At 47.3% G+C, this 123972-nt stretch overlaps 1 protein-coding gene across 3 annotated transcripts; it reads right to left on the reverse strand.

Moving 5' to 3' along the window:
* Positions 1 to 9584: 9584 nt before the first annotated feature.
* NOTCH1 (notch receptor 1) lies at positions 9585 to 107827 on the reverse strand. 3 transcript variants are annotated; one of them, XR_014543824.1, is made up of 35 exons: positions 107306 to 107827; positions 97632 to 97713; positions 69718 to 69980; positions 69259 to 69597; positions 65329 to 65451; positions 64218 to 64451; positions 63895 to 64050; positions 62571 to 62756; positions 61098 to 61211; positions 56819 to 56932; positions 52961 to 53194; positions 51744 to 51854; positions 51352 to 51544; positions 49165 to 49310; positions 47190 to 47303; positions 44788 to 44907; positions 39174 to 39326; positions 37956 to 38184; positions 33572 to 33773; positions 32652 to 32805; positions 31764 to 31948; positions 30494 to 30626; positions 25479 to 25736; positions 24079 to 24191; positions 21949 to 22517; positions 20802 to 21227; positions 20356 to 20504; positions 18060 to 18276; positions 16989 to 17079; positions 16254 to 16419; positions 15391 to 15686; positions 14872 to 15019; positions 14691 to 14788; positions 11301 to 13954; positions 9585 to 11269 (listed from the first exon to the last, which is right to left on the reverse strand). XR_014543824.1 is itself a non-coding variant. In XM_083596209.1 (34 exons), the coding sequence occupies exons 1-34, from the start codon at positions 107382 to 107384 to the stop codon at positions 12554 to 12556; spliced, it is 7596 nt and encodes a 2531-aa protein (XP_083452335.1). In that variant the 5' UTR covers positions 107385 to 107827; the 3' UTR covers positions 9585 to 12553. The 3 variants fall into 3 exon arrangements, 2 of the variants coding, with proteins under 2 accessions (XP_083452335.1, XP_083452336.1); XM_083596209.1 differs by having other exon boundaries at positions 9585 to 13954; XM_083596210.1 differs by lacking the exons at positions 97632 to 97713; positions 107306 to 107827 and adding an exon at positions 91867 to 91970 and having other exon boundaries at positions 9585 to 13954.
* Between the last annotated feature and the right edge of the window lie 16145 nt (positions 107828 to 123972).

The raw sequence follows: 123972 nt of genomic DNA on the forward strand, positions 1-123972 counted from the left end.
AATAATAATAATAATAATAATAATAATTTATTATTTGTACCCCGCCCATCTGACTGCGTTGCCCCAGCCACTCTGAGCGGTTTCCAGCAAATATAAAAGCATAACAAAACATTAAATATGAAAAGCTTCCCTATACAAGGCTGCCTTCAGATATCTTCTAAAAGTTGTATAGTTCTTGATGGAAAAAGGTAAAAGGTGGATCTAGACGGATCCTCATGAATTCATATGATTTTTTCATTCAAATTAAATAAAATCACCATGATACTGTAGACCATGTCTTACTATGTAGACAGCATCAAAAAAATCACACATCCACTGTTTCGCAGGGGCGCAAAAACATGGTTAAAAAACACGGATCCTCATGATTTTTGCACTAGATCAGGCCAAAGTCACCATCAGATCAAACATCATGGCCATGGGCACAGCATCCACCACAAAAATCACGCATCCACGGGTTCCTGGCCATGTTGTTGTTGTTGTTTAGTCGTTTAGTCGTGTCCGACTCTTCGTGACCGCATGGAGCAGAGCACACCAGGCACTCCTGTCTTCCACTGCCTCCCACAGTTTGGTCAGACTCATGTTTGTAGCTTCGAGAACACTGTCCAACCATCTCGTCCTCTGTCGTCCCTTTCTCCTTGTGCCCTCAATCTTTCCCAACATCAGGGACTTTTCCAGGGAGTCTTCTCTTCTCATGAGGTGGCCAAAGTATTGGAGCCTCAGCTTCACGATCTGTCCTTCCAGTGAGCACTCAGGGCTGATTTCCTTAAGAATGGATACGTTTTATCTTCTTGCAGTCCATGGGACTCTCAAGAGTCTCCTCCAGCACCATAATTCAAAAGCATCAATTCTTCAGCGATCAGCCTTCTTTATGGTCCAGCTTTCACTTCCATACATCACTACTGGGAAAACCATGGCTTTAACTATACGAACCTTTGTTGGCAAGGTGATGTCTCTGCTTTTTAAGATGCTGTCTAGGTTTGCCATCGCCTTTCTCCCAAGGAGCAGGCGTCTTTTAACTTTGTTACTGCTGTCACCATCTGCAGTGATCATGGAGCCCAAGAAAGTAAAATCTCTCACTGCCTCCATTTCTTCCCCTTCTATTTGCCAGGAGGTGATGGGACCAGTGGCCATGATCTTCGTTTTTTTGATGTTGAGCTTCAGACCATATATTGCGCTCTCCTCTTTCACCCTCACTAAAAGGTTCTTTAATTCCTCATCACTTTCTGCCATCAAGGTTGTGTCATCTGCATATCTGAGGTTGTTGATATTTCTTCTGGCGATCTTAATTCTGGCTAGGGATTCATCCAGCCCAGCCTTTCACATGATGAATTCTGCATATAAGTTAAATAAGCAGGGAGACAATATGCAGCCTTGCCGTACTCCTTTCCCAATTTTGAACCAATCAGTTGTTCCATATCCAGTTCTAACTGTAGCTTCTTGTCCCACATAGAGATTTCTCAGGAGACAGATGAGGTGATCAGGCACTCCCATTTCTTTAAGAACTTGCCATAGTTTGCTGTGGTCGACACAGTCAAAGGCTTTTGCATAGTCAATGAAGCAGAAGTAGATGTCTTTCTGGAACTCTTATCTTTCTCCATAATCCATCGCATGTTTGCAATTTGGTCTCTGGTTCCTCTGCCCCTTCGAAATCCAGCTTGCACTTCTGGGAGTTCTCGGTCTACATACTGCTTAAGCCTGCCTTGTAGAATTTTAAGCATAACCTTGCTAGAGTGTGAAATGAGTGCAATTGTGCGGTAGTTGGAGCATTCTTTGGCACTTCCCTTCTTTGGGATTGGGATGTAGACTGATCTTCTCCAATCCTCTGGCCACTGCTGAGTTTTCCAAATTTGCTGGCATATTGAGTGTAGCATCTTAACAGCATCATCTTTTAAAATTTTAAATAGTTCAGCTGGAATATCATCACTTCCACTAGCCTTGTTATTAGCAGTGCTTTCTAAGGCCCATTTGACTTCACTCTCCAGGATGTCTGGCTCAAGGTCAGCAACCACACTACCTGGGGTATACGAGACATCCATTTCTTTCTGGTATAGTTCCTCTGTGTATTCTTGCCACCTCTTCTTGATGTCTTCTGCTTCTGTTAGGTCCTTTCCACTTTTGTCTTTTATTATGGAAATCTTTGTACAAAATGTTCCTTTCATATCTCCAATTTTCTTGAACAGATCTCTGGTTTTTCCCATTCTATTGTTTTCCTCTATTTCTTTGCATTGCTCGTTTAAGAAGGCCTTCTTGTCTCTCCTTGCTATTTTTTTGGAAATCTGCATTCAATTTCCTGTATCTTTCACTATCTCCCTCGCATTTTGCTTGCCTTCTCTCCCCGGTTATTTGTAAGGCCTCATTGGACAGCCACTTTGCTTTCTTGCCTTTCCTTTTCATTGGGATTGTTTTAGTTGCTGCCTCTTGTATAATGTTACGAGCCTCCATCCATAGTTCTTCAGGCATTCTGTCCACCAAATCTAAATCCTTAAACCTGTTCCTCACTTCCACTGTGCATTCATAAGGGATTTTACTTAGATTGTATCTTACCGGCCCAGTGGTTTTTCCTACTTTCTTCAGTTTAAGCTTGAATTTTGCTATAAGAAGCTGATGATCTGAGCCACAGTCAGCTCCAGGTCTTGTTTTTGCTGACTGTATAGAGCTTCTCCATCTTTGGCTGCAGAGAATATAATCAATCTGATTTTGATGTGCCCATCTGGTGATGTCCATGTGTAGAGTCGTCTCTTGGGTTGTTGGAAAAGAGTGTTTGTGATGACCAGCTTGTTCTTTTGGCAGAACTCTATTAGCCTTTGCCCTGCTTCGTTTTGAACTCCAAGGCCAAACTTGCCAGTTGTTCCTTTTATCTCTTGACTCCCTACTTTAGCATTCCAATCCCCTATAATGAGAAGAACATCCTTCTTTGGTGTCATTTCTATAAGGTGTTGTAAGTCTTCATAGAATTGGTCAATTTCAGTTTCTTCAGCACCAGTGGTTGGTGCATAAACTTGGATTACTGTGATGTTAAAAGGTCTGCCTTGGATTCGTATTGAGATCATTCTATCATTTTTGAGATTGCATCCCAGTACAGCTTTTGCCACTCTTTTGTTGACTATGAGGGCCACTCCATTTCTTTTACGGGATTCTTGCCCACAGTAGTAGATGTGATGGTCATCCGAACTGAATTCACCCATTCCCGTCCATTTTAGTTCACTGATGCCCTGGATGTCAATATTTATTCTTGCCATCTCATTTCTGACCACATCCAACTTACCAAGATTCATGGTTCTTACATTCCAGGTTCCTATGCAATATTTTTCTTTACAGCATTGGACTTTTCTTTCGTTTCCAGGCATATCCGCAACTGAGCGTCCTTTCGGCTTTGGCCCAGCCGCTTCATCAGCTCTGAATCTACTTGTACTTGTCCTCCGCTCTTCCTCAGTAGCATGTTGGACGCCTTCCGACCTGAGGGGCTCATCTTCCAGCGTCATAACTTTTATATGCCTGTTGTCTTTGTCCATGGAGTTTTATTGGCAGGGATACTGGAGTGGCTAGCCGGTTCCTGCTCTAGGTGGATCACGTTTGGTCAAAACTCTCCACTATGACCTGTCCATCTTGGGTTCCCTGCACAGCATAGCTCATAGCTTCTCTGAGTTATTTAAGCCCCTTCGCCACGGCAAGGCAGTGATCCATGAAGGGGCCTGGCCATACCGTGGCCCAAAAACGTGGTTTTGAAGCACGGATCCTCATAGATCCTCACGGTTTTTGCATTGGGCCACCCCAAACTCGCCGTCAAATCACACATCATGTCCAGAGGCACAGCCTGCACCACAGAAAACTCGGATCCATGGTTATCTGGCAATGCCATGGACCAAAAACGTGGTATTGAAGCACGGATCCTAATGGATCCTCATGCTTTTTGCATTGGACCACCCCAAACTCACCGTCAAATCACACATCATGCCCAGGGGCACAGCCTGCACCACAGAAAACTCAGATCCACGGCTTCCTGGTCATACTGTGGTCCAAAAACGTGGTTTGTTTTTTTTTTTTTTAAATATTTATTGAAATTTTACAGACAAAAGAGAATTACAGAATAAGAAAAGAAAAAGAAAAAGAAAAAGAAAAAGAAAAAGAAAAAGAAAAAAGATACAAAAATGCAAAGAAAAATACAAAATACATGAGGAAATAAAAAACAATTAAAAAACAAATCAATCTTTTCGTATCTGGACATGATGTGTGATTTGATGGTGAGTTTGGGTTGGCCCAATGCAAAAAGCATGAGGATCCATGACGACCCATGCTTCAAAACCACGTTTTTGGGCCATGGAGTGGTCACGAAGCTGTGGATCCGAGTTTTGTGTGGTGCAGGCTGTTCTCCTGGACATGATGTGTGATTTGACAGTGAGTTTGGGTGGCCCAATGCAAAAAGTGTGACGATCCTTGAGGATCTGTGCTTCAAAACCACGTTTTTGGGCCATGGAGTTGCCAGGAAGCCATGGATTTTAGGGGTTTTTTGGTGCAGGCTCTGTCCCTGGACATGATGTGTGATTACATCTCGAGGCCCCAGACCCACCCCCAAAATAAATACACATGGACACTTATATTAGTTTAAGTTTTGGGGCAAATTTTGGCCACAACTTTATTGAAATACAATCACGTGAGTGGTATTGACTTAGGCATTGACTCCCCACTATAACTGACTCCACCTCTCAGGGTGATCGTCCAATGGGGTAAACCAAACGAGGGAGCAAGGTTGATGAGGACCAACCTAAGCTCACCCCGGGGTTCCTGTGGTCCTGGCCCCTCAAGCGGACTTCGGACGAGATCCAGGACCCCCAAATTCCTTTAACGGAATACCCAGTTCCTGGAGGTATTCCCCACAATCCAATGGATCCAATGCCTAACTGCCACCTTACAAGTTGTGATGACTTGCTAAGAGGTAGGCGAAAACAAAATGGCTAAAGCCAAATGGAAAAAATTCCCACCCAGCCCCTGTTCCAAAACAGGCGACCCAAACCAAAGCAAGGCCAAGCAACTTTACCTAAACTAGGGAGGGTGGGCAGGTGTTCAGCCGTGCAAATACAAGTGCCCCACTTGCATCACACTGCTGTTTTTAAAGCCCCTGGGATCACGCCACCTACTGGCTATTGGCTAAAACTTCATGGCATGATCCCAGGGGAATGGCCAGGACTTCCTCTCCCCCCCCCCCATTTTAACCCTGTCAGGTGAGCTCTTGGTCCCGAGCGCAACCAGGACCCTCTGTTATGAGGATCCCATTTGACAGTGAGTTTGGGTTGGCCCAATGCAAAAAGCGTGAGGATCCATGAGGTACCGTGCTTCAGAACCACGTTTTTGGGCCATGGTATGGCCAGGAAGCCGTGGATCCGTGATTTTTGTGGTGCAGGCTGTGCCCATGGCGATGATGTTTGATCTGATGGTGACTTTGGGCTGATCTAGTGCAAAAATCATGAGGATCCACAAGGATCCATGTTTTTTAACCAAGTTTTTGCGCCACTGCAGCCCCACGAAACAGTGGGTGCATGATTTTTTTGATGCTGCCTACAGAGTAAGAGGGACGCGGGTGGCACTGTGGGTTAAACCACAGAGCCTAGGACTTGTCGATCAGAAGGTCGGCGGTTCGAATCCCCACGACGGGGTGAGCTCCCATTGCTCGGTCCCTGCTCCTGCCAACCTAGCAGTTCGAAAGCACATCAAAGTGCAAGTAGATAAATAGGTACCGCTCCGGCAGGAAGGGAAACGGTGTTTCTGTGCGCTGCTCTGGTTCGCCAGGAGCGGCTTAGTCATGCTGGCCACATGACCCAGAAGCTGTACACCGGCTCCCTTGGCCAATAAAGCAAGATGAGCGCCGCAACCACAGAGTGGGTCATGACTAATGCTCAGGGGTCCCTTTACCTTTTTTATAGAATAAGACATGGTCTACAGTATCATTTTGGTTTTATTTAATTTGAATGAAAAAATCATATGAATTTATGAGAATCTGTTTAAAATCAGCTGGATCCGCCTTTTACCCCTTTCCTTTCCTGGGCATAGGCGGTATTCAGCCCCCTTAAGCAGTGTCTGGGTGGAAATTGCTGAAATGTCATGGCAGCATAGATTTTGGTGATTTTCAGTTAAAACAGCTCAAAAACTCATTGTCTTTTGTTAAGATTTCTTTAAAAAAAATGCTCAAGAACTTTTATCTCATTGAAATATGGCAACCCTACTTTTGTGGCACCTGTCTGTCCACTGTGAGGACAGGATGCAGGACTGGATGTATCCCCATCAGTAGTGCCCTGTGAAATGCTAAATAAACATGGTGCCCTTGCCACCTCTCGCACTCTGTTCTGCAGCATTGTTGTGGCATCCCCTGCAGCACTGCAGCTACACTGATCGCACTAACCTAAAATTGCCTGTGACCACATTATTCCTGACCCAGCAGCCAGGTTCTCATTATCAATGACCATAGCTAAACTATGGAACTTGCTCCCACAGAAGGCACCAATAGCCACCAACTTGGATGGCTTTAAAGGAGGATTGGACAAATCCACAGCAGAAGAAGAGACTACTGCTGGCTAATAGGCATGATGGCTGTTTACTGCCTCCAATATCAGAGGTGGATCGAATAGTTTGCAAAGGTGAGGGGAGTGCTGTTGTGTTTTCAGGATCCCCTTTGGTTGGTTGCTTTGAGACAGGAGGTTGGACTAGATAGGCCCCTGTGTTGAACTGAAGGTGAACTGTTCTGGAATATTTGCTAATGCCATCTTGGTAGTCAAGATAAGCCCACAATTAATTGGTAGCTGTTGCAGCAATGAGCTCATATATCACTTGCTTTGATATAAGCTAATTGTCTTGCTTTGATGTTACCCTTATCTGTGGGGTTTGGGGTGCTGGGCTCTGAGCCCAGAAAGGGAAGCCATCTGTAAGACTTGAGTTTTTGCCACCTATGCCCTCATCTGGTTAGGTGAAGTGATGGGCAGTCTGGTGATGTATGCTGCTTTGTGGATAAAGAAAGTATGGACATTTGCTTGGGTGTAGACAAGCCATCTCCTTGCTGCAGTGTCCGTCCCACATCTGCAAAGGCTAGGAGAACTGGCAGGCTGCTTTGCTGTAAGTCTACACCTTCTCTAGAACTGGCCATTCTGATGTTTTTGACATCCTTCTTTGGTATTCCTGCACCCAACCACTCCCATGACCTATAAAGACGTAAAAGGCTCAGGACCTCTCCCCATATGAACAACTGCAATCACCATCTGAGGCCCTCCATGAGAGGTCAAGAGGGTGACAACAGGAGTGCAAGCCAGCTCTGTGGTGGCTCTCCGTTTGTGGGATGCTCTCCTGGAAGGCTTCTCTGATGCCTTCATTACATATCTTTAGGCACCAGGCATAAACATTCCTCTTCTCCCAGGAGTCCACCACCTTCTGAGAAAGTCTGTTTCACTATGAAACAGCTCTTACAATCATAAAGTTTTTCTTAATGTTTAGCTGGAATCTCCTTTTATGTCATTTGCTTACACAACAGGACTTCCAGAGGGTGTGGGGACTCTCCAGAACAGATTTTGGGGGAACACTTCGGGTGGAGGGCTATAGGAATGAGGAGAGAAAGGTGAAGTCCTTTTATGCAAGAAGTCCACTTCCGTGGTGTTGGATTCTACCCCATGATTTGTTGAGCCAGATGGTGAGAAACTAGTCGCAAACAGCTTTTACCATCAGAAAGTTCTTCCTGATGTTAAGTCAGAATCTCCTTTCTTGTAACTTGAAGCCATTGGTTTGGGTTCTACCCTCCAGAACAGGAGAAAACAAGCTTACTCCATCTTTCATGTGACAGCCTTTTAGACATTGAAGATGCTATCATATCTCCTCTCAGTGTCCTATTTTCTGGACTAAACATACCCATCTCCCTCAACCATTTCTCGTGAGGCTTGGTTTCCAGACACTTGATCATCTTGGTTGCCCTCCTATGCACATGTTCCAGGTTGGCAATATTCATCTTAGATTGTGGTGCCCAGAACTGGATACAGTACTCCAGTTGTAGTCTGATCAAGACAAAATAGAGAAGGACTGTAACTTTCCTTGATTGGGCCACTATATTTCTCTTGATGCAGCCTAGAACTGCATTAGCCTTTTTTGCCACTGCATCACACAGCTGACTCATGTTGAGCTTGAGGTCTACTAAGACCCCTAGATCCTTTTCCCATATACTACTGACAAGCTAGGGATCTTATATTTTCTGCCTGCTTATTATTGTATAAACCTATCCAGCTTAATTTCAATGCACCCACCAACTTACTTGGATACACCCTTAAGTAACTTTAAACCTTACCAGACAAAAAGTGTTTTGCTGCTTGAGGCAATGTACAGTGGCGCCTCGGAAGTTGAACGGAATCCATTCCAGAAGTCCGTTTGCCTTCCAAAATGTTTGGAAACCAAGGTGCAGCCAATCGGAAGCTGGGGAAGCCCTGCCGGACGTCCAGGTTCCAAAGAACGTTTGCAAACCAGAACATTCACTTCCAGGTTTGTGGTGTTTGGTCAGAGAAACAGTTCCTTTTGTAGCGATTTGCTGTCCCCCCCCCCCCCGTGGGGATCTGCTGCTGCCTCTCCTTTATTTATAGTGGAAAAGGTCAATAGCAGAGATCTCAGAGTGGCTGAAACATGCAGGCCCCACCTGACAAGGTGGATTTAGCGGCCAGTGTTAAATTTGCAACCTGGCTTCTGTTTTGCAGCAAGGAGGGCTCACCTTTCAGGGTCAGTGCTTAAAAGGGTATTCCTCAAAGGACTCTCATTAAATTGTGGGCGGGGGGGGGAGGAGTTTCCATGGCAAATGCTCTGCATTTTTTTTTACATCCTGATAAATGAATATACCTGTAATATCTAGGCAGGATTTTGCTGAATCAGCAAGATGCAAGACTACTCAAAATTGTTGGCTGCTGGAAGTTAATTTTTACAATGTTTTTTTTAAAAAAGGGATCATATCCAATGTTGATCCTACTCAGAGTAGACCTAGTGAAATGAATACCTATCCATCTTAATTTCAATGCATCCGCCAACTTACTTGGATATACCCTTAAGTAACTTTAAGCCTTTCCAGACAAAAAGTGTTTTGCTGCTTGAAGCAATGTACAGTGGCACCCTGGAAGTTGAACGGAATCAGTTCCAGAAGTCCGTTTCACTTCCAAAATGTTTGGAAACCAAGGTGCGGCTTCCGATTGGCTCCTGCAGCGAATCGGAAGCCGCGGAAGCCCCATCGGACGTCCAGGTTCCAAAGAACGTTTGCAAACCAGAACATTCAATTCCGGGTTTGCGGTGTTCGGGAGCCAAAACGTTTTGAGTCGCAAGGTGTTTGTCAACCAAGGTACGACTGTATTTTCTTATGAAGCTCCATTAAAAATAAAAAACTGTTATAAGAATGTTAAAGAGTATGAGAGTTGGGTCACCTTGTTTAGCACCTTTATCTTCAACAGTGGCCAACCAGATGCCCCAATGAGAAGCCAACAACCAAAACCTGAGCACAACAGCAGCAATTCCCCCCACCTGTGATTCCCAGCAACAGACGCAGGATTAAGAAGGGGGGGGAAAAAAAACCACATTTCAACTTTTATAGAATTTCTAGATGCCCCGGGGGCATACTTTATTGCAAATCAGTTAACAAAACAAAAACAAAAAACAAAAAAATACATCCTTTTGCAAACTACACATTTTGCTTGAACATTTTTATTATGGAAGGTTGCTTTTTTACCACCCACATCCATCCCATCCCACCCACCCCCACACTTAAGAAACTACACTCTAGTTTATAAAACATAAAACAATGAACACCAGAGGGTGTTTAAAAATCACTTTGCTTTAGGGATGTCCCAATATCAGCACTTCGCCATGCTTCGTAAGAGGTGGGTATTCAAGAGGCTTCCCCCACAAGCAGGGTGTGCATGCGCGATGCTTGAGTGTGTCAAGGTGAGGTCCAGCTGGACAGAGGACCACCGTAGCACAATAAACGTGCAGAATATTGGAATGCCCCCACCCCAACAAAGCCGGCAACTTGGATATGTTAGTACAGTGGTACCTCAGGTTACAGATGCTTTGAGTTACAAACTCCACTAACCAGGAAGTGGTTGCTCCAGGTTAAGGACCTCTGGAACGAATTAAGTTCTTAACCCGAGGTACCACTGCATAAGGGAAGTATTTCTGAATAAGGAAGCCCCTGCAAAGTCAATGGCATGAGCGCCAAATGAAATGTGTGTCAGATTGAAGTCTTCAAGGGTGGCTCACTTGGCAAATCCTGCCACTGAAACTAACTCGTTCTCAAAAGAGCGCTGTGGTCACACAAAGGCCTTGTTCAGTTCAATGACTCTCTCTCTCAGTGAACTTTTTGGTGGATTGGGCTCCTTCTCTTGAGCAATATTTCACCACCTCTAAACCACTTTCACTTTCAACTTAAAACCGTTTTAGATTTTTTAAACAAAATCCACCCTTTATCTCTCTTTTCTTTAAGTAGAAACAAAACAAAACAAAAAACTTATTTACAGAACATTAGCTTTGCCATAGGCTTATACTATATATTTATATATATAATAATTTTTTATTTTTTTTTACAAAGTCGACCCCCTTCCCCATTCTCCTTATTGCCATAAGAGCAAACATCCAACGTGCCATTCCGGAAGACTTTGCAATCTCTCTCTCTCTCTCTCCCCCTGTCTTAAAAACAATGAATTCAGCCCCTTTTCGCTTTCTGGGGGTGTCCTGTGATAACAAGAGTCCAACCCAAGTCGGGCTGTAAAACTCATTTCAAAGTCAGGAACACCTAAGTGGGGCCTGGCCAGTTTGGCACTGGCATCTCCCAAAGGGCCATCCAAGGCAAATGTTTTGCCAGCCCATCAAGGTCTAGGTATCCCCACCCCCCATGCCCCCGTCACTGCCCTCCTGCATATGGGGCCGGCAGAAAGATTGGAGGGGGGGGGGTTTGGAACTGCTGCCTTAGATTCTGGCAAGCAGGGTTTAATTTCCACCCAGAGTTCCACTCTCCAGCTCCCAATATTCAAGTGGGACAGGAACACAGTGAATTCCACAGAGGACTCTACAGATGAAAGGTGAGAGCCACTCACGAGATGAGGGGGTGGGATTTGCAGTTGCTGCATTGGGCTACACTGGAAGCAACAGGGGCAGGAAGAAGGTTGAAGCGGCACCCTCTCCAAGACATGTCCCTGAGTGCAGCACCTTTTCACTCTCTTCCATAGAAGTGAATGGGTTGCTAGGATCAACCCCTTCTGGGAAAATTACAGCGCTGTGATATTTATAGGTGAGCCTATTGCCACGTGACTAATGGCCTGGGGCTCATACCCTGAGGTTTCTCTACACTGCACAGACACACCAACCCTCCCTCTGGGTAACCCTAACCTATACAGCTTATGTTTTCACACAGACACATACATCTCCTGCCTGTCATAATCCACAGCATTTTGTTAAGTCTTCTCATAGTAAGAAATGTGGTTCTTAAAATGGCAACACCCCCCAAGGTGATGGGTGCTTTAAAAATAGCACGATTGGGACAATTTAGAGAAAAACCACAAAGCTATCCTGGAGTCTAAGTAAAGTTTCTTCCTCTGCACCAAAAGCCTTTTTGAGCACAAGACTTTTTTGGAGAAGGGAAGTTGGAGGGTGAGCCCCAAAGGAAGCATTGGGATTTCATTTATAGCTTAGAACCCGTGATCCTGATTTTTGATCATAGGCAGTATTTCAAATAAATAAAAAAGAAGTAAAGCTTGCTATCATGCAAAAAAGGACAAGCGAGATAAACTATATAATACTGAAACTTTAAAACAGAAATTCATGGCTGCTGTCTCATAATATTCCCCGACTCTATCCACCCTCATACAAGGGAATATTTTAAAGCACTTAACAAAACAAAACAAAAAAACAAAACAAAAAAAACCCAACAAAAACCATCAACAACCACCCTCCCCCCGCAAAAAACCATCAACTTATGTTTAAATTAAAATTTCTCTTCAAATAGGTAAACTTTTGTTGAAAAAATGTGCCCATCCTCCCTATTTTTCCAGAATTAAAAACAAAAACAGGAAAAGAAATACCTTGTTCAATAAATAAATGTCACTATATAATCATGGGTCTTTGCTTACAGCTTTACAAAAGAAAACCTCTCCGCACAAGAACATCCTTGTGGTATAAAAGTTTTTGTTTTTGTTTAAAGAGGATGTCCTAAAAAAAAAAAAAGTAGTAAGCAAGAGAGAGCAAAGCAGGCAATCAAACCCCATTAATAAGATTTTAAAATTTGGACCACAGCAAATGCATCCCACTGAGCTCTCAACAAAACTTATAAATAAAAAAGGCAGTGTTTTCATGTAGTACATAAATAAATACTAACGAAGGAAGAAAAACGTTGAAATTTCCCTCTTACATTGTATGTAAAAATACTTTTTCTTTTTATATATATATATATATATAAAAACACAGAAACTCAAACCAAAGGTTACTCTCGTTCAACCAAAGAAGCGTCTCCCTCCGAAGGAAACTCTCTGGGGTCGCCTGCCCAAGTGGTTCCCCTCTTGCTCTACTTGAACGCCTCTGGGATGTGCCCCATCTGCGACTGCATGCTGGTGGGCGGGCTTGAGATGCCCTCGGACCAATCTGACAGGTTGGAGTGTGGAGATGAGCTCGACCATTGGTCCGGCGACTCCGGGGAAGGTGTCAAGAACGGGTGGTCTGGCACCTGGAGCTGGTGGCTGGGGGTGTTGTCCAAGGGGGAGGAGTAGCTGTGCTGGGAGGGTGGAGTCAGGAACTGGGTGGTGGTCATGGGCTGAGTGAGGGCAGAGGGCAGGGAGGTGGCCAGGACCTGGGTGTCCTGGGGCAGGATGGTGTGGACTGCCAGAGCCCCGCCATTCACTTGCTGCTGCAAGTCAGGCTGGCCCAGCTCATTCCCCAGGAAGTTTGCACTCCCGGCATTTGGGGCAGTGCTGTGGGTCTGCTGCTGCTGCTGCATGCTTTGCTGCTGGATCTGCTGCAGCTGCTGTGCCTGCAGGAGATGGGGCTGGGCATTGGCTGGCAGGCGGCCGTTGGGCATGGCCTGGTAGTTCATAATCTGGGACAAGGTGGTGGTGGGCAGCCCGTTGTGGAGGGAGGTCAGAAGACCGTGCTGGAGGGCCTGGCCCTGCGGGAGTGCCCCCTGCTGCAGGCCATTCCGCATAGGGTTGTATTGGCCCTGCACCTGAATGCCGCTCTGCATCTGACTCAGCCAGCTGCATTGCCCGCTCAGGCCAGGCGCTCCGCTCACGGTGAAATTCATGACAGTGGCGTTGGAGGTGGGCAGGTGGGAGAGCCGCGGGGGCACTGAGTCGAAGGGCTGTTGCATCCGACTGGCACCCAGGCCCAGGTCTTGCTTGCCCACCAGATTGAGGTGGTTCATGCTCAGGTGGGCATCGGGCATTCCTGGCAGGTGGTTGAGGGGCATGGAGGGCGACAGTTGGAAGGGGGAGGTCATCAAGGGAGGAGATGCCACATCAGACAAGTACCCACGGGGGGACTCTAGGGAGTCGACTGGGGAGAGGACACTGGAGCTGTCCAGCAGGCAGCCTTTGCCCTCCTGCGACTTCTTCCGGCGGGCCTTGAGGTCCTTGGAGGACTCCTTCCCATTGCAGATCAGTCCCTTGGCGCTGGGCTTCCGCGCCTTTTTGCCCTGCATAGCTGGCTTCAGGCTGCCGATGTAACTGCTAGGCGAGCAGAGGGGCGGGGAGAGGGTAGGTGCCCCCAGGGGCCCGCTGTGCAAAGGGGGGCTGCGCACCAGGTTGTACTCGTCCAGGAGGCGGACGATATCATGGTGCATGCGCTCCTGGGCGATGTCCCGTGGCAGGCGGTCCATGTGGTCTGTGATGTCCCGGTTGGCGAAGTTGTCTAGGAGGACCTTGGCCGTCTCGTAGCTCCCTTCTCTGGCCGCCAGGAACAGAGGGGTCTCCTCCTAAAGGCATGGAAGGAAAGGGAAGAAGAAAGCAGACTTATTAGAGGCTCTTCTCCAAAATGAACAGGGTTATGCAGCTGAAGTATTATTAGGCACTCCTTACATTTATCAATTTGCTTTACACAATGAAAGGTCTAGCTGCAGATTAAGAACATAAGAAGAGCTCTGCAGCTGGATCAGGCCAATGGCCTACTTGGTCCAGCATCCTGTCCTCACAATGGCCACGCCCCAACTGGAAGCAAAAGAGCCCTCTCCCCTTTTGCAATTTCGAGCAACTTGTATTCAGAAGTGTTGCAGAGGATAGCCATCATGGCCAGTGGTCACTGATAATCTTCTCTTCCATGAACTTAGTCTTGTCCTCTTCTAAAGTCATCTAGGTTGGTGGCCATCCCTGCCTCTTGTGGGAGGGAGTTTTATAGTTTAACTATATGCTGCATGAAGGACTTTCTTTTGCCTATCCTGCATCGTCAAACGGATGCAATTCAAGTTCACTTAAAAGCTAACTCCCTGTTTCCCATCCTAAATTGCAGATAAACGATAAACTTCTCCTTCTGCGCAGGGAAGCCCACAAGATGCCTGGGCACCTCTCTCTTATTTCGCAGCTTATTCCAGCAAAGCTTCTGACCCTGTCATTGAAGATCCTGGGCTTGCTGGTCCTGTCCTTGGCTGGATGGCCAGTGGCTCTGCCTCGCACTGGCCCAGCCCTGCTCCAGGAAGAAGCCCCCTCCCTTCTCACCTTGTTATTCTGCATGTCTTTATTTGCCCCGTTCTTCAACAGCACAACAGCGGCATCAATATTATTCACGGCAGCAGCCCAGTGCAGCGCTGATTTCCCTATAGACACAAAGGCACAAATGTTAAGGCCATGACCATGAGCCCCTCACCCTTCCCCAGAATCCTTTGGGAATGCCAGGTACCTAGGTCATCAACCGCATTGACATCTGCGTGGCAGCTGATGAGGTCTTCCAGCATGCCCTCCACAGCCAAACGGGCAGCCAGGATGAGAGGGGTGGTCCCATCGTGCATGCGGGCATCCAGGTCGGTGGCCCTGTTCCTGATCAGAATCTGTCCCAGGAAAGAGAGACATCTTGGTTATTTGACATCCTGGCAGGGCAAGAGAGTGAATGTCCGTTCTACAGCCACCCAGCTGAAAGCCACATGAAGCTAACTAGAAACTCAAAAGTCCCTGCTTTGCATTGCAGGGGGGTTGGATGAAAAAAGAAAAACCTCACTGGGAAGGCAGAATGATTGCCCAGCAATGAGCACAGCAATCTCTGGGGGCTTTTGCACTAGAGTCCCAGAATGATAGGAATCATAGAATTTTAGGGTGGAAAGGGACCTCAAGGCTCATCAAGTTCAACCCTCTCCAACAGGGAGGGAGCTACTCAGCCCTCCTGCACTGCTCCCAAGCTCTGGAAGCACTGGACTCGCCTTACCTGGAAGACCCCCTGAGCGTCGGCCGAGACAGCAGCGTGGAGTGGCGTCTTTCCCATGTGGTCTTGGATGTTGGCATCGGCACTGGCTTCCAGCAGTCTCTTGGCTGCGTCTGAGCGTGAGTAGCGGGCAGCCAGGTGGAGGGCTGTCTCCCCAGTGCGATCTGTTTGGTTGTGCAAGCTGGCCCCCTGGTAGATGAAGTCTGAAATCACGGCTGGGGCGTCCTCCTCCTCTTCACTGTTGCCCATCTCCAGCCCACCTCCGCTGCAGGAGGCGATCATCAGTGGCGTGAATCCATCTGCCAAGGCACAAGTGGAGGGAAATCTGTCAGAAGCGCAATGACAGTGCCTGGATGCACTCCCATGATATCAAAGCACCAGGGCCTGAACTAAGCCTGAAGATTGGTGATTGGGATCTAAGAACAAGTGTCTTGTTTCTGGACCAGACCAAAGAGGGCCATTCAGTCCAGCATCCTGTCCTTACAATGACGAACTACATGCCTCTTCTGGGAAACCTGAAAGCAGAACGTGAACCACAAGAGCAACTCTCTCCTCCTGCCATTTCCAGCTACTGATATTTGGAATCATTACTGCTTCCAACCATGGAAACAAGAGTATAGCTATCATAGCTAGTAGCTGTCAATGGAGAAAGAGAAGGCTATCAAATTTGTCTGATCCTCTTTTAAAGAGCTGGGCTACTCCAAAGTCCTGTTCCCCTCCCAAAATCCCACCTGGCCTGTATGCTGTTTGGTTCTTCCCCTGGGCCAGCTCTAATGCCCTCCCTCCTGGCATTGTCCTCCTTTCCCCTGAAAAAATCACGGCAAGGGAGGAAGAGAGAGGCTTTGACACCCACACACCCTCCTTACCAGGTCCTCGCACGTTGACATCCATACAGTCAGCATCAATTTCCCCTTGGGGTGGGGTGGGTGCCATGGAGGAGATGCGCAGGTCGGCTGCATCCAGGTGCTGCTGTGTCCACTGCCTGTGGTCAGCCTGGTCATTCATGTCCGGCAACATGGCCTGTTCTTCCACCTGGGAAGAGAGGTGGCTGAGGTTTTAAAGGATCCTTTCGGACATAAAACTGTACTCTTTCTCGCACACTGTGCTGCTGGGTTGAAAACAAGAGTTATCCCCTCTGCCCCCAACTTCAACAAATATAAAATGACCCCTGCCACTACACAATATGGAAAGCTAAATTCTATTATCAGAATGAGAGTTGTTTAATTTTGCATAAGCGGGTTTTCCAGTATTTCCTGAAACTGGAGAGGCAAAGGGGGAGAAGGCAAGGAAGGAAGGAGCAATGTGCTGATCTTCTGCTGAGGACAAGAAACTTGCTTTTTTAAGACAGGACCAAAGATAGGGGCTTCTTAGTGAAATCAGGCAGGGAGATCTACAGATGCCCATAGGGGCCTTGGCTGTTGTGGGATGGCAAGGTAAGCCTGGGGGGGACCTGGGGGGTGTCAAAAAGTTCCATTGGGCCAGGGATGAGGGAAGGACTTGCAGTGCATACCAAATGCATCCAAACAGGATGGAAGAGACCTATGAATTAGTGAGTGCCTTTAAGGCTGAAATGGCATGGAAACAGCAGCTTGCTGGCTTACCCTGAACTTCTTGGTGTCTAGTGTCTCCTCATCACCCCACTCATTCTGGTTGTCGTCCATCAGGGTCCCATTGGAAGCATTTTTCAAGGGTCTTCATGGAGAAAAAAATAGGAAATTAGATCCACCTCTAGAAAAACCAAACTCTGCATTTTTTCACCAAGGGCTAAATGGAGTAATTAAGGATGATGATGATTTAAAAAGTTTCCCCTGCCATACTTAGACTTGTCCAAGCTGTGCCACACCCTAGGTGACATTTCAGACATCATTTATCAGAGCTGGGCACTGTACATGGGAACTTGCTTAGAAGCGGGAAGAGAAGTGAAATTAAGGATCAAGCCTCTCCAAAGTCCTGCCACCAGCCTCAGTGTGCTATTTCTGCCTTGTGTGGATGATGCACCAATCTGCTTTTTATATATGCTGTAAAACCTTGGTGCTACACTTGGAGAAAGAAGACAAAAGCAATGGGCAGGTTGTGCCCAAACCCAAAAGGATCCTTCTTTCCTCCAAGCCAAAGGAGGACTACAGTAATGGATCTAAGTTAGCCAAGCTCATTAATTTCAGTGGGTCTACTCAGTGAAGGGCTAAGCCCCTTGCTCTGAACTGTCCGGCCTTCTGGCTTCCACCACCCTTCCCTGGACACTCCACATGTTCATTTCAATGGCCTGGAAAAACGACCCTTAAATTGGGCTCAGAATATCCCTCCCAAAAATGTTTTGACACCAGATTTCCCTTCCTCTCCAGCTTGTCATCCAGAGAGCTGTGGCACAGTAAAAATTTAAACCAACTTTTTTTTAATGCGCAGAGTGAAAAGCTAACATCAAGCCTTTGGCAAAACTTTGTGCCCTCTGGATTTTTGCACTACAACTTCCATCAGACCATTGTGGCTGGGACTGATGGGGGTTGTAGTCCGAAACATCTGGAAGGTACCAGGTTGGTGAATAAAAAGAACTATGGCCCCCAACAACAGCAACAACCCAGGAAGGAGGCAGGAACGGGCCTTTCCCTCCCTCCCCACCCAACCAAATGGCAACAAAGGAGACCCGGGAAGAGGTGAAGAGGGGGATTACTCACTTCAGCCCCACAGAATCCTCCCCCAGGGGCTCTCTGCGCTTCTTCTTGCTGGACTCGGTCACTTTGAAGCCCTCGGGGAACCAGAGCTGCCCATGTTCCCTCCGCCGCTTGCGCGATGCCAGAACCCCGAAACCAATGAAGAGGAGGAGGAAGACACCAGGCACCACCATGTACATAGGGTACCACTGGGTGCTCTTTTCGGGGTCAGTACTTTCACCTAGGAGAGAATGGGAGGCAGAGTGTGACGAGAGGACCTCGAGTTAAGACGCATCTCTGAATGGAGGCAGAAGGCAAAATGCAGTGAAATTAAGTTAATAAGCTGCCAGCCTGGCTGTGTCTTGATTCTTCCGCCTGCAACCGAACCCCCACCCCTCCCCACTCACTGCCCCCAAACTCCTCCAAAGCCCCCTGGAAAAAAGAAGGTCATTTTTCTACGCTGTTCATCAGAATTGCAAACTGTTTCTGTATCTGCAGCGCTGGAGGGGGAGAGGGTTCCCCCCCCTTCCTCCTTTCACGGATAAAGGATTAAGCAAACTTCAAATCATTGCATTCACATTGAGCTGTTAAGTCAAAAGGATTGAAGGGGGATTTGGAAGATGCAAACTTCAACACTCTGCGTGTCACTGATCGATTACAAGGTTTGGGTTGTGGGGTTAACTTTGCGCTCTCTCTCTCTCTCTCTCTCTCTCTCTCTCTCTCTCTCTCTCTCTCTCCGCCCCCCCCCCAACTCCTTCATCCTCCCCCAGCAGTAATGATTTTGGAATCAGCTATGGATAAGAGAGGGGCGGAACCATCAAGACAGAACTTGAAATAAGAACTAAAAAATAGTTAAAGAGATGCCACTTCCTTATTAAAGAGGAATCAAGTTCTTTTTACGATATTGTTTAAGACAAACATCATATACTGTAACTCTTTTGAATTTATTCCATAAAAATTATATACCATTTGATTGTTGAGGGGGAAAACACCCAACCCCCCAAAACAACGAAATTACCAGCAAAAAACCCACCATTTAAATCATTCCAAAAATAACTGAAACCAGCAATAGGCTAAAAAGCATATTCTTTTTGGCTCCCACTTAAAATATGTTTGTTGAGGAAAGTCCATCCAGACATATTGAATGATGACAAGTGTTTTAATCTGGTTTTTAGCCTACTGTTGATTTTAATAATTTTTATATGCCTTTAAATATGTGCTTTAAACTGTCATTTATCTGTATTTCTTAGTCCTTTAATGTTGTCAGGCTTTTATCTTTTTGAAAAATGCTTAGAGCAATGGCTCCAAAATTCTCCCCACACCCAAAAACAGACCACCTGAAAATTGCTGAGGGTCTCAGTGGACCACTGAATTATTTCTCAGCTTGTTGTAGAAACGGAAATGCACCATGCTAGATGCTGTGTGGTTTTTAGCTGCATTCTTAAATTCCTGCCTGCCAGGCAGAAGGCCTTCTTGGTAGTGGCACCCACCCTGTGGAACGCCCTCCCGTCAGCTGTTAAAGAGATGAGCAATTATATAACACTTAGGAAACATCTGAAGGCAGTTCTGTATAGGGAAGCTTTTTAAGGTGTAATGTTTTACTATGTTTTTATATAAGCTGGAAGCCACCCAACGTGGCTGGGGCAACCCAGTCAGATGGGTGAGGTACAAATAATTTATTATTATTATTTTACTGCCTCCATGGAATTCTAATTGCAATGCAATAAAATACAACAGAATAAATAAAAGGGAGTGATAAAAACACTCCCTTGGCTCTGCTGTGACAGACCAGCCCCATCAGGCCCCTCCTGCCCCTGGATTGTGCAAGCTGGTTGTTAGAGGACCAACTGTTTAGAAACTGGTGTCTGTGTTTTGGTTTTCCTCTTCCCTCCTTGTGCCTTTTCCTTTGTGTATCATGCCTTTTTAAATTTTTATTTTAAGCCTGTAGGTAGGGACTGCCTTGTTTTGACTTGTTTGAAAGCTGCTCTGGGAGCCTTTTTGACTGAAGAGCTTGGTACAAATGCTCCAAATAAATAAACGAATAAGAAAGACACAATTAAAAACATTTAATGCAAAGAGTGTGCCATCTCCCATCTCCAACCTCAGATCCACAGGCATCCATGGGTGGACCACCTGATTGAAGATCATCCGTGAACCACACTCTGGGCAGCCCCGGCTCAAAGCTTTCATTACAATCAAGTGGTATGTAGCTTTTGTAAAAGAAAGTGAAAAACTGCTAGGGGCAAAAGCTGACTGGGGCAGACGCCAGCAGGGCTGCTAACGCATCAGCAGGTGTTTCCTGCACATGTGGCAGACTTACTTTTAACAGCTTCGATTTTGTATGGGAAGTCCAGGCTGCCCCGCGAGGCCAAAGCACCAAGGAAGGCTGCCACATCTGTGGTACTTTGGAAGCACTGAGAGGAGGACTGGACACACTGGCGATTGTCAATCTCCAGGTGAACGATTGATCTGCAGGTATTGGAAGAAGAAAAGAAAGTGGGAGTAAGAAGCAATAATCTTGGATGGACAGCTTCCTAGGTTCCTATAAAATTCAGTCCCTTTTTTCAGGACCAGAATCTTTGTTTTTAGGGGAAGAGCCATGGCTCAGCTACAGAGCACCTGCTTTGTATGCAGAAGGCCCCAATGGTATGTCCAAGTTGGGCCAGGAGAGACTCCATGCCAGAAATTCTGGAGAGTCACTGCCAGTCATTGCAGGCAACAACCTCCTTCTCCCTGCTCCCAGAGAGCCCCAGCTGAGCCACTCACCCGCAGATGTCCACATGGTCCATCTCCCTCCTGTGTCTGTCAATGATGGTCTTATACAGCTTAGATCTTATCTTGAAGACAGCATCACTCACATCTGGCCAGCTCGCCAACGACCGCTTGATGTGGTGCTTTTTGAGCTCCTCTGGCTTGCCATAGTAGGGGAATATCATGTACTCGCCCTGCTCATCCTTCTTGAAGACCACATTGGTGTGAAGAATGCGGCTGAGCTCCCGCAGGAAGTTCAAGGAGTTGTTCTTTAGGTTCTCTGGAGAGGTCAGCACCACCACCACCAAAGTGCCGTCCGCCAGCTTTTCGGGAACGTTGTTGGCACAGTCGAGACCGTCCCACTCACACTCCGCGTTGTTGCAGCCCTGGTCGCAGTGTCCATCAGAGAAGTGGTCCTTGCAGTACTGGTCGTACAGAGGGCTGCACAGGCAATGGGGAGAGGAGGAGAAGGAGTTGAAAACAAAACTGCCCGGTATCTATAATGCCATTATACAAGTCTATGGTGTGGCCACATTTGGGATACTGTGCACAATTCTGGTTGCTTCAGCCCCATAGTCACTCAGAGCAGGGCCTTTAGTGTGGCTGCCTGTCCTTTGGAGCAGCATCCCTGATGAGATACGATAAGCTCCACAATCTGTGCTTTTTGGAAACAGTTGAAGGGCCATTTTGTCCCCAAAAGGCTTTCTCCGCTGTATAAATGAGTATTTGACATGAGTGCCCACTGGTTTGGGTTTCACTTGTGTTTTTACATATATTTATTGTCATTGTCTTTTGAACTGTTTAAATTATATGTAAATTGCCCTGAGATGATGGTTTAGAAGGTGAATAGTAGCTCAAAAATAAAAATGAGAAGAAGAGGAGGAAGAAGGAGAAGGAGGGGTAGAAGAAAGAAGAAACAACCTTTTGCTTCTGGGCCCTCCCTGCTCTTTCCACATACTCTCATCATAAAAGAGCAAACAGGCACATCCTTTAGCCCCAGAAGCAAATCGTTACTGTTATTATTACTACTACTACTACTACAATTTTATTATCTGCCCTTCCACCTAAAGTCCCAGGGTGGGGACTTACAACAATTAAAACATAACTTTGATATCAAAGTGCATCGTGACCCAATGTTAAAAACAGTTTAAACTCCACTCACTTGCACTGCCCCTCCATCTTCTGGCAGTCGAAACCGTCGTACAGGCAGCCGGTGTTGTTGCACTGGGTGTCACAGCGCCCGTTGTTGAAGTAGTCCCAGCACTGGAGGGACTGGGAGCAGTTCTTCCAGGGGTCGTTGAAATTCAGGGAGCAGTCGCCGCCGTCCCAGCCGCAAGCGTGGTTATTGCACTGGGCGTCACAGATCTTGTTGCCGGCGTGGCTGGCGCACACAGGGATCTCACACTTCTCCTCCAAGGGAGGTGGAGTGATGTTCTGGCCAAGGCCACCTGTGAAGTCGTAGTCCAAGATGTGGCAGTTCAGACCGTTGAACCGGGCTGGGCAGTTGCAGCGGTAGTGGGGTGGCTCCTTGGCAGGCTGGCAGGTGCCCCCGTTGTAGCAGGGGCTGGAGTGGCAGGGGCTGCCAGAGGAGAACTGGCAGGCAGCTCCGCTAAAGCCTAGTGGGCAGAGGCACCTGGAGCTCTTCTGGGTGGAGATGCAGGTGCCACCGTTCAGGCACCGCAACGGTCCGCAGCCGCGGGCGTCGTTCTCACACGTGGCACCGTCCCAGTCCTGCAGAGGGCAAAGAGTGGAACGACTGAGACTACTCCAAAGGCAGTAATCAAATCACAGAAAAGTAAAGTGGGAAGGCCTCCAAGGGGTCATTATTATTATTTTTATTATTATTATCATCTGTTAAACTTATTTGTTGCTTGTTACTTGAAGGTCTCCAATTGACTTACAGTAATACACGCACACACACAAATATTCTCCTCCCAAAAGGGAGGAGAAAAGGGGGGGGGGGAATCAATATGTTGTCTAACACAGAGCTTTCCCAACTTTTCATGTTTGTGATACACTTTTTAGGCATGCATCACTTTGCGACACCATAATTCACTTTTCCTAGCAAACCAGAGGTTAAACTAACCCCTTTTCAGCCCCAGGAGGAGCACAGGGAGTATTCACGTGAGACTCCTACACACCGCAGCCAACACACTAATGTGTCACGATACAGTTTGGAAAGCTCTGGTCTAACACAATACTTATGAAAAGAAAAAAGAAAAAACACACCTGCTATATAAATAACAAACAACATTAACTATTATCGTCAAATAATAAACCAAGAATACACTCACCCACTAATGAGCAGATTTCCTACCCACTAATGAGCAGATTTCACCAACTATTTCTCCAACTTTTAGCTTCACCAACCTGCCCCAAACTCTGTTCTCAGGCCAACTGTTTTATATCAGCAGTGGGTTGGTCAGTATCCTCCTCCAGGAACTATCCATTATCTCCCTTCAGAGGGGAGCAGCTGCATGGCAAAGCAGGAACGTGGTGGCAAAAGTTTTATCTGCTTTGCCGTTGGTCTGGCTACTGCTTTTGTCCTGCTGCTGGTGGTGGGGGGGGTGCATCTAGCTCAACCCCCTGAATGCTAGAATCCCAGCTAAAGAATGGGCATTACTAACTTAAGTCTGCACATGTTGGTGGGTCCACTCTGAGCAGGACTAGCATTGGTTGCAACCCTAAATTTGCAGTTTATGCTGAAGTCAGTAGAGGTCAGCATACTCTTTACTGATAGCTGCTAGTCTCCTAGTGTTCAGATGAGCAGAATCAGTGCCTTTTTTTTCAGAGATCATGTGCTCCCCTGTCCACACTTGCCTGGCAGGGTTGCATATATATACATGGGAACTTCCGCATGTGGAGCAGATGCACTACCTGCTGAACTATGGCCCTTCTCCTAAGAACAAAGCAAGGTTCTAGTCCTCAAAGTTATGAATAAGGGGATGAAATAAACAGAAACATGGGAAGCCGTGTTCTTCCAAGTCAGTGCAATTGATCCATCTAGCTCAGTATTCTCTACACTAACTTGCAGGGGCTCTCCAAGGTTTTAGACTCACTGGATGTGCCCAGCTCTTCCTGGGATTGAACCTAGGGATTGAACCTAGGATTTTCTGCATGCAACACAGCTGATTTACCACCAAACTACGGCCTTTCCTCATCCAGCAACTTCTAAGAATCCAAAACAGATGCTGGCTAGGAAGGGGCGCAAATAATCCCACCCAGCCCAAGAGGCTGCTTCCGTCTCTCAACCCCACAGCTCGTCCCCTAAAACCAAAAGCTGACTACACACCGGAGGGCACCTGCAGATGTAGCCGTGCTGTGTGTTGCTGGCCACTGCACAGGTCCCACCGTTCTTGCAGGGCTGGTTCCGGCAGCCGTCTACCACCGTCTCACAGTGGCGCCCTGGAAAGGGGATGGAGAAAGCCTCGTCAGGTTGCCCCGCCGTCACCCCCAACATTTCCCCCTGGACCTCAGCAGTAAAACAGCTGCATCTTTCCACCGCCAAAATCCCACGTGCACACTCTTTTACTAGTTAAGGGGGGGGGCCTGATGGATACCTATTGGCTGAAAAGAAGAGGTCTATGCCATCAGGGCAGCCCACTCCACCCCATGTATCTTCTCTAGAAAGGGAAAAGTTGAAGATATTAAGAAGCTAAGAAGAGCCTGCTGGTTCTGGCCAAAGGCACCCCATCTCATGCAGCATTCTGTTCTCACAGTGGCCAACCAGATACCTTTGGGGGACCTGGGCACAAGGGAACTCTTCCCTCCTTGCGATTTCAAGCAACTGGTATTCAAAAGCATTGCTGTGGAGGCAAGAGCATTGCCATCTTGATTAGCAGCAATCTCTAGCTCTCTGTCTAATCTTCTTTTAAAAAAGGCTAGGCTTGTGGCCATCACTGCCTCCTGTGGGGGGGGGGAGTTTAACTATCATCATCATTTTATTTGTATACTGCCTTTGCACAGTTAAAACTATGTAATTACACAATTACAAAAATGGCCACGAACAATAAATAAAACACAGCCTGCAAAAAATTAATACCAGGAACAGCAACAACCTCCACTAAGCAATACCCCAGCACAAGAGTCTGTTCAACAGCCTCATCTTTTGTAGCTGGCAGTCCTCAGGCAGGGCCCTGGGCCTCCCCCACAGGCCAGGTGGGAAAAGGCAGGGAGTAGGACTCCCAGCTAAGATAGTCTATGCACTTGGGAGAATTCAGGGCAAACAAAAACAAAGTACTTTTTTACACAGTGCATAGATAAACTCTAAAGGGGGGGGGGGGCGGCAAAGACATGGAGCAGGATAAGGCTATTAGTGCCTATGTTCTCCCTCCATTGTCAGAGCAGAATGCCCCTGAATACAAGCTGCTGGAAACCACAGGAGAAAGTGCTGTTGTATTTGGATATTGCTTGTGGACTTCCCACTGCGGCACCAGGTTTGGTTAATGTGGGAAAAGGATGCTGGGTTACCCTGATCCAGCTGAAGATCTCTTCTTATATTCTTACTAGATACAGTCCATGGCTTTTAATATTTGGGTATATGAACCACCTATATTAAACTGCATGTTTGCATTAGGACTGGAGAATACCTTTACTGTCAACATCAGCCAGTAATTCTTGGAGAAAAAGCAAGAGGGAGGAAAACACCAAAGACCACGTGTTGTTGTTTTTTTGGAGCCTTGTGGTGCTCACCAGAATACCCCAGACGACACTCGCACACGTAGTCGTTGATGCGCTGCACACAGTTCTGTGTTCCTAGCGGGTCACAAGGGTTGGACAGACACTCGTTGACGTCACCCTCACAGCGCTCCCCAACGAAGCCCAGCAGGCAGATGCAGCTGTAGCCCCCTACGCGGTCCACACACCGCCCGTTGTTGAAGCACTTGGGGGCGAAGGTGTTGGGGTCAAAGGGTGGGCTGCAGTCGTCTATGTTGATCTCACAGTGAACTCCTGTGGTGGGGAGAGTGATGGGGAGCAGAAGAAGGTGAGAGCTGGATCCCAAGAGGCCTGCTTACAACTTGGCCTAGCATTGATCCATTTTCTTTACATTTCCTGGAGGCACCCCCCAAAACAAATAAATTGAAAACCTGTATTCCTGTACATGCACCAAAACTTTTAACAGTATGCATCTGTAAAACACATTTTAATTAAGTGATCCACAAGTACTGTGTCCAGTTCTGGGCACCACAGTTTAAGAAGTTTATTGATAAGCTGGAATGTGTGCAGAGAAGGGAGACCAGGATGATGAAGGGTTTGGAAAAGCCTTATGAGGGAGTTGGGCATGTTTAGCCTGGAGAAGAGACAATTGAGAGGAGATACAATAGTCATCCTCAAATATGGAAGATGAAGCAAGCTTGTTTTCTCCTGCTCTGGAGGGTAGGAAGCGAACCAAGGGCTTCAAGTTACAGGAAAGGAGATTCCAACTAAACATCAGGAAGAACTTCCTGATGGTAGAATTGGAGAGCTGAAAGGGATCCCAACAGCCATATACTCTGCAATGCAGGAATATCAACTAAAGCATCCATGATAGATGGCCACTTAACCTCTGCTTAAAACTTCCAATGAAAGAGAGTCCCCCACCTTCCAAGGGAGTCCATTTCACTGTCAATCAGCTCTTAACATCAGAAAATAAGAGCTGTTCCAACTAAAGACAACCAACCAAACCCTGCCCCACCAATTTCCCTCACTACCAAGGAAATACAGAAAGTGAATACAGTGGTACCTCTGAATACGAACGGGATCTGTTCCGGATACCCGTTCGCATCCTGAAGCGAACGCAACCCGCGTCTGCGCATGCGGCGAAACCCGGAAGTAACGCATTCTGTTACTTCCGGGTCACCGCAGAACGCAACCCAAAAGCGCTCAACCTGAAGCATATTTAAAATGAGGTATGACTGCAGAAAGAGAACCTACTCAGGTGTCACTGCCACAAAAAGCAAATACACTAAGCATACACTAAGCAAAAGAAAGTAAGTTTTACCACCCCACCCCCTCTCTTCCCCATACTGTATACAACACACTAATGCAGCAGTTCTCAACCTGTGGGTCGCCAGATGTTATTGGACTACAACTCTCATCATCCCTGAGCTCTGGCCTTGCTAGCTAGGAATGATGGGAGTTGTAGTTCAACAACATCTGGGGCCCACAGGTTGAGAAATGCAGCAAAGCCCGGAAGTAACACGTTCCATTACTTCCAGGTCATCGCGGAACGCAACCCAAAAGCGCTCAACCTGAAGCATATTTAACCCGAGGTATGACTGTAGAAAGAGAAACTACTCAGGTGGCACTGCCACAAAAAGCAAATACACTAAGCAAAAGAAAGTAACTTTTACCATCCCATCCCCCTCTCCCCACCTTCTCTTCCCCAGCCTTATACTGTATACAACACACTAATGCAGTGGTTCTCAACCTGTGGGTCCCCAGATGTTGGACTACAACTCCCATCATCCCTGAGCTCTGGCCTTGCTAGCTAGGGGTGATGGGAGTTGTAGTTCAACAACATCTGGGACCCACAGGTTGAGAAATGTGGCGAAACCCCGAAGTAACGCATTCCGTTACTTCCGGGTTGCGCTCAACCTGAAGCATATTTAACCCGAGGTATGACTGTAGAAAGAGAACCTACTCAGGTGGCACTGCCACAAAAAGCAAATACACTAAGCATACACTAAGCAAAAGAAAGTAAGTTTTACCACCCCATCCCCCTCTCCCCCGCTTTTCTTCCCCATCCTTATACAGTGGTACCTCGGGTTACATATGCTTCAGGTTACATACGCTTCAGGTTACAGATTCCGCTAACCCAGAAATATTACCTCGGGTTAAGAACTTTGCTTCAGCATGAGAACAGAAATTGTGCTCCTACGGCACAGCGGCAGCAGGAGGCCCCATTAGCTAAAGTGGTGCTTCAGGTTAAGAACAGTTTCAGGTTAAGAATGGGCCTCCTAAACGAATTAAGTACTTAACCCGAGGTACCACTGTACTATATACAACACACTAATGCAGCAGTTCTCAACCTGAGGGTTCTCAAATGTTGTTGGACTACAACTCCCATCCTCCCTGAGCTCTGGCCTTGCTAGCTAAGGGTGATGGGAGTTGTAGTTCAACAACATCTGGGACCCACAGTTTGAGAAATGGGGCGAAACCCGGAAGTAACGCGTTCCGTTACTTCTGGGTCACTGCGGAGCGCAACCCAAAAGCGCTCAACCTGAAGCATATTTAACCCAAGGTATGACTGTAGAAAGAGAACCTACTCAGGTGGCACTGCCACAAAAAGCAAATACACTAAGCATACACTAAGCAAAAGAAAGTAAGTTTTACCACCCCACCCCCTCTCTTCCCCAGCCTTATACTGTATACAACACACTAATGCAGCGGTTCTCAACCTGTGGGTCCCCAGATGTTGTTGGACTACAACTCCCATCATTCCTAAGCTCTGGCCTTGCTAGCTAGGAATGATGGGAGTTGTAGTTCAACAACATCTGGGACCCACAGGTTGAGAAATGCGGCGAAACCCGGAAGTAACGCGTTATTTTACTTCCGGGTCACCGCGAAGCGCAACCCAAAAGCACTCAACTTGAAGCATATTTAACCCAAGGTATGACTGTAGAAAGAGAACCTACTCAGGTGGCACTGCCACAAAAAGCAAATACACTAAGCATACACTAAGCAAAAGACAGTAAGTTTTCCCACCCCCCTCTCCCCCCCATCCTTATACTGTATACAACACACTAATGCAGCGGTTCTCAACCTGTGGGTCCCCAGATGTTGGACTACAAGTCCCATCATCCCTGAGCTCTGGCCTTGCTAGCTAGGGGTGATGGGAGTTGTAGGTCAACAACATCGGGTACCCACAGGTTGTCTCACAACAAATGTGATTGATCAGTAGAAAGTACAACCTGGAAAAAGAGACAATGCACGTACTTTTGTAAACCAAGAAAATCTTTAATAAAAATCATTTTTAAAAACGAAAGAAAGTAAAAGCCGGAAAAATGAAAAAATAGTGTGTAGGTTTATCACCCACCCTCTCCCCTCCCCTCTCTCCCCCTCCCTCTGGATATTGTCTTACACTGAACATAAACCAAAAGACTTTATAATCTGAACAACAGAAAAGAGACATTGCATGGTTTTTTGTAGTCAATGAAAAACTTTAATAAAAATTATTTTAAAAAGAAAGGAAGTAAGAGCTTTTCAACAGTGGAACTGACTCCAAAGGGTGGTAGATTCTCCTTCCTTGGGAGATTTTCAAGCAAAGTTTGGATGCTTTAGTTGACATTCCTGCATTGCAGGGGGTTGGTCTAGATGACCCTCAGGGTCCCTTCTAACTCTTCTATAATTCTAAGTTAGAATACACCTTTGGGACTAATCATTAGTTTTCTGTGGAATTAGTGAATGAAATGAAGCTCCACCGTTCTCCTGCAGAGGCATATCTATGCTTTGTTCCTCTTGCCAACCTTAATTTGTGAACCAATTTTTCTTTAAGGGCAATACACTCTTTCAGGTTTGCACATTTTAAGTCCTTCCAGACTGCAGCTATCACCCTGTGTGCAGCTACTAATAGAAATCCAATTAGTGGTTTATTCATCAAGTCCTGATACCCACTTAAACCCGTATTCAGTAACGCTGACAACACATCTGAGGGCACCTGCAGATGTAGCCGTGCCATGCTGATGAGTCATTTTACTTATCTCTAATTAAACACTTGTTCTCTAAAAATTTCCACCAGGTACATCCACCAAAAATGCCGACCAATACCCCTGCCTCCACACTCTTGGCAGGACATATGTGAAGCAGCTTTATAAAAACAATTTGTTCCTGCTTTCTCTCAAGACTCTCCCAAATTCATAGCAATGGGACCATCTTGGGTGGATTCAAAGGCATGGAAGTATTTGTCCAAATGTGCATCACGGGGTTGTTTTGTGAACTGAGGGGAGAGAACTACAAAGGTGGCACTGAGAGTCTTGGAGGAAAGGTGGAATGTTCAACATAGTCATAAATACACAAATAAGACAAACCAGCTGGCAACCCAGTCAGCTTCCTCGAAATAAGGTCCCATGAAAACAGCAAAGGAGAACACGAGTGGGGAGAAGCAATATATTTCACTTTCAATCAAGGCAAGACCCTTCCCCTGCAAAAAGTCTTGCTAGAACACTGTGCCCCTTCCCCTGGCAAGTTGCTGAATACCCCTCCCACACCTTCTGAGACAGACACACACACATACACATACACCACCCCTTTGCAAAAGTGTGTGTAAGGGGAAGCTATTCAGTCAGCTCTATATGCAAAGTCTCCCAACCGGCATTCAACCTGCACTTCATGCTCTACCATTTCACCAAAATCTCAATCCTCAGGGTTTTCAATAAATTTGGGGTTTAAATAGGAACATTAGCAAGCTGCCTTGTACTGAATCAGACCATTGGATCCATCTAGCTCAGTACTGTCAACACTGATCAGGAGTAACAAGCCAGGATTTCAACCAGAGAAGGATGGGTCTTTCTCCAGCCCTACCTGGAGATTCTGCTGAGCACTGAACCTGGGACCTTCTGCATTCAAAAGCAGACACCCACTGAACTGATGACTTTTAAGCCAATACAGAACAGACTGATAGAAATACTGGAGCCCTCCACCCCCCCCTCAATCAAGTGGGACACCCCTAAAGACTGGGTCTTTCCCTACCTGCCCATGCCCCTGCTTCCACCCAAACCCACATTTACCTTGAGTCCCTCGGGGACAAGAGCACTTGTAGGTGTTGATGAGGTCAATGCAGGTCCCTCCGTTCTGGCAGGGGTGGGAAAGGCACTCGTTGATCTCCTCTGAGCAGTTGATCCCGTGGTAGCCAGCAACACACTACAAGGAAAGGTAGTCCAATATTCCCGAGTTGAAATGAGTTCTAGAGGGGTAGGAGGATTTCCTCCTTCCCACCTTGGAAGGCAGCCCCTCAAAAGGGAGCCCACAATGGAAAATGCCAAAACCAACTTGTAGTATATTTTTAAAAATGCAACCAGATGAAAAATAGACAAACTGTACCGTCCTCAAATCACCCACCCCACCAAAAATGGCTAGTGCCTGAGCTGCTGTAATGTCACAGGAGCTGCAAGTGTACGAGCCGCTGGAGGGTCAGGTTCGCAAGGACTGGCCAAGACTGAACTGTGCAATCTTCCCGCGGGAAGTGGAGAAAAAAATTGGGGGCTGAGACTGGGGTGGGAACTTTGGGTGGGCATGGCATGGTGTGCTGGGAATATTTCTGAAGCTCATGGTCAAACAATTATCAAGGCTGCTTAGACATAATAAAAAATACTTGCATTACTTGGCCTTTCATTAAGAAAAGCGAAAGGATGTTTAGGTGCCCTCCACTCTACAGTATTCAGCTAGCTTTGAAGTCCGCAAGGGAAGCGCCCAAATGTTCTATCATGCAAGAGCTTATGAGGCTGCCTCTGTCCGTTGAAATGCATTACACTGACTGGGAAATGGAGGCTGGCACAAGCAGGGGCAAAGGTGCTGCCTTCTACCCAGCCAGACTGCCGAATCATAGGACTGTAGAGTTGGAAGGGGCCCCAAGAATCATCTAGTCCAACCCCATGCAGTGCAGGAATCCCAGCTAAAACATCCCTGACAGGTGGCCCTCCAACCTCTGCTTCTAAGCCTCCAATGAAGGACAGCCCTCCATCTTTTACCTAGCTTTTGCCAGACGTGCTGGCAGGGAGTGAACCTGGGATCTTTTGTTGGCATAGGAGATGCTCTGCTACCAAGTTACGATGTACCCCTTTCCCTGGAAACTGTGGCTTTTTTTCAGGGTGGCTGTAAACTACCCAGCAACCTGGAAATATCTATGATGGAGGCATGTCCTGTACTTCATTCTGATGTTCCACCACATCTCAGGACATGTACCCAGCTCCGCTGGCAATGCACAAACCCAGGTAAAGGAGGGTTCACCCTGTGTCCACTGCCCCCCCACGCCACCTCCCTTCTGAGCACCAACCGTACCTCACACGAGTAGCCCCCTAGGTAGTCTGTGCAGGTGGCCCCATTCTGGCACGGGTTGGGGGAGCACTCATCCACCTGCTCCTCACAGTAGCTGCCTGTGTAGCCGGCCTGGCACTGGCAAGAGTGGGTGTTGCCCCTGTCCACACAGAGCCCAGAGTTCCTGCATAGGTGCACCACCTCGACGCCTGCAAAGGTATAGGAGGGAGGTCAGGTACAAGTAACAGGTGTGGGCCTCCTCAGTGATGTCTACTCCCAGACCATGGAACAACCTCCCAAGAGAAGCCAGACCGGCTCCTTCCTTGTCACACTTCCACAGGTGAAGACTGTTTTTATTCCAGGAGGCTTTTAGGAAATAACTGTTTCTTTAAAGGAATGGGTGTTTCTATATGGTGTTCATCCTCATTATCATCATCTGTCATGTGCTTCTTATTGGGGGTCCCCCCCCCCCGGTTGGGAGTTTAATTTGCTTTTAAACAATTTTTAAAATATGTTTTTAGCTTTTTGTATTTTATCTGTGTTGTTTAAATTTGTGTAAGCTGGTCCCTAAGAGCCGGAAGAAATCTGTTTATGTATGCAACTACAGCAGCTCGGATTTTGTCTGTGTGTGTGTGTGTGTGTGTGTGTGTGTGTGTTTGTGTGTGTTTGTGTGTGTGTGTGTATGACATAGCTGTAATATATATAAAAAATATAAACCAATAAACACCTCACTGCAACAACTATCAAATACTGAACCACTTAAAAACGAAATGCCAAACACCAATCTATGCATCTGGCTGGGGTCAGCCACCCCTCACCGGGTCCTGCCCTGGCCAGAGTCTGCTCCCAGGACAGACCAAAGAGGGAATACAGAGGAGGGGGAACACAGCAAGCAGGATGGGGCCTTCTTACCTTGCTGCCGTGCAGCCACTTCACAAGAGACATTGGGGACATCGCAGTAGAGTCCAGTCCAGCCACTGGTGCACTCGCAGCGGTACAGGTTGTCTGTCTGCCAGCACTTTCCGCCGTTCTTGCAGGGCGAGGAGTCACACCAACGCACCAGGTTCTGGGGGCGAAGAATCAGAAGGTTTGTGGGTGCAACAGCACCAGGGCCAGGGTAGGGTGGTACAGAGAAGGGGCTTTGTGGGTTCAACCCTGCGCAGTTGGTTGAAGGACACAGCCCTGAAGATGCCAGGGTGGAGGGGAGTCAACAGCCCTTCCAAGTGCCATGTGATTCCAACTCCTGGCAGCCAGCATAGCCATGGATGTTGATGACAGGAGTTGTAGTGCAGCAACACGGTTTCCCATGCCTAAGCAATGTTTTGTTGTGTTAACCATGGTTTGGCTCAGCAAACCACAAATCATCTCACAGGCAAGCAAGGCCACAGTTTGTTTCACCATGCTTGGTTTCCCCAGCTGCTCTTGCAATGTGACTTTGGGGTTGTCAAAGAACCAGAGTTAAGCAAGGCTGATGGGGAATGCACAGAATGCTGAACTATCCTTAAGCCAGCAGTGTACCTTGGCTTCACATCATGGTTTGTTGCCAGGAGAAATGAACCACTGTTAAGTCTGCCAGGTGGGGTTCAGACAGTCAAACAAACCATAGGCAAACTAAACAAACCATGAGTTTGTGCTGGGTGCGAACCAGGGCTGCTGCCTCTCTGCTCTGACCTCAACACTTCAGCCATTTGCTCCTCACTCTGTGAGCCCACCCACCCCAAGCCCCCAGTGAAACAACAGAAGCAAATGAACAGGGAAAAGCAAGTCCCACTCAAGGTCAGGCTCTGCAGGCAGAACTGGTTCGGCATCCAGTGAGGTCTTGGCCCGCTTACCTGACAACTGAGGCCAGTGTAGCCCTGAGGACAAGTGCACTTGTAGGTCCCGTAGCTATCCTGGCAGGTGCCACCATTCAGGCAGGGTTTGGAGTCACACTCGTTGATGTCGTGCTCGCAGTAGATTCCCGTGAAGCCAGGTGGACAGACACAGGTGAAGGTGTTGATGCCGTCCACACATGTGCCCCCATTGAAGCAGGAGCTGAGGGGCAGAAGGAAACTGGCTGTGCCATCAAAGCTCTCCGTTGGAAGCTGCCTTATAGCAAAAGCCAGAATGCTGGGTCCGTCTAGTGCAGTACAGAGTACACTGACCACCACCAGCAATGGCTCTCCAGGGTTTCAAACAGGGAGTTTACCCAGCCTGACAGAGTTGCCATTGGGGATTGAACCCAAGACTCTTTCCACGCAGAGTGTGTGCTCTACCACTGAGGCTTTCTGTGGCCTTTCCCCAAAATGTAAAATAGTATTCTAGATCTCATGATTTTAAATGAAGGGCTGAATTACACAGGAAGCTGCTTATACCTAGTCAGACCATTGGGTTCACTTGGCTCAATAGTGCCTACACTGACTGGCAGCAGCAGTAGCTGTCCAGGGTTTCAGACATATTGAGTTTTTAGGGGAGGAGTGAAAAATGGCATTTTGGGTGCTTCTACCCTTAGTCGAGATTCCTGTATTGCAGGGGGTTGGACCAGATGACCCTCAGGGTGCCTTCAACTCTAGTTTTATGATTCTACAGCTGCAAAGTTAGTCCACAGCCAATGTCTGCTGAAATCTCAGAAGCCAGAGAGGGCATCAAAGCAAGATCCAGTATGGTGTAGTGCTTAGAGTGTTGGACTCAGACCTGGGAGACCAGGGTTCAAATACCCGCCCCACTTGGCCATGAAGCTCACTGGGTGATCTTTCTCTCAGCTCTAACCTATCTCACAAGGTTGTTGGGGAAGGTAAAATGGGCTGAAGGATTACCACGTACCCCAACTTTAGCTCCTTGGAGGAAAGGTGGGATATAAATGCAGCAAGATAAATGAAAGTAAATTAATGTTAAGGAAGACCCGTGCCATGTTTGTCTTCCTGCAGGAGAACTTGCAAAGCTACACTTGTAGCAAGTGCAAACTGGTTGGCTTGCTGGAAGAGAAGGTACAACAACCTGAGGTCCAAATAGTCAACACTTCGAGGTATAGGGCAAGATGCAGACTTTCGCGATAGAGCTGAGTGGACTGTGACAGAACAGCAACACAGGCGCCCCAAGGGAGGAGGAAGATTGCTCATGGCAAGAGACCAACCCCTGGAGGAACGTGACGCACACAAGTAGGACTGTCAGGAACCATGCTGTGTCATTAGAACTGCAAAATTGGTTCCATGCTCTCACCTAGGACACTGATTCTGGGGCAGAAGAGTTAGGACAGCAGTTACGGAACTTAGAATACACTAAGGTAGCTGTGAAAGGTACAGTGCACATAATGATTCCTGTCACCCCCAATAGGAGGAATAGACAGGAGGAGATGGACTTGGGAGGGGTTTTTTTTTCATTCTTGATCTAACACTTTCAGATCCCAAATGAGTATGCTGATAATCCACCTGCTACCTTCCAAGGAAATGATCTTGGGAGAAAAGGAATTGCAGTCTGGAGAAGGCAAGTTGAGAGGAGTAGTAGGAGGAAGTACTAGAACCATAAGGTTCCTGCCTTTGTAACCTATTCCAGTAATATCCAGATCAGCTCGAAGAGACGAGAGCGGAAGACTCAAGAACAGCAGCTGCAGACCTTAGAACACTCCAAGGCGATTTTGGAAAGCACAGTGTACAGAACAATTCCTGCCACTCCCCAGAGGAGGAAGAGACTGTTGGTGGTAGTAAGTGGCAAGAGGCAATAGTTTTCAGAGGAAACAGGATGTCCCAAGAGGTGTCTTCCAGGTGCAAAGATTTGCAATGTGACAGAGAACTTGCCAAGTCTTATAAAGCCCGCTGACCACAACTTCAACATATAGCAAGGGACTATGAGACTGGGCAGGAAGCTGAAGAGCCTTGGGGCACAGGTTGTCTTTTCATCACTTCTTCCTGTTGAAGATCATGGCCCAGGAAAAGAGGAAAATACTGGAAGTAAACCACTGACTATACAGGTGGTGTCATCAGGAAGGGTTTGGCTTCTTGGATCACCATCTCTGCTTCTTTGAGGAAGGAATTCTGGCTCGTACCTCACAGCGGCTGGCAAAAATGTGTTTGGTAAGAGTCTAGCGTACCTGATCAGGAGAGCTTTCAACTAGATTCTGAGCGGGAGGGCAGGCAGCATTACAGGTGGCAGAAGAACACCTGGTACTGGGGATAGTAGCTTGATTGGTGCACAAGAAATTGAGGTGGTGCTTGCCCTGCTAAAGGGCAAAGTACTAGAGGAAGGAAGCAACTGGAGGGAATGATTCATGGTTCCAGTTGTCTCTGCACAAATGCAGAGCATGAGAAACCAGCAAGACGAATTGGAGCTTTTAATGCAGGATGGCAAATATGACCTGGGAAGCATTACTGAAACCTGGTGGGATGAGACTCATGACTGAAATGCAGGAATTGAGGGGCATAAACTGTTCAAAAGGAATAGACCAAACAGGAAGGGAGGAGGAGTAGCATTATATGTAAAGGATGTCCAAAATTGTGAATAAATCAATAACCTGCAGCATGGAAAGCATATTGAGAGTATACGGGTAAAAACTGTAGGAGAGAGAAACAATACTGATCTTACTATGGTTGCTTTCTATAGACCACGAGGTCAGACTGAAGACTTAGATGGTGCCTTCCTACAGCAGATTACTAAACATTCAAAAAGGAGAGATAAAGTAGTAATTGGAGACTTCAAGTACCCCATATCTGTTGGAACTCAAACAATGCCAGGAATGTAAGGTCCAACAAATTCCGCCACTGCATTGCTGACAATTTCATTTCCAAGAAGGTGGCAGAAGTAAAAAGTGCATCATCTATCTTGGACCTGGTCCTCACCAACAGGGAGGAACTGATCAAAGAAGTGGAAGCATTTGGAAACTTGAGAGAAAGTTTCATGACACAGAGGCAAGGGAAAGCTGAGTATAGTGAGACATGCACTCTGGACTTTAAGAAGGCTGATTTCAAAAAGCTTAAGGAGCTACTGGGTGAGATCCCATGGTCAGAAATACTCAAAGAGAAGGGAGTCCAAGATGGGTGGGAGTTTATTAAATGAAATATTGAAGCTCCAAATTTCAGAAAATTCCAACAAGAAAGAAAAGTTGGAAGTATCTAAAGAAACACTGGTGTGGCTGCATAAGGAGCTTACAGATGAGCTGAGATTTAATAAGGGCATGTATAAGAAATGGAAGAAAGAGGAAATCACAAAGGAAGAATGTACACAAGTAGCCAACAGTTGCAGAATGAATGGCAGGTTCTGCACTTAGGCAGGAAGAACTAGCTGCACAAAGAGAAGATAGGGAACACCTGGCTTACTAGTAGTACATGTGAAATGGGTCTATGGGTCTTGGTGGACCACAAGCTTCACTTGAGCCAACACTGTGATGCAGCAGCAAAAAAAGCTAATGCTATTCTCGGCTGCATCAACAGAAGTATAGTCTCGAGATCAAGGGAAGTAACAGCCCCGGAAGCCAACCAGGCAGTCACAGAAAAATACATTGCCTTTTTTTATTCTGCCTTGATCAGACTACATCTGGAATATTGTGTCCAGTTTTGGGTGCCACAATTTAAGAAGAATGTTGACAAGTTGCAGCATGTGCAGAGGAGGGCAACCAAGATTATAAAGGCTCTGCAATCAAAGCCTTATGAGGAACAGTTGAAGTAGCTGGATATATTTAGCCTGGGAAAGAGGAGATTGAGAGGGGATATGATAGCTATTTTCAAATATATAAATGGCTGTCACATGGAAGATGCAGCAAGCTTGTTTTCTCCTGCTCTGGAGGGCAAGACTCGAACCAATGGCTTCAAGCTACAAGAAAGGAGATTAAGGAAGAACTTACAGTAAGAGCTGTTTGACATTGGAACGGACTCCCTTGGGAGGTTGTGGACTCTCTTTCATTAGAGGTTTTTAATCAGAGTGTGGGTTGCCATCTGTCATGGATGCTTTAGTTGAGATTCCTGCAAAGCAGGGGGGTGGACTAGATGACCCATGGGGTCCCTACTGACTTTATGATTCTAAGGCCATTTGATTAGGGTCCAGAGCCCTCTTGCCCATCATCAGAATAGACTGTGCAAAATAAAAATTTTGCAAGTGATGGGTGTGATTTATACCAACACTGCAGTGTGCAGAATGTTGGTTCTCTTGGGATGAACCATCCCACTCACACACAGGAGCATGACTATAGCCAAGCACATTGTTTTTTAAAAAATGACGTTCCAACGTTATTTCTGGCTCCTGAATTACCTTTCTGTGCAGTCGGGGGTGTTATGCTCGCAGTGGATCCCGCTAAAGCCAGAAGGGCAAGTACAGGTGTAGCTGTTGACACAGTCCGTGCAGTTGGCGCCATTCTTGCAAGGGTTGCTGGCACACTCGTCAATGTCCTCCTCACACTTGGGGCCCCGGAAGCCAGCGAGGCAGTCACAGAAAAAGGCATTGATGCCATCGGAGCAGGACCCGCCGTTGTGGCAAGGATCTAGAGGTAGTGGGGAAAGGGGCAGCGATGGACTCTCATTCCATGGGGCTGATGGTTTTTTAAATTATTTTTTTGAGGCTGCCTTGGCCTCTGCAAAACTTCCCACATTCTTTCCTAAACCTTCTGTGTGAACTGAACGCACAAATCGCCCCAGCCTTTGATAACTCAGTGCCCTGTTATTTGTTTATCTAGTTAATAATAAACAAAATAAATCAAAGATAAAGCTTACAGAAACACTGCTGCAGATGGCTGCAAACTGTACACAGCTGAACATTATCACTGAACAGTCTTCCAAAACATTACAAAAAATGCCCATTTTCCCATGAAACCTGTTTTCCTGGCTTTAGATGTAGCCTTTTGTAGTAAGTTAGCATATCATAGTTACTGCCGGAGCAAATGTTCTCAGTTCTTTCAGACATAGCAGGAGATAGGCTTCTCCAACCCCCAACCCGAATTTTGAGCTATTACAATCTTAGTTAAAAGTTAAAAAGTTAAACACTATTTCTTGATCATTTTCCAGAAGAACATATTTTACATTAACCAAGCAGAAATATTTTATGTTCAAAGGGTATATGATTTCCTCACATAGCAGAGATCTTATTAGCCTGAATGAGTTTCCAGAATATTTATATTTGAGAACAATTCCAATATGTCAATGAATTTTCACAAGACCTCCCTTTCCTCATGTTAAGAACACCAGAAGAGCATGCAGGATCAGGCCAAAAGGCCCATCAAGTCCAGCATCCTGTTCTTTTCTGTTCCAATCAATCCTTCTTCCCAGGGAGCTCTGGGAAATTGTAACTCTGGCAAGGAATAGAGGGGTCCTCTTAACAACTCTCGGCACTCCTTTATAAACTACAGCTCCCTGGATTCTTTGGGGGAAATCTTGACTGTTTAAAGTGATGTGCAGCAGTGCTTTCAATATATGGTGCAGATGGGGTCCAGGTCTCCTAGGGCAACCCACTCCCCAGCCTCCTTGAGGCTCTTACTAGGCTGGCAGTCATCGACGTCCGTCTCGCAGGTGTTGCCTGTGAACCCAGGTTTGCAGACACACCAGTAGCTACCGTTCGTATTCTGACATGCGGCACCATTCCGGCAAGGGCTCTTCACGCACTCATTGATGTCGATCTCACAGGTTTGCCCTGAGAAGGCAATTTGAATGGATATTTATTTTTTACATATTTCATAAAATTTACAGAGTTTGATTGCTAAAAAAAAAGAAAGAATCTCAAATGAGGCTTATGAAGATTAAAAATTGCCACTAAGAAAAGTAGCGATATTTTAAGACATACAAAAATTGAAAACAACAATAGATTAAAAACAGATAAAAACTTGTACCGACTTCCTAAACATCTGGACAGGATGGCCTAAACAAAATGGTTTTGGCAGGTAGTAAAGGAAGGAAAGTGCCTGCCTGACATCAATAGGCAAGGAGTTCCAAAGTGTAGGTGCTGCCATACTGAAAGATGGGAGGTCTTACAAATTTGGAAAGGGCAAACTGTAACAGTGCCAGTTCTGCTGACCGAAGCACCTTAAACTAAGAAAGAAATCTTTGTCACTCATCACAGTATAGGTGCCTTTCTGAGATACTGAAGGAAGCTTAAGATTAATAGAGTACAAATTTAATAAACAAAACGATCAAGGGGATGGAGCGACTCCTCTATTAAGAAAGCTTGCAGCATGTGGGGCTTTTTAGTTTGCAAAAAAAGGCAAGGAAGAGGTGACATGACAGAAGTTTATCAAATGAAGAAAGTGGGCAGATCTCCCTTTCTCAGGACACTAGAACTCATGGATATCCAATGAAGCTGAGTGTTTGAATATTCAGGATGGATAAAAGAAAGCCTTTCTTCACGCAGTGTATAGTTTAAACTGTGGCACTCAGGAAGCAATAATGGCCACCAACCTAAAATGGCTTTAAAAGAGGATTGAACAAATTCATTGAGAAGGCCATCAATGGCTGCTAGCCACAATGGCTGTGCTCTTCCTCCATAGATGGAGGCAGCAATGCTACTGAATATTAGTTGCTGGAAACTGCAAGTGGGGAGAGTTTGCACCAGGTGTCCTATTGGGAAGACCCAGTTCTCTGAGTGCATGTTCTGGAAGTTGGGCAACAGGGGCAGTACAGGATTCCTATTGGTGTACCGACCTCCCCGCTGCACCAAGGATTTCCTGCCCGAGCTGCTTCAGGTCGTGGCGGACATGCTCCTGGAGACACCTAGCTTGGTTGTCCTGGGGGATTTTAACATCCATGCCAACACGACCTTACAAGGGGCTGCTCGGGACTTCGTGGAAAGCATGGCCTCCATGGGGCTGTCCCTGAATAAGTCTGGCCCAACTCATAGCCGTGGACATGCCTTAGACTTGGTGTTCACCTCTACGGACGTTGGTGATCTAACACTAACTAAAAGTGAAACAAAAGAAGTGCCATGGTCAGATCACTTCCTGGTGCAACTGGACTTCTCCGCAGCCCTTCCCCTCTGCAGGGAGGTGGAACTGATTCGGATGGTCCACCCCCACCACTTAATGGATCCAATTGGCTTCCAGAGAGTGGTAGGGGATGTTTTATCCCAAGTTGATGGCCTTTCAGCTGATTCCCTGGTGGCCCGCTGGAATGCGGAGTTAACCAGGGCTATTGACTGGCTCCGAAGCGCCCTCTCCGATTGCATGGAGCCCGGACAGCCCCGTGGTTTTCCCCGGAGCTGAGGGCGATGAAACAATCATTGAGACGGCCAGAGCGCCGGTGGCAGAAAACTCATTCTGAATCAGACCGGACACGGGCTAGAGATCAACGTCGAGCCTACCAAGTGGCAATGGTGATGGCGAAGAGGGCCTTCTTCACCGCTTCTATTGCATCTGCAGAAAACAGCAGCTGGAGACTCTTTGAGGTGGTTCGCAATTTAGCGGAACCACCTGCTCCATCGGGGCCCAGTACGGGCCACATGATCTCCTGCAATGATTTTGCAAAGTTTTTTGCAGATAAAGTCGCTCAGATTTGGGAAGAGGTAGACTCCACCGTGGGAGCATGGCCGGGGCGGGAGAGTGCTAGAGCCCTGTCTAGTCAAGTTGAGTGGGATCAATTCCAATCTGTTACCTCTAAGGATGTAGACAGGCTGCTTGGACCAGTGAAACCAACCACCTGTCTCCTTCATCCTTGCCCATCCTGGTTTATAAAAGCTAGCCGGGAAGGGCTGGGCAATGGGCTTCGCGGGGTGGTGAATGCTTCTCTCTGTGAGGGAGCCTTCCCAGACCTGCTGAAAGAGGCGGTTATCAAACCGCTTCTTAAAAAACCATCTTTAGATGCTGCCAATATGGCCAACTATTGCCCATTCTCAAATCTTCCATTCTTGGGTAAGGTGATTGAGAGAGTGATTGCTGAACAACTCCAGGCACGCCTGGAAGAAGCGGACCATTTGGATCCCTTCCAGTCAGGATTCAGGCCTTATCATGGGACTGAAACTGCCTTGGTCACACAGGTCGATGATCTCTGGCAGGCTAGGGACAAAGGTAAGAGCTGTTTCTTAGTTCTGCTGGATCTCTCAGCGGCTTTTGGCACCAACAACCATAACATCCTTCTGAACCGTCTAGAGGGGCTGGGAGCTGGGGGCACTGTTATACAGTGGTTCTGCTCCTTCCTCCTGGGCCGTGTTCAGAAAGTGGTGCTGGGGAGTGTGTGTTCAGACCCATGGGCTCTCACTTGTGGGGTGCCTCAGGGTTCTGTCCTCACCCCCATGCTTTTCAACATCTACATGCAGCCGCTGGGAGGGATCATCAGGGGGCTGGGCTGGGTGTTCAACAGTATGCGGATGATACCCAGCTCTACCTCTCTTTCAAATCAGAACCAGTGAAGGCGGTGAAGGTTCTGTGTGAGCGTATGGAGGTGGTTGGAGGATGGATGGCGGCTAACAGATTGAGGTTGAATCCTGACAAGACAGAAGTACTGTTTTGAGGGGACAGGAGGCAGGTGGGTGTGGAGGACTCCCTGGTCCTGAATGGGGTAACTGTGCCCTTGAAGGACCAGGTGCGCAGCCTGGGAGTCATTCTGGACTCACAGCTGTCCATGGAGGCACAGGTCAATTCTGTGTTCAGGGCAGCTGTTTATCAGCTCCATCTGGTACGCAGGCTGAGACCCTACCTGCCCGCAGACTGTATCGCCAGAGTGGTGCATGCTCTAGTTATCTCTCGCTTGGACTACTGCAATACGCTCTATGTGGGGCTACCTTTGAAGGTGACCCGGAAACTACAACTAATCCAGAATGCGGCAGCTAGACAGGTGACTGGGAGTGGCCGCGAGACCATGTAACACCGGTTTGAAAGACCTACACTGGCTCCCAGTACGTTTCCGAGCACAATTCAAAGTGTTGGTGCTGACCTTTAAAGCCCTAAACGGCCTCGGTCCAGTATACCTGAAGGAGCGTCTCCACCCCATCGTTCTGCCCGGACACTGAGGTCCAGCACCGAGGGCCTTCTGGCAATTCCCTCACTGCGAGAAGCCAAGTTACAGGGAACCAGGCAGAGGGCCTTCTCGGTAGTGGCACGTGCCCTGTGGAACGCCCTCCCACCAGATGTCAAAGATAAAAACAACTACCAGACTTTTAGAAGACATCTGAAGGCAGCCCTGTTTAGGGAAGCTTTTAATGTTTAATAGGTTATTGTATTTTAATATTCTGTTGGAAGCCGCCCAGAGTGGCTGGAGAAACCTAGCCAGATGGGCGGGGTATAAATAATAAATTATTATTATTATTATTATTATTATTATTATTATTATTATTATTATTATTATTTCTGCTGTTGCACTCATGTCCTGCTTGTGGGCTTCCCATTTGACCATCAGGTTGGCCCCTGTGGCAACAGAAAGCTGGGCCAATGGCCTGACCAAACAGACTCTTCTTATGTTCTTAATATCTGCCTGCTGCAGACATAGCACAGGCTCCCCAATGCTAACCATGGTTTGTGGTGTAATGGTAAACCACGGTTGAAAAAAAATCATTAGAAGAAACAGGTGCTGGAAAGGGGAGAAAGGAAGTGTACCCCTTTAAGACAGACTTTCAGGCTGAGTTTCCTGCCTGTCCTGGGGCTGTCTAGGGATTCCAAATGAATGCCTGTCATTTTGGGATCAGCTCACTGACAACATGCAAAACAACTGAGGCTAGCGCCAAATACAACCATTGATGTCCTTGGAGAAGAGAAGAGAAGAGGAGTGGCTCTTTGTAAATGAGCCCAGAAAGGCACCAGCAACAAGAAAGCAGGAATAGAGAGCAAAGGGAGAAGATTAACAGCGAACCACAGAGCAAGGGGCTGCAGGAAGGCAGGTGCATCCTAGGCAAACCAAGACCTATATAGCGGTTGTCACTTCAGGCAATAAATCAAGTAACCTGCCACTAGAGAGAGAGAGAGAAAGAGTGAGGGAGGTGGGTTTTTTTTGGGGGGGGGAGCTATCTGGGGCCTGTTCAGGGTATCTTTATTATTTAGAGCCGAGATGCAATACTCTCTTTTTCTCAATCTCAGTGTTGAGGGAGTTGGGTGGGGGAGGAGAGGGAGATTAACAATATCTGAGACCTAAGAGACTCTCAAAAAGTTATTTTACCACCTGCACACAGCAGAACATAATTTGCATTGGTCCAAATTTAAAAAATAAAATAAAACCAACGATATATGGTTGCATTTAACAGTAGTCTTACTCAACAGTATATCCCCTAAAGTTAATGAGCACAGATGTTATTTTAATCTTATTTATTTATTACATATATATCCCACCTTTTCCTCCCAAGGAGCTCAAGGTGGTGTACATGGTTTTCCTCCTACCCCGTTTCATCCTCAGAACAGCCCTGTGAGGTAGGCTAGGCTAAAAGGCAGTGACAGGCCCCAGATCATGACTAACTTAGGTCTACTGATTTCAGCATGTCTACTCTGAGGACTTACTTGGATACAAGCAATAGTTTATAAGAAATAGAAGGCTCAGTCTATTAAGTCTGAATGTTCTGGCTGCTGCATCCTGCCAAAGTCCAGCCTCCTGTTCTCACAGTGGCCAACCAGATGTCAATCATGAAAAACCCACCAGCAGGATTCGAGCACAACAGCAACCCCCACTACCTCTGGTTTCCAGTTTCTCGTGTCCAGAATCATTGCTGCCTCCAACCACTGAGGCAGAGCACAGCCATTGCGGCTAGCGGCCTTAGACAGTCTTCTCCTCCACTGATTTGTTTAATCCACATTTAAAGCCATTCACAAGAGATCTGCCGGATTGGGCCAAAAGGGGCCTGTCTAGCTCAGCATCCTGTCCTCACAGCTGCTAACCAAATGCCCCAATGAGAAGCCCACAAACAGCGCCTGAGTGCCACAGCAGCAACACTCCCCACTTGTGATTCCCAGCAACTTCAGGGGCATTTACTTCCTCCAACAGTGGAGGCAGTTACATAGCCATTGTGACTGGCAGTCACTGGCATCCTGCTCCTCCTCCATGAATTCACTGAACCCCTTTCTAAAGTTGTCTGAACTGGAGGTCATCCCTGTATTCTGTTGCAGTGAATGAAGCAGGCACCACCACCACTACATATGTGCATGCGGGCACCTCTGGAGACCATGGAATGGGAACCAAACCCTTACCTTGCCACCCTGGAGGGCAGGCACAAGAGAAGCTCTCAAAATCTTCAGATTCTCTGCACTTGCCACCGTTCTTGCAGGGACCGTCTGCACATGGAGCCAGGACATCCCGACAGGTCGGCCCTGGAGTGTAAATACATCAAAGTTGAGGAGAGTCCACACATTTGGTCAGGGGAACAGCCATAGCAGCTCAACAGGCTTTGCATGCAGGAGGTCCCAGTTTCATTTCCTGCCAGCGTCGCCAGGTAGGCTGGGAATGTTCCCCACCTGAAACCCTATAGTATCACTGCTGCCAGTCAAGTAGACAATCCTGAGCTAGACAGACCAACGACTCAGCATAAGGCACCTTCCGATGTCACTACTTGTGCTGGGGCTGCTGCTGCCAGCCAGTGTAGAAAATCCTGAGCTAGACAGGCCAATTGTCTTTGCTCAGTAGAAGGAAGCTCCTTACATTTTCTTGGTCCAGTACTCGCCCTGAAAATCTCGTGGACATGCTATGTTTTTCTCATGCTGCCCAATAAGAGTTGGGCTGATCTGTGTGTGCATGGAGAAGCAACATGCTGTGCAAAATTTTCGTGTGTGTGAGAGAGACACAGATTAACACACATTCCTGGAAACTTTTCTGTGCCCTTTGGCCTGTGGGTCTTCAGGGTCTTGCTGGGAGCCTTGAGAGATTTTCCAAGAGATTCTCTTCTTGGGGAAGAAACATACAGTGGTACCTCGGGTTACAAACACTTCAGGTTACAGACTCCACTAACCCAGAAATAGTACCTTGGGTTAAGAACTTTGCTTCAGGATGAGAACAGAAATTGTGCCCGGCAGCGGGAGACCCCATTAGCTAAAGTGGTACCTCAGGTTAAGAACAGTTTCAGGTTAAGAATGGACCTCCTGAACGAATTAAGTTCTTAACCCGAGGTACCACTGTATTTCTTATCCCTTGTGAAGGGGTGTTTTGGAAAGGTACGTCCCCAAATTTCACATGCTTCTGTATGCTGTCAGGGCGACCCCAATAAGGGAACACTATTTGTGTGGGGTGTGCAAGTTCAACTTAACTCGTATTTTCTCTCCTCCACACCTCTGTCCCATTGTCTTCCTGTTTACGAAGCCAATATTCCCCACATTTTACGTTATCTCCCTTGTCAGGCCCTTACCATCCAAGGACCCTTTTGCTGTTTTCCAGAAGGGGGCCTCTGACTCCCCCATTTTTCTCTGGATTGTTTCCACAGCAACTGGCCAAGGCAGGAAAGGAGTCATGGCTTCCTCTAATTGTGTGCAGGATGCTGCTGTTTTGTGAAGCAGGAAACAGGGCAGAGGACGACTCAACTCAGCAGAAAATCCCTGCCCTTACAAAGCTGATGGACCTGCCTATGCAGGTGATGCGGGAGAGGCCTCCATCATTCCAAAAGGAAGCATCCAGGGGCATGAGCGAAAAGTCTTTTTGCAGTATTTTTTTTTTTAAGTGAAAAATGGACTCATTGAAGAAAAGCTGGTTCATATAAGAAGGCTTTCTCACAGAAAAAGGTGCTGCAAAATGTGAGTGTGGGAAAGGAGTCCCTCCTGTTCCAGCAAACCAAAAGATGACCTCCCCCCTCCCCACTCAGGAGCATGTGAAAATGATAAGCGGGAGGAAGCATCCTATGTTTAGAAAACTCTTCCAGCTGGTTTTGATTTCAGAGCAGAAAACAGGAGCAAGCAGCCCTTCAGACAACCTTGACGTAGGTGCTTCTGCTGGCCTGAATTCCGGATTTGCACAAAAGCTAAGATCACACCTGACCCCATGTTTAAAGCAGCACCATGCCACTTTAAACAGTTATGACACCCTCCCCCCCCCAAAAAAAAGCATTCTGGGAACTGTAGCTTGTTAAGGGTGTTGGGAACTGTAGCTTTGTGTGCAGTAAATTACAGGGTTCTTGGAGGGAAGACATACCTGGAAGATACATTTAAAGCAGTACCACACCACTTTTAACAGTCATGGCTTCCCACAAAGAATCCTGGAAACAGCAGTATGCTAAGGGGTCCGAGAGACCTCTATTTGCTCACACACACACACGCACCAGAGCTACAATTCCCAGAGCGGTTTAATAATCAATCCCTCTTCCCAGAAAACTATGGGAAACTTTCTATGCTTCTTATTAAAACAGCCCTTTATTCAGACCCATGAGAACTAGAACCTTATTTTATATTTAAGGGGGAAAGCAAGAGCTCAGCAGCATGCAATGGATGCTTTACATACAGAAGGCCCGAGGTTCACCATCTCCAGACAGGGCTGAGAAAGACTCTCTGCCTGAAGAGGTGCTGCTGCTGGTCAGTGTAGAGCAAGATGGACCAATGGGTCTGACTTAGCAGAAAGCAGCTTCCTGTGCTGCCACAGCTACAGGTTTTTGATCCAGGGTTTGGTCTCTTACCGGTGTAGGGTGGAAGACAGTTGCACTGGTAACGGGCCACGTCATCAATACAGGTCCCTTGGTTCAGGCATGGGTTGGAGGCGCATTCGTTGATGTTGGTCTGGCAGTTGGGACCTGTGAAGATCGAGAGACCCACATGCACGGTCAGCCTGCCAAAGCTTGCCTCCTCTCTCCATGACTCCTAGGCTGGGATCCTTCCCAAGCCAGCCTCCCTGAAGCCTTTAACTGGTTGCAAGTCCATTTCCAGGCCCAGTTCAAGGTGCTCACATTAGTATTTGGAACCCTAAACAACTTAAGTCCCAAATACCTGAGAGGCAGCCTCCTTCCCTTCAGACCCTCCTTGGGCGTTGTGGTCGGTAAAGGGGACCCTCTTGGTAGTTCCCACTTCCATAATGAGGGAGGTGTCTGGGAGGCAGTGGCGTAGCGTGGGGGGTGCAGGGGGGGCGGACCGCACCGGGCGCAACATCTGGGGTTAGGGCAAATCAACGGGTTTGGGGGCGCAAATCCATGGGTTAGGGGGCGCAAATCCACGGGTTAGGGGGCGTAAATTACTTGCCTTGCCCCGGGTGCTGACAACCCACGCTACGCCACTGCTGGGAGGGAGCCTTCTCTGTGGCAGCCCCTATGCTGTGAGACTTCCCCTCAACAGAGGTGTGCCTGGCACCTTCACAGTACAGCTTTTATTTATAAAAAACACTTTTTTATGCCGCTGTATCTATGATTACAGTGGTTTTAAACAGCATAAAAACATTAAACCAAATAATAAAATCATTAAAAGTTTGAAGCTAGTTAAAAATAAAAATAAATGAAATCAAACGTCCACAGGCCATTGTGGGGATGTACTCTTAATTGCCTGCATAGGTTTGGAGAAATAGAAAGGTTTTCAGCAGGCATGCTGATGACGTATCTTCCTCACTCTGGTCTCTGACACACCTGAGAGGCATATGTTTAGGATCCTCCCTATTCTTATGACCTGCAATTTTATTCATTCATTTATTTGATTGATTGATATACCGCCCTTCATCATAAGATCTGAGGGTAGTTCACTGAATAAAATGGAGGATAAAAACAAGTAAATAAGTAAAACAAAACAGCAAAACAATACCCCACCCACGTCCCACAGAAACATTTAAAAGGCTGTAGCATATTAATCAGCCAAAAGCCTGATTGAAGAATGGCATTTTCACCTGGCACCTAAAGATATATGATGATGGTGCCAGCAAAACCTCCTAGGGGTGAGGATTCCACAAATGGGGAGCCATGACGGAGAAGGCCCATTCTCGTGCTGCCACCCTCTGGGCCTCACATGGAGGCAGCACACGCCAAAGGGCCTTGGATGATGAACGCAGAGTCTGGGATGGATTATAAGGGGAGAAGCGGTCCTTGAGGTATTGCAGGGCCGAGCCATTTAAGGCAATTTGTTTAAACTGCTTTTAATGTTGTATTTTAAATTGTTGTGACCCACCTTGGGGTCTTAGGGGTGAAAGTCCTAGTCCTTCTCAGACCCACTGAAATTAATAACCATGACTAACTCAGGCTCATTCATCCCAGTGGGTTTACTCTAGAGCAGGACTAGCACTGGCTACAAAAACTTCGGAGCACCTGGAAGTGAGCAACCTGTGGCCCCCAGCCTCATTTTATACAGCCTCCGACACCCCCTGAAGAAACCCCATCCTTCCATTTAATCGAAGTTTCTTCCTTCTGGTTTGTTTTCTCCTGGCTTTTAATACAGTTCGATTGTTTCTCTCTCTCAAAAAAACCCCCAAGAACAGTGACCAGAAAGCTCCACCCAGCAATTGGACCAGGAAGCTATTGGACCAGGAAGCAATTGGACAAGAAATAACCAGGAAGTCTAGTGCCACCTATTGACTGGACTATAGAATGACACTACCTGTTACACCACAGGCCAGTCACAGGCCTTGGTGTGCTCAAGGCAGGGCAAGCATTCCCTGTCCACTCTCCCCAGACCTCTTACCGCTGAAGCCCTCCTGGCAGGTACAGATGTAGCCGCTGGTCATATCTTTACAGGTGCCACCATTCATACAAGGGTTGGATTCGCACTCGTTGTTGTTGATGTCGCAGTTTGTCCCGCTCCAGCCTGGGTCACAATCGCACTTGTAGCTGTTGTTAAGAAGCAGAACGCGCATGAGCCCCACCCTGAGCATGTGCATGTGTGAAGGCTTCCAGATGTTTTGGATGACACAACTCCTGCTCTTGACAGGTGAATTGTGGTCCAAAGAATCTGGCGGGTACCAAGTTGGCAACTGAAAGGGCTGGTGCAGACTGTGTGTCTACAGCAGCCACCCCCCCAACAGAGACCCATCTTGTAGTCCATCTTGTAATCTTTGGTTCCAAATGTCTGCTGCTCAAAGCAGCTGCCATCCTGCCACCCCTGGATGCCCTGTTCCTTTGAGACACTGTGCATGTATACAGTTCTAAGAACCTTAGAAGGGTCCCACAACAGCTGGATCAGGCCAAGGAGGCCCCATCTAGTCCAGCATCTTCTTCTCACAGAAGCCCACAAAAGGAGGACCTGAACGTATTAGCCACCTCCCTGCATGTGATTCTTAGCAACTGACATCAAACTGGCAAACAAAGACAGGAAGCTGCCAAACTCTTGGCCCATCTACCTTAGCATTCTCTACACTGGCTGGCAGTGGCTCCCCAGAGTTTCAGGCAGTGGACAGTCCCAGCCCTATTGGACTTTCTGCCTGGGAAACATCTGCTGTTCTACTAAGCTGGGACACTTCCCGAAACCTCTCTGGACTCTCTTTTCCTTGGTGTATGGCGGCTGTTATCGGAACATGAGAAGAGCCTATTTGGTCAGGCCAATGGCCCATCTACTCCAGCCATCTTGTTCCCACACTTGGCCAACCAGATGCCACTATTCGGTAACCCACAAGCAGGACTTGAGTGCAACAGCCCCACTTGTGATTCCTAGAAATTGGCGTTCAGGGGCAACTTGCCTCTAACCCCATAGATTCCATGCAGTCACAGGAAGACCACATCTCTTACAGATGCTTGGAGGATAATGCAAACCAAGAATGATTCAGAGCAGACTCAAAGAACATTAGAAGAGCCTGATGGATCAGGCCAGTGGACCATCTAGCCCAGCATCCTGTTCTCATGGTGGCCAACCAGATGCTTCAGTAGGACCTGAGCACAAGAACTCTCCAGTTGTTGTTCCCCGTCATCAGTTATTCAGAGGAAGACTGTCCCTAGACACAGAGCGGTGGTTCCCAAAATTTTGTTGGGCCACCGTGCCCTTGGCTCCATCAACTCATCCCCACAGCCCCCTAACCTATAAAAAGCATTATTCAGAAGAGTGGTTTTCACAACTCTCTAAGGAAGGTAACAGCAGAATAAAATTCAAAACAGTAACGATTAATTGCACATTTATTCAAAATCCAATTAAAACTATTGAGTTTAATTAATTCAACAAAATTGATGGAACTTGATGCAGGGATGCCAGCTTTTCAACATCTGATAGTCATTTAGCAAGAGTCATAGTAACTCCTTCACTGTGCAGCAAATTCTTAATGCGATGCCTGGGCTTCATGAAGTGATACCAGTTTCCCAATGTCTGGTTTCAAGTCACTTAGCAGGAGTATTAAATCACCACATTTAGGAATCTGATTTCTTTGCTTGGATGACCACACGAAAAGCATGTTCCACCAAATGTGATGTTGGAATTGCAACAAGGAACTTCTAAACCACTGTCTATCGTTATGTGCAGGGTAGCGATCAGAAATTTCCTTCTGTAGCCAAAATGCTTGGTACGATTTCTTAGACTGAGCCTTCTGCTCAGTGTCATTTTGTAGCTTCCACAATGTATTCCTTTGTATATTCCTTTATATTTTTGGTTTTTAATGTTGTACATACATTTCTCTTTCTCTTTTTAAAAATTGTCTTACTGTGTTATATAGAAACTGCTTAGATGGTTTTTCCCCCATATAAATCAATAGATAATTATTGATGATGATCCTGTTGTCATGGTGCCCAACCAAATGACTATGAGAACCTGAGAGATGCCTGTCTGGGAGGTGACCCCAGAACCTCTCACCTTGCTCTACTCTCAGCTTGGCAAGGACCATGTGAGACAGCAGAGGGAACTCCCCCATGCCAGGCAGAGAGCCCCAGAGCCGCCTCCCCAGAAGCTTACCCATTCAGGCCATCATTGCATTTCCCGTGAATGCAGGGGTTGCTGTTGCACTCATTGACTTCCGAGAGGCACATGGGATCATGGTAGCCCTCTGGGCAGACGCAAACGAAGCCGTTGATGCCGTCCCTGCAAGTGCCTCCATTGTGGCAAGGGTTACTGGCACATTCGTCAATGTTGATGTTACACATCCTCCCTGTGAAGTTTGGGTAAGAGAAAGAGGTCACAGGCTGGCCCAGTGTCACAACCCAGAACCAATCACCATAGCTGTAAAGAAAACCCAATACAGTACAAGAATGGCTTCCCTGCATTGCACTGCAACGCAACCATTGTTGGTTTAGGTCCCTTTCAACTCCACAATTCTATGGTTCTATGATCCCACCCCCCGTCCTCACCTGCATATCCAGGCTCACAGGTGCACTCGTAGCTATTGATTTTGTCAATGCACTTGCCATAGTCACACGGATTGCTGGCGCAGTCATCCAGGTTGACCTCGCAATTGGGCCCTTAAGAATAAGAATAAGAATTTATTTCTATGCCATCCATCTGACTGGGTTGACCTAGCTACTCTGGGTGGCTTCCAACAGATTAAAACATCAAACACAGTAAAACACCAAACATTAAAAACTTCCCTATACAGGGCTGCCTTCAGATGTCTTCTAAAAGTCAGGTATTTATCTCCTTGACATCTGCTGGGAGGGCATTCCATTGGGTGGCCATGGCTGCTGAGAAGGCCTTCTGCCTGATTCCCTTAACCTCACTTCTCACAATAAGATCCTTGGAGCTGGATCTCAGTGTCCGGGCTGAACGATGGGGGACCCAAGCTGGATACTACAGCAAGAAGGGGCTGATTGAGCCTCTCGCCTGAGGAAGGCTGCAGCATTTGAGACTTTTCAGTTTAAAGAAAAGGCAAGAGAGGGCATGGTAGAAATTTGCAAAATTACACATAGCATGGAGAAAGTGGATAGAGAAAAGCTTTTCTCCCTCTCTTGTAACGCTGGAACTCTGTGGGTATCCAGTGGAGCTGAATGATGGAAGATTTGATTTCTTCTGTCATCAGTGGAACTCGCTCCCAATGAAGGCAGTGATGCCCATCAACTTGCATAGCTTTAAAAGAGGATTAGTCAAATTCATGGAGGAGGAGAGGGCTATTGATGGCCACAAGCCATAAAGACTATGTTCTGCCTCCACAGTTGGGAGGCAGCAATGCTTCTGAATACCAGTTGCTGGAAACCACAGGAGGGGAAAGGGATCTTGTCCTCCATGCTAGCCACTTTAAGAACAGGACACTGGACTAGATGGGCATCCTTTGGCCTGATCCTGCAGGCTCTTCTTATGCTCTTATTTCCTGCTTGTGGGCTTCTCACTGGGACATCCCCGAGTGGGCATGAGGTGCTGCCATGCTGCTGGATCAATTCCTTGCAAGTACAGAATGGTGATGATGTGGCCCTTGTGAAAATGGGAGTGATTCCCATAGCTAATCTACGTGCTGAGTGCAGAAGTACTTTCCTTTGTCTGTCCTGAGCCTTCGCCTTACCTAAGCATCCCTTAGGATTTAATTTTATTTTTTTACAAAAAGACTGCTGCAGTGAACACCCCTGGGAGCTCTTACCTGTCGTCCCTTTGAGGCAGAGGCAGTTATAAGCATTGTTCCGATCCTGGCAGGTGCCCCCGTTCTTGCAAGGCTGGCTCTGGCACTCATTGATGTTCATGTCACAGAGACGCCCCGTGTAGCCTGGGTGGCAGAGGCAGGTGAAGGTGGCAATGCCATCTTGGCAGGTCCCATAGTGGCAAGGGTCTGGGTCACACTCGTTAATGTCAGTCTCACAATGGGGGCCAGAAAAGCCTGAGGAGGAGACAACACCAAGCAGGTCATGACAATCAGTCCATCAGTCAATCAATAAATTGGGAGTCAGCCACCCCAACACAGATCTCTGTTTTATACTGGGTTCCCCCCCCCCAAAAATATGTTATTGTTTTCACTTATTTATACAAGAAGCAACAATGAATATTAAACCATGTCACCCTCATCCTGCAGAAGCACCAAATGTCCATTTAATTACAATTAACTTCAAAGATTTAAACAAATGTACCATTCCACCAGTTGCCAGGTGTCCTCAGAGCCTATAACCATGTTCTATCGATGTTGCATATATATCGCAGAACTACACCAGTTTGATTGAACAGTAGTGGCTTGATTGTTAGTTTGACTCTCTTGGACGTGTTGTCCATGTGTGCATTAATATTAAACCCCAGAATTGTGAGGTCCAGATATAAACCACGTCTGCACTTAAGAGTCTACCATTCTGCTGGTGTTAATGTATGTGCTATTTCCTTATAAGCTGCTTTGAGTTATTTTTGTAAAAAAGCAACTTGTAAGCCTAATAAACAACAACGAAAACCAACACAGGGCAACCCATAGGCAACTTGCAATTAAGTTTAAAAACTTTTCAAAACTTTTCAAATTCCATCAACTGCTGAGTAGCCTGGGCAGGAGGCAAGGAGAGGAAAGTCTTAACGAGGCACTGAAAAGATGTCAATGTCTGCAGCAGGTGGGTTTCACTTGAGAAAGCATTCCAGAGGTTGGTGGGGCACAGCCAATAAGCCTCCTGTGGACACCTTCTGAGCCTCCTCTCTCTAAGGGAGAGCCTGATCACAGAACACCAGTATGACCAGTCCTTACAGGAATCATAGGTGGCTCTTCTCATTGCTGTGACCTTGAAGCTGGTTTGGAATCAGCGCCTGGTGTAGGAAGTGGAGGCCAGTGAAACTATGGAACTCACCCCTGCAGGAGGCAGTGACAGCCACCAACCTGGATGGCTTTAAAAGAGGATTGGACAGATTCATGGAGAAGGAAGAGGAAGAGGTTTATCAGCGGCTACTAGCCATGATAGCTGCACCCTGCCTCCACGGTCAGAGGCAGCAATGCTTCTGAATCCCATTTGCTTGAAACCACAGGAAGGGAGAGTTGCTCTTGTGCTCAGGTTCTGATTGTGGGCCACTGTGGTTGGCCACTCTGCAAACAGCATGCTAGATGGCCAGATCCAAGAGGCTCATTTGATGTTCCTATGTCATGGTCTGACTTAGCATGAGGCAGCTTCCTATACAGATGAGTTCCTGGGGAAGCCCCCACAGAGAGCCTGGGGCACAGAAGCTGAACCAAACACACACCAAGTGCCCTTGAGCCCAGCAGCTAACAACCCCTTTGCCAGCCAGCATGGCCAAGACATGGATAGGGGGGACCCTGGCTGCAAAGGGAAGACAGCGCGTGGCAAGAGGATTTGGAGGGGAGGTTCCCTAACGATCGGAGGAAGGAGAAGGAGCCGCACCCCCCTCCCTACTGCCTCCCAACTGAATGCAAAGAGAGCCTGGCTTTGTCCCCAGGAGCGCACAATGGCTCCCCTTGCACAGACTACCCCTTTCTTCCTGTCTTTCGCAGGAGCCCAGAGGCAGCCTCTTTCCCCACTTTGTCTGCATGCAGCTCAGAGAGGCTGGCCATGGAATCCAAAAGGGCAGGACCAGGACGGGAGGGGGAGGTGCGGGTTCGGTTGGGACAAACGGCTGCATGTACGGCTGCCTGTATGGAAGGATAATAGCAACTGAGAAGTGCCGGGAGACAGAGGAGGGAGGAGGACAAAAGCCGGGAGTGGGGGGAGGAAGAGGGGGGTTGGAAGGAAGACAAAGTCAGGCTTTGACTGTTCCCCCCCTCCCCACAGGCCTCCCCCATCAACGAAATCCTCATCTCAGCTTTTCATCGGCGAGACCAAGATGCTCATTAGAGACTGTTCAGCTGGAAGATTTTTAGCGGAGGACCCCCACAAAAGCACCTCTGTTCACTGCTGCCGGCTCATGGCGTCGGCTTTGTCCCCAAACCTACTTGAGTTTCACTCGTCGAGTGCGCACGGCCCCTGCTACCCCCCCCCCAAAAAACCCCGTGTGTATGTGTATGTGAGGGTTTGGAAATGGCCTGTTTTTTGTATTGCTCCGTCCCCGCTTTCTCCTTTGCGGGGAGGCGAGGGGCCCAAGAAGGAAGGAGGAGACCAGAGGCAAAGTCCCCAATGGCTGGCACACAACACCCCCTTCCCCAGCAATGTTTGGCTTTCAGCCAAGGTGAGGGGGGGCTGCCTCCATTGTGTCAGGTGCTGCACAGAGCAAAACTCATGAGGAGTGGGGGAGAGAGGGAGGAAATGGAAGCAGAGTCCAAATATTTTTTTTGGGGGGGGTGCCACCAGTTGTCGGTGCCAGGGACCCTGGCATTGCACCAGTCAAGAATCAGAGCTGCTGCTCCTCCCCTCCTGAAAGCATTTCTAGGTTGCAAGCCGAACTGAGACCCCTCTAGGCCTTTCAGAAACATCTGAGGAAGTGTCATGGCGGCATCTGCTTGGCATGCAAAAGGCCCCTGGGCTCAATCCCCACATATATCTCCAGGTATGACTGGAATCATCTCCTGCCTGAAAACTCTGGAGTGCCACTGCTGCCAGCCAGTGTAGATTGAGCTAGAGGGACCATGGCATCAGTAGAAGGCTGGTAAGCTGCTGCCTCTCAGGCTACTGTCAGAGGCACAGAAGGAGGACTTAGAGTTTTTTTAAACACACACATACAGAGAGAGAATAGGCAGTAGCCTGGCTTTACGAGCAAAGTGTGTGTTAGACTCATGTCTGATGAAATGCAGAAAAAGAAAAATTAGGCACTACTCAGTGCAAACAGTAATGAATTAGATGCAGTCTCAGTATATGGCACCCCCAACGTAACTATTTAACTATTTAACTCAGCCATTTCTTCAGAACTATGAGGACTAGAATCTTACTTTATTTTTAGGGGAATGGTCGGAGCTTTGTGGTATACAGCCCCCGGAATCTCCAGGTAGCCCTCCTCCAATAAAAGCCCTTATTGTCCTGGGGATATGGGCGATTTTAATGACACTGTTGTTAACAATGTTCAGTCCATGCTTTACGGTGTGTGGGTTTTGTTTTGCAATTCTTGTTCCAACATTGTGTAACATTCTCTACTACGTTATGCTATTTTGCATTACTTTGCAGTATACTTTGGAACTCCCTGCCTAGTGACAACAGGCAACCACCTTCACCGTACTCTTTCTGGCACCTGTTGAAAACATTTTTGTTTAGACAGGCCTAACCAGGTATTTAGAAAGTTGATGCAAGCTTTAGTTCATTGTGCTTTCAACCTTTAAAAAAGTTCTTAAATTATTGTTGTTTATTCTTCTTATTGATAATTTGTTTTAAGCATTTTTGTGCTGCACAGAAGGCTTTTGTTTTCAATCAAGGCATGTTATGAAATATATACTAAAGCATATTAGAGACTTTCTTTTAGCACCAAGTGATAGAAAAGTCTAATAAATCAAATCCCTTTGTGTGCAGTGAAATACATTATTTCCGCAGTGGGCTGCCCCGTCTCAGAATCCTTGCCCTCCAGAAGAGGTCAGAGATCCCACACCCCCAACCCTGCTTACCTTCAGTGCATTCACAGGTGTAGGCATTGGGGCCATCAACACACTTGGCACCATTCTTGCACGGGGTGCTGGCACACTCGTCAATGTCGTACTGGCACAGGTGGCCATTGAAACCTGCCGGGAAACAAAGAGGCTGAGCTTGGCCTGAACACCGACTTCAGGATGGTTGAGACCCCTGCAATGGTCACCCTCCTCCTCTCCCTTGCTGATAAGGAACAAATATGGCTCCCACCTCTTCCACAGGTGAGAAGCCTCTTCTTGCCCAGTCACCTGTGGCAAGTAAGGCATTCCTCTAGATGACCAGAAAGGGAAACTGTAGGGGCTTTAGGAGAAGGGCTGCGGCTTAGTGACAGAGTCACTGCTTTGCATGCAGAAGGTCCCAGGTTCAGTCCCCGGTTGCATCTCTAGGTGGGGCTGGGAACATGACTTGCATGAAACCACTGGAGAGTTGTGGCTGCCTGTCAGTGGGCACAATACTGAGCTAGATGCTGGAAACCATGGCATAGGGAGGGCTCTTGTGCTTAGATCCTGCTTGCAGGCTTCCCATACGGGCATCTGGTTGACCACAAGTGAGAACAGGATGCGGCCTGATCCAGCAGCCAGGCCCTTCTTAAGTTCAATTTTAGTTCTACTCAAGATAGACCTATTAGAAATTACGGGCATTCCTAACTTCAATGGTTCTACTCTTCAGTAGGGCTTAGCTGGCGATGATCCCTTTGTGCACATCTTTATCTGGTCAGGATGCAGTCCAGACACCCTGCTTGAATTTCCCAGTCACTTTTATTTTAAAAAAGGAGTACCCAAGGGACAGTCAGAGGAGTTGGGAATAAAAGCCAAAAAACCTTTTCTGTGAAATATCTTGATGAATAGGCTGTCATTATACACTTCACAGCTGCCTTCCCACAAACATCCTCAGCCCCAAAGTGGGGCGGGGGGACCCAGTTCGGGGCGGACAATTACGATAACTCTTGTGATTTCCCACAAACTGGAGGGTAAAGCTGTATCCCGGCCCCCGTCCTCAATCCCTTAAAAAATGTCCAGAAATGTGAAAATGCAAACTGACAGATGGGCACTGCTCCCCCTTCCAAGATCTTGTCCTGTCTCTGGAAATCTTCTCTAGAGAGCGTAAAAAGCATGTCATGGGGGCCTGGCTGCCCCCTTTTTTCGGTTGCCCCATTTGGCACAGTGCCCAGGTGCGAAAGCGACAGCCAACTCTCTCTGTCTCCAGCACCTTCTTAGTTACACATTTTGTTTCTGGGAAGTTTGCAGCACCGAAGCAGTAGAAATCTGCTCCACTTCGCTGCAGAAAGCCAATATGACTTCTCTCTCCCACCCCCGGCACCCTCTGGCCACCATACATTTTAAGTACTGTGATGCCACTTTAAAAAGCCACGGCTTTCCCCCAAGGAATCCTGGGAACTATAGTTTGTTCAGGGGACTGAGTTGTTAGGCAACCCCCCATATTCCCCTTACAGAGCTACAATTCCTAGAGCAGTTTAACCATCAATGCCTCTTCAAAGGGAACTCAGGGAACTGTAGCTTCATGAAGGGAATAGAGAGGTTTCCTAGGAACTTACAGCACCCTGAACAAACAGCAGCTCCCAGGTTTCTTTGGGGGGAAGCCATGACTCTTCAAAGTGGAATCATGGTGCTTTATGGTGTGAATGTGAAGCTCGCTCTCTCTCTCTCTCTCTCTCTCTCTCTCTCTCTCTCTCACACACACACACACACACACGCAAGGACCCCTAAACTATCCCTACAACCAGGATAAGAAAAAAGAGCTTGAAAATGTGGGTTTTTCACACACCCCTCCATACACACAGAAACTCTTCCAACTAGACGCTGAAGGGGAGGGGGACCTTCAAATCCTCTTCTTGCTAGTAAATTGTGGCTTGTTGTGGCAACTATTCCACATCAACACTTGGGGTGCCAGCCTTCTGTACCCTGGGGCTCTGCTTCCCCTCCATTCAGCCCCCAAATCAAGTTTTTCAGGGCCTTCGCTCTCCATCGCCATGGAGACGGCTGCCTGGGGTTCTGAATGGGCGCTGGACTGGCTCTCCCTGAGAACATCTTATTTACATCTACAGAGGAGGAGGAGGTGGAGGAGGAGGAGGAGGAAAGCCCGGCCTCTCGACTTCAAAAAGCCCCCAAAGCCCCATTTCATGGATTATCTGGCGCTCTCCCCCATTCTCTCGTCCTGTGGACTGCAACACCTCATTTAAATCCATCCAGCCTTCCTCTCATTCTGCCTCTCCCAGCTTCCCAGTGCTCCCCCTCACCAACTTATTCCCCAACTAGGGGGGTCTTTATAAGTGCAAATCTTGTTCCTGCCATTATTTAAATTGATCCTCGGTTTCTCACTCCCTCGCTTTCATTCTGTCTCCCAGATGAAGGAGGAAGTAGAGCTTGGCTTGAAGGCCTCTTTATGCTGAGAGGAGAGGTGTGTGCATTTGCTGTTCTGAGTTGCACAAAAAAGGGGGGGTGTCAGAATAGGGCAAAACAACCGCCAAAGTAGCAGCCCCTTCTAATCAACAGGGCAGAACCACTAACCCCCACCCTCAGCATCTTAACTCTGCAAAAGTGGCACAGAGGCTAGTTGTGCAGCTGGTGTGGCATAACTTCGGCTGCTTTTACATGACAGTCTATTCCACGGGTAGGCAAACTAAGGCCCAGGGGCCGGATCTGGCCCAATTGCCTTCTAAATGCGGCCTGCAGATGGTCCAGGAATCAGCGTGTTTTTACATGAGTAGAACGTGTGCTTTTATTTAAAATGCATCTCTGGGTTATTTGTGGGGCATAGGAATTCGTTCGTTTTTTTCCTTCAAAATATAGTCCAGCACCCCACAAGGTCTGAGGGACAGTGGACCGGCTCCCTGCTGAAAAAGTCTGCTGATGCCTGGTCTATTCCCTTTTCCTGACATTTCCCCAACTGCTAGTTTCCATGTTATATTTGAGCTTTCACACGATGTAAATCCACTTCCAGGAATATAGAGAAGGCTGCAATCCCAGGACAGTTTATCCCATTTTCCTGAAGTTTCCCTAACTGTTGATTCCTGCATTATATATGAGCTTTAACATGGCGAAGAAGCCACCTCTAAAAATCTAGTGGAATGTAGAGCAAGTTTTAACATGTATCTCTGTTACTTGCTTCCAGAAGAAACGTCTGTTTGCAAATAACACAGAAATGAGAGTGAAACCTCCGTTGCATGCTGCTATATCTCTGGTTTTCATCTCATGCAAAAGTTCAAATATAACACAGAGGAAACGTCATGAAGGCGAAATAAACTACCGAGTGAATGCAGCCTCTAAAAAGGTAACAGGAGCCACAGAGGTCATTGGTTTTTTCCTGTGGTCACAACTACTTACCCTAAATTATATTTGCTGTTAGGAATCTTGTAATGACAAAGCAATTTTACACACACACACACACACACACACACACACACACACACACACACACCCCAAATGATAAACTCAGTTTCTCCATAGGGCAGGCACTGAGCAGAGAACGGAACCAGTCCTGTCTGCCTGATGATGAGTGTGCCTGGGTGATTCCCAAGCTTCCCAGTGCACACTCCTCTCATCCACACATGACGTGCACACCAGGGCCCTGAGCACAATAGCACTTCCTTGCTAGCCACCCCCCAGCAACTGGCATTCAAAGACATAACACCTCTGATGCGGGGGCGGGGGGGTGTCTTTCTGTCCTGAACACAGTGCAAATTCTGTCTGTGCAAGGCAGATTTCTATTTAAACCTGCCCTTTATTTACAATCATGAGGACTAGTAACCTTACTTCCTTTTTTAGGGGAAAAAGCCACCAGTGGCATGGAGCCTTCTGCTTTGCATGCACAAGGTTCAAAACCCCAGGGTTCAGCTTCTGGTGGCTTCTTTAGGTAAGGCTAGGAGATACCCCCTGCCTGAAAGGTAAACTGGACCTCTGGACTCAGAGGTTTCCTTTACTTACCAGGGCTAACAGCAGTGGCAGGGCCCCCCCCCAACACTCCTTCAAAGACAGGGCAACCCACTTCTCAACACCACATTCCTCCACCTCAAATGCAGGCATGGAGCCCCTTGGAACTGCCAGAATTAAGAGACATCAGAGGAGAAGCATCCAATTTCCCCCGAGCTGCCCACTCTGAGCATATTTCAAACCTGCCGGCAAGGTTTGCCTCTGGGTGGTGGATTAACTGCAGCTCCGTTCTCACTACAAAGGCTTTGCACTGAAGGCGGAGAGATCGATGCCCCTCCACCCCCACCCTACCCCGCTCCAGTAGTACCTCTGGGGCACTCGCAGGCAAACTCATTGATCTTGTCCACACAGTTCCCGTTGTGCAGGCAGGGGCTGCTGGCGCACTCGTCCGTGTTGATCTCGCAGTAGATGCCCTCGTAGCCTGAAAGGAGTTTCCCGACAAGGAAAGAAAAGGTAAGCCTAAAGGAGCTCCCCTGATGCATGCTGAGAGGACAGCACACCTATAGCAGAAAAAGGTCCGTGCCTCAAAGAGCCAGCAGCAAATGGCTCAAGCTGGCAAGGCCAGCTCCTCCTTTGGCTTTATGGTGGAGGAGAGACTCCTGGCTCTGCTTAGCCACTTTCTCCTGCATTTCGGTGGCAGCAAAATGTTGCAGTGCATCAACACATATCAGGTCTGCTCTTGTTCAGGATGTGATGCATGTGTGTGTGTGTGTGTGTGTGTGTGTGTGTGCACGCCTAAGCAAGGCTCTCCCACCCCCTTCCTTGACCAGCTGCAACACAACAGCCCTGCAGTGTTGCCAATGGGTTTTACTCTATGGTAATTGCTGCCACCTTCCATCCTCCCACTTACTCCTGCAGCCCAGAAGGGAGGGGATCTGGGGTGCACCAAGGCAATTACTTTTAAAAGGGCTCTGAGCCTGTGCATCCAGGCTAGGGTCAAAGCAGCTTGCTTGTTTCCCTGGCAGACCCTCTTAAACTTCCTAAAACCCAGGCACTCCAAGACCAAAGCACCCTGTGTTTAAGGAGGCAGCTCTCTTACAAGTTACTCAAGAGTGTAAAGGCAGCCCACACAAACCAAGTCTCTCTCCCAGATCTCAGAAGAGCATGCTGATCTGTTTCATGGGGTTCCCACCTGCCCCTCTTCCTAAGATCAGAAGGAAATGTCCTTTCTCTATGGTCCCACTTGTTGCTTATGGCAACAAGAGACAGGGCCTTTTCAGTAGCTGCACCAACCCTATGGCTTTACTTCACTGGTAGGAGAAGTCCAGGTGTGGCAAACGTCGAAGCAGAATATGCCCAGATGCCACCTCTCTCCTAGGCATCAGGCTTCACACAGTGCAGGCACAAACTGACATACAAATAAATTGTAACAGAGGCTGTCAATGTGGTGACCTGCAGCTGCTGCTGGACCACCAGCTCCCAGCATCATTCACAAGCACTGGCTATGCTGAGAGTCAGGTTTGATGCAGTAGTTAAGAGTGTTGACTAGGACCTGGGAGAGATCAGGGTTAAAACACCCCACCCTCCAACTTGGCCACAAAGCTTTCCAGACAGGAACTTGGGAGCCAGTCACCGCCTCTTAGCTTAAGCCCATCCTCACAGGCTTGTGGAATTAAATGAGGAGCAGAGGAAGAACCATGCATGCCACCTTGAACTCCTTCGGGGTGTGTGTGAGAGAGAGAGAGTAAGTGAATAATGAAGGGAACTGGGAGTTCAACAACACCTAGAGGGCACACTACTGGGGATACCTCCTGGGTGGTACGTAGAACTGGGCACTCACCGGGCATACAAATGCAGTGAAAGACCCCAATCTGGTCCAGGCAGGTGGCATCGTTCTGGCAGGGGTTTGAGGAGCACTCATTCACATCAATCTCACAGCGGGGGCCAGAGTAGCCTTGCTGGCACTGGCATTCGAAGGAGCCCTCTGTGTTCAGGCACTTCCCCGCATGCTCACAGGGGTTGGCACCTGTTGGATTCAGAACCATTAAAAAGACATAATCAGCATTCTATATTAGCATTACTGGTCTTCCGAGTTTGTACTGAACTGTGTTAATTCTTTACTACTCCTGTGTTCGCCTTTGCTTTATCTATATGCTGTCGTGAGTTTTTCAATACAATAAATATTGTTTGCTCATTTGTAACACGGTTGTTGTTGTGAGATGCTCTGAGCTTGGCACTGCCGTTGTGCTTTTTTTTTCCCCTTCCAGAAAGCAGCAAACAAATATTAAATCAAATCCAAATTGAACACACACACAAAAACACAGTGAAGAGAAGCAGTAGCTCCCAAAGGAAGCAACAGAGCATGACTGGGGATGGTGGCCATGGATCGGGACCTCCCAGCCTGCACCTTTCTGGTTCCTGGCCTTGTCCTTCCCCAAACTCTCTGTTTGCATGTAGTCTCCTGAGCTGGGTTTCAGGATTCCACTGTACTCCTTGAGTATTTCTTATGACGACCTGCTCTAGCTAGTTCCCTATTTTGGGGGTCCAAATGTTGCTAAATAATGCAGAGTGTTAACTCTGGGCAGATTCAATGCCCTTCCATATCCCAAGTGCTGTGGGACAGCAGGTATGCTGGCTCCCCTCTTTCCTTCAAGGTATTATGCCCCTTTTAACTATCAGGAATCCACAAAACAATGTATATCTGTTCTGCAATTACTAAACTGGAGTTTGGCAGCAAAATAAATTTGGCCCCTTTGCTGACCAAGGTCAGTTCAACTTTATGTTAAAAATCTAATGGAAGATAAAAACATACACAGTGGCATCAATGGCAGCTAAATTTCTATCGGTGAGAAAAAACCAACACCTGAAACCAAGAGAGAGCATTTTCAGCCAGTAACTCTGTCAGCCGGGTTTCCAGCATTGCAGGGGGTTGGGCTAGATGACCCTGAGGGTCCCTTCAAACTCTACGATTCTAACTCGAGATTACAGTTGTTGTTGCTGTTATTTTGCATTTTGCTACTTTGTTCTGAAGTCCTTGTGTGAGGCATGCTTTTTTTATTTCCTGTATGCTGACTGTATTACATTGGGTTTCAGGCTAGAACAGACTACGCAGGTCCCTTTCCACTGGTTTTTCTCCCCGCCAAGTCCTCCCTGTGCCCACTTACCAAGCGAGCATTCATCCACGTCCTGGTTGCAGGCAGGCCCCATGTAGCCAGAGGGGCAGGTGCAGATGGCCTTGCCAGTGACTGGGTTGGTGTCGCAGTTGGACCCATCATTGCAGGGGTTGCTGATGCAAGCATCGTTGAGGTGGCAAAGCAGACCTGCAGGGAAACAGGCACAGGTGCTTAGAGAAGAATGCTTGCAGGGGGGCTCCGACCCTCCCTCTCTCAAAAGTGCCATGGCCACCCACCCCAAAGTGGCACCCCTGGTTTCGTGTACCAACAGAGGAGAGAGCTGGGACCTTGCATTCAGCTCCCTCGATCCGCACCTGTCCGTCCATGAGGGCACTCGCAGTAGAAAGAGGCCACACGATCATGGCAGGTGGCTCCCACGAAGCAGGCAGCGTTGGCGCAGTCGTCAATGTTCTCGCTGCAGTCCTCGCCTGTCCAGCCGTTGACACAGACGCAGTTGTAGCTGCCATGGGTGTTGTGGCACGTGCCCCCGTTCTGGCAAGCATTGGGGATCAGTTGGCACTCGTCCACGTCCTCTGCACAGTACTGGCCTGGAAGAGGTTCACAAAATCATAGAATTTGAAGAGTTGGAGGGGGCCCAAGAGGGGGTCATCTAGTCCAGCCACTGCAAGGCAGGAATCGCAGTGGGGCGGAGTAAAGAGATGAGTTGGACATCACCTTTGCCCTCATTGTCAAAAGACAGCAAACTTATTTAACTCATATAACGCAAGGTCCTCAGTAACAATCGTGATAATTGTAAGAGTGGGTTGTTTACAGCTAAGTCCTATGCAGAGCTGACCTACTAAAATTTGGGTGACCTGAGCGAGTCAAATTCACCCATTTCAATAGGCTTACTTTGAGGAGGTGTAATGTGGGATAAGCCCCAGCAACATTATTAATGGTAGCAAGAGCAACACCAATAATAGTTGTAGCTAAGGCTAATAAAATGGCAATAACAACACTAACACAGTGGTACCTCGGGATGCGAACGGGATCAGTTAGGAGCCCCGTTCGCATCCCGAACGGAACGTAAGACGCGTCTGCGGGTCACATTTTGCCGCTTCTGCACATGCGCGTGACGTCATTTTGAGCGTCTGCGCATGTGCGAACGGCGAAACCTGGAAGTAATGCGCTCCGTTACTTCCTGGTTGCCGTGGAACGCAACTCAAACGCGCTCAACCCGAAGCACATTCAACTTGAGGTACAACTGTACTGCGTATTTCATAATGCATAACTTTCAACATAAATCTGTAAAGGTCTGAAAGTGCATTTAAAATCTTGGCATCTTACGTGCTCCCTATGAACAGAGAATAGATTGGAAGGGTGCAGCTGAGCCAGTCTTCAAACCCTGACCATGACCCTCCCTGGAGCCAAACCCTCACCTGTCCCCTTGTCCCCCACCCAAGGATATTGGCCTTCATTCCCTACCTGTCCATTCAGGGGGGCACTGACAGTTGTAGGTGTTCACCCCGTCCACGCAGGTCCCTCCATTCTTGCAGTTGTTCCCTGGGCAGTCATTGAGATTTTCCTCACAGTTCTGACCAGCAAAACCTGCCAGGTGATTGAAGGTAGGGAAAGAAAAAGGGGAAAGGAAGAAAACGTGTGTCAGACCTGGTTTTTAGCCCCCTCTGACAATGGGGGAGAAACAGCAGGCTCTGTTACTTAATGGCAGAGGATGCAAAATTGCTCAGCTTGCTGGAAAACCTCAAGAGATGCTGTCAATCTGACTTGACGTGAAATGCCATCCAGTCTCAGAAAATATGGGTGCCCCATTAAAAAAAAAAATACTGGAAAATTATCTTATATATTGGATTTGGAGCCTCCATGCTTGCTTAAGAACTTAAGAAGAGCCTGCCGGATCAGGCCAAAGAGGGCTCAGCGTAGTATAGACAATCACCAGTCAGGTGCCTCTTTTGGGAAACCCTCAAGCAGAGCACAACAGCAACCCTGCCCTTCCGAACGTTCCAGCAACAGCTATTCAGAAGCATTTATTGCTTCCAAATATGGAGGCAGAGCATCGCCAGCATGCCTAGTAAACTCTCCTCTATGAGTTTGTCTAAACCTATTTTAAAGCCATCCTAGTTGGCCATCACTCCTCCTTGTGGGGGGTGAGTTCCACAGTCATAACTATGTGCTGTATGAAGAATTCCGTTCTAAAAGAACACAAGCTTGCTTGTTTCTTCTCTTGGGGGGCCGGGGGCTTGAACCTTGCTGGTTCAAATACAGCACACGGTGAACTGGGTGCCACACCTCGCTCTCCAGACATGTTGTGACCCTACTAATGGGACTCCCCCTTTTTCTCTCTCAGCAGGAGGTCTTGATCCCTACCGGAGGAAGGTAGCTGTGGATCAACAACAATCTGGAGGGTCAAAGGCTCAGCTCACATTTGTTCTTGGAGCATCACCATTTGTTTGGTTTTTTCCAGAAACTTAACTGCTGCACTCTGGAGGAACCAACATGCCTGAATTTGCATAAGACTATGTTTACATTCACTTTTATTGTGAAGCCAGTGTAGCGAGCCCCCGGGTACAAGACTTTGCAGAAAAGCTGTGTGAGTATCTGGCCACAGCAACCTGTTTCTACCTAAGCTCACAAGAGAGGAGCTGTATAATAATTGCAGGGAGAGAATGCAATATGAAGTGTGTGGGAGATTCCAGTGCTGGAGGCTCCATCGCCTGGTGTCCTTCCATTCAGCACAGCAGGAAAACAGGGCCCAGAAAGGAAGGAACTGCACTGCAATTGGGGGTGGGGGTAGAGAATGGGACTGGTGCCACACAGACTCCGCCAACCACAGGGTTTTATAGCGGAAGGGCCCTGCCCGCTTCACCTCCTTTTAGCTCCCTGTGCCGTCCATGATGTAACCTGCTTTTCTCTTCCTGCTCCTGCCGCTCTCTCTCTCTCCCCCCCCCCACCCCATGCGCAAGGAAGTCCTCCTAGCATCCTGACATTTGCAGCCCGAAACAAGGGGTCCATTTCTGCGACAGGAACCTAAGAAGAGCCCTGCTGTGGCTGGGTCTAGCCAATGGTGTACCTCGCCTATACTTCTGTTCTCCCCGTGGCCAACCAGACACCCCCAAAGGGAAGAACACAAGAAGGACTCAGGCACAAGAGCGGCAGCAGCGCTCTCCTCCACTTGTGATTTCCCAGCCGGCCAGCATTTGGATGCATACTCTGCCTCCTCCCAAGAAACCAGCTCCATCAAAGTCTGAAGGCACAGCAATGGACCCAGACACAGAAATGGACCCAGAGCCTTGCTTGTTTCCACACAGAAAGGATCTCCCACCCCCAAAAATAGAAGAGGAGGAGGAGGGAAAAGGCAGGATCTTGTTTGATCAAGGAACCCTCCTTCTCTGCTCTTCATCGACACAGATTTCTCCAGCTGCCACCCTGTGTCCTCAACTCAGGGTGAAAGCAATATACTTGAGAGTATACAGTGAAGGAGCTGGAGAAGCAGGTTCTGCAAAAAGACACACACACACACACACCCCTAGAAGTGAAGCAACAGCTGTTTTGACTGCGGGCTGCAAGTTTTTTTTAATAGCAAATTCCTACTTCCTATATGTACAATAGAAGCTGCCTTTTAATGAGTAACGACAAATGGCCCATTCCGTCCAGGACCTTCCTACACTGGATGATAGTGGCAGTCTAGGTTTTCACATGGGGAGTCTCCTAGAGGCGCTGTGGGGGTTGGATTTGGGGCCTTCTGCACAAAAAAGCAGCCCTCCCCCTAAAAATAAAGTTAAGATTCTGAATAAAACAGGAACAAGTCAGACCAACAAGCCATCTAGCTCCATACTGTCTACACAGATGGCAGTGGCACTCCAAAGCTTCAAGAGGAGTCTTTCCCCGCCCTTGCCTGGAGATGCCAATTGGGGATTGAACCTGGCACCTTCTGCATGCAAAGCAGGTATTCTACCACTGAGCTACAGCTCAGAGAAGTTATTATTGTCATGAAGATGCCGTGATTGGAGGAAAAATAATGTCCCCTGCCTGAAATCCTGGAGAGTTACTGCTGCTGCCAGTCAGTATGGGCAATATGGAGCTAGATGGACCAATGTCTGACTCGCCACAAAGCTGTTAAATTGCTGCCTCTCTGGCTGCTGCTAAGAGGCACAGAAAGAGGACTGGGTGTTAAAAAAAAAAAGAAATGCAAAGAATAGGCAGCAGGTCAGACAAAAAGGGAAAAAAAGAAAAATTAGTCATTTGTGAATGCTAAAAAAGTAGGTCAGCTAAGATAAGAGGAAGCCTGGTTCGTTCTTCTTTGTTACTTTTTGAACTTGTGCCTCTCCAAACTGATTAATCTTTCAAAGAAGCCCAATTGACCAATCTAAGGATCAGGCAGCAAAGACACTTCGCAACTCCTTTTGAGCCTGTCCCAAGCAATTAATCAGCTGGAGAGGCACCAATGCTTTCAAACTCAAAGCAGCACATTAACATCAGCAGCAGCAGCAACAGCAATAGGGGTCTTAGATAAAGTTAGCAGGCAGTTGGGATGGAAAAAACAACAACAGGGGAAGAGGGCTTTGTTTTTGAAGAGCCCGGCAGCAGCACACTCCTGTTGCGATAACTGACCCCTCTCTGCCCCTCCTGGGTACACGGAAGGATCTGATTGCTGCCTGGGAAACGGACTGCACTGATACTGAGCAGCACTTTGGGTGGGGAGGAAACCTATCTAAGGGACCTCTAGCTGCAGATGTCAAGCCTGGGTGCCACAGGACAGGACCACTAGTAGCCAGGTTGCTAGTGGGTAGCTTGCTGGAGGGAGCAAAGAAGCCCCTCTTTGCTCTGGGTCCAGGTGGTTTGCATAGGGCATAAAGAGCTGCTGTATAGCAGTTGGGTAACTGGAATATTCTAGCTTTATATCCTTCGCACTGAGTGGCAGCTCTCTAGGGTCCAAGGTAAGGAGATTGTACTGGGGGTTGAACCTGGGGCCTTCTGCATGCAGAGCACTGAGCTACAGCCCTCACCCCAAAATAAGAGAGGATTCTGGCCCTCATGGTTCTAAACAAAGGTCTGAATTAACCAGGTAGGGCAGGAATTGCTCCCTGCCTGAAACCCTGAAGAGCTGCTATTAGTGTAGACAATGCTGAGCTGGTTGGACCAATGTCTCAGCATTGGGCAGCTTCCTGTATTTCCATTTAATTCAGCGCTTTGGTTTAGAACTCTTGAGGACTAGAAACTCCTCTCCACAAACACCCTGGTGAAGGGCTGGAGCTCAGTGGGAGCCCCATTCTCTGGCTCAGCAGAAGGCAGCTTCCTACGTACCCACCCCCACCAAGGGCTCGCGGCCACTAGAAGCCAAGGAGGAAAGGCAGCTTCAAGCAGCCAGCAAGAACCGGGCAGTGCCCCCATCCATACCTGGCAGGCAGGTGCACTCATAGGTGGTGTCTCCGGTCTGCCGGCAGGTGCCTCCATTCTGGCAAGGCGAGGGGTTGCAGGGGACGTAAAGGTGCTCGCAGTTCTGTCCTGTGTAGGCCTGCCTGCAGTGGCACTGGTAGGAGCCCACCTCGTTGACGCAGGTGCCGCCGTTCTTGCAGATGGCGGGGGAGCGGCTGCACTCGTTGGTGTCCTCCTTGCACGTGGCCCCATGGAAGCCCGATGGGCACTTGCACACATAGGTCGATTCGAAGGGCACACACTGCCCACTGTTGGCACAAGGGTTGGAGGCGCAAGGGTCTGCCTGCTGGCACGTTTTGCCTAGGAATGGGGCAAAGACAGAACACAAGCTTCCTTTAGAGAAACATTCTGCAGCTCAACTGATTTGGGACTGATAATAACCTGGGATTGCTGGTGCTCAAAGACTTGCTGCCCGCTTACCTGACCATCCTGGAGGGCAGCGGCACTTGTATTCCGTCAGTGTGACAAGGTCACAGCTCCCTCCATTGTGGCAGGGGCTGCTGAGGCACGCGTTCTCCTCAGGAGTAAGGCACAGCTTGTCAGTGTAGCCTAGGTGGCAGGCACAGGTATACTCGGCCACGTTGCCACGGATGATGGGCTGGCAGGTGCCCGCATTCTTGCAGGGGTAGCTGAGACATGGGTTCTGCAGGTGGCACCGGCTGCCCACATGAGAGCTGGGGCACCTAGAGTGAGGAAGAAGGGGACACATCAGGACTAAGGAGGGTGGTGGCACGGCAGCATTTACCCAAAGCAGCAACCCTCGATGGATACATTGCACCTCCATTGCCTCTGAATGCCAACTACAGGAGAGGAGACTGCAGTTGCACTCAGAACACATCAGTGTTTAAAATTCCCAAGGTGCATTTTGCTACTGGCGCAGGTCCAATTGCAACTATGTGGAGATTTCTGGGCGCAAGGTTGGCAACCACAATTTAAAAACCTTTGCCTTAGGCCATAGTTAATACCATTTCCGCTGTGTTGTGTTTCTCCTTGTATACTGGGACAAATGAATTGTTGTAGAGCAAGCTATAGTCAAGCAATGTAGCTGAGATCATAGAATTGTAGAGTTGTAGTGTTGGAAGGGACCCCGAGGGACATCTAGTCCAACTCTCTGACAAGTAAGACACTCCACTGTAGTGACCACAAACTAGGTTTAAGGTGACCATTGGCGCCTACCTCATATATCTAACACTGCTTCCCATTGGGGCATCTGGTTAGCCAACGTGAAGGTCTACCATAAGAGGTCTACCATAAGAGCAGAACCTCCATCCCCAGGAGCAGTCTAGCTCTGAATACCAGTTGTTGAGAATCACAAGTGGGGAGAGTTGCTGTGTGCTCAGGTCTTGCCTGTGGGCTTCCCATAATAGGCATTTGGACACCCACTGTGAGCACAGGGTGCTGGGGGGGCCCTTTGGCCATATCCAGGATCTAGCAATGAATACTCAACTGGTAGTAGGAGGTCTTCCAGGAGACTTTTCCCAACATGTTTCAGGTACCTCAGCAATCCATACAATGCTCAGGGCAACTGGTTGGTGGGGCTGATTCAACCCCTCCCAGCATTCTGCATGAAGAGGAAGGGGTTGTGCCCCCAAACTATCACCTCCTGCAGCCCATGTCTGCAATTGACCCCTGCCACCTGAAAAAAATGCCCTCTCATTTCCAGGACAGGACAGGTAACCTGTATATTCCGCAGGGCCACAACAGGCTTTTTGTTACCTCTTGTCACACATTTGTGGGTTTCTCTTGGATTTATAGCCCATCCCATTCAAAAGGTTCTAGGTGGGAAGCAACACATTTAAAAACAGCTGAATAAACTGTTACTGGGGACACAAGAAGAAGAAAGAAGGAGGGCAGGGCCTCAAGGCTGTAAATTCTTAACAGCCCTGCCAGATTCCATTAAAAGCCCCCTGCTTCTCGTCTCCACAGTGGCTAGACAGATGCTTCTAGGGAGTCCTCAGACAGGGCAGAAACTCAACAGGCTTCTTTGCTTCCCACCGGCCCAGTAACTGATACTTGGAGGTAGACTGCCTTGGAATGTGGAGGTTCCACTGAGCTGTCATACCTCATAGCTGTGAATAAATGTGTCCCCCTCCTTGAATTTTGTCCAGCCCCCTTTTAACAACTACTGGCCCTTATGTCCTGCGGAAAGCAGCCATCTCACAATTTGCACTTGCCCCCAGACATGCTGCAAATCAATTTCACTGAATGACTCCTGGGTTCTGATGTTATGACAAGAGACAGGGGTCACTGCACAAGATAAAGGCAGGCTTCCCACAGAAGTGAAACTCAATCCCCTGGGTTTTTAAATCACAAACTACCCTCAGCTCCTGCAAAGACCTAAGCTGGAGAATCACAAGCAATCCATCAACTGTCCAAGCCTTCCACAGCCCATGGGAACCCTTTTTTCACATGCACCTTAGGGACCCCTTTCACACCCTGGCCACACACTCCCACCCCCCAATGCCCACGAACCACCTGCCCCAACTCCTCCCAGAGCCACGGAGGGAGCTATAAATCTCCCAGCCTTCAAAGAGGCAGCTCCAAAGATCAAAGAGAAATCACACCCTGAGAAATCACACCCTTTTTGCTGCTGGACTAGATGGGCCATTGTCCTGATCCAGCAGGCCGTTCTTACGTTCTTATGCAATGGAAGTCAAAGAGCGAGGGGCCCACTCTGCGCTTGTCAACAGGTGAAGCAGCACCCTTACTAATGCCCCCACCCCTATTGGGTGCACAACCCTCGAGACAACTGCTTCGCCGCTGCCTTCAACTATAAGCTCCCTTCCGAAAGTTGTTACCTACAGCTAAAAAGGCAGGAAACAAGGCTCTCCTCCTAAATGCAACATATGCCAGATTATCTCCGTGTGAAAGCGCTTCCATTTTTATTTTCTCTCTTTCTTTCAAAAAAATAGAGACATCCTAGCAGCAAACACACCCATCCATCAAATGGTCACTGGCAGAGCCATCTGTTACCAGAAGCCAAAAGGGCCAGCTCGTTAATAAAAGAGAGAGACCCTAAACAAAACAAGGCAGCATGTGACACAAACACATATGGGCCGGAGAAAGAGGCGGATTTGCAGATGTGAGTATTCCATGGAAATGATGTTCTGAGATTCCAGAAAGCTACAATCATTATTTTAAACCAGGAGAAAGTCTTTCAGCAGAAAAATCCTGTGCAGCTCGAATCTTTCTTGCGGTCCCAAGTTTCAGTGCTTTGGGGGAAAGGAAGGTATTTTAAGGATAGCCTAGCAAAAAGGTGGCAGTTTCTTTTCCTGCAGTGGTGATGTGGGCTGGAATTCTGGAGAATCGAGCACAGCCCTGCAATATAAACATTGCAGCATTATCCCTGGTTTGGGTGGGAGGATGGAGAAACACTCCAGAGCCCCCATCTCTATCGTGGGCATTACATCATGTGCAAAAAAAGGATTTATTTTAAGTTCCGAATGTTTTTTAAAAAGAGCACCCAGTCTGTGTGCAAGCACCTTCCCAAGTACCAACCACCTCAGACCCTGCGATTGTCTAGTGTTGGGAGCTGCTTAGTTGGTGCTGACCTGTGACTGGGCCTTTTCAGTGATGGTTCCACAGCTGCAGAATGCCCGCCCTAGTGGGGTACAGCTGTCTCCATCATTATAAGCTTTTCAGGAGGAAATTAAAAATATTCCTGCTTACCCCAGCCATTAGGAGGCGGAAGACTCCAGGAAGCCTCATACTAATAGGATGGAAGAATGTTTTTTAACCGAAGTTGTTTTTAGAATGCTTTTGCTTTGGTTTTAAATGGTTTATCTGTTTGCCACCCTGGGCTCGTTGGAGAGGAAGGACAGGGTATAAATTGAATTAAACAACCACCATCACCAGCAGTACAAGGCCTCTCCAAGCAATTCAAGTGATTGGTTTGGTCTGAATGGGGCAATTTAATATTCCTGCCTCTGGCCTGGAACACTTAAAAGTGGACTACACTGCTGGGCTGTTCTGAGCAACTCTCTTCGAAACACAGCATTCCTACCTGCAAAGCTGGCATAACAGAACTACACTACAAGGCTGTTATAGACGGCTCTCTTGCCCCAAGAGAGCAATGGACAACATGGCAGGAACAGTGTGGGCTCCTCTCTCAGCTTTAGCCTAACACCCCACAACTTAAGAAGATGGAGGGGAGGGTCAGGCCTCTCAGGCCTGTTGTGAGGATAAAATAGGGGGGAGGAGACCCAGCTTGAGCCCCTTGAAGGGAATAAGGTGGGATAAAAATGCAATAAAGAGATAATAAATAAATCCACCGGATTCAGGACATAGAAGCCAATTCTGGTTCAGAGGCTGAACTTGGCCCTTTCCAAGTGAAACTCTGCCTGTATAGTAGGGAGAAAACAGAGAAAAGGTGTCCTGTGTACCATAATTCCCCTCTTTCTTTTCCTTTTTTTCCGCAAGGCTGGTTACATGAACAACCCAAAGAGTTCAAAGGCGGCAAATGAAGGCCCATCCTGTGCCACAGATGCCCGAACAAAGGGCCAGGAGACAGGTGGGTTTGTGCTAGCCAGGTGTTGACAGGGGCTGTCTTGGGAATATCCCTTTGATTACAATGATGGCAATTATTATTAAGAAGCGCCCTGTGTCTGGATTCTGGAAAGCGAGAGGGAGGGAAAGTTCCCTCCTCTCTCTCTCTCTCTCTCTCTCCTTCTCCTCACCGTTCTCAACTCCCTGCACCCGCCATCTAACTTTGCCACGACTCTGCCATCCTGCACAAAGAAGACTGCAGCTGGCTTCAGCCCCAGCCTGCTCTTGCATTCATGGAGAATAAGCAGCACTTTACACAGGGGGATGGGATGTAGCAAAACTGCCACAACATGGAAGGGCAGCCTTTTGAGGCACAGCCCATTCTCCTAGGGCAGCTGCAGGGTGAGTGCCAAGAGCTTTCCCCGCTGCCACCCACAGATCACCGCGTGGGGTGCTGGAGGCATTTCAGGCAAAACTGGTACCCGCCAATTTAGCCCCACAGCCAGTGTGGTTTATGGCCAGGAGTGATGATTTGGAGCCATCGTCCTGCAACATCTGGCGGCAACAGATGTCCCATACCAGCTAAAATCTCCTCTACCCACCCAGAACCATGCTGGTCATTTGCAACTTAAGATTGCTCAAGGCTGCACAGGATCAACCCCTTGAAGCATCTCCAGGGAGGGCTGGGAAAGTCTCCCTGCCTGAAAAGACCCCTGAAAGATACTGCTGCCGGTCAGCGTTGGAAGGACTGAGCTGAAATAACGATGGTTTGACTTGACGCAAGCGCAGCTCCCTCTGTGTCCTTGCACTGCTGCTATTATGGGGCTTCAAAACTGCTCGGCTTTGGGTGGTCCACATTCAACACTTCGAAGACCTGGGAGGCCAAAATGTGTCCAGATGATATCAATAAAAAACCCCCCGGGGGGGGGCAGCAAAAACACCAAGTGGGAGACCAAGGCAGGAAGTAGGTCAGCAGAACCAGCTGATCCAGAGGGAGCAAGGAAACCAAACCCCCAAATGTCCTTCATGCAAATGGAGAGAGCAAAGGAAGGAGGCAGCCAGCAGCCACCCCTTCCTCCTCCAGCTCCACAAACTCCCAAGCTCCCATTGTTTGGGGTCCTTGTGTTTGTGAGAATCCGAGGACATTTCAAGTTAATGAGATGGCATGAGCCAGGCCCAGTGAAAAGTGGGCATAACAGAAAGAGAAGGAGGAGGGGAAGAAGGGGAGGGGGAAGGAAAAAAGGAAAGCAGGGCATCTGCTGGGCAGACAAAAGGGTGCCAGGAGCAGGTGCGCATGTTAATTAGAGGGTCAGAGCAGCTGCTCTCCCGCTCGCCAGCCAATGTGCTGTTCCAGAGGACCGAATGCTGCAGGGAAGGGGGAACTGCAGGGGGCTGGGCACACACACACACACACACACACTGCTCTGTTAGGGAATTCAGCTGCCTGCTTTGGCGCTGCTCAGGGGAAAGGCGCCAGCGAGATGGAGGCACAGGGCAGCAATGGAGGCATCCCGAGGATGGCGGCTGCAGGGCTGCTGCTGCATGTGTGGCTACCAGCGGCTGCACCCTCTGGCACTTCCTGCGCTGGCTCCCTCTCTTCCTTCTCATAAGCTCAGATTGGAGAAGCAAATCACCCCAAGTGCATGGCGCTGGCATTAAAGAGTGTGTGAAGTGGGAGAGGTTTGTGAGTTGTTTAAGGGAAGAAGGAAGTAGCAAACTTCCTTATTTCAGCAGCCCACTGCTGGCTATCTGTCTGCATTGGGACCAACCAAAAGAAGTCACATAAACAGCTGAAGGTCCCAAGTTCCCCACAACTCCTGCTTGAATAAGTTAATGCAGCACACAACTGAACTATGGAACTCCCGCCTGCAGGAGGCAGTGAAGGGCACCAGCTTGGGTGGATTTAAAGAGACTCATGGAAGAGAATAAGGCTAGCAACGACTACTAGCCATGGGGGCTGTACTGTGCTCCCATGGTCAGCGGCAACAATGATTTTGAATAGAAATTGCTGGAGACATGAGGGAGAGTGCTCTTGTGCTCAGGCCCTACTTGCACATTTCTCTGGCATCTGGTTGGCCACCACGAGAGGAGGACACTGGACGAGGTGGGCCATGGGCCTAAGCCAACAGGAACCCTCTTAGGTTTCTCCTACACTGTTGGAGGCAGTAGGCCTCTGAATACCACTTGCAGCAAACTGCAGGAGGAGAGAGAGTTGCTCTTGTTCTCAGGTCCTGCTTGTGGGCTTCCCATAATGGGCATCTGGTTGGATCCTGTGAGAACAGGATGCTGGACTACATGGGCTACTGGCCTGATCCAGCAGCCAGGCTCTTCTTTCTTATACAAATGCAGGCCACCTGCTGAAGAAGAGTTCTGGAAGTCTCAAAAGCTTGTCACATTTCTTGAACAACTTTTTGGCCGATACTATCTTACTGCGGACACTCTCCGGACCGACTCAGTTCCACAGATGTTGCCTGTGCAGCACCATGCCAGCCAGCAGGGCTTGCGAATCATGCTGTGCGCCACGTCTGGGAGTAATTTTGCTCTTCTACATTTCCCATGAACTTTACTAGTAAGGAAAATTGCCTCATATTTGTGAGCCACTTGCAGGAAATGCTCTCATGTCTTTACAAATAACAATGAAAAAACCATACTTTGCCTCAGTAATGGACTGGATGAGAGCCAACAGACTGAAACTCAATCCAGATAAGATTGAGGCACTGTTAGTGGGTGGTTCCCTAGACCAGATGGGTGGGAAATCGCCTGCTCTTGATGGGGTTACACTTCCCCTGGAGGAGCAGGTTCGTAGCTTGGGGGTACTCCTAGATCCTTTGCTGTTGCTCAAGGCTCAGGTGGCCTCAGCGGCCCAGAGTGCCTTCCATCAACTTAGGTTGGTGGCCCAGCTACACCCCTATCTGCACAGGGATAGTCTTACTGTTATGTATGCGCTGGTAACCTCAAGGTTAGATTACGCAATGTGTTATACGCAGGGTTACCTCTGAAGATGGTTCGGAAACTTCAGCTAGTGCAGAATTCACCAGCCAGGTTGCTCACCGGAGCAAGACGGTTTGAGCATATAATATTACATCAATCCCAGTCCGATAGCACTGGCTAACAATTTGTTTCTGGGCCCAATTCAAAGTGCTGGTTTTGACCTATAAAGCCTTAAACGGCTCAGAACCGCAATACCTCAAGGACGCCTCTTTCCATATGAGCTTACCTGGACCCTGAGATCATCTTCTGAGGCCCTTGTTTGTGTGCTTCCTCCCCGAGAGGTCTGGAGGGTGGCAACACGAGAACGGGACTTCTCTGCAGTGGCTCCCCATCTGTGGAAAGCTCCCCCAGGGAAGTTCACCTGGCGCCTTCATTATACACCTTTAGGTACCAGGCAAAAACGATCTTTTTAAACCAGGCCTTTGGTTGATTTGATTGACATCCTATGCCCTTTTAAAATGTGGGTTTTTTTGGTGTGTGTGTAGTGGGGTGTTATTGGGCTGTTGTTTTTATTTTTATTATATATTTTGTGGTTTTATATATTTTGATCATGTTCTGTGAACTGCTCTGAAACCTCCAGGTATAGGGTGGTATATAAATTCAATAAATAAAAATAAAAATAAAATAATAATACTATAGACATCATTGGAGATGCAAATCCTTGCAAAATCCATGTAGTTTGGGCTTAGCCAAACTATGGATCCAGGGGGCAAAGATTCTCTTAGTAACAATAACAAAAAATACAGTAAAGGCTTGCAAAGCCACCCTCTACACTGCAAGTACGACTAGCAACAATTACAATCCAGCAGCTTTAATTTTATGATATGATATTCTCTGATTTATGATGGTTAATAAACTACTTTCCCATCCACACACTTTTTTTTAAATCACTTGTTTCTTCCCCATTTTCTGTATTGGGCTGCCATCAGGTCAAACCATATTTGAATGCTGATTTTAAATGTGTTTTAATTTATGTGTTTTAATTATTGTTCTTACCTAGTTTATTTTTATTGCTTTGTATTTATTACAATGACACTTCTAAAATGTTGGAAGCTGCCTTGAATGCCAAATAGGGAGAAATGTTAGATATAAATACATTAAACAAAGAAAGAAATAGGACGATAGCTCAGATGGTAGAGCATGAGACTCTTAATCTCTGGGTCATGGGGTCGAGCCCTACACTGGGGAAAAGAGGGGGTTGGACTAGATGACCCTTGTGGTCTCTTCCAACTCTACAGTTCTATAATTCTTGGGGAAAATTCCCCTCCCTCATTCCCTACTGGAATGTAATGCGGTTTGGCTTAAAACAAAAACAATTAACACCTGGATCTACTGAATGAAATTTGTGCCTTATAGACATTTAAATTAAAATGCATTGGTTGGGCGGTGTGTGTGTGTGTGTGTGTGTGTGTGTGTGTGTGTGTGTGTGAATCCCTCCACAGACAGGAGGAGGCAATACAGTAGCTAGGTCTCTGGGTGGATGAGGCAAGCTTTCAGACACCCTCAAAGGTCAGAGAATGGGTCAGGAAGGTTTATCTTGTCTGGGCCAGATTGGTCCCGTAGAGATCCCTCTGTGGGCTGGATCATGCGTGCACGTGAGTGAGCGTGCCCGCAATTGCACATGCGCAGGTGCAATTTCCAGCGCCACAGAAGCGAGTCCCCATGCCTCGCTGTGCTACTTTAGTGCAGCGCGTGAGTGGGCAGCGCAGTTGGGGGGCGGCTCGTGGGCCAGTCAAATGACCTCTGCGGGTCACTTCCGGCCGATGGGCCTTAGGTTGCTGACCCTGGTCCAGAGTAATAGTGCTTGATTCCATTTGGTTGTCTGACTGAGCATCTCCCAACCTGTGTCCCTGCGATAAAGGCTCTTGCTTATCTGCTGGAGAGGTTGGCTCTTAACCCTCCCGTGGATTCAAGATCTGCTGCAGATAAGCACCAGATAAGCTCATGGCATATCTATCTGCCTTGGTGAAGATCTTCCGTTGGAAACTAAACCGTTGCATTGACCCACCATTCCTAGAGTGTGCATGTGTGTTGTGTGTCTATAAAGACAAGCACAGCTCTCTGTGGCCCCGATGCCTGCAAATAAAAGCTTGGAAACCTGTGTGGGAAGAGGGTGCTTCAATTCTCAGAAGTCCAAACGAGGCTGAAGAAAGCTTTCTGGTGGTATGCAGAGCAGGGAGGCAAACTGTCGCATCCTGTCAAAGCTCTTTGTGGCTCCGGGGCCCTTCCATTACCTCCCATCACATCAGGACATGACATTTAATCTAAGAATGCCACAGCACCCACCCGTCAGCTTCCCGTGTAGGGCTTTGCCAACAAAGTATTTCTTTTAAAAGCACAATCTTGGAACTACCACAACAAAACTACGCATAAATGCAGGTGCGTAATCTAATCTGTTCACCAAATTTTGGGCTTTTCTTTTGAAAACTGGCTCTGTGGTGCAGTGAGCTCGGTGTATAATTTCTGCTAACACATCACAGTTTGTAGTACAGGCTGTAGGCAGCGGTGTTGGGCACTGGAAGAAGAGTTGCCTTGGTCATATTAGAAAGGAGGCTCAGATTTTTCTGAGCGCAGCAGTGCAATTTGGCAAAAGCGTGTGTGTAGGTGCACACATTCATTGATCTGCCTGGCGGTGCTTCCAATCGAAAGGAATCACAGAACTGCAGAGTTGGAAGGGACCCCAAGGGTCATTTAGTCCAACCCCCTGCAATGCAGGAATCCGAACTAAAGCATCTATGACGGATGGCCATCCAACCTCTGCTTAAAAACCTCCAAGGAAAGAGGGATAATCCACCACCTTCTGAAGGAATCTGTTCCACTTATTGTCAGAAAGTTCTTCCTGGTGTTTAGTTGGAATCTCCGTTCTTGTAACTTTTAGCCACTAGTTTGGGTTCTACCCTCCTGAGCAGGAGAAAAGAAGATACAGACACACACACACACACACACACACACACAATTTGTACCTATGTGGACAGTGCTTCATGCATTTGATGACATGGTCTCTGGCCCAGGAAAGTGCACTCTACTAGCAGTGCATATGAAAAGGATCTAGAGGTTCTTAGTGGACCACAAGCTCAACAGTGTGATGCAGCAGCAAAATAAGCTAATGCTATTCTAGGCTGCATCAACTGAAGAATAGACCAAGGGAAGTAATAGTCCCACTGCTTTATTCTGCTATGGTTAGTCCACATCTGTGTCTGAATTCTGGGCACCACAATTTAAGGAAGATGTTGACAAGCTGGAACATGTACAGAGGAGGGTAACCAAGATGATCAGGGATCTGGAAACCAAGTCTTATGAGGAATGGTTGAAGGAGCTGGGAATGTGTAGCCTGGAAAAGAGGAGTCTAAGAGAAGACCCAGTAGCCGTCTTCAAATATATAAAGGGCTGTCCCATGGAAGACGGAACCAGCTTGTTTTCTACTGCTCTGGAGGGCAGGACTCTCAATGGCTTCAAGTTACAAGAAAGGAGATTACGACTAAATGTCAGGAAGAACTAGCTGTGGAATGGACTCCCACAGAACATGGTGGACTCTCCTTCATTGAAGGTTTTTAAGCAGAGGTTTGACGGCCATCTGTCATGGATGCTTTAGCTAAGATTCGTGCATCACAGGAGGTTCCAACCCTACAATTCCACGATTCTACAAATATACGTGTTGCGTCTTTCAAAATGCCACAAGATTCTCAAACATTTCTGCTGTAACATACTGGTTGCATCCTGGAACTGGCTCTCTGCTTTTCTTAGGTGGCGTTTGTTGGAAACCAGGGAGATCTTAGCTGGTGCCTGTTGCACTTCACCAAAATGTGCAGTCTGAGTTAAGAGGCAACAGCATTTCTCACAAATTCTCCTATAAAATTCATTTCGAAGAAGAGACCTGTTGGATCCGTCCAATGGTCCGTCTAGCCCAGCCTCCTGTTCTCACAGTAGCTGACCAAATGCCCCAAAGGGAAACCCAAAAGCAGCACCTGAGCACAAGAGCACCCTTCCCCTCCTGTGGTTTCCAACAGCTGGTATTCAGAAACATTACTGCCTCTGACTCTGGAGGCAGAGCATAGCCATTGTGGCTAGTGGCTATCGGTGGCCTTATCCTCTCCATGAATTTGCCTAATCTTCTTTTAAAGCCATCCAAAATGCACAAGTGAGTTCTATAGTTTAACTATGCACTATGTGATGAAGGACGTTCTTTTACATGTCCTGAATCTTCCAACATACAGCTTTGTTGGATGCCCATGAGTTCTAGGTTTAGGAGAGGGAGGAAATATTTCCCCAACTCCAGCTTTGTGCTGCCCCCACATAGTTTTATAAGTGAGAATGCTAGCTACCCCTTTGGGCAACTGCCTGCTTGACCTCTAGGGAAACTCATAATGGAAAAGCCCAATACTTTTCCTGAATTAAAACTGAAACAGAGCCGACAATCCTCTGGCAGTCTGGAGCCTGTTTGACAAAACGTGTGCCCCCCCCACCGCCTTTTGTTCTCTTATTTCAATATTTCCACTGTTTTTCGGGGCTTTTCTGCCTTTCTACCAGCAACAGGTTTTGTCTCCCCTACACTCTCCCTGTATAGAAATGCCGTCTCCTAACACAACCCCAGGCAGATGTTTTGCTGACCTTTAACCCGTGATCAATTCAAGAGGTTCACCGTTTTTCTTTCACAGCCTGCAGCTCACCATCTGCCACCCCAGGGACAGATGCCACGCACACGCACCCCCACACATCGCACACACTCTCCCCCCCTTAAAAAAAGCCTCACAGTCCATTTCATTCTGCCCTTTTCTCAGAGCGGGGGGAGTCCCTATTCCCACCTTACGATGGATAAGCCCACTGCCAATCTGACACAGAAATCAAAAGGTCCATCACGGGACAAGAGAAAGCGTGAATTCAGGAGGGGGGAATCTGTTTGCAAAGAAAGAAGTTTCCCATGGACCATAAGGCATCCCAGCCCCACAACCTCCCTCCCTCAAACTAATTCTGATTCATTCGTTTTTAAAACTGCCTGTCCGTTCAACTTGAGGCTTGTTTGTTTTTACCAGGAAGGAACACAGAAAGTTGAGGAGCGAAAGCTATACAAAAAGGCCTAGTCAAACCAAATACAGTTGTACCTCGGGCTAAGTACTTAATTTGTTCCGGAGGTCCGTACTTAACCTGAAACTGTTCTTAACCTGAAGCACCACTTTAGCTAATGGGGCCTCCTGCTGCTGCCGCGCCGCCAGAACACAATTTCTGTTCTCATCCTGAAGCAAAGTTCTTAACCTGAAGCAATATTTCTGGGTTAACGGAGTCTGTAACCTGAAGCGTATGTAACCAGAGGTACGCTGTACCTTTTAGCAACAATGGAAGTTACGATCTTATTGGACCCAAGAAGAAGGAAAAGCAGGGGAGTGGGATTGAGAAAACTGGTTAGGAGGGGCAGTGTCTCTGCGAACTGGCTGGGCCCATCAGATTAAATCAGGATTCAAAGTTAATTCTCAAACTGAGGGGGGTGAGTTTAGAGGTTAGCTTTTCTGACTAAGGCCCCACTATACATTCGAACCTGCATCATATCACTTTTGCAGCTTCCTCTAAAGAATCCTAGGAGCTGTAGTTTGTTCAGGGTGCTGTTAGGATTCCCCCCCCCCCAATATTCCCCTCACAGAGCTACAATATTCACAGAATGTCTTCTCAATCAATCTCTCCTCATGAGGAACTGTGGGAGTTGTAGCTCTGGGAGGGAAGTACAAATTGCTGCATCTTAAACAAGCTACACAGTTCCCAGGTTCTTTGAGAGAAGCCATGACTCTTTAAAGCAGGATCATACTTTAAATGTGCAGGTGGGGCCTACGAAGCAGTTCCTACTTGCACTGGGAAAATAACATTTCACTCTGCCTCAGTGAGACTCTCTGAAGTATGGGCAGGATTGAACATCTTGGGTTAACCCTTAAAGTCCAATGGATAGACTGTGCTAACTTTGGTCCAACAGTGGCTACAACCCAGTGCTTTCCAATGGATCTTGTAGGTTTCATACTTCATAAGAACAAAGGAAGAGCTTGAAGGATAAGGCCAAAGGAGACTCATCTAGTCCAGCATACTCATCTCACAGTGGCCAACCAGATGCCTGTGGGAAAATAGCAAGCAGGATTGGAGCACAAGAACCCCCTCCTCTCCTGTGGTTTCCAGAAACTGAATTTCTGTACCATCAGTGTGCAGGCAGTGTCCTGGCTAACAGCCATTACAGTGGTACCTCGGGTTACATACGCTTCAGGTTACATACGCTACAGGTTCCAGACTCCGCTAACCCAGAAATAGTACCTCGGGTTAAGAACTTTGCTTCAGGATGAGAACAGAAATCGTGCTCTAGTGGTGCAGCAGCAGCAGCGGGAGGCCCCATTAGCTAAAGTGGTGCTTCAGGTTAAGAACAGTTTCAGGTTAAGAACGGACCTCTGGAACAAATTAAGTACTTAACCCGAGGTACCACTGTAATAGCCCTCTCCTCCATGAATTCATCTGATCCTCTTAACACCATCTAGGTTGGTTGCCATCATTGCCTCCTGTGGCAGTGAGTTCCACAGTTTAACTATGCCCTGCATGAAGAAGCACCACTCATTAAGTGAGATCAACGCTTGTGTGAACCAATGACTTGGACTGGTTTCTAAGAAAGTTCTAGGATTGCAAACTAAATGCCCCTCTAAAAAAATTTTCCACACCCAGTCCTGCTAACTCTCTGTCATGGAAGCTGCTGCTCCCCAAAATCTTTATCTGTTGGAATCATATTGGCTCTGCCTGTCCCCACCCCCCATGGTAAAACAACTCAAGGGGAAGTCTGGGAATAGAAAGGTCACTGCCTTTTAATTAGACCCCCCGCCCGCCTCCACATTAATTAAGCACTAAGAGTTTCCACCTCTGCCGCTCTGACAACTGGGAACCCTCCCAGGTGAGCTGCCAGCCCAGCTCCGTAGCTGACAGCTGCGCTCTCCCCAGCAAATTCCCTAAGTCCTCCTGATTACAGGTATCACCTGGTGGAGATTATAGAGCCCTTCTGCCGCTCCAGGTGCCGTTTTATGGCCCTGCCACCTAGCCCTGTATCTGAAAAGTGCTTAATGATTGATCCATGCAGAGGCTCAAAGTTTGAAGCTGGCTGTAAAAGTCAACAGAAAAAGTGCCTCTCTCTCCACTCTCTGTCCCAGGATGTGCCGCCCCCCCCCCCACTGCCTCGAGGAAAGTTTGGCACTTCTACTCTTGGGTGTTTATAAAGATTAAAATATAAGGGCTTCTTTCCTCCCATGCCTGGGAGAACTGGGAGGAATATTCTGCAAGAAAAGAAAATAGGTTTCTCAGCAATCCAGTACAGATATCGCCTGCCTGAGGTCTAGCAAGTGTTTTATGACACCCATCAAAAGAGGTTGCCGCTCTCCATAAACCGCCTACAGCCACTCCAGGAGCAACAAAAATTAGGGGAAAGGCTGTAGCTGGGCGGTGGAGCATCTGCTTTGCATGCAGAAGGTCCCAGGTTCAATCGCCTGGGGCATCTGCAGGTAAAGCTGGGAAAAGACTCCCTGCCTTAAGTCCCGTAGACAAAACCGAGCTGTGTGGATCACTGACGGGGTCTGACTCAGCAGAAGGCAGCTTCCTTTGGTCCCCAAAATGTGGGAGATGTGTTCCTAAAACAGTAGTCTTCAACCTTCTTAGACCCAGAATTCAAACATGCATCTAGGGACCCATTTCTTAACCTTTTGCTGGTGGCAGTGCTCCTGTTGCATAGCACTAGTACAGTGGTTCTCAAAGGGTGTGACGCGCCATACTGGTGTGGCAGGACAGGATGGCAAGTGTGGTGGGGAGTTTAAAGGCAATCAAAGGAGCATTTAAACAGTTCAGTGTAGAATAGTACTGTGTAGTACAGGCGGCAACCATTTTGTCTGCGCCCACTTTGACTTCTCCAGCTCAAACAAGCATCAACCTAAGTTTTCAGTGGACCCATCCTCAAAGAGAACTTCGCTGGCCACTGTATGAACAGGATGCTGGACTAGGTGGGCCGTTGGTCTTATCTAGAAGCCAGACTCTCTTAGATCCTTTCTTAGAAAGTTGCTCTCAATCAGGCAAGGCGGAGGCACTTGCCGCTTGTGGAGAGCTAATCTGTGCTGCCAGGGAGTCTTTCATCAGTTATCCCAGATAAGATAGCTCAATCTCATGACTCAGAGCCTCTCCTTCCAAGCAGTTCCTGTGATTCCAGCACACGCTAGGAAAGGAATCAAGGGCTCTGAGCTTCCTGACTCCACTAAAGCTGCATAGATCTGGATTTGCCATGAGTTTCTTAAATTTAAGAACATAAGAGCCTGCTGGATCAGGTCAAAAGGGAGCCCAACTAGTCCAGCATCTTGTTCTCACAGTGGCCAACCAACCAGGTGCCTCTTCTGGGAAATCTGCAGGCAGGATCCAAGTATAAAGCAACTCTCCCTTCCTACCATTTTCCAGCAACTGGTTTTCAGAAGCATGACTGCCTCCAACCCTGGAGGCACAGCACAGCCATCATGGCTAGTAGCTATCAACAGCCTTCTCCTCCTCCATGAGAGTTACCAATCTTATTTGTAAGCCATCTAAGTTGGTGGCCGTCACTGATGCCTGTGGGTGGAAGTTCCATAATTCAGCTGTGCACTGTATGAACCTATGGGTGGAGGAGTTCTGCATGGTTTTGTACCTTTTTGATCTGACCTCAAGCAAGGAGGAACATGGTGGAGGACCCCTCCCCCCCGACTTACAAATGAATACGGCTGATATAGTAACTTGGGATACAGTGGGACCTTGGTTCTTGAACTTGGTCCGTTCAACTCTCGAAACCGTTTGAAAACCAAGCCACAGATTCTGATTGGCTACAGGAACTTCCTGCACTCAAACAGAGCCGTGTCGGATATTTGGCTTCCAAAAAACGTTTGCAAACCGGAACACTTACTTCCGGGTTTTCGGCATTCGGGAGCCAAAACGTACAAGTACCAAGGCGTTCGAGAACCAAGGTACGTATGCCATGAATAGATCCAGTTGCTACAATCCACACATTCGTATGCTTGTGGTTTATTTTTATTTGTTTTATGTCTGGTTTTTGTTCAATAGTGATCTGTAATTGCATATGGACTGTGCATATTGTCAACCTCTCTTAAAGCCATCCAAGTTGAGGCCGTAACTGCCTCTTGTAGGAGAGAGTTCCGTAGTTAAAATTCTGCGCTGCATGAAGTACTTCATTTTATGCATCCTGAATCTCCAAAAACATCAGCTTGATTAGAGGTCCACGAGTTCCAGTGTTAGAAGAGAGGGAGAAAAGCTAGATGTGGAAAAGACCATGAGTTGGCTAGAAGTCACCTTGTACCCATTAAAGAGCAACAGCGCAGAACCCTGCACAACCCTGCCCTCCACTTTCTGAGCCTATGCTAGGTGTGGTTTTCACCCCACATTCCCAGATCATTTCTTGAGACCTCAAAATTTCATTTGAAACTGAGAAAAGCAAGCTGTAATTCACAGGGTTGAAAATTATGCCCAAAGACATTCAGAGACTCGCATATACAGGGTTAATATTCAAAGACTTGAAGACAAGAGATTCTTCTTAGATTTTTTTTTTTAAGAAAGAAAGAAAAGGGGGTGGATGCAAATGATCATTCATAATCCCTTCAGTTGGCAAAGGAGTATTTCTGCTGTGAATGGAACCTTGTAGATGCTTCATTCAAAAGCAGTTCCTCTCTTCCAATCCCAACCCCCCCCGCCCCATTCAGAGACAGACACAAACTGTGATTCTCCCCCCACACTCCTTTTATCAGTGGGGACTGTACTGTCTTTTCATTACAATAGGGACTCCCAATTCTTAAAAAAAAAAACTTTAAAAAAACTTGGGTGACATTTGCCTACATAACAGCACTGAGGATTTATTCCATACATCCCTCCCTGCCCCACTTGGGATGGAGGAAGAAAAACAATTCTAAGTTGCACACAAGTTGGAAAAGAAACCCTCCCAAACTTTCACCATAAATGGTAGACATGGGTTTTTGTTGTTGATGATGATAAAAGTTCGCAATTCTGTCTGCAATTTGTTTTTAATTAAGAATGGGGTTTTTTGTGGGGGGGACCGCAAACACGACCAAAGAGGCACTTTTTAAAAAAAAACACCGCCTGCCATTCATAACTTGCACCTTGCATTTTGCCACTGCTTAATTGTGTCCCCCGCCCCCTGCCAATGGCATCCTGGAGTGTTTTAATAAACTTGGATCTGGATGTCTGATGGATTTACTTTTGCACTGCTATAGGGCAATAGCTGGAACAATTGTATCTGGGCTAGCTGGTCTAGACTTTCTGAAAGGGAAGAGCAAGGTGGGGGGATTTAAAGGAGGAGGAGGGGAGTGTTAAAAAATGTGGCCCCGATCTCAGGCTGCTTTGTATTGCTGTGGAGCATTGATGGAGGGATGGTTCTGTTTTTGAGACAAGACCACCTCCCCAACTATTAACATGTGGCCCAAGGACTGATGTCAAAACCAGACTAACTATTTCCTAACAGTTGCTGTCACCAAAAACAAAAAACTGCACAATCTTTCATCAGCAGATGAGTCAGATGGCATACCAAGCAACTGAGAGAACATTTGCAAGGGGGTTAAGTAGAGAACTCCGGACAGTCAGAAGTATAAAAGCAAACCACTAGAAATGAACATGGTTTTTGTTTTGTGTTTTTGTTATTACCTATCCTTCCCCCCTAAGGTTCCAGGACAAGTGACAACATTAAAAGCCGCTTAAAACAAGCTATAAAAACAAGGTGGGTGCTAACAAGTGTTGTTGTCTGTTTTTTCCTCAAGCACTATTATAAGAGAAGCTTCTGGTTGTGTTTGGTGGGCAAGACGGGGAAAACAATTGCCACTTCCTAAAGCAAACAAGCAGACTTTGCAGAGCAAAGAAATCCTCTCTGCTGGGCTTGGGAGCATACTGTCAGCGGCTCCTCAGACCAAGATTCAGTCAGCGAAGCCCATGTGTCAACATGAGGCCTTATTGACAGACTCTAGACAATGAGGGGAGTCTTGGCCCTCCCGCCATTCTTCCATGGGGTCTCTTGGAAACCCACCTTTCATGGTGAACAACAGGCACTGTGCGGAAAAGCAGTCTGTCACCCCTCTGCCTTTTGACTCTGAAGAGGAGGAGGCAGCTGGATGGGGGGCAGGGGGCGGTTCTGAACTCTCCCTGCCAGCTTCCTCTGGGCAATCAATTCTTCCAGGCCGCAACAAGTGTCAAGGGGTCTCTCTTCCGCTCTATCCAATCAGACCTAACACATCTCCAAACAACATTTCTGCAAGATACAGACTGAAGCCAGGACAAGGAAGATACCTTCCTGCTTTCCCGCCTGCTTCTTTACCATGGGCTCTGCTTGTTTTGTGCCTAGAAAGCACAGGTCCAAGCAGTTTTCCACTTGACCCAAACTTTCTAGGTATGGGTCCAAGTGGTTTCGCTCTGCTCCTAGGGAAAACTTGCTCTTTAGCTTTAAGTTGGGGAAAACCCAGTTGCTGTTTGCTCCAATTCAGTGCTAAAGATTGGATTTCCCCAGGAGAAAGCGGTGGGGAAAGCTGAAGTCTGGATGAGCCCAGTGTTCAGAAAGAGTACAGTCAGAAATTAAAGCCAACCCCCCCCCTCGTGTTTCTACTTGTTGCACCAGACTCTCGTGACCAGCTGTGTGTCTGGAGCAAAGAGGAACGAACAGCCAGTTCCATCCAAGCCCCCAAGCTATGAAGGGCTCGCATTTTCTTGCCAGAGCACCTCAAATGACTGGCTTAGCTGTGATTCCCAGAAAGGGTGAGAGATGAGGATGCAGTTTTGGCACAATTTTTACAAGGTACAAATCGGCTTTCTGGACATATAAATGCCACCTGAATAAGTGTGTGTGAGTGTGTGTGTGTGTGTGTGTGTGTGTGTGTGTGTGTGTGGAGGGTAGATATATACAGGTCCAAGGAGCATGCAAACAGGAAAAAACTTGTTAAAGAAGGCACTGGTTTACGTGCCTGTAAACTCTTGCAGGTAAGCCAAGCGTGAAACTTTTCTGTTAAAATGCAACTCCTCACCATCAATCCCTCTTCCTTGAAACCTTCCTTGGTCATTCCACTAAAAAGGTATGGCAACCCAGACCCAGGAAGTTAATTGCTTTCAACTTTGATGAACTCTACCCTTGAATAACTTCAGACATGGGGTGGGGGGTGGAGATAAAGAGAAGCAGAGGCAGAACAAGGAATCAGTGCAAAACACTCATCAGACCAAGACACAAACAGGGAGGTAGGATTTCCTGGGGGGGGGGGGTACTAAGAGGCAAGGGGTGACAGGGAGGCACTGGAGGTGTAAATGTCTATCAGACTTGGAATAAATGTGAAATTAATTCTTACCATTTTGTCTCTACAGCTATAGCAGGCACTGTAACCTTTCCACAGTTTTGACTTCACCCCCAAAGGCACACCCCCCTAAGCCAATGCCAACAAAATTATCATGTAAACTGCTGTTCTGATTAATGCTTCTTATAAGATAGGGTATGGTGCATGCCAGATGAGTTTATGAAACCAGTAGCCTGGAAAAAGAAAAGGGAACCACTGAGCTGTACTGAATCTGAGCTGTTGACATTGCAAAGTAAACTGCACTCATTTCTTGGGAGGGGGTGAGGGGGGCGCTGCCTCATCAGTATGAGTTATTGCCCCAGCCTTTGAATAAGTCAACTCTGTCCTCCTTCCCATGGATAAGAGGGGTGTGGAATGCAGCCTTTGGAAGTTCCCCCCAGGCGCTCTCAATCTAAAATTCCTGCATGATAGCCGGCAGGTCCAGGGACTCCCCCCACCCCACTTAGGAAGTGTCATTCTATTCAGTGTGGGCCAGGAATCTGGTGGGAGCACAGAAGATGAAGAGGGGAAGCCTTGGGAGAAGCATGTGGAGAGCCACTGACAGCCAGTGTAGGCAATACTGTACTGAGCTAGATAGGCCAAAGGTCTGGCTTGCTATAAGGCATCTTACGAAACTGTGGACGTTGTAGGTGTGTCAGTGTGCAGGTTCCCCACTCCCCAAGTCTGGCTTCCAAAAAGCGCCTCCTGAGTCAGTGTGGTCAGAATGCCACTGGGGGTTCAGTGTCAGAGGACCAGAGTTCTGAGTTTAGTGGGCACAGGCCATCTCCCCTTAGGCAAACCACCCCCACAGGATAGGGTTGTTCTACCAGATCCCTGCCTGGTTCCAGGTCACTCCAAGGACAGCTGCACGTGCCCAGCATCCAAAGACTGCCAGCAGCAAAAGGCGACAAGGCTATGAAGCAGATTTCTCTCCCAATCCCACTTCCAAATAGCGCCCAACCTAGGAAAGGAGCCAAAAGGCTGTCAGAACCTCAAAGAGGTGTCAATTCTTTTGGAATTAAGACAGGGACCAAAATTTCACACTCCCTGCTGCAAAGCACAGAAGCCACAAGATGTTGCCAGAGCTTGTGTGCGTGTGTGTGTGCTTGCAATGTTTCTATGCCAAACCCAACACTTTATACAATGCAGCTGGACTGTCCCTGACTGAGATAAGCAAGAGAGACAGAGCGATGTAATACTTAAGTATGTCGGACTAGCAGTGGGGAGGCCCCTGGGTTCGAATCTCAGCTCAGGCACAATCCTCACAGTGTGATCTTGGGCCAGCCCCACATAGACTCACACAACAGCCCCCCCCTCCTGTGGTTTCCAGCAACTGGCACATAGAAGCATTGTGGCCTCAAAACATGGAGGGCAGAGCATAGCCATTGTAGCCAGTTGCCCTCGAAAGTCCTCTCTACCTCCATGAATTGGTATAGTCCAATCTTCATGAAATCTTGGTTTAACTTTAGACCTTGCAAGTTTGGGGGAAGAGAAACCGGCCCGATGCAAGGCAGGGCTGCATGCCCAACTGAGGAATAGAATTTAGGGAAGGGGTGTGTTTGTTTCCTTCCACTTGCCGTCTCTTTATAATAATGAACACAGGCCCACGATACCGGAAGCCAGTCCTTTAGCACCAAACTGCTTTTTTGTTCTGTGTCATGGGCTGCTCTCTCTCTCTGCAAAACCAGAAATGCCCATTTAAGTTTACAGAGCCACAGAAAAGAGGAAGCTGCGAAGGAAATGGCTGTGCTTGTAGTTCAGTTCTGGGTTGAAGCAAAAGATCACCCTGTCTCAAGCAGAGGAGGCACCTTTGTCAACAAAGAATGGCAGCCAAATTAGATTTCACTTATTGTTTGTATTTTTAAAATTATTATTTATTACATAACATTCATAGACTTATGGATGGTAAAAAAAGGCGAATAAACCTCAAAGGGGTTTACAAAAAATATATATGAAGCAATGAAATCTTCAGTTAAAACAATTTAAAACTTTGGAATTCCCTGCTTGTTGGAATCGAGCAGGTGCCTTCACTGTACCCTTTTTGGCACTTGCTAAAAACATTTTTGTTTAGGCAAGTCCTATGCCAATATGTAGAATGGCTGATGTGTGTTTTAATCCAGTTTTTAGTTTATTGCTGATCTTACTTAAAAAAAAAAAATAACAGTTATTTTTAACTGTTTTAAATGATAATTTTATTCTTTTTGTAAATCACTTTGAGGTTTTTTTCACAAGCATTTTACTTTACTTTACTTTACTTTACTTTCGTAAGCATTTTACTTTTAAAAAATGCTATGTGAAACTTTTAAAAAATCCTAAACAAAAATGTTTCTAACAGGTGTACAGCAAAGGGGCTTGCCTGACATCAGTAGGCAAGGAGTTCTGAAGGGCAGGTACCACCACATTAAAAGATCTGATTTCTTAAAAATGGGAATGAGTGTTATGTGGGACCTGTAACAGTTCCAGTTCCAGTAAGACTATTCCCTGTTCCTTTATGGACTTCCTCTGGCTATTTTAACACCACATCCTTTTCCTGCCCACTGAGAGTCCCTATTCTCTCTCTTGCCCACCCCATCCCCCACTCCCACATTGCTGTTATTTGATGGAATTAACAGCAGCTTAAAACGGGAGGAAAAAGTTCAGGCAAAAAAACTTCCACCTCTCACAGCATTAAACAATGGCATTAAATAACCCCAGGGCTGGATGGGAAGAAACCCAATACCAGAAGGGGCTTTGGACTCCCCACCATAAGAAGCTTTCCATGCAAGGTCCTTTACTTACTCCTCTTCTGGTATGGTTTTCTCTGCAACACCCATGAGTGTTAAGCAACCCCTGCAAAAAGCTAAGAACCTAAGAAAGGCCTGCTTGATTGGGCCAAGGGAGCCCATCCAGTCCGGTATCCTTTACTCACAGTGGCCAGCCAGATGCCCCCAATAGGAAGCCCAAAAGCAGGACCCAAGTGCAATAGCTGTGCTCTCCCCTCCTGCAGTCACCAACAACTGGTATTCAGAACCATTTCTGCTTCAAACTGTGGAGGAAGAGCATAGCTATCCCATGTCAGACATACTGGCTGCTGGCATCTATTTTGAACCTTCCATGGCCAGAGGCTTGGGAGGCAGAGGCAGTTGCCCGGCTGGTGGGGTTGGAAACAACAAGAAGCAGCGCCTCACAACTTCATCCCCCCTCATGAGAATGAAGAATCAGTTTCAAACATCAGAATCTAATTTCTAGGCAGCTGCCACTTCTGAAAATGATGCCTTGCGGTGCATCACCCAACAATCACCTGGCCTCCATTCATTTCCAGTAGCCAACAGCACCAGCCATTTAAAAAGCTGTTCTCTTCATAGAGTGGACATGCCTTGGCCTTCTGCGAAAATGGCCCCCTCAGCTGGGCCACCCTGCTCCTCTTGGGGCTCAAGTCGCAGTGTATTGCCAACATAGGCATAAGATCAAATTAATGGAACCAAGGTTTGGCCTAGCTGGGCAACTACCAAGGGGCCACACCTAGAAGGATGACCACTGGAAAAAGCCCCTCCCCATCCTCTTCCACACTGCTTGTCCACCTGACTCTCACTGTGGCCCAGACAACTGCGGCAGCAGGAGAGAAACTTCCTGTCAGCCAAAATGGGAATGCCATTGCCATGCAAGGCCAATGGCAGGTATGTTCACATTACCTGGGTTCCAGAGCTGCACACATAAGCCAGCCCAACTCTGGGCCAGTTTATGAGCACATCCTTTTACCCAATCACTGATCCAGACCCTCCCCCCCAACAGCACCATCTGCTTCTAACTAAGCCAGCGGGTTGAGGGAGTTCCTGGGAAAGTGGCAAGCCGCGTCACCACAATCCCAAGACAAATAAATAAATAAGCAAGTCCCTTTTCATCTGTGGTGGGGATGCCAGCCTGAGAGACAGAGATGCCAAGGTCTAATTGGTACCTACAACAGCTACATGATCCCTACAGAAACCGTTTCATCTGATCTGGGAAAAAGCATTTAGCCCAAGTGGAGGGCTCAATGTTTTCCTCTGCAAAGCTGCAGTTAGCACTTTCCACCCCAAAGCCACAGGACTCCGCAGGAAAAAAGCTGAAGCTACCATCAGTGCTTGTTGGCACAAGACCAGCCCTGCCACCTCCAAGCACTCATTTTGTTTTTATCATATTATATATCTAGATAGATAGATAGTTTTGCTTTCTGGTTTCTATGTGCTTTTCTAGCTATTTTTGCAAGGATGACGGAACACGGATCATCACATGCAAGGGAAAAACTTCGTTCTAAGCAGGTGGGCTGGGACTATTATTCCATTTATTTATTGTAAAAAGTTGGCTATTTTCTTTATATGGGCATATAATCTAGTAAGAACAAAATAGTGTGGCTAAAATTAACTTTCATAAATTTTAATTTATTTATTTTTACCCCATTTTTTGGAAAGGTCTTATCTACAAAGCAGCTTCCACTGTTATCTAGAATTGTTTTGCGAACGTTACAGTATATAAAAAAGTTCACCTGGATGTGATTCCTATTTACCAAAGGCAGCCAGGAAGAGTTTTGATTTGCCTTTTGAAGTTGGAAACAAGATTCTCAAGTTGAGGAGACCTCCTGCACACTGTGGCCACTGAGACATGATTCTCTTCTCAAAACGCTTCAGCAGATCCCAGTTTCAATTCCTGCTACTGCCTTGAAAACATCATCCAGGTTCCTACACTGTCCACAAAATACAGTGTAACAGAAACATATTGGAAGGGTAGGGCCCTGGCTCAGTGATAAGAGCAGCTGCCTGGCATGCAGAAGACAATCAGTGCTCATGCATAGAAAGAGCAGAAGAGGAGGCAACTCTGGCACATGTTGCTTCCTAGATTTTGGTCCTCTTTGAAGGGCTGATGTGGGGGAATATTTGGCCCTCCAGATGTTGCTGAACTACAACTCCCACCAGCTCCAGAGAGTGGCCAATGGGGCAGGGAGAAGGATAGGAGTTGTAGTTCAGCAACATCTGGAAGCTGAAAGGTCCCCCCTGCCACCTATCCAGAGATTGTGGTCCAGGACAACAGCACCTTAGAAATCCTGCCAAAGAATTTAATGTCTTATTTTAACTGATGGTATATAACCCATTTTGGCAGGCTCAGTGGTCGAAAAGCAGTTTGCAAGTGCTATAAAATAAATAAACTGCATATAACAATGCCATTTGCATTTGTCCAACTATACACAGCCAGGCTTGGATGGGCAGCCATGCAAATATATCAGCCCTCAGGGTTGCAGACCTTTCCCTAGAAAACCTTGAACGGGAAAACATTTTCTCTAGGCAAATCTTAAGCTTGATTTTTATCAGAACATTGTTGTTCAGGCTGCAACTGAAAAATGTTCTGATACCCAAGACAGAGAGAGTGCACCATCTAATGCAGCATGCTTACTTGTTTACTTTCATATTTAGTTGAAAAAATTAAAAAGCTGGAAACTTTCAAACTTGCTGAAGGTTGCCTAGCAATATTGCTCCTGAAGGCTTGCTTTCATTTGTGATCACTGCTAGCAAATTTTATGAAACAGAAAAAAGGTTCCATTCCACATCGCTGCTTGGCCCTTTCAATGATGATGAACACTGGAAGCCGTCCAAATATTGATATATATATGACATGACCTAGAGGTTTCTAGGCTGGCTTGAGACACCAGGAGGAAATTCATGGCTGCGTTCTCCCACTGTCATCCTTGCTCATACAAGTGGGAAGTCCTCCAAACGCCGCACGCCCCCCCTCACCCCGGCCACAGCTCACACGCCTTAGGCCTAATTAGATTCCCCTGCCATCTGTACATCCAATGTAAATCAAGGGGAATACAAGAAGGCTTCTTTTTTGGAGGAAGAAAGAGTAAGGGGGGGCAGAATAGCCAAAGAGAGAAATTGGGGGAGGGGGGACACCCAGAGAAGAGAGAGTGAGACTGGGGGGTGGGTGAGGGTACAGGAGGTGGGGAAGAGGAGTCAGTTATGCATTCTGGGAAGCCCTCCGCGATTAGTCACATAGCATTAATCTGCCTCCCGCAACAATAGCTGCTGAATTTCGACCGAATCCCAGCTGTCACTCCCTGAATGAAAGAAAACAAGATTTAGAGCGTCAAGCGTCCTTACAGCTTCTGCAGAAGGGGGGGGGGGACTGTGCGGTGCGCATTCATTAGCGGCTCACAAAGGCGCCCAGCCTTTGTCCCTTAAATTGCTCATGTGCCCGATTAATTTGCTGAAGGGTTCTCTTCTCTCTCCCCTTGCCCCCCCCTCTCCCGCCCATCATCCCCGGAGCAAACAGAAGACGCCAAATGTGGGGGCAAAATTAAAGAAGTGGAGCAGACAAGGGACAGAGAGGTGCAGGCTTTCCATCCCCCACCCTCAATTCCCAACTGCACCGAAAAAGTCTGCCATTCAACAGTTGGGATTAGGAATGCCTGTAGGGAGAGCTGCTTCCTTAGAGAGAGACGCACCCCCCTTTTTTAAAAGAGTCTTCACATTTGCTTCCAACAGGTGGAGTTTAAAAAAAAAACCCAAAACAAGCAATCTCAACATATCCAGCTCTCAATCAAATTCTGTTCCAGGACTCTTGCAAGCAGCGGATTCCACTGAACATATATCCTGAGGCTACATGCATTTGGGGACAGGAGGGGTGGAGAGGCTGCTGCCTTTTGCTTTTCTTTTATAGAAGGGTTAAGAAAAGAGAGCAGAGGTGGAGGAGATGCTGGGTCCCCACCCCCACATTAATTGGTGGGCAACTTGTTCCCTGCAGCCATCACTTGGGGAAGCCCATGAGAAGTTCAAAGGCTCCAAAACTTTCCTCACTGTAGGGAACATGGGGGCACTGCAATAAAGCTACTGGCACTTCCAAGTGCAGCTGGGGGGGGGGGGGAATCCCTGCCTGAAAACCTGGAGTGTCACTGCCAGCCAGTGCAGACAATTTCCATGGTCTGACTGCATATAAGGCAGTTGCCTATTTCCATAGTTAATTCACACAAACATAAGGCAAGCGTCCTGGAATGGGTCAAAAGGAGTCCCCATTTAGTCCAGCATCCTGTTTACAACAGTGCTCCAATGGCAAGAAACCTGCAAGCACTACCTGAGCTCAACAGCAACTCTCTCCTCCTGTGATTCCCAGCAACTATAGTATTCAGAGGCATGGTGCTTCTGACATCTCTTTCTTCGGAAACATTAGGAGTACTTGGGTGCGGGGGGAGGCTGCTTTGCATGCAGAAGGTCCCAAGCAGCATCTCCAGGCAGGGCAGAGGAAGACAGACCCCTGATCCCAAAACCCTGGAGAGCTGCTGCCAGCCACTGCAGACAACACTGGTCCAGATAAACTAATGGCCTGACTTAGTATTATTTATTTATTTATTTAAGCGAAACACACATACTGCTTGATAGTAGCAAAAACTCTCAGCGGTTTAAAAGCACAAGGCAGCTTCTTATGCTCATCATCCTAAATCTAGACAAGGGCTGGCTATTCCCACTTGGAAGAGGCTCTGTCCCTCAACCCCAGTTATCTCTAATCCCCAGCACAGAGCACAAGTACAACATACACTCATTAGGGCCATACACAATTACAGATCAATTGACATGGATAGTTTAGGGTTGCTCAGTTAAATTGCAATCATCCCCCTCCTTCCCCTTCCACAAAGTTCAGCATGAATTAAAGGGGAGGGTCTCTCTGTGTGTGTGTGCGTTATCCTCACGATAGCTCTTAGATGCATGCTGCCCTGTTGAAACTACTTTGGATAATGGCAACTCCACAGATGGAACTGCACCTTGAGCCCAGGTTCAGCTCCCAAGGATCCAGACTGCAAACTCCCATCAGCACAGCATCATTTCATATCTCACAGACACACATATGCCTGTGTTTGCAGCAGTTAATAGAAGATGCACATCCCCAAACTCTTGGCTCCCAGCGTCACATCTATCACATGTGGAGACTAAAAGTTGTCTCCCTCTTAATAGGCACACCCCAATGTAATATCAGGCTATCTGACTCCTTCTGGAAGACATATTGTAATCCTGGACTTCAAACTCAAAATGTAAAGTGTCCTATTAAAATCTGGAGCCCTTTTCTGCCTATTAGAACCAGGTTACAGATTAGTTTCCATCAGTCCATGTATGTTTTTTAAAAAACAAAACAGGTAGGGAATCTGTTTCAGCCCAAGGGCCACACTGCCTTCTGGGCAACTGCCCAAGGGCCATACTGCCAGTGGTAGGTGGGGCCAAAAGTGAGTAGGACAACCACTTCAAGTTACACCTTTGTAAGTAGGTTAAGGGTTGTTTGTTGTTGTTGTTTTTACACACTCCTCTCCATCCAGACAAACAGAGGGTATCCTCAGAATTCAAGGACATATTCCAAGCCACCCAAAAAAATTTGGGATGCGAAGCAGGGTGTGTGTTGCCTGGGGAGAGTTCCAAGGGCCAGACAGAGAGGCCTTGAGGGCCACATCTGGCCCCCAGGTCTGAGGATGTAAACCAGAAGTCACACCTCCACTGCGTATAATTTCGCACTTACCGGCAAACCCCTGTTCCATTGGGGTAGGTTTCACACCTTCCTCCATTCAAGCAGGACTCCGAAGCCTGGGAACACTGGATGCCTGCAATGAGACCGCAGAGAGTTACAGTGGTACCTCAGGTTACTGACGCTTCAGGTTACAGACTCCACTAACCCAGAAATAGTACCTGGGGTTAAGAACTTTGCTTCAGGGTGAGAACAGTAATCACGCGGCGGCAGCGGGAGACCCCATTAGCTAAAGTGGTACCTCAGGTTAAGAACAGTTTCAGGTTAAGAACAGACCTCCGGAACGAATTAAGTTCTTAACATGAGGTACCACTGGGAATTTGGTTGAAAAGGCAATGTAGGACAGGGCTTAGATCACAGGACTTGAATCTTGAAACCTGGGAAACTTCAGACCACCTTCATTCTTAAGTCAGCCAACAGCCTGAGTCTGGGCCTTGCCTCAACCTCAGATCTCCATCTGTGAAATGAGGACAGGATTCCTTTACCTTGTGGGGATGTTACTGCTGAGAGGAAAGAGGCCTGATGATTATATTTCTTTGACTGTGGCAGCATTCAGGTTTTTTTAAAACCAAGCTAGAATGCTAAGTGAGTACAATGTATTGTTTATGGAGTAGGTCACCGCAAGCCGCCTGCCGCTTATCTCCACCCTAGTTTATTATTTGCAAGGAGTGATTATTCTGTGGTATTATGGCAGTGGACAAAGCTGTAGTCTAACTCTTGATTTTGTGAGGAACGTATTGTTATCATTTGTTTTAATATCAAATAAATGTGTTATAAAAAAAGGAAAACATTATTTCCAAGCCTTTGGAGAGTAGTAAACATAGAATAAGCAAAAAGGAAACAAGTTCAGATATAGCAGAAATTGTTTGCAATTCAGTTTAGGAACTGAAAGCAACCCGAAGATTTGCAAAGAGGGGCATTTTTCTTTGTAAAGAAAGGGATTTTTTTACAGCCCTCCAGTTTTTCTAGTTCTACGCGATTCACTTTCCTCCACTGCAGACATCCAACAAGTAGCAATTCTGCATCAGTGAGGCAAAAGAAAAGAAAAGAAAAGAAAAGAAAAGAAAAGAAAAGAGAAGAGAAGAGAAAAGGTCTCTTTCTGAACATTTCCTGTGCTTCAAGTTCAGCACCACCAGGGCTAAGCCACACGTGGAATGAAACGTGTGGAAAGACATTCTTGCTTGCACGTGGTCCCAAACACAGCCAAAGACACCTCTGCCGCCTTGGAGCAGGCTAGAGATCCAGGTTTGAATGTGTTAATTGCAAGTCAGTGTTAAAGTGCAGTTAAAATAAAATATGCAGTTAAAACAAATGATGCAATGAAGCCCATGCTTCCTATCTGTGCATAATTTAGCTTGGAACCAAAGTCCCAGTTCTCCAAGAAGCTAAAAGAGGATGGAGGGGCGAGCAAAGATAGTGGGAAGAGGAGGGAGCCTGGCAGGGACAGGAATCTGTGCAGAATGGCAAGTTCCAGCTCTAACTCCGCAATTTCGAGCCACATCAGATCTCCTTCTTGATTCTCCCTGCAGAGTTCCAGACTTCCCTCCACAACCATAAGGACTAGGGTGGGTTTTTTGTTTTAATGTTTTGAAAAGGAAGAAATATCAGGATGCCAAATTCTATGCCTAACTCAATTCAGGGAAAACGTGCACAGCCCTACAGATAAGATCCACAAACTGGAACATGTTGTGGTTTGCCAGCAGTAACGCATTGCAACAAGGCGCATCCTGGCTGAGCATAATTCTGGTTAGCCAACAGAGAGACCTCAGGGCCAGTTTTGTGGAAAAGCAAATGCTGCAAGTCTGATTCTCAAACCAAATCCAAAGAACAACCATATTGTGTTCTTGGCTGTTGGATGAGCCACATTTTTTAAATGGGCAAGAGGGTGAGTGTGGAGCTGTCAGTCCCAAAATCTGCCCTGCTTCCTTGCAAATAGGAAGTTCATGTCTGACCAGCAATGGTTTCAAAGCACATAAGCGTGGGCTTTGTTTTAATAGAAAAAGGTTCACGCCACCCTGCTGGAGCCCCATAATGATGTCAGCGGTAGTTACTCAGAAAACCAAGCTCAGCATCAGACCCTCAAATGTCAGGACTCGGCCACAGGGTACCTGTACTCCAACTGCTACTGTTCAGTCTTAACCCAAAGGCTCTTTGCGAAAAGGAAAAGAGCAAGAAAGCTCTTCTCCAATGGGGTTCTAAAGCGGCAAATGAGACAAGGCTGAATTAGTGGCTAAGGTGCAAGAGAAGCCAGCCGGCATGGTTCAGTAAGCCAAGGACAGGGAGTTTTATTTCAGCTCCCAAGGGCCACAATTTTTCATTGCCAACCTTCTGGGGGGCCACATATCAGTGGAGGGCATGGCCAGGGAAAAAAGTGGGTAGAACAAATGGATGCAGCTGTTACATCTGAACAGTACGCTCTGCTGTAGCCATGCAAAAGTCAGAAGTTTGTACACACACCTCTCTCTCCATCCACACAAGCAAACAGCACCATCGTGGTTTAAGGACACCAGAGCTAGCCAGGTAAGAGCACTTAAGGAGAGGGCAGTGCAGGGCTCTTTAATGCAGCCTGGTGAATGTGGGTGGTCCAGAAGAGAGAGTCCTGAGGGCCACACCTGGTCCTTAGGCCTGAGATTCCCCACCTGTGTGGTAGCTCACTGAAGTAAAGAGCTGCCTGCTTAACTTCTGCAGTTGTATAACAATGGCAACAGTAGTGGAATTTAAATGCTCATTCACTGGATTGCCTGGAAGGCACGGAAGTACTTGCTCATCAGAAAAGAATTGTTGATTTCTTCTCTTTAGGTCCCTGATGGGTCACATGAGACACGTGCTATGGGCAGGGCTGCTACTGCAGACTTACCTGCATGGCTGAATCTTGGGATCCTGGGTTCAAGGCTACACTTAGCCAGGAGAACCTCAGACAAGCAAACCAGAACCAAGCACAACCCTATTACTGCTCTGCTCTGCTCATTATAGGCTGCCACATATACCTTGTTAAGGCTGCTTTTGAGACAAAAGATGAAGGAAGCCTAGATTGTGAACCAGCTGTTTGGCCTACTGAGGTAAAGACTGTTTTGTTTTATTGTTGTTGTTTATTACTGATTGCATGTAAAGCCACTCTGAGTCTTTTTGGCTGCAAGTGCTCTAAAACCAGAAAACAAGGACTTTCACTAAATAAATAAACAAAATACCCCTGGCTTATGACTTAGCTTTCAACAAGGTGAGTTCAGCTCAGCACCTCAGCATTAGCTCTCTCTCTGTAAAATTAAAATGGGTATGATGCTCCCATCACATTCACTGTGAGCATAAGCAAGAAACTGAAACATTGGTCTCTGTCCCAAAGAGGCCGGGGCAGTGACTATTCCCCCAAATTAGCAAAGTATTAGTATTTCACTTAAGTTTTTAAGCTACTGCTTCAAAAACATTCAGGCGGGAGATCGTCCTTGCAGGCGGGGCACGGCTGCGTTCTAGAAAGCCCACCACTCAGGACGGAGGAAGCCAAAAACCTGTCTTTCATTCAGAGCTATAGGAGTTCAGGTTCTTTTCTTTCCAGAGGGCAGACACAGACACACACCCCGCCACCATCCTGCTCACAGAACACACACACACAAACACACACTCTGTCTTACAAAGCTATTTTTGAATTGTCTGGCTGCTCAGATATTCATGAATATTTTTTTTTTTAAGCACAGTGTGTCTGCAAAAGGAGCCCAACAGAGACCGGGATAAGAGTGAGTTGTAAAGCAGGCGGGTCCGAGTTCGTGGGAAAAAGCAACAGCTGCAGAGCAGAGCTCTGGGCCTTCCCCAAACAAAGCGGGAAGGGAGGGGGTGAAATCAGAGCTGCCCATTGTCAAAAGCCAAGGATACCTCTTGTATTTACTACAAGCTGATGGGGTTGGCTCAGTCCCCTTGATACCCAACACCTACATGCTCCTGACTGAGTCGGGAGAGAGCACTCTTCAGGACCCATGCACACACAAGACATACCACACACACACACACACACACACAACACACACAGCAACCTCAACCAGGCACTCTAGTTACCGATAGTTCATAAAGAAAGTGGAGGATGGGCCTGTGTGTAGCTGGAACTGCCGCTGGGGGGAGAAAACACAGAACGAAACTAGACACTGACCCCAAAAGGTATGCAAAAAAAGAGAGCTGTTCCTCCTCCATTTCCCGGAAGGCAAGAGGTGAAATTATTATTTGGCATGATGACTAAGGTGACTTGCAGACTTCCGCTGCGCACAGGAACACCAGAAAAGGATGGCCTCAGGCAGCCCAGATCCTTAGAAGGCCCTTCCAAAGGGGCGGTTCACATGTGCACACACAACCACTTGATGGCTTGCACCAAATGTGTGAATACTCTGACTGAAAGAGGACCTGCTCCAGAAGCAGCCTGTACATAGCTGTCAACTTTTCCCTTTTCTTGCGAGGAATCCTATTCAGAATAAGGAAATTTCCCTTTAAAAAAAGGAAAAAGTTGACAGCTATGGGTATGTCATGAGCATGGGAAGAGACTGCCGGGCCAGGCCAGAGGCCCACCTAGGTGACTACTGAAAGTCCACAAGGCGGACCTCAGCGCAGCAGCAGCCGCCCTCTTCTGAGGTACCCAGGAATGCTGGTTTTCAGAAGCATACTGCCTCCAACAATGAAGGCACTGGTCCCCTTATCCTCCTGCATAGAATCATAGAATTGGAAGTGATCCCAAGGGTCATCTAGTCCAACCCCCTGCGATGCATCCATGACAGATGGCAATCCAACCTGAATTTTGTCTCATCGCCTTTATATAAAGCCATCTGAGCTGGTGACCACCAGTACATCTTGTGGCAGCACATTCCATAGTCCCACCATAGCACAAACAAGTTTTAGGGGGAAAGAAACCCAACAGCCCAGTGAGCACTGAGTGTGCTGAGTAGGCATGGGGCGCAGCCTGACTCTTGGAGGGGGTACAGCAGGGTGGAGTATCCTGACTGGAATCCAAAAAAGAAGGACCCTACGCTGCAACATTTTGTTACAGCTCCCAGTTGCTTGTCACAACTGAACCCCAAACTCCACTCAAGGAACTCAGCTGGAAGAGAATCCAGTTTAACCTATGGACAACCAACATGGTGCCCTCCCCCTCCAGACTGTGGACTCACTTGGTGGGCCACAGGTTGCCCATGCCTGCTTTAATCTCTAATGTGCTCTACAACTGCCTGGGGAGTGGCAGGGGGAAGGCACCCCCAACTCCCTATTAGAACTTTGCCCCTCAGCTTTGGTAATGGAGACTCCCGTCTCCTAGTTTCTTCCTTCCACTCAGTGGCGTAGCGTGGGTTGTCAGCACCCGGGGCAAGGCAAGTAATTTGCGCCCCCTAACCCGTGGATTTGCACCCCCTAACCCTAACCCCCAGATGTTGCGCCCGGTGCGGCCGGCCCCCCCTGCACCCCCCACACTACGCCACTGCTTCCACTACCCAAGATATTTTTGGGAATCCCACAGAAAAACCTATTATTGTCTCAGTGCTCCTGGTGATGAAGCTTAAAAAGCTGATTGGTTGAGCAGGAACAAAGGTCCTGACTTTTTCAGTTGCTAAGGAAGCTAAAACAGTCCAGCTTCTATGAGAGACTGGGAGGTTATCAGTTTGACTGGGTCCAAGATTGCATATGCACACACAACCCAGACATGGGAAGGGGTCTGTTTGGCCACTGGCCTGATCAAACAAGCCCCTCTTATGTGAATCAGATCAGGATTGGCATATAGACTGTGATGGCCCTGCAGCAAAGTGCTAGGACTGTAGAGTGCTTCTGTTCATGGGCCAGTTAATTTTATTACCAAATCAATCAGGACTCTCCATGCAAGCTGTGTGTTCCGGTGCGGTGTTATGCTTAGAATCACAGAATAGGATCTGGGAGCCCAGGGTTCAAATTCCCACTCAGCCATGATGCTCACTTGACTTTGGGCCAATGGGCCAGTCAGTGCCTCTAAGCCTACCTACAGGGTTGCTGTGGGGATAAAATGGGAAAACTGAGAACTATGTACACCACCTTGAGCTCCTTGGTTTTCCTCGTTGGATATAAAGGCAATCAGTAAGATCATAATCATAATACTCCATTTGGGTGCCTGAGTGTGATGGAAACATAGGTTCCCAATCCCAGCTACGTAAAATCTTCTGATTTCTCTGCTGATTTCTATGGGAAGTTTAATCACTTCCACCCCTGGGAGGGATATAAAAATAGCATCGCAGGTTGAACCAGGAAATGAGCTACCTAGTGAATGAAGTTGTTCGCTCTACCCTTTTCCATATCCATGTCTCTTCCTCCCTCCTCCTCTTCCATTCCATTCATCCCAAACAGCTGTCAGCCCTGCCCCTTAACCATCAATCAGGCTCAGGACCCACACTCACAAACTTTTCAAGAAGCTTTGTAGGAGTTCCCTTCTCTCCCTTATGATTTTTTATTATTATTATTTCTGCAAATCTCAGGGTTATGGCAAGCCTCCCAGGCACCCTCTGCCCTGCCACTGAGCCAGTGGGGGCATGACACAGGGGTTAGAATGTTGGACTAGGACCTGCAAGAGACCGGGGTTCGAATCCCTCACTTGACCATAAAGATCATTGGGTGACCTTAGATCAGCCTGACCTACCTCGCAGGGTTGTTATGAAGCTTAAATGGGGATGGGAGAGAACAATGTACATCATCTTGAGCTCCTTGGACAAAAAAAAGTGGGATATAAATCCATTTTTTAAAAAAAGACAGTTAATTAAATGATGACACTGTGAGAACTGAATTAGGATCAGAATGTAAGACACGGATGGCACAAAGTGGGGGTGGAGGGGGTGTCTTCCTAAAATGACAATATAAAGACCAAGGCTGTGGGGACAAAAAGGTCTTTCTGGGTGACTAGAAATGCAAGGGTTTTGGGGGGTAGGGGATGACATTGGGCCGGCAACTTTTGGAAACTATTTACAAGCTGCTCCAAAGTAAGGGGGCTGGAGTGCGGGGTGGGGAGACAATCACTTCACTTTCACTAACATGGGTCAATCCATGCCAACTATCACCAGAAGTTTATTCCAAAAAACATGTACTGAATTGCCTGACCATGTCAAATTATTAGCAAATTATGTCCCTGCTAGAAAGGCTCCTTCTGGCAACCAAAAGAGAAAGAGAGCCCAAGACCTGTGACACTGATGGGAGACTTGAGTGGCAGGGCTTGGAGTCACTAGGTCAACCCCCTTCAACCTTGGGATTTTCACCTGTTGTTGGGCTACAACTCTCATCATCCTGTAAATCAGTGGTAGAGCAACTGCAGAAGATTCCTGGTCCAATCCCTGGACTTTCCAGGTAGGGCTAGGAGAGATTGCCTGACAGCTTCCTATGATTCTCGTAATTGGGCTAGGCCATCGGGGGATGATGGTACTCTGCAGCCCTGGAAGTACAAAGTTGAAGAATTCTGCACAAAGGGATCCAAATCAGGATCTGAGCCCTAGTCTCCTCCCAGCTCCAATTCAGAGAGAGCTATGATTGAGATGTGTGTGTACATCTATGTGTCCAGATAGTTTAAGGATCCCACCCACCAAACCCCAGAGCAGATCTCTCTCTCCACCCCCACCCTCCGCAGCCCCATTTCAAGGTGCTTGCAAAAGCAAGGATGCCTTCTTCTCCAAACCCACAGCATGTGCGACAGAGAAACCTGAAACTCAATCTTTAACTTAGTTTTTGCTTTTGTTTTTTGTTCAGAGGCTAAACCAACACACCTCTGCAAGTGCCCTGAATTATATACTCTCAGCACACACAGCATCACGGCAGCAACAATCACAAACCGTTCCCTGGCAGCGAAGCGTATGAATCAAGGTGAGAAAAACTGCCCAGCGAACACCCCAGCATTTAGCCACTGCACACTTTGATTTGAAATTGAAACGACTTCATTCAATGAATCAGGCAGCTGGTGAGAAGTTCCATTCACCCAACACACAGAGCCTTTTTTCCTTTGTCTCCACTACTCCAGTTAAAATTCTGTCTCCAAAACAGATTGCCCTGAGGCACTTCAGGGAAAAGTGAGAACAGCCTGCTCTGTGCAAAACTTTTTTGCCCCATCTCCAAGTCTAGCGCTTGCTGTCCAGGTTCTTCATTCCACTGTCCCCCTTCCCACTAAGGATTCACAAGAGCTCTGCAGAACAAGAGCACAAGAAACAGCTTGTGACATCCACCCCCAGAAAGTAACACAGCAAAAAATAAAAAGGAAGAGGGAGGTGAAAGAGAGGCAAGGGTGCGAATACAGGAAATATTACGCATATCCACAAAGTAGAAACACCCCCCTCAACCGCAGAAAAAGCACCCTAACCTGTGACAGAGTCCTAAATTTCCCAATTAAATCTGAAACCACCATGCAGACAATAGTCTGGCCTTTCACAGCTTCCTACCAAACAGAAGGCAAGTCTTTTCACACATTATAATGCAGCAAACCCTGGTTTGGGTTGGTTGGGTGCTTGCAAAAGAAGCCCCCTATCCAAGATGGGAGGGGGGAAACTGTGGTTGTGCTCCCAGAAGGCCCAGGAAGAGGCAGAGGACCAGATATCCAATGATCTGGGGGCTCCAATGCCAGCCTTGCTCAGAGCAGACTCACTGAAATGAATGGGCATGGTTATGTTTCGGTGAGTGTAGAATCAGAACGGTAGAGCTGGGAGGGAACCCCAAGGATCATCTAGTCCAACCCCCTGCAATCAAAGTCTACTCCAAGAAGAGGTTTGTTAGATACAATTCTTCTCCCTCCTCTCTCCCCATACAAATTTTGTCAGGACTCTGTGCTGCACGGCTACGCATTTGTTCAAACACGGTGCTGGGAGAGTCCCACTCCCACTTCCTAGAAAGAGGGGGCAGCCGAAAAGTTTTGCAAAGCAGCTGGAGAGGGGATTCCTCTCAGACACACGCGCGCGCGAGAGCTCCTATTCTTGAAAGACTGCCGTTCCCAGTAAAACACCAGGCTCATGCTGCATTTGCCCGGGGAAACCAACATCTCTGCAAACTTTTTCGGAGCTGCTTAGCTCATTCTCGCAAAAGCAAAAAAAGCCCCAAGCAGCCTAGCCGTTCGGTTTTGTATCACTTTTGTTGCAAACCCCAAAGAGCCGTTTGCATCAAATAAATATGTAAAGAGAGTAAGAAAAGAAAATCCTGCCCTCTTTCCTTTTAAGGTGAGCTGCAGGTCACCGACGCTGCCTGAACCAGCTGCCAGGCAGCTTGGAAAACTCGCGCGGAGGGCAGGAAGGAACCCTGAGGGTAGACTGCGCTTGCACGGGGAGGCTTCCCATCTGAGCTGCTCTGAGCCGACACAACGGCCCGGCTCGTTGTTTTGTTTTAATCGCCCTAAACGTCAGCACCACCACGCCGCGGGCAAGGGAGACGCTTGCAAACACAATCGTAGAGTCGCGGAGTTGGAAGGGACACCAAGGGTCATCTAGTCCAACCCCCTGCAATGCAGAGCATAGGAGGACCATACCAGGTAGACAGTTCAGCCCCCACCCTCCATTCCATCGCTCGCCACGAAATCCTGAAGATGGAAAAAGCGGCCCAGGAAGCTCATCCCCCACCGGATCAGGCCCAAGACAGTCCCGCGAACCCCACCAGAGGATGTCCAGGCCGGGGAGCGCAACAGGTGGCCGAAGTGGCGTCGCCGTCTCCAGCGCACCTACCTTGAGCGAAGGCGGGCAGCAGTGCCAGCAGCAGGAGGCAGCAGCAGCCGCGGGGGCTCCGCACCCCAAGGGGCCGCATCCCGCCGCTCCCCAGCCGAGCGCGGCTCGCCGGGTTAGAAGAAGAAGGTCAGCCTCCCAAAGTTGGCAGCGGTGGCAGCGTCCTCTCCGCCCTGCCCACCGAGGCTCTGGCTCCGCACACGCGGCCGCCCCTTCGGTCCGCTCTCGGGCGCCGCCGCGCTGCAACAGCCCGTCGAAAGGAAGCGCCGGTACACTTATTAACTCTCTCTCCGCTCTAGCTCCCCTTGGAGCGCGCTGCCCCCTCGCCCCGCCGGAGGATCTCTCCGCGCCGGGCCAGGTGCGAAGTTTCCCAGTGGGGCGCAGAGAAGGAGCCCCCGTCGCCCGATTCCCGGTCCCCCTCCTCGCCCTGGCGCGCGGTGGGCTCTCCTTCGGGACGGCCCTTCTCTCGCGCGCCGCACAGAGAAACAGGAACTTTCTCCTCCTCCTCCTCTGCAGCCGCCGCCTCCTCTTCGCTGATAAGTTTGGGGAGTATGTGTGGGAGGGAGCGAGCGAGCGCCCGGCCACAGCCTCTCGCGGGGCGGGACCAGCCGGTCGCGGGGCGGGGTAGCCTCGGGGGTTGCTTAGTATATGAGGGGCGACTCTCCCCTCCCTCCCTCCCTCCCTTCAAAGGGGGCTTCAGCCTTCCTCTTGGTGGGCGAGGGAAAGGCGCTCGAGCGCATGCAAAGTTTGGCGCCTGCTCCGACCCGGCCCTGCCACCCAGAGGGGAAGCTACACCGGTCCGCTCGCTCGCTCGCTTGCCTGCCTGCCTCAGCGCCGGGGAGAGGCGGCGAGGGGACCCCTCAGGAGTGGAGAGGACTTAGTTATTTATCATTTGTTTTTATTTTATTATTATTATTACATTTCTGGCCCTCCCTTTCTACAAGGAACTATGCCCACTTTCCTTTTGAGCCTCACAACTGCCCTACAAGGTAGGCTAGGCTGAGAGTGTTATGTTAACCGTTTGTTTATACTGTATGTCATTTCAACCAAAAAAAGCCCCCAAGGAGGCTCACAAGAATGAACAGACACATACAAATACCATAGTGCAAATATGAAACAATGCCAAGAAAAACAACAGAAGTGATACAAATTTGAAACAACAAACACATTGCTGTTTCTGCCAAAAAAAAGACAAACATCACCCACTGAGCTGTATAGATAAAACTGGGTCTCCCAAGTTCTAGTTTGACACTCATGCACCACACCACAGTGACTCTTCCATACGTGACCTTTTATCTTCCTAACAGCCCTGACAGGTAGGTTAGGGCTAAAGACAGGGACTGGCCTAGAGTCACCCAGTGAGCTTCAGGGCTGAGCAGGGATTTGAACCTGAGTCTCCCAAGTCCTAGTCTGATACCCTAACCACTATACCACCACTTCAGCCCAATCCAAGCAGTGCTCTCCATACGGATGTCTACTATAGTAGCAGAACCTCAGTGAACCTACCTTTGAACACCAGATGGTGAGTGACACACACAACTGGAGAGTTGCTCTTGCACTTGGGCTTCTGATTGGGGCACCCACTTGCCCACTGCAAGAGCAAAATAGGTTGGCCTTTGATGGGGCCCCTTTGGCCTGACCCAGGTGTAGCCAGGCTCTTCTTAGGCTCTACAGGTCAGTGAAGCAGCAGCGGAGCAAACTGCCTGCTTAGCCGTTGGCATTCTGCCTGGGAAGGAAGCGTGTGGAAGCAGGGAGGAGGAGGAAGAGGAGCACAAGGGCAGTGAAGAAGGTGATTCATGGGGCAGCCCATGGGGTGGTGCCTTGCCAAGGGCCCTCTGAAACCTGGCGCTGGCCCCCGAGCACATTGGTCCAGCAAAGGAGCCTGCCCCCCAACCCTGCCACACACACAAAATGCATCTATATTTTAAAAATGCATCTATATTTATAAAGATAACAGACATGTCACTATGCTGAAAATGCAAGTCCAGAAATGGAAACAAGCAAACAGTAATTACACAGTTTACCGAAAACACATCAGGTTATGAGTAAACTTTAATGAACAATGACTAATACCGTATTCCATTATATCAATATGTCTGACTAAACGAAAAAAGAAATAAAAAAGAAACCCACAATACTCAACATGTTTAATGTAGTTAATAGGGGGAGGGCAATGAGTGGGTCCTTTTATCCAGGCAAGAAGCATCATCAAGGGGGAAAGGCTGAAGTGTTGCTCATTTATTACAGTATTTTATTTATTTACATTTATATACCTCATCCAAGGAGCTCAAGGTAGCGTTCATGGTTCTTCTCCCCCTCCTCACTTAATCTCAACAATAACCCTGTGAGGTAAGGGAAGCTGAGAGGCAGCGACTGTTCCCTCAGGTCTCCCATTGAGCTTCATGGCTGAGTGGGGATTCGAATCCTGGTCTCTCTTAAACTGCAGTCTGACACACAAATCACTACACACTGGCTTAAGAGAGGTCCCAAAGCTGGGCAAAGAGAAAGGAAGTAAGGGATATATTGGAGAACATTGGTATCATAAAGAAACAGTTGTTGGCCTATCAAAATGCAGGATGGGCGTGTGGTGTTAGGTACAGGGCAATAGCTCAGTTCAGTGGCAGAACATCTGCTTTGCATGCAGAAGGTCCCAAGTTCAATCCCCAAATCGCAAGCAGCGCTGGGAATGTGTCCAGTCTAAAACTGGGGTTACAAGTTGACACCCAAAAATCCAACTTTGTCTCTAAATTGATGCCAAAGTTTTGTGCTGTTTTGAGTACGGTAATTGATAACCAAGGGCCATAGGTATCCCCCACAACCCAGCATTGTCAGATTCACTCTAAACCGGAGCCAAACTTTTACAATACTGTAGTTTCAAATCCTTCTGCACTTTTAACCCCACTCCCAAAATGAGGAATTGATACTAAAAGCTGGGTTCCTAGTTAATGATACTGTAGTTAACTGCACTCAAAATCCCTCTTCAAAAACATCATTGTCTTACAAAGGTAAAGGGACCCCTGACCATTAGGTCCAGTCGCGGACGACTCTGCGGTTGCGACACTCATCTCGCTTTATTGGCCGAGGGAGCCGGCGTACAGCTTCCGGGTCATGTGGCCAGCATGACTAAGCCACTTCTGGTGAACCAGAGCAGCGCACGGAAACACCGTTTCCCTTCCCGCCGGAGCAGTACCTATTTATCTACTTGCACTTCGACGTGCTTTCGAACTGCTCGGTTGGCAGGAGCAGGGAGCGAGCAATGGGAGCTCACCCCATTCGAACCGTCAACCTTCTGATCGGCAAGCCCTAGGCTCTGTGGTTTAACCCACAGCCCCCCCCCCGCGTCCTCCATTGTTTTACTTAACTCCACCCCAATGTAAAAGTTATGCCCCTCTGTTCTTGAGGTTTCTTACTTTAAGATATGTAACTGAATGGAGTTGAGCAAATATCGAAACATGCATACATGGGTTGAATAACAAGGAGTATACACATATATCAATATACACAAATATCCATTTACACAAATACACTGGGAAATTATTGACAAAGACATTTTCAGCAGTTAAAGTTGGCATCACCAGGCCCAGCAAGAATTCCAGAAGCATAATGCATGAGAAGTTAAAGAAAGCAGAATAGGCAGGGAAATGTGTAAGATTTATTATGCAGTTTGGGGGGGGCAGCACAAAATATGGGGTTTGCAGCACAAAACCATTGCAAAGGTTTGGCACCAGTTTGGAGTGAATGGGACAATGCTGGGTTTTGGAAGAATACCTATGGCCCCCAGTCTGAGTATCATTTACTCCGTTTGGGGCGGCAGCACAAAATGCAGAGTTCATGGCACAAAACAAGCACAAAACTTTGGCATTAGTTTGGAGAGGATCCAAAATTTTGGGTGAAGCTGCTGAGCTGGGTGACATAATGGTTTGACTCACTGGGCCTAATGCAGAAGGCCCCCAGTTCAAGCCCCAGTGGCATCTTCCGGGTAGGGGTGGGAATGTCCCATACCCTGGAGAGCTGCTGCTAGTTGGTGTAGACCCTACTGAGCTAGTTGGTACAAGGGATGGGCTAGGACTAGGTATAAGGCAACTTCCTGTAGTTCCAAAATTGCTGGAGTACCACTGTCCCACAGCAGTTGTTCTTAAAGCCGGAGACATGTTTCTAGAGGAATGTTCCGAAGGACAGCAGTTGTTGTGGCCTGTGAACTGGTCTCCCATCCCCCTTCATCACATTAGCAAAATATTTCTGCTGGATATAGTGGGGCATTCTTTTATTTCCAAGGGAAAGGCAGAGGGAACATCATGCCCCCCCCCCCCCCGCTTTGTCCTTCTTCCTTCCCTCTGCTGAAGACTCTTTTATCCCCTTCTTCTTCCTGGTAGCAATTCCAAAAAGGAGGAGGGAAGCTAATCTTGGCATGTGGGCAGTTGAATATCATGGTTGCAGCCAGGAACGGGCACCTTATTTCTTGCCCCCCATCCCTCTAACAGCAATACCTGTTAGGCATGCAGCACCAGCAACAGCTGAGTAGAGACAGCAGTTCTCATTTGAGGCCCACAAAGGCCTCCCCGTCCCAAGGAAAAGAGTGGCTGCTTCCGATACATTTCCTGCTTTCAAAAGTTCTTTCTAAGGGTGAGTGTGGAATGACTTTGGTGGTAGGAACTTGGGGGAGAGATTTCAGATAGAGCAGTTGAGTGGGATCCCATCTGGAAAGAAGAGAGTGCTTTTTAAACTGTTGGCTGTGTTCAGCTCAAGAAGAAGTGGCAGGTCTCTGGTGCTTTGAGGAGATAGCAAAGTGCAAACAGGTGATGGAGAAATAGTGGAACCATCCACTCCTGTTTCATTTTGCTCCTTTCCCTCTGGAATTACGTTCCACCTAGGAAAAGTAGAGCAAATGATTTAAGGACGGAACTGGGGCCTATGATAAGTGAGGTGATGGGTTAGAGAACACCGAGCTACTTCAGGTGAGAGTCAGGGACCTTAATGCTCCACAGCTTAAAGTATTCAGTGCCTCCATTGAGTCTTTGGCAGCAGATGGGGTACTCCCTTTCTCAGTTTGGAGGAAAGGCAAGCAAGAGGGGGGATGACAAGAAGTTCACAAAATGATGCCTGGCATGGAGAAAGTGGATAGAGAAAAGCTTTTCCTTCCTCTCATGACACTAGAACTGGTGGGCATCAAATAAAGCTGAATGTTGGAAGACTCCGGGCAGATAAAAGGAAGGACTTCTTCATGCAGCACAGAGTTAGACTGAAGCACTCTCTTTCACAGAAGGTAGTAATGGCCATCAACTTGGATGGCTTTAAAAGAGGATTAAACAAATTCATGGAGGAGGAGGTTCTCAATGGCTACTAGCCTCTATGGCTATTTTTGGCTCCACGGTTGGAGACAGGAATGCTTTGAATACCAGTTGCTAGGAATCAGGTCCTTCTTGTGGGCTTGCAATTGGGGCACCTGGCTGGGCACTATGGGGACAGGATGTTGTATTTGATGGGCCATTGTATCCCAGAAACAAGCTCCAATGCAAGTAATTATTGGAGCAGGATTAGGGTTAGCCTCCTAAAGCTTTAAATCAGTGCAGCGGGAGGGGGGGGGTTTACATCCTATCATTGTTTCACCACATTAGATATACAATGGTACCTCGGGTTAAGAACTTAATTCGTTCTGGAGGTCTGTTCTTAACCTGAAACTGTTCTTAACCTGAAGCACCACTTTAGCTAATGGGGCCTCCCACTGCCGCTGCTGCACGATTTCTGTTCTCATCCTGAAGCAAAGTTCTTAACCCGAGGTAATATTTCTGGGTTAGCGGAGTCTGTAACCTGAAGCGTATGTAACCCGAGGTACCACTATACAGTATTTATTGGCACTTACAGGCACTCCTGACCATGCACTATTAAGCATCCTTGGCCTCTGTATTTTTAATATCTCTTTCAGGATTATGCCTGGTCTGTTTTCCCAACCAGGATAACTTTTTAAAAGATGGCTCATACAGAGCTAAAGGTGTACCCATGCAGAAACCTGTGATCCAAAGATATTTCACACAGGTCTGGCGGAATGTGGGTACTTGTTTGAGGGTTGCAAATAGCTGCTGCTGGGTTTCTTGGAAAGGGTTTTGGGAGAAAATCAGAAACAATCTTGCTTTCCTTATCTGAGACACAACCAGTTAGTTTCAAGTTATCCGCTGGGTAATTAACCGAAAGGCATATTTTTTAAATCATGGGACTTGGGACATAGAGACTTCTTTCTTCTTTTGTAACAAACGCTAACTTTTTTCCTGTTGCTTTTTTAAATGATGCATTAGAGAGAAATGTTTTCACAAAATAAAATATCTTAAATGATAACTGGGTGCCAGATCATTATTTTTAAAAAAGAGCAATTTGAGTCCATGTTTTCAGTTAAAATAGCAGGACTTTAGGCATTTAAAAATAAATGATTGTTAAGTCTGTCTTAATGGAAACCTTGGCAAATCTCCACAGGATTCGTTGTTCTTCTGAACTTTTTTCCTGCCCAGACATATTTAAACATGTATTAAGTTTGGAGGGTTTGGGGTTGTTGGGGTTTGGGTTTTTTCCCCTTTCTTTATTCCCCCCCCCCTTGAAAGTTAAAATAAAATGGATAAGAAAAACCCTCCGTAAGATTATTTTAATTCTTTTTCACTCCTGCAAGCTAGGAAATTATGTTCATGGAGGAAATATAAACAGGTAACACACATCTGTAAATTATTTTCATGTCCCCAGGGGCTGAAAAAAAACCTTCTAAGTGAAACCAGCATGCTTATATATTTTGCCCTGACAGCTCAGGGAACAAAAAAATTGCCAAAATGTGGAGGCTGAGGAGAGTCCCAGCGTGGGAAAGTTGGTTTAGTGAGAAATTTGCCCTAGGCTATTTAAATAAAATCAGCCACTTTTTTCTGGCAAATGCATGCTCCACACGAATCCTACAGCTACTCAATTGCCCAGACAGTTGGGTGGGTGCATCATCCATGTCCCTTTCATCTCTCTTACATAATCACACAATCAATATCTTGGCTTTTAAACAGATGGGGCACTGGACCCCCAAAAGCCTGCTATCAGATTTGATTTTACTTGCTTTTTCTAGCCAAATTTGTCAAAATGATAAAGGGGGCAGAGCAATTCCCCTAGGAGGAAAGTTTGCAGTGTCTGGGCCTTTTTTAGTTTAGAAAAAAAAGTCAAGTAAGAGGTGACATGATAGATGTTTATAAAATGATGCATGACATAGAGAAAGTGGACAGAGAATAGTTTTTCTCCGTCTCTCATAATACTATAATACAAGGATGTTCATTGAAGCTGGATGTTGGAAGATTCAGGACAGAAAATAAAAGACTTCTTCATCTGGTGCACAGTTTTCTCCTACAGCAGTCAGAAAAAGCTGCACAGGCCGTAAAACATGGCTTAGTTGCAGTGGTGAAAGTTCTTAAATTATTGGTATAGGAACTCAAAAGAGTGGCTTGTGAGAGCCATGCGGCTAAGCTGGAGGAACCTTATATGAGGCTAGTTATCCCATGAATGAAACACCTTCTCCAGCTTTGCTTCACTGCCTCTGTAGCTGGAGAGCATCATTGGAACTCTGGTCATGCTTGCTTGCCTGGATGGAACATAGAGAGGGGCATATGTAGAGATCAGCCTATGGAACAAAGATATACATTTGCATCCATTGCTCTGTCCACTTTTGCCTGAAGCCCCATTCACTGTGTAGTCCCCAGAAGATCACCCAGAAGGGAATGTGCCCCCCCAGGCTGAAACATGGTCCCCCATCCCTAACATATATGAAGCTATTTTAGAATAAAAGTCAGACCCTTGGGTCAATCTAACTCAATATAGTCTGCACTGACTGGCAGCAGCTGTCCAAAGGTTTAGATAGGGGCCTGCCTCTCCCAGCCCTGCCTGAGGATGTTATTGGGAATTGACTCCATGACCTCTTATATGCAAAGCAGGTGTCCTACTACAGAACTACAGCCCTTTCACCTAAATATAGAATATGATTCTAGTCATAGTTGTGGAGAAAGGGCTGAATTAAATAGAAAAGTTGAGAGCTGCCTTATACAGAGTTAGATATTTGGTCCACCGAGCTCACTATTGTCAATATTGACTGGCAGATGCTTGCCAGAGTTTCAGGCAGGGAGTTTCTCCCAGCCCTACCTGAAGCCTTCTGCATGCAAAGCAGCTGCTCTATCACTGAGCAGCAGTCCTTCCCCATATGTTCAGATAGGTTTAGGCCCAGGTGCCAGTATTTCTGAGGAATGAAACATGCATTAGCTATCTGCATTATTTCACATAAAGCATGGAAAATGAATCAACCCTGAGAATTGTGGTGTTCCTGTTTCCCTGTGGGTGGTCAGCCTGTCTCATTTGGAAATAAGTGAAGTGCTAATGAGGCTTTAAAGTTTGTTTCTGGCCTCTTAGCCCTGAGGAAGTTAGAACGAGATAGATAACCAAGTAGAGGCTAGATACTACTTTCCTTTTCTTTGATAGGGCCCCTGCTTCATGCCATCAGTTTAAAATGGTAACTTAAAAAAAAAAAGTTTGCATTTATAATTAAAAGCCAAAGGCTGCAGTTCAGCTGTCTGAATATATCTTGTTAAAGCACCCAATGTGTTTTACAATTTGAACTGTTGAAGTCAAATGTAAACATCACCAAGTTCAATGGTGGATCCCTGCAGGAAGCTATTTATAAGATGACAGTCATACTGATCCTAAGAAATGGAGCATTTGTTCTATAGGGTGCTCCTGTTTTCCAGGCAGATGTTAGTCTTAACTTGGGGGAGTGGGGAGTGGTGGTGTATCAGCTGCCAGGAGGCTGAGAAACGCCGGTCTAGGTGGCTCCTAGTTGTGGTGGAGCCCAAAGGTATCATTATTAATATATAATGCCCTTAACAACTTGGGACCAGTTTACCTGTGAGATCACCTTGCCCCATATCCTCTCACTCAACTGGTTCAGTCCTTGGAACTGGTGCTGTTACAGGTGCCACATAACACCCACTCTGCATCTGTAAGAACTTGATATTTTAGTGTGGCAGAACCTACACTCTGGAACTCCCTGCCTATTGACATCAAGCAGGCATCTTCGCTGCCCTCTTTCAGCATCTGATAACATTTTTGTTTAGACATGGAATGTTGGTGTGTGTTTCAATCTGTATTTACTGGTAGTTTATTGATGGTTTTGCCTTTGGCATGTTTTAAAGAGTTGTTTTTGCTGATGATTTTATTGTTTTATTCTCTTTGTAAACTGTTTTGAGGTATTTCTTTTTTTAAAAAGGAAATAAAAAGCCGTGTATAAATTATATGAAATAAAAAATTCAATGAATGTAGTTGTGTGTGGGGAGGCAAGGGAATTTCTTTCCTGGACGACATTTGCTTTTTAGCCCAAGATACATAAATGCTTCCATTGGCAGGGATGGAACTTCAGGGTTTGTGTGAGAAAGGCGGGATTGGACAGATTTTAAAAAATGCAGCAACGGAAATGCATTGATGGCAGCAACAGCAGCAAGTGTGCCAAAGAAAAACTGTAAGCTGGATTCCTCATCCTACGTGTCTGGGCAAGAGGCCTCAACTGCCACTTTATTCTAAAGAATAAAGGACGATGAACTCATTCCTAGAAGGAAGTTAATGCAACTGGATTTTTTTGTGTCTGTGAATCTCCGTGCCATTCAAAGCACCTTATAGTCCTGATTGTCCCTATGGTAGATTCCTTAGTGCCTTCAAAGTACAGTTTTTAAAATAAATAAAATTGTTTATTTTAAAATAAATAAAATTAAAAAGAATATCAGAATAGCCTGACTGAAAAAATAAGCTCCACCTAAACCAATAAAAATAATAATTTTATTATTTATACCCTGCCCATCTGGCTGGGTTTCCCCAGCCACTCTGGGCGGCTCACAGCATATCTAAAAATATAAAACACCAAGCGTTAAAAACCTCCCAATAGAGGGCTGCCTTCTGATGTCTTCTAAAAGTTGTGCAATTCTTTATCTCCTTGACATCTGAAGGGAGGGCATTACACAGGGAGGGCACCACTATCGAGAAGGCCCTCTGCTTGGTTCCCTGTAACTTCACTTCTCGCAGTGAGGGAACCAGCAGAAGACCCTCAGAGGAGGACCTCAGCGTCCAAGCTGAGTGATGGGGGTGGAGACGCTCCTTCAGGTATACTGGGCTGAGGCCATTTAGGGCTTTAAAGGTCAGCACCAACACTTTGAATTGTACTCAGAAATGTCCTGGGGGCCAGTGAAGATCTTTTAGGACCGGTGTTATATGGTCTCGGCAGCCACTCCCAGTCACGAGTCTAGCTGCTGCATTCTGGATTAATTGTAGTTTCTGAGTCACTTTCAAAGATAGCCCCATGTGGAGCACATTGCAGTCGTCCAAGAACAAGTTAACCAGGGCATGCACCACTCTGATGAGACAGCCTGTGGACAGGTAGGGTCTAAGCCTGCATACCAGATGGAGCTGGTAGACAGCTGCCCTGGATGCAGAATTGACCTTCACCTCCATGGACAGCTGTGAGTCCAAAATGACTCCCAGGCTGCGCACCTGGCTGACATTCTCTTGGCATCGAAGGCTGTGCCCAGATGCACTGGGTGATCACAAAACAGGGTATATAAACAAAGAGAGAAAAGTAGGGCTATACAGTTCTTGTATGTGGAGGTTCCTTTTTAAAAAGAATGTGAATGCCCATGCCATTCAAAGCAGCTGTAGCCCTGATAGTCTCTGTGGTAGATTTCTCTGTGCTATTAAATTACAGTGTTGTTTTCTTTTTTTAATTTTTTTTAAAGGTTATAAGAATAGGATGGCTGAAGGAAGCTCCATCTAGACCAACACTCTCTTGAAAAATGAGGCTGTGTGTGGATGATCACAAAACAGGGTGTGTGGCAAAGAGAGAAAAAGCCTGGGGCTTAACTGCTCTTGGATAAGTAGGTTCCATTTTTATGCCATTTTATGCCATTGCTCTTATTCTCCAGTAATTGGTCTTATTTATTTCTCAGCTGGAGGATTTCCCCAGGAACTGGGGCACACAATAGATTACGCCTAGGACAACACAATAGTGGCAACCCAGCAAATAATGAATTGTGTGTAGTAGCAGAGCTCTTTCCTTGGGACTCAAGGAGCCCTGGCAGACGAACTCCACAAATACAAGGGGGAAATCCTGGTGACAACAGTGGGAAGCCACACCTTTCATCTCAACCTGCTTGTGGGCTCTGCAGAAGCCTCTGGCTGGCCTCTGTTGGAAACAGAAGAGTAGGCTTTTGCAGTGTTCTTGCAACAGCCATGTCTGCACATCCTAGTAAGCCACAAGCCATACTTATGCGAACAAGCAGTGTGGTCCATGTAGCTCAGTATTGTCTACACTACCCGGCAGCTGCAGCTCTCCCGGGTTCCAGTCAAGGGATCTCCACACCCACTCAGCTGGAGATGTCATTGGGGATTCAACTTTGGGCCCTATGCATGCAAAGCAGGTGCTCTACCCACTGAGCCACAGCCGCTCTCACAACACAGGTTTATTATTCTTATTACACATAGATTAGAGTTCCTTGCTTGGTTCTGTGCAAAAAAAAATATCAGGGGTTTGAAATGCAGGTTTTTCATACGTGTGTGTGTGTGTGCGCGCGCGCGCGCACACACACACACACACACACACACACATACAGAACCCTAAGGTTTCCATGGGTCCAGCCAGAGTCTCCTCTGGACTGCAGGGTGTCTGTCTATGTGGCACCCATGGCTGGGTCCTTGCTTTAGGAAGAGGCTTTCTCGCTAGGCTATAGAATCAGAATTGTAGGGTTGGGATGTACCTTCAAAGGTTAGCTAGTCCAACCCCCTGCATTGCAGGATTCACAATAGTCCCTGGCAGATTGCCATCCAACCCCTGCTTAAAAACCTCCAAAGAAGGAGAGTCCACTGCCTTCTGAGGGAGTCTGTTCCACTGTTAAACAGCTCTTACTATCAGAAAGTTCTCCCTAATGTTTAGTCTGAACCTCCTTTCTTGCAACTTGAATCTGTTGGTTAGAGTTCTGCCCTTTGGAGCAGCAGGAAGCAAGCTTGCAAGTTTGGGACAGCCTTTCAGATGTTTGATGTTCACCTCTCCCTCTCCTCTTCTCCAGGTGAAACACACCCGTCCCAACCATATGGATGAAGACCTGCCTGAGGTCGGTCCCCTCCTCCTCCTCCTTCTGCTTTCTCCCTCAAAATACAGGGGGCGGGGGCTATCATCCTTTTATAATCATTGCTGAAGTTGCTACTACCCCCTCCCCTGTGTGAAAGGACTGGTTAGAGGAGTGGGCTTCCCAGCCCTCCCTGACCCTGAGTGTCTCTAAGTGAAAATGCTGCCTGGATGAGGGCCAAGCATAACAGCCAAACCCTTCTCCTACCTCCCTTCCCAGGCAGACCAAGATGATCAAATTAGCGGGATGGGGATCTAACTCATGAAGCTGAAGGTCCAAGAAAAATTGAAAAGGGGACATTCAAATGATCAAGGGGATGGAGTGCCTCTCCTATGAGGAAAGGGTGCAGCATTTGGGACTTAGTTTAGAGAAAAACTAAGTAAGATGTGGCATGATAAAAGTTTGTAGAATTATGCATGTGACATGGAAAGCAGACAGAGAAAAGCTTTTCCCTCTCTGTCATAACACCAGTACTTGTGGACATCCAATGGAAGATTCAGAACAGATAAAAAGAACGATGTCTTCATGCAGCACAGTTAAATGTTGGAACTCCTCCCACAGGAGGCAGCGATGACCGCCATCTTGAATAGCTTTAGAAGATGACAGGAAAAATTCATGGAGGAGAGGGCTATCATTGGCTACTGGCACAGCTTGCTTTTTCCTGATTCGGAGGGTAGGTCTAGAACCGATTGCTTCAAGTTATAAGAAAGGAGAGTCTGACTAAATATCAGGAAAGCTTTCTGACACTAAGAGCTGTTTGACAGTGAAACAGGCTCCTTTAGAAGGTGGTGGTTTCCCCTTCATTTTAAGTTTTATGCAGAGATCAGATGGCCATAGATTCTGTAGCTGGGATTCCTGAGTTGCAGAGGACTGGACTAGCTGACTCTCTGGGTCCCTTCCAACTCTATAGTGCTATGATTCTATCTATGAATAGCTGTGCTCTTCCCTCACAGTTGGAGGCAATAATGCTTCTGAATCACACTTGCTAGTAACCACAGGTCCCGCCTTCCTCACCTTTTCTCTAAATTTAAAAGCCCCAAATGCTGCAGCCAAATGCTGGAATGAGAAGTCGTTCCATCTCCTTGATAATTTTGGTTGCCCTTTTCTGAAGCTTTTCCAACTCTGCAATATCCTTTTTCAGGCAAGGTGACCAGAACGGTACACAGTGTTCCAAAGGAGGTTGCACCATGGATTGGTATGATAGCATTAAGATATTGGTACAATGCCCTGCTGGGACTCAGGCAGATGAATTTGGGGAGAGACTGGCATCACTCCTGAGCAAGTTCAGTCATGACCTGGTTTGGCCATTGGGCCACTGGTCTGTCCTTTCCTACCTTAGAGCTGCCCTTTGGGAACATCCCATCCGTGTCCTACAACTGTACTCTATTTCTCTCCACCTTGCCCCATTTAAATTTGCAATAATGCACCTACATTAAAGCATGCTGGCAAAGACAATGAGAAACTCTCATAGATGCTGGTTTCCACTAGGAAGGGAGACAAAAGTTGTACCTCACCTTGCAAAATAGCAACTAAATGAGTTGTGCATAAATTCAAAGAGAAACCTATAAATGCCCTTTGCCCAATTCTCATAGGACTGGGCAGATTCATGGAGGATATGACTATCAATGGCTACAGTAAATGCCTTAAATATCAGTTGCTGGGAACTGCAAGTGGGAAGAGAGTGATGTCGTGATCAGGTCCCACTTGTGGGCTTCCCTTTGGGGCAGTCGGTTGTCTACTGTGAGGACTAAGTGGGCTTTGGCCTGACCTAGCAACACTGTTCTGATATTCTTATGGAACCTGGCGCCCATTACAGGAATCCCTCAAGCAGGACCTGACTGCAATAAGAGCTTCCCAGCTACTGATATTATTCAGAGGCATCCTGCACACCTTGCTCTGGTGTGCGCCTTTTTGTACACATTACTGGGCTGGAGAACTGTATTGCAAAATGTGGAGAAGTCCAAATCCCAAAGGATAGTTGGTGTGCTGTTTTCAAGATTGCAAATTGTGCAAGTTCATGCTTAAAGGCAAGCTTGACTCTCCCTATGCCCCCCGCCACCATATGGGGCTCAGGCAAATGTGCTTGATCCGCAGCAGGGATCTGGTGTGCAATACAAAAACAATCACTGCTATCAGGAGGCAGGAAACACAGTTGAAAAAGGAAGAAAAATGGCATCAAAGTCCATTTGTTAGGGGAGAAAATAAACAGGAAAGGGGCAGATAAACTATTGTCCAGGAGAAAATAAGAGGCGGCAACAGCAGCAGCAGCAGGAGGAGGAGAGGCAGCTCCTGAGGGACCTCAAGTCACCCAAACTGCAAGCTTTCCTCCAAACCCAGAAGAGTTTGCATGGCCCAGAACAATTATTTATACATTATACTTATTTACTGCATTTATATCCAACCTTTTTTGTTCCTAGGAGCTCAAGGTGGTGTTAGCACATCTTGCACCTTGGGTGAATTAGACTGGAATAATCACTTACAGTTTCTAGAGTTCTAAGGCCTTGTTTATGCAGGAACTATTTACAGGATGAGTAGAGATGAAAAGAAAGATGACATCTTGTCTGGAGACAAGAACAAGGAGGATGGCTCAGATTTAGGGGTGGAGTTACACAGAGAGGCTACAAGCAAGTGCTGGCTAGATTGCTCCACAAGCAGTGCCCTCATGTTGTTTAAAGTAGTACAGTACATGCATTTACTACAAACTCAAACTTTGAACCCCAACAACGACCCTGTGAAGTAGGTCAGGTTGAGAGGCAGTGGGTGGCCCAAGGGCACCCAGTGAGCTTCATAGCCAAGTGGGAATCTGAGCTTCCAGGTCTTTGACCAACACTAGCTGCTATACAACAAGAGTGGTTCCAGAGGAGTGCATCTTACTGTGGCAGGAATGTCAGGAGAGCCCCTAAACGCAATGCAGCTGGCTTACCACACTTTGAAGGACATGATTTAATAAACGCTGCTAGTTAAAGAAAGGACCCCATAAGTCCATTTAGCCTAGGGTCTAAAATTATCCAAGGGTATTGCTATTGAAAGCTACTTTGCACCAGGCAAAGTTGTTCACTTATCTAGTCCAATGCACAGGGATGCTTAATCAAGCCCATTTGTTTATCTGGCTCAGTATTGCCTACACTGACTGGCAGAGGCTTTCCAGGGTTTCAGGCAGGGGACATTTCTGGCCCCACCAGGAGATGTCTTGGAATAATAATAATAATAATTATCATTTTCATTTTCATTTCTATATAGCTTTATATTTTTAAAGGGAAAAAAATCAAAGTGGTTTACAACAGATTAAAACATCAAATAAAATAATCCATAATAAAATATTGCTGAAGAAAGTAAAGTATAAAGTATACATTCAAAGCAACATAATTAACAGGAAACTAAAATATTATCTTAAACATTTCAGAATAAGACATTACTAAAGGAAGTCAAATATAAAATGCACTTTTAAACTTCATAATTAACAAAATATCATAAGCCTGGGACCTTCTGCATGCAAGGCAGATGCTCTGCTACTTAATTATGGCCCTTCCTACAAAAAAAGTAAGATTCTAGTCCTCGTAGTTCTGAATAAAGGGCTGAATTAAATAGGAATTTAGGTCCATATAGCCGTCTGCTGCTACCAGTCATTGTTCTTTAGTGATTTGTTAAGTCTTCTTAAAGATTGTGTCATTTTATGCATTTTTATTAATCTATTTGCCTGTTGCAAATGCCCTTTGCAAAGGACAGGCATATAAATGAATGAATGAATGAATGAATGAATGAATGAATGCTATGGTTGGACTGTTGGGAGTTTGGAAGTGAGAAATGGAAAAAGTGTCCTTATTTATTTATTTTAATTTCATCCGAGGATCACAGGGTAGTTTATAACATAAAAACACAAAATTTCATAACAAACAAAAGCAATATCCCTTCCCATGCACAGTTTAAAGGGCAATTGATTGTTTAATTAGCCAAAGGCCAGAGAGAAGAGAAATGTTTTTGCCTGGTGCCTAAGGATAGGTATGTAGTGAAGGCACCAGGTGAGCCTCCCTGGGGAGAGCATCCCACAAATGGGGAGCCACCACATAAAAAGGCCGCTCTCATGCTGCCATCCTCCAGACCTCTTGTGGAGGGGGCACACAAGGAAGGGACTCTGATGGTGATCACGGTGTGAAATTTTAGGGGGGAAATACACTGGACTGGGTATCCTCTGAGTCTCCAAAATCAGCTCTGAGTCTGGAAGAGGACCAGGGGTTGCAATCATAGAATTGAAAGCCATCCAAAAGGCTGTCTAGTCCAACTCTCCTGCAATGCAGGAACCACAGTTAATGGCTGGGCTGTATCCACTTTGAGCAGGTGAGCAGCTGGGGAACGGAAAGTGCCCAGGTTCTGGCACCACTCGGGGTTCCTGGAGTGACTAGGCACAAATGGACTCTTGCAGTGTTCTTCAACCTTTGGTCTCCAGCTGGACTACAATTCCCATTATCCCTGGCCATGGGCTAATCCGTATGGAGGTGATAAGCATAG

Source organism: Podarcis filfolensis (genome assembly GCF_964270895.1).
Source record: "Podarcis filfolensis genome assembly, chromosome: Z".
In the NCBI taxonomy this organism is placed as follows: Eukaryota; Metazoa; Chordata; class Lepidosauria; order Squamata; family Lacertidae; genus Podarcis; species Podarcis filfolensis.

Bases quoted from the DNA above. Each gene is read 5' to 3' on its own strand.
- NOTCH1 (XM_083596209.1), bottom strand. From the start codon at position 107,384: ATGCGGCCCCTTGGGGTGCGGAGCCCCCGCGGCTGCTGCTGCCTCCTG. The intron at 31,949-32,651 runs GTAAGAAGGCCC...ATACCTTTGCAG, and splicing joins AGTGGCTGCACGGCAGCAAG to GCGTCGAGGTGGTGCACCTA. The intron at 22,518-24,078 runs GTGTGTAGTCAG...TGCCCTCTGCAG, and splicing joins ACATCTGCAGGTGCCCTCCG to GACTGGGACGGTGCCACGTG.